Below are 144,179 nucleotides of genomic sequence, written 5' to 3'. Positions count from 1 at the left end.
GAAATTATTACAATAATTTAAGAGGGAAGATTCGAACTGTCACATATATGTAGAAATGTTAGACAAATAAGGAATATGGTTGGAATCCTTGTGTAATTGTATATAATATTAGTATTGGAAGAATAAGCCGTCCTACAGCCGTCAAGCCGTTCTAGCTTGTCTCCTAGCCGTCCTAGCTTGTCACTAGCCGTCCTAGCTTGTCTACTAGCCGTCCTAGCTTGTCTACTAGCCGTCCTACCTTGTCCTACCTACACATTTATATCATGTATATATATCCTTGTAATCTTGTAGAGAAAGATAATGAAAAATTAAGCATTTTATTCCATTTGCATTCTCTTCCATAAGCATTCTCTTCCATTTGCATTCTCTTCCATTTTTCCACATTCATGTATCAATAACAAATATAATTTTTAGCCTACATACCTTTTTCTACATGGTATACAGAGCAGGTTTATAACCCTAGCCCTAATTTTTTTTTTTTTTTCGGCAGCTTTCTCTGTCGTTCCCATGGCTGTTCGTGGCCCGTCCCGTCCCTCCTCTGCTCGTCCTCCCCTCCACTGCACCTACTGCAATTTTGATTATCATACCCGAGACACCTGCCATAAACTTCATGGCTATCCCGTTGGCCATCCCCTCCATGGCCAATCGTGGCGACCACCGCGCCGTGCCACTGCTTCCAGTTCTTCCCGCAGCCATGCACCTTCCAGTCCTCCCCAGCAGCCACGGTTTTCTGCTTCCCGGCCCCATAATTTCACCCAGGCCCATCACGTGCAAGGCACCCAGGCCCCCGCCTCCTCTTCTACTCCAACGACCCACCAAGTGCACGGGACCCAGCCCACTTTGCATGACTTGCAGCTTACCATGCCTGACCTCTCTGCCGAGCAGCACTCCCGTGTTCTAGCTGCTCTACGTGACACCACCACCCCTCCTCAGGCCAATGTCGTGCTCACTACTGATTTTGCCCAAGGTTTGTTACCTGTCACCTCTCGTCATGGTCAATGGATTCTTGACAGTGGTGCTACAGATCATATTACTTCTTCCGCTTCATGTTTGGTTAATCGTTCTCCTTCACATTTGCCGCCTGTTTCTTTGCCTAGTGGTGCTTCCGCTCCCATTACTTTTACCGGCACTCTTCCTTTAAATTCCTCAGTTACTTTGAAGGATGTTTTATGTGTCCCTAATTTCCGAGTGGACCTTTTATCGGTTGGTAAACTTACAGATGGATTATCCTGTTCCATAACCTTCTTTCCTTCTTGGTGTGTTTTGCAGGACTTGGTTTCGAAGGCGATGATTGGTGTGGGTAAGCGACGTGGCGATCTGTATTACCTTGTGGCCCTTACCTCTTCTCTCCCCACCCATCAACCTCTCTGCAACATCATTACCATCCCCTCCTCCCTCTGGCATAGGCGTCTTGGTCACCCCTCCTCCACTCGTTTGCAAGCTTTAGCATCTAGCTCTCTTAATTGCACTTTTGATTCTAGTCATATTTGTGATGTTTGTCCGTTGGCAAAACAAACTCGTCAACCTTTTCCTTTGAGTTCAATTTCATCAACTTTCCCTTTTGCTTTAATTCATTGTGATATTTGGGGCCCGAATCGTCAATCTTCTCTTTCTGGTGCTAATTATTTCTTATCCATTGTGGATGATTTTTCTCGCTTTACGTGGGTCTTCCTCATGAAACATAAATCTGACACTCAACAATTAATTAAGGATTTTTTTGCTTATGTCACTACCCAATTCCGCACTACCATCCAATGCATTCGTACTGACAATGGTGGTGAATTTTTATCTCTTCGTAGTTTTTTCTCTGATCATGGGGTGCTTTTACAAACTTCTTGTGTTTATACCCCTCAACAAAATGGCGTTGTTGAAAGAAAACATCGTCATCTTCTTGAAACCGCTCGCGCCCTTCGTTTTCAATCCCATCTTCCTATCAAGTTTTGGGGGGAATGTGTTCTTACCGCTACTTATCTCATCAATCGTCTCCCTACCCGTCTTCTCCATCATAAATCCCCATTTGAGGTTCTCTTTTCGAAAACCCCATCTTATGACCACTTCCGCGTCTTTGGTTGTCTGGCATATGCCACCTCTGTCACTCCCACCACCAAATTTTCCCCTCGGGCTCATCGTTGCATTTTTCTTGGTTATCCTCATGGACAAAAGGCCTATACCCTTTACGATCTCGACAATCACCGCATTTTCACTAGTTGAGACGTCATCTTTCACGAAAGTACTTTCCCTTATGCCGTTTCTCACCCTCTTATCCCATCCTCTTCGCCTACCCTACCCATCCCACCCCCTCTGGACTTTACATATAACCCACCCCTTCCTGCCCCGACGCCTCACCCTCCTCCACCTTCCTCCCCTTCCACGCCTCCCACAGATTCCCTTGCTGCCCCATTACCCGTTCCTTCCCATGCCCCTGCCCTCTCGGCATCCCCTCCTTCCCCCCCGCTACTTCCTTACCTTTCACCCTTTTACCCACGGACATCCCTACCCCCCCACTACCTACCAATCCTCCCCTTCCTCGCACCTCTTCCCGTGCCCATAAACCTCCATCCTATTTAAAAGACTACGTTTGCTCGCAGGTGATTCTGCCATCCCACCCATCTTCGACTTCGCAACCCGGTTCTACACAAGGTACGCGATATCCACTTTGTAATTTTCTCTCTTATCACCGTTACTCTCCCCGACATTTTTCTTACATTAACTCTGTCAGTCGGACTGTGGAGCTTTCCTCCTTTGCCGAGGCTGCCACTGACCCCAATTGGCAATGTGCTATGACTGAGGAGCTTCAAGCTTTACATGCTAATGGTACTTGGACTTTAACTTCCTTGCCCCCTGGCAAAATTCCCATTGGTTGTAAGTGGGTGTACAAACTCAAGCACAATTCCGACGACTCTATTGACCGCTACAAAGCTCGTTTGGTTGCTAAAGGCTTCACTCAGGCTGAAGGTATTGATTATCATGACACTTTTTCTCCTACTGCTAAGATGATTACGGTGCGTTGTCTTCTTGCTCTTGCTGCTAGTCAGTCTTGGTCTCTTCATCAACTTGATGTTAATAATGCTTTCTTACATGGTGACTTACATGAAGAAATCTATATGTCTCCTCCTCCTGGTCTTCGGCGACAGGGGGAGAATCTTGTGTGTCGCCTTCACAAGTCACTTTATGGTCTTAAGCAGGCTTCTCGCCAATGGTTTGCCAAATTCACTAGTGCCATCATTTCTGCCGGTTTTCAACAATCCAAAGCTGACTATTCATTGTTCACTAAAAAGTCTGGTATTTCTTTCACAGCTTTGCTCATTTATGTAGATGATATTGTGATTACAGGCAATGATGGTAGTGCCATTAATTCTCTGAAGTCTTTTCTCCGTGATCATTTTCGGATAAAAGACCTTGGTGATTTAAAATATTTTTTGGGTATTGAGGTTTCTCGTTCCAAACAAGGGATCTATATTTCTCAACGCAAGTATGCATTAGAGATTCTCAAGGACTATGGTTTTTTGGGAGCACGACCCATTGCTTTTCCTATGGATGACACAAAATTATCTGATAAAGGAGAACTTCTCAAGGATCCTGAAAAGTATCGACGATTAGTAGGTCGGTTAATATATCTCACTATCACTCGGCCGGATATCACCTATTCTGTGCATGTTCTAAGCCGTTTTATGCACGAGCCAAAGATATCTCATATGGATGCTGCGCTTCGTATTGTTCGTTATTTGAAGGCTACTCCAGGTCAAGGTTTATTATTTCGTTCTGACAACCAGACCAAGTTAACTGCGTTTTGTGATTCTGATTGGGCAGGTTGCCCTATCACTCGCCGTTCGACTACTGGGTATTGTGTATTCTTGGGCGGTTCTTTGATTTCTTGGCGGACAAAACGACAGAAAACCGTTTCGCTCTCTTCAGCAGAGGCGGAATATAGGGCCATGGTAGGTGCTTGTTGCGAGATAGTTTGGCTTCGTTTTTTGTTGAAGGATTTGAACATTCCTTTGGATGGTCCTTCCATTTTATTTTGTGATAATCAAGCAGCGTTACATATAGCTGCCAATCCTGTTTTTCATGAACGAACTCGTCACATTGAGATGGATTGTCACTTTATACGAGATAAGATTGTAGATGGCACAATAGAGACCAAGCATGTGGGTACGGCACAACAGTTGGCAGACTTGTTTACCAAACCTCTTGGGAAAGAAAAGTTTTCGGGTATGTTACGCAAGTTGGGAGTTCTTGACATCCACTCTCCAACTTGAGGGGGAGTGTTAGACAAATAAGGAATATGGTTGGAATCCTTGTGTAATTGTATATAATATTAGTATTGGAAGAATAAGCCGTCCTACAGCCGTCAAGCCGTTCTAGCTTGTCTCCTAGCCGTCCTAGCTTGTCACTAGCCGTCCTAGCTTGTCTACTAGCCGTCCTAGCTTGTCTACTAGCCGTCCTACCTTGTCCTACCTACACATTTATATCATGTATATATATCCTTGTAATCTTGTAGAGAAAGATAATGAAAAATTAAGCATTCTCTTCCATTTGCATTCTCTTCCATAAGCATTCTCTTCCATTTGCATTCTCTTCCATTTTTCCACATTCATGTATCAATAACAAATATAATTTTTAGCCTACATACATTTTTCTACAAGAAATGTAACGAACAAAGATTGTCTGCCCTTCCACTTTCGGTGTCCTCCCGTGCCGTCCTATTTATGTGGTCACGGTTAAGCTATATCAACATTTTATATTACTATTCATTTTTGTCTTATTATCTCTATAAAAAAACAATATAAAATGTTGACGTGGCTTAACCTTGATTACACAAAACAAAAGGGCACGAGAGGGCACCGAAAGTAGGAGGGCAGACAATCCTTGTCCAAATTCAACACCCTGTCTATATAGCTGGTTGCACCTGCATGTTTCTATTGCTTGCGTGGTCTGCACTAGCTACAATTGGAAATCTGTAGGGGATATGTATTAATTGGCATGTTTCCCCCGAGCCAATAGTTGATACGTTTGGTTTCTAAACCTAAGCTATTCTTATCCATCATTCAACTCACCTTCATCATTGGATTAACCCAAGTGGTTGGCACTGCGTATATGTATTAATTTATAAAGAGGTATTTGCCGATTTCCTCCCAAACTTGTAAGGAGTTGCAAATTTTCCCCATGAATTTTAATTTTAGCCAATTATCCTTCAACTTTTATTATTAGCCAATTTCTCCTGGTGTTAAATTTTGGAATTTTCTATTCAATTAATTTTTTATCCATTTGGGTCACATGTTAGATCTTTGAGGGCAATAAAATAGTTTTATCCCCAGTGGATAGCATATTGCTTTTTCCTTCTTCTTTTGCTAGTTGGCTCCAACATAGTTTTATCTTTCGCTAGTTGGCTTCGACTTTCTGTTTGAATTAGTCGTGAGAGTCCAATTAGTAGCTACAAAGTATTGGCTAAGTGCCCAATTTTCTAAAACACAATTACCTTTTTTACCTCGTACAATTGCCATGTGTTGTCCGGGTGACCAAAATGGATGGAAATTAAATTGGATGAAAATTTTCAAAATAACGCCAGAGGGAAAAATGGTAGCTCTATACAACGTTGAGGGGAGGAAGTCGACAAATAGGTCATTTATTAAAGGTTACTATATTCCTAGGTATAATATATTACTTTATGCTTAGGAGAGTTTCTACCAATTCACTGTTTAACGTCGATTCATGTATTAACATTATAAAATATTGTGCCGAAAATATGAGTAGCAGAGAGTCCATAGAAATTTCTACCAAAATATTTTTTATATAAGATACTTAGCATAAATTGGTGATGCAAAACGTTAAAAAAAATAAGAGCTAATTCATTGGAATTCAAAAGAGTACTAAATTTACAATATTTTCATAAAATTTAGTTCATGGAAAGTTTAAAATTATTCCAAAAAAAAAAAAACAAGACATTGAATGCATGCGCTGACATTAAATAGAGTCTAGGGACTAAAATTAATTTTTAATCTTGTGTAAGACAAGATTAAAAATTGATTTTAGTCCAAGCTCATTGTAAGGTTTAGCCAACTCTCTCACCCTCTTAGTGTAGATACTGTCGTTTGTTAAAAAAAAAAAAATCATATATAAGACATTTTTCTAAATTTTATCTTATTTAAAGATTAAAATCTAGTTTTCTCTATTTATCTTATCTTGTTAGTTAGTTTCCAAATCAATGACCTTTTGTTAGTAAAAACATCTCACCCTTGTCTTTGCGAGTTCTAGCTAGCATCCTTGTCCCACGTACATGCTAGGGTCCACCTCTGTTAAAGAACATATGAGCGAGTGTGCTTAAATAGAATTATTGATATGTAAAAAGTGCCGACAAGCAAGTATATCATATGCATACATACATTGTTGATGAAGTTGTGTGTACTATCCTCCTTTTATATAGAGATTAATTGGGAAATGTTGTGACTAATTGGGTAATGTATGAAAATAATTAACGATTTATATCTAAGTGGATTTTGCATGACTGGAACAAAGAAAAAAAATGTAAAGATATTGAAGAAGTGTAGAGAAGTAATATTTTAAGCAAAAACGAGGGAGGGAATAAGAAGATTATCATCATAGACATAGTTGTGGGGTATGTCTATTAACAAGAAGATGGTGGATGAGAAATCAGTTGACAACTAGCTCAGGTTTGATATGCTGATGATGTCTACCATCACTGGCAAAGAGTGTAGCGAATCAGAATGGAAAAAGATCTTTTTGACTGTTGGGTTCGCTCACTATAACATCACTTATACGCTTGGTTTGAGATTACTTATTGAAGTTTACCATTGAAATAAATCTTCCTACTATTATTGTATCAATAAAATTACGTGGACACAAACTCTAGCTAAGATTGGTGGCCCTACTATTATATTCCATATGTACTAGATTAAAGAGTGTGTTAGCGAGTGTCAATTTTATGTGACAAGTAAATAAGATGTGAAGTGTGTTTGTATAAATGCATTAATTTTGTGTGTTCAAATAATATCACTTAATTAATAATGATACTGTATGCGTTATTTCCATGTAATATGCAAAGAACAAAACTTCGCTGCCGAAATTTCAGCAGGAGGTTCTGTTTACACCCAATTCTGAGTGTACACGTGTACAAATTTCGATTAAAAAAATAAAAACTTGGACACGTGTCTACCCGCGATTGGGTGTAAGCAGAAATTCCTGCTGAAATGTTAAGCAGAAATTCCTGCTGAAAGTTAATTCCATATGCAAAATATACAACCAACGAGATGAATTGTCTTTTTTATCCATTTCTTTAGGCGACGATGACTGTGATGGCTTTGGAGAGGGGAATTCTGGGCCCAAAATTGACATGGTTGAGGAGCAGATGAGGGATTGCTTCATCAAGAACAAGCGGCCCAAAAGGCGGCTTTCTCCTTCTGCGGCCGCCCTGGCGGAGGAGAGGCGGCTTAACGGTGATGGGTTTTTAGGGAGTGTGAAGGGTTTTGACCCTCAGGGCTCAAAGGAGAGGGCTTTGGAGTTTGTGTACCAGTTTCATGGGTGAGCTGGGTGGAAACAGAGCAAAACAGAGGAGTTGTGTTGCATTTTGCACTGCGATGAATGCGATGAAACCGACAATTCGCAAGGACATGAATACAGAGAGTCTTTTGTTGTATTGTTTTTTCTAATTTGTGGTTTTGTTTGTGTCATGGAATGGAAATGTATGACATTTTGGGTTTGATGATTAAGGGTTTTGTTTGTGTTGAAAGAGAAAATTGGTCTTCTTGTTCATATCTGTGCAAAAAAATTAATTGGGGGTAACCTTCTTGCGGGTCTTATAACAAACACGAGTGATAATATTTTTTTGTCAACTTCGTAATATTACAGCATTATGCGTTGCAAACCATAATCATCAGTCAAATAAACTGCTAGAAACAAGTTCGCGAAGGATTTCTTCTTTTTCTAGAAACAGTATTTGGAAATTTTCCAGCTTGTTGTATATATTGTTGTGTTCACGATTGAGTGAAATATGGTGCAAGCCTGCAGCTCATGTGCTAGAGATTGCTTACGGTTTTTTTCTGTTTGGCAAGTTGCTCGAGTTTGTGCTCAACCACCGTTAAGGAGGTGCGCGAATTTGGTTTCAACAAAACTTATTCATATAGACTGAAACATCAGTAACACAAAGGTTGTCAATGGACATGGTCCCCTACCACTACCTATACCAACTACTAATCCAGAGAATAAGCGACAAGCCTTGGAGAGAGAGGAAAGTGTAGGAGACTCATGGGGCTTCCAACAGGCACTTCCCGGTAGCCAGTACTATGAATCCAAGGAAATACCACATGTCTTTTACCAAACTTAATTTTCTACTTCTAAAAGATGATGGAAGATTGCGAAAAAGGGTTCCAATAGTGCTTGATTCCAATAAGGGTTCCTATTTGTACCATAAAGCACTTGAAACTATTTTCTAATCTGATGCTGCAGTATCAAGTAAGATTCAGGTAGGGAAGTAGTTGTCCAGTAATAAGGTCATTGTAAAGTTTTCGTATGCTAAGCCAGGTTACCTTTTATAAACTTGTGTCTTTTAGTTTTGTATTTTGCACTGAAGAAAGAAAGTTTAGTGCCCAGAGCATATGTAGCCAGACCGGACGTAAAGGATCAGGTCTCTCGGTACCAGGCACCATGTAGTTATTTGCTAACTTCAACTATAACGGATTTTTGTATGCTTTGGCCTTGCAAAAAATTTCATCATGTAGAACAAGTGTTTGGTTGAAAGACAAATTATATTTCTCATTTTTCATATAGTTTCACCTTGCAGTCAAGGTGTGCAATTCAAGCCTTTCGAATTAGAAATTAACACGTGGAATAGCTGTGCCCCAGTTGATGAACTACAGGCTCAAGGGTTTTCTACCCCTACTGATTGAGGAAGGTGAGTAAAAACTTTGTTTCTCTGTGTTATATTGTTCTTGTTGTTTGCATCGGCAAAACTAATCAGATTCTTTCTGACTATAAATTTTTATGGGTTACTGTTGTTTAGTTTTGCACCATCAATAAAGTATGTTTTCTTATTAAATTATGAATTGGGTGTTTGTTATAGTAATTTTTCATCATAACAGAAACTTCAAAAACACAAAAACATAATCTTGAATTCTGTGTATGAACTTCAATTGGAACGATCCTTTTACTCGTCAAATGAGTCTTACAACAAAACATAAAACATAAACATTTTAGAGCACGTTTGCTAAGTATTTTGTTTTTTAGTTGAAATAGAGAAGATATTGGAGAAATGACAGGGAGAACAACATGTGATCCCCCTTGGCCATCCAAGCATTTCCAAATGTTCCCTTCTCTGAAAAGATACAATTAGGTCATCTCCAACCGAAGGGTCTAGAGGGCCAAAGGGTTGAAAATAGCCCGAAAACCGTCTCCAACCGAGAGCTATGTCAGAGGGCTGTGGAATCTGAGAGGACCCCACGGAATGGGAGAGGGCTGGCCAGAATAATCAGTTTTCCTGTCGATTATTGATAGGAGCATATTTAGGCGACTTACTTAACTTGTTTTCGTGCATTTATGTTGTTAATTCATAGTTGTTTTAGTAGTTTAAGCTATTTTCGTTTGTTTTTAGGTCCTAATGGCAAAGGAAGTAAGAAAGTACATTTTGAGGCTATTTGGAGCATTTTTGGGCATGGATTGGATAGCTTAACCATGGAGCCAAGAGGATGGACGAAATTGAAGCCTTGTGTGCACTTTACGACATAAAACAAGGGGCCTAGCCCAATCAAACAAAGCCTTAGAACCAGAAATTCCCATACACACACCAACACACCCCAGTTGTCATTCCACATGCACTCCCCTTGCATTTTCAGCCATTCCATTTCATTATTGCAGCCACCATTCACTCTTTATTCCACATGCATTCATCATCACACACCCTAGCTGCCATTCACATGCATTCACATGCATCACAACCCCAAAACCATCAAGAAATCAACCTTGCCGTGGCTCCTCTCCCATTTTCAGCTTTTCCCTTTGCATTTCCCTTTCATTTCAGCCACATGTATCCTTCAATTCAGCCACACTTCCACATGCATTCATCATCATTCACCATAATCATTCCCTCACATGCTTTCCCAACAAACAAATCAGCCAACACATGCATTTCCAGCACCAAAACAAGCATTGCCGTGGGTTCCCTTGCCTTTCCAGCATTCCCCTTGTGCAATTCCAGCTTTCCACCCACTTTCCTAGCTGTTTTTCACATGCATTGCAGCCACATTCTCACCCATTCTCTCCCTATAAAACCATGCAATCCCATCACACAATTCATTCATTCCCACACCTCCATTCACAACACAAACACACACCATCTTCCACACAACACATCCTGAAACACAAGCTTTGCCGTGCATTCCTTCCAATTCCAGCAATCTTCCCTTTCATTTCCACCACTCCCCAACCCTCCAAAACACTATCCAACCATTCCTCCATACAAACACCAACCCAAAACCTATCCATAGATCTTGTGCGACAACAAAGAGGAGAAGAAGAGTGCCTAAACGTTCATACAATTCAAGTTTGAGTTGTTGGAATTTTTAGGTGTTGCTTTTCCTCGATTTCAATGTTTAATTTCAATTCTCTTTGTCTTGTACGTATGAGGAACTAAACCCCCCCCCCCTTGGCTAGGGGGGGATTCAAAATACATGTTTATGCTTGCGATATGATTTGATTACTTCTAATTACGTTTCACAAGTTGTGGATTCAATTTGTTTAACTATTTGATTGATAACCTATTTATGTATGTTTATTGAGAGTGCACGCTTAATTTTCATGCATGAATACGACGCTAGAATATAAGTGAGTTTCACCTAATAGTTATGAACTTATATTCACAAGTAGTGGAGGTTGCTTATAAACAATCGCGTTAAGTAAATTCTTGGCATAAGTTTCATGCAATCATAGTAACGAATGCCTCGTCAACACTTATGGTTTTCAAAGAACTTAATGATTCTTGCTTGTATCTCTATTATGCAATTTATGTAGGGAACTTGTGGGGAATGCTTTGGGTGTTGGAAATATGCCCTGAAAGTCAATTTTTGGAAGAAACCTTTCAGGACAATGAATTGATGTATATATGACTCTTATACATCGGAAGGCAAAGATACTAATTAGGACTATCTCAATGAACGAAATATGTCCTAAATAGTGAATCCATGGACAATGGATCGATGGAAGAAGTAACCTAATGATGTTAGATTACAGAGACCTTCTTCTCATAACCATCATGTCCAAAAAGGTTCCTGGTCATAAGGATTGTCGGAGGGATACTGACAATCCACAGACTGGTACATACTATGTCCACTTCAATTGGAAGGTTGGAAAGTCTCATCCCATTCGTGTAGCGACACTAAGACAAGCATGTAGGTGCTCATTAAGGGAATGAGTTCACTGAACACAATCGAACGAGAGTACTTGCATGGAGGTCTACCCACATGTCAAGCAAGTAACTCTAATGGTTGGAATAATGTAAGTAATCCTTTGACCTGAGGCATCGTCGTTGTCTTGTGGTTAAGTACTTAATCTTTGATTATGTTAAAGTCATTCCATTCGCGAGTGTCCAAGGCATCGTTGGGGTTAAGCCACTTAGCCATGAAGGCAAGTGAATGCGCAACAAGGAATCTCTAATCCTCGATAAGAGAGGATGAATACTCTAAGATATGATTCGGGAATCTTCGGCCGAAGTATCGAGCGTAATAAAGGAAAGCGTTCCTATACGTCTCAAATGAATCGTATAAGAAGGAATAATCACATTAGGGGTTTGACATTATAAATCCATACCCTAGTAATGTGATTGAGAGTATTGTTTTAGAGAAGGATCGAATTACATTGTAATTCCAACTGAATAGGTTCTTCGAATAACTTCTACATTAGCTTGGGTAGCCATGATATATGGTTAGATGTCACTCATGGCTTGTGAGTTCTTCTAGATGATTAAATGTAGTCATTAAAAGGAAGGTGAATTAAAAGTAAGTTTTAATTCACTAAGTGATTGGATAATCAATTGGATTGGTGCCAATCACCTCACTGCCTTGCTAATTAGAACCTAAAAGATTGTTCACCAATACACTCTTGTAGTGAGTAACTAATGGATGAAGGAAATAATTAATTGGATTAATTAAGTGTTTTGATTAATTTAGAAAGTCTAAAGAAATCATAAAAGCGATAAAGATTGTTTTGGGCTTAAAGAAACGTTCGGGTTTAATTGGGCCCATTGGGCCAAAACCCATTGGGCTTTTATTCAAGCATTGGATGACTTGAAATAATTAAAAGCCCAAAGCCCAAACCAAACACAAAGGGCCGGCCAAAGAGAGGGAGAGAGTAGGTCAATTGTTGACTTGTTTCTTTATGTAATAAAAGGAACATTATAATGAAAGATGAGTTAGTGTGTTAGGTGGTTCATAAAACACAAAAGAAAAAAGAAAATCACTCTCTCTCTAACTTCAAAGGCCGGCCACCATGGGGATGAATTAGCTAATCATCTTATCACCCTTTTGGTTATTCCTTCATCTTTCTCATTACAAAGTGGGTGAGGATCTTTAGAGGTTTTCATATCTTTGGAAACTTGAAGAGAACCTAGGAGCACTCATTCTCAACAAAGTGGAGGAGGCAAGGAGGGAGGCTAGGCTCAAGGAGTTCAAGGAGCAAAGAGCTTGGAGGTGGTCAATCCTTGGTCTAAGATCTAGATCAAAAGGTATAAAACTACTCCTAAACTTTGTTCTTCAATAAATTGTTTTTGATGCATCATATATAAACCTATGCATCTTGAAGGGGATTTGCATGACTATAGCTTTGATAAAATGTATGACATGCTTCCGTTGCTTTCATATCTAAATTTTGAATTGTATATGCATGCTAGTCACTAGAAATCCCACATAAATCTCATATTTTCCCTTCATTGGGTTGTCGTATGCAATCATCCAATTCATTAACTTAAGGAAAACTTGACGGTTAATTTAAACGGACCTAATTAACCCGGGGTGTTGAGAATCCATGGTTTATTGAAAAGCAATTAGAAATCATTTTGTATGCAAGTATAACATGTGTGCAGATGAACCCCTTAGCTAGCTTCCCATCCATTCATTTCCATCAAATTCGTATTTACAATTCGTTTTCTTTACAATTTGTGCATTTTAGTCTAATTTCGTCAAAACCTCAATTCCCCCCCCCCCCATACTTTGTTTAGTCTTAGTCTTAGTCTATCTTATTTTGAGTTTTGCATTCTTTGAGTCTAGTATAGTGTTTTAAACTTTATTTTACGTTTTTGAGTCAAATCCAGGTGATTAACAATCCCTCTTAATCCCCGGTCCAGAATGATCCCTACTTACATACTTACTACAATTGACAAAAAGAGGGTTTAATTTGTGTGCGTATAATTCTCGCATCAAATTTTGGCGCCGTTGCCGGGGATTAGCAACTTTGCTAATCTCTTGGATTGTTTTATTTTCTTTTGTTTTTATTTTATTCCATATTCTTATAATATTGATTTGTTTCTTGTTTTAGGTACTAGTTTATGACTCGGAGTTCTCATCCGATTTGTGAACATATCTCGGGCTTTGACGCCGATTTCGAGCGAGAATTGAGACGAAAGAGAGAGAACCCAGAACTTAGCGAATCAAGTGAAAGCTCCGAGTCCGTTTCTGAATCTGAAGAAGAGAAACCCAAGACAACAGTGGGTGAAGAAGACATGGCAGCGGACAACCGAACAATCAAGGAGCTTTCCGCTTCAGGATTGGACAATGCCACACCCCTATGTATTCAATATCCTAGGGCGGCTCTAGGCAAGACCGATGAGTTCGAATTGAAGTCTAGCTTGCTGCATCATATTCCTAAGTACCATGGGCTGTCCATGGAAGATCCAAACAAGCATTTGAAGGAGTATGAAGTTGTATGCTCAAGCATGACACCCATTAATGTTGATGGGAATATTTTGAAGATGAAAGCTTTTCCATTCTCTCTTGTGGAAAAGGCTAAGGATTGGCTTTATGAATTGGCACCCGGGACAGTGACTTCTTGGGAAAGCATGAAGAGAGCGTTCTTGGAGAAGTTCCTCCCTACTTCAAGAGTCATTCTCTTGAGGAAGAAAATTAGCGGAATCCAACAAAGTCAAGGAGAATCTTTTCAAGCCTCAATGCAATCACCAAGGAGAAGATGGAATTTACACTCCATAATCAGATTTGCATCCCTAAACTCTTCTCTTTGTTAGATATATTCTGCCATGTTTAGTATGTTTAGTTGCTGTTTATGTGTTTACTTTTGTTTGGTGTGAATTTAGGCTTAAAACATTGAGGACAATGTTTGATTGAAGTGTGGGGGGGGGGGGTAACTAAGTATGTTGATGCAAATTCGTTGATTTTTATCACCTATCACTTCACATGTTGTTTCTCACTGTTTTAAAGTGTTTTAGTGTGTTTTGTTTTATAACTCCGAAAATCACATAAAATTTTGAAAAACATGTTTTGAAAAGCCTAAAAAGAGTGTTTTGAGTCGTTTTTGTGTGTTTATGTCGTAGGTCACCTTCCAACACAATGATGAGGATTTGGTTTTTAATTGCATGACTGTTAAAAAGAGTTATAAACATGGAGAAAAGTTTGATTTACTCTTGGTATATGCTTGGTTATGGTTATAATGTATGACTTCACATGCAATCATAAAAGAAAAATTGGTTTTTGTAACATGCTTGAAGGAAGGAACTCAAACAAACGCTACAACCTTGTGAGACTTGAGCCTAAACGTTCTTTGGAGAGTATAAATCTGTGATTTCTTGTTTTCTAAAGTCGTTGCATGATCTCATCATTCTTTGCTTGGTTGCTACTTGGAATGCATTTCATTATAGTTCCAAATACTAGAACTCATGCCCAATTCATTCAAAGCATGATATTGATTGCATAACATACAATAATATGAAGTTGTTAGTCAAGCCAAAGCCAAAAAGCCTATCCCTTTTCACATGTATTGTAGGATTACCCCTTTTGAGCCTTTTCAAGCTTATTTTCTTTGTTAACCACATTATCCTCACCTAGCCTAGATTAGGACTTTCCATACCCTTGTTCTTAAAGGATAGTGAAGCATGACTTAGAATGAACTCCTTTTGATCAATATATTGCAGAAAATAAGTGTGGGGGGAAGATAATAGGGCACGGCCAAAGAATGAAATAAAGAAAAAAAAATTCGTGGAAAAATAAAAAGAAAATAGAAAAGTGTTGAAAAGAAAGAAAAAGAGTTGAAAAATAAGTGAGAATGATCTCACAAGTATTGGTTATTGAAGGAAGGGTCCAAAAGAGTGAATTTGACCCTAGTTGTTGCATGAATCTTCCCTTGTGTTTAAAAGTTGATTTCTGCCATTAAAAGTGAGTTTAAGTGTCAATTTCATTACTTCGCTTCCTATTACTTTAAGAACCTTTGTTTTACTTTACCTTTCTTTGTTAAACCATTACCCTTAGCCCCGTTACAACCCTCAACTTCTATCTTGATATTATGTGTTCAATTTGTGGAGTTTGAATTTGGTATGAGCATATGGAATCACTGGTTCTCATTCTAAGTAGTAGCATTCCATTCATGAGATCATATTCATGTCATTGTCATAAATCCAGAAAATGCTTTCTTTGATATAACATATGTGAGTGTTAGAATTCATATTTACATCAATCTCCTCACATATACCTAGTGTAGGGTGTGTAGTTAGAAAATCTGAGTGAAAATTGAGTGCATATCTTGTAAGGAATTGAGCAAATTCTCTAAAAGCATGTTACTACATTCAAAACATGGTTTTAAATGCCTAATTGTGAACTAGTATGTGGTGACTATGAGTAAGAATGTACTTAAGTGTGAAGATGACTAAAATCTGTGGAGATAACGAATTTTAACATGTCATGTGCATTGGAAATCCCGGAGGCAACGTTGGAAGGTTTAGATTGTCTTTTGTTTGTTTTGTTTCGTTTTGTTATGTTTTGTTTGTTTTGTTTTGCTCGAGGACTAGCAAAAGCTAAGTGTGGGGGAAATTGATAGGAGCGTTTTAAAGCCCTTGTTGCATCATGTCCTCAACATCAAATGAAGGAGGAGCTGCTCATTCAATACTTCTACGAATGACTCTTTCCCATTGATAGGAGCATATTTATACGACTTAGTTAGCTTGTTTTCTTGCATTTAATTAGCTAAACTATGTTAATTATAGTGTTTAAAGTTATTTTCGTGCAATTTCAGGTTTTAGTGTCAAAGTATGCAAAAAGAAGCAATTTGGAGCATTCTAGAGCATTTTTGGGCCAAGATTGGATAGTGCAAGCATGGAGGCATGAGGATGGACGAATTTGAAAGGCTTGAATTCAGTTAGGGAGTTGCAAGGGGGCCTAAAAACCTGATTTCTAGAAGGCTACATTAGAGCCACATGCACTTCCATCATTTAATCCATTGCAGCCACATGCACTTCCATCCTTTAATCCATTGCAGCCACATGCACTCCCATCCTTTAATCCATTGCAGCCACATGCACTCCCATCATTGCACCACAAATCAGCCATATGCACTTTGCCTTTCATCATTGCACCACAAATCAGCCACATGCACTTTGCCTTTAATCATTCACCCTAGCTGTCACTCCCATGCTCTCCCATTAATTAATTCAAGTCCATATCTGATTACCCTAGGGGTCTAAGTGCCTATATATACTCATATTAACCCCTAGATCAGATCACCACCTCTCATACACATTCATTCACGCCAGAAATTCATTCCCTCTCTCTAACACAGCCATACTTCACCATTCTTCATATTTTCTGCCCAAAAACATTCCTTGCCTTCCTCTACATCCATCGCTACCCTAAACACATCATTCTACATCATCCATAACCCCCAAAACTCACCAAAACCCCTTGTGCCGCAGCAACTAGAGGAGAAGAGGCTTAAACGTTCATACAATTCAAGATTGAGTTGTTCGAATTTTTAAGTGTACTTCGATTCTTGTTTTCAATGTTTACTTTGTTATTACTCTCTAAGTTTGTTGTAATCATGAGTGGCTAAACCCCTAATTAGTTAGGGGAAAGTTTGAAGCCATGAACATGTTTGAAATATGAATTGATTTCTTCCAATTGTGATTTGTTAGGTTGTGATTGCAATTCAATTATCTGTTTATTAAAAACTTGTTTTTGTATGTTGATTAGGGATGCATACTTAGTCTTCATGCATAAACTCGATGCTAGTTTATAAACGAGTTTCACCTAATCGTCACAAGTTTATAAACATGAGTAGTGAAGGTTGCTAGTCACAACCGCGTTAATTGAATTCTTGGCAAGAGTATCATGCATTCATAGTTACAATTGCCTCGTCAACACTTATAATTTTCATAGAGCATAATGATCTCTCATTGTATCTCTTCTATACATTCATGTTGAGAACCATTGGAGAATGATTTGAATTGTCGCATGCATCATCCAATTCAATAACATAAGGAAAATTTGAGAGTTAATTAGTGCATCGCGGTTAACTTGGGGTGTTGAGCATCATAGTTAATGAAAAGCAATTGGAGAATCGATTCATATACAAATGTGTCTTGTGTGGAGAATGGACCTCTAACTAATCCATCCATTATCTTGTTTTCAAGGAATTTGTTTTACAATTCTGCCTAGTTTATTAACTTGTTTTGTTATTTCAATTTTCGTCAAATCAAAACCCCCCTTTACTTTCTTGTTCTTTAGTGCTTAGAATCTGTTTAGTTTATGTTTTAAAATGTTTTGAATCAAGCCATAATCTTAAATTCGTCCAAAATTGGGTTTAAGGTCAGAAACTGCCTAGGTAGTGTTTTTAGGCAGTTTTGAGTCTTTTGAACTTGTTTTGAGTCCTTTGAGTCTTTGTGAACGTTTTTAACCTTGTTTTTATGTTTTTGAGTCAGTTTAGAGGTTTTAGCAAGCCCTCCTAATCCCCGGTCTAGAACGATCCCTACTTGCATCCTTACTACAATTTGACAACAAGAGGGTTAATTTGTGTGCTTAACTATTTTTGCATCACCCATGGAACGCCAAATGCTCGATGCTTCGGCGGGAGGTGCATTGGTGGACAAAACTCCTATGGCAGCCAAGACCCTAATTGCAAACCGTGCTCTAAATGCACAACAATATGAAGGACTTGGACAAAGAGACCTCCCACGGCCACAAGTGAATGAGGTAAGTTCTATGCCCGAAATTCAATCCCAATTAGCTAACCTTACTTCTATTGTTTCTCAGTTGGCCGAGGGAATGAAGATTCATGGACCAAGTATGTGTGGCGTGTGCTCTATGCAAGGACATGCCAACGATCAGTGCCCTAAATTAATTGAGAATGGGGGTTGGGAATCTGCCAATTCCGTGGGTTTTGGGAACCAAAATCAACCACGCCATGATCCATACTCGAATACCTACAATCCGGGGTGGAGGGACCATCTAAATTTCAAATGGCGGGATCCTCAACAACCCCAAGGAGGATTTAGGCAGCAACCACCGGGCTTTTATACAAAGCCATTCATCCCCAATCAAAACCAAGTGCAATCCGCCCCAACAACCTCAGGTATGTCTTTGGATACTGATCAAGTTGTTAAGTTACTTACTACTTTGACGCAGGAAGTACAAACTCAAAATAAGGAGAGACAAATCCAAGACAAACGGGTGGACAATTTGGAGAAGCAAATAGGTCAAATTGCCGAATTTATGGGGCAAATTAGAGAACAAGGCAAATTGCCTAGTTCAACCGTTATGAACCCAAAGGGAGGATTTGAAACCGCTAAAGCCATCATGTTGAGAAGTGGTACACAGGTTGGAACGAACTCAAATACATCCAAATCAAGTCAAGACGAGGAGGACAAGTTGCTGCAAGAAGAAGCACAGGGAGCAAAGCCCACGACCAAGGATGACCAAACCTTGCCGAATTCATCTAGTCCTCCTAAACCATCCCAAACCACCAAGGTAAGTCCCAATTCGACTTTTTCTAGTTCTATTCCACTATACGTGCCCTTTCCTGGCAGGTTTAGGCAATCAAAGAAGGAAGAAGCCGAGAAGGACATTTTAGAGACCTTTCGGAAAGTTCAAGTCAATATCCCGCTCCTTGATTCGATTAAGCAAGTCCCGAGGTATGCTAAGTTTTTAAAAGAACTTTGTACAACAAGGAGAAGGATTTCGAACAAAGAGGTGGTTCAAGTAAGTGAAAATGTCTCTGCTATGTTACAAAGGAAATTACCCCCTAAATGCAAAGATCCGGGTAGTTTTACAATTCCGTGCGTTATTGGTAATACTAAGTTTGAACAATGCATGTTAGATCTAGGAGCTTCTATTAATGTCATGCCATATTCCATTTATGCATCTATGAATCTTGGTGAGTTAAAACAAGATGGTGTAATTATTCAGTTGGCCGATAGATCTAATGCCTATCCAAATGGCGTATTGGAAGATGTCTTGGTGCAGGTAAATAATTTGATATTTCCGGCGGATTTCTACGTTCTTGAAATGGAAGAAACTAGCCATGCTCCATCTTTGCCGATTCTTCTTGGGAGGCCCTTCATGAAGACAGCCCGAACAAAGATAGATGTGTTTAAAGGCACTTTAACGATGGAATTCGATGGGGAAGTGATTGATTTCAATATTTCTGAAACTATGAAATTTCCTAATGATAATCACTCATGTTTCTCTATTGATATTCTTGATTCTTTGGTGCAGGTACCCAATCAATTTCAAGGTGGTGGGAACTTTTACAGGGACTTTAGGAATCCAAGCGCCAGAATCAAGGAGGATCACTATCCCCTCCCATTCATTGAGCCGTACTACGAGAACTTAATTGAGCATGTTGTGGAGGAGATCCCATTGCATGCTGTGGATCCTAAGTGAGAAAAGAAGGTCTCGTCCGGCTGCAAGACGTAAAAGAAAGCGCTACTTGGGAGGCAACCCAATACAGTGAATAAAACAAAGCTTGTTCATTGATTTCCGAGAGATTACAAGTGTGAAAAAAAAAAAAATTTGTATCTAACAAAGAAAGAGAAAGATGGAGCCTTCACAAAGGTTGTGTACGTGAAGCCCCACTACGTGGCAACACTTTAGGAGCAGGAGGCATCGGAGCAGGAGGCATCGGAACCAGAGGCATAGGAGCGGGAGGCACCGAAGATAGATCATTTAAGGCCCCAATCCTTGGTGGAACGCTAGATGACGCAGGAAAAAGGTGCCTCTGGAAGAAAGACGCAAGCCTTTGATGGTCATTTTGAATTCGACCTTGAGATTCTTGCATCTCATCAAGCTTCCTCTTCATGCCTGTCGAATAATTATTTGCAAGCACGTGCAAACTTCTATTCTCGTGCTTAAATTGTTTGATCTCCTGCTTGAGATTTTCCACCTCTGCCATCAATGATTCAACCTGACGGAAGTGAGCAAGTAGGCATTGGCCCATGTTGGACACAGAGCCCGCACACTGAACACTGAGAGCTAGGGACTCTTGAACGGCCAACTCATCGGACCGTCCTGAAAGCAGCTGACTATCTTTAGGAGTGAGGAGGTTTCGAGCTACTATCGTAGCTGTTGTTGCATCCGTCATCACAGAGTCTTCACCTGTAAGAGGGCCATTAGAAGATAAGAAAGACGGGCACCATACCTTACCCTGACGCGGCGCGATCGGATCACTGCTGAGACTCAAATCTAAGCAAATGTTCGATGGGTTAGATGAGTTAGCCATTTTTTCAAGAAGTTAAAAGAGAGGGGTTGGATGGAGTAAAATCTCAATGGCCGGAGACGATTTTCACGGATGAGCAATATTCAAAGTGTGCATGTTAGAGGTGATCGATCACCTCTATAAAAGGAGAGGCGACACAATCACCGATTCAGAATTGAAGAGACACCACTCTTCAAAGCTGGATTTTCCTGCGTAAAGTTCGCCAGCTCTTCAGACGCAATCCCGACTTTTCAGATAAAGTGTGTAACTTTGTCAAAAGCTCTGACAAAGTTGAAGACGCGTGGAGGCCGAGAAAGCAGCTGCACACTTTTGCCGACAAGCGTGGGTGACAAAGCTGAAATCCTGACTTTTTCAGAAAACACGTGCCACTTTGTCAAAAGATCTCTGACAAAGCTGAAGACGCGTGGAGGTCATTTCCGCATCTGCCACTTGCCATTACAATTCCTATATACATCAACATTCATGGCAAGGCATACACCCAAAAACGCATAACTCTTCTTCTCGGCCGAAAATGTAGCTGCAACCAAACCTCTCAAACATGCTCAGTTTTCTTCTTCTCTTGAGAACACATATTCAACCATTGATGTATCCCCCAAAGAAGATACCAGATGCCTGGAGTACAGATGAGGCAAGAGGAAACGGTGGATCGAAGCATGTAGAGACAAGCGCAACAAATATATGTGCTGATTCATTAGCTGCTTCTGCAAAAGCAAAAGTATCTCATATCATCAAGGGCGAAAGCAAAGGTATCTCATATCATGATCTTTCCCTGTCCTTTCCTTTGTCCTTGTTATTACTCGCATGGCAAAGTAAAGTGAGCAATCAGCCGGCACTTGGAGTCAGTCTTCCGATCTGGAACCGACTACCTAGAATCTATTCCCTGGTTGCTTACCTAGTGTTGCTCTCGAGTAGTCATCTTCAAAGGTTGATACACTTCCAGAGAAGGGACCACATCGGCTTGGAGAACAGCTAAGACGAGTGACGAGGAAACATCAATCTTGTGGATAGTCAGCAAACGCAACAATTGCATATGCTGAGTTATCCTCTAACCCTCTTCAATACGAATTGGAAAGATTGAACAAAGAAACAGGTCATCACCTCCACCTTGTGCTTGCATGCCATGTGTCAGAATCCTCCAGCTCAGTTCAAGATTAGCCTGTGGAAAAACTCAAGATCAAGCCTCACTACAATCACCAAGGAGAAGATGGAATTTACACTCCATAACCAGATTTGCGTCCCTAAACTCTTCTCTTTGTTAGATACATTTTGCCATGTTTAATGAGTTTAGTTGCTGTTTATGTGTTTGCTTGTGTTTAGTGTGGTTTTAAGCTTAAAACATTGAGGACAATGTTTGATTGAAGTGTGGGGGGGGGGGGGGGTAACTAAGTATGTTGATGCAAATTCGTTGGATTTTATCACCCATAACTTCAAGTGTTGTTCCTTGCTGTTTTAAAATGTTTTTGAGCTGATTTGGAGTGTTTTAGTGTGTTTTGTTTTATAACTCCGAAAATCACAGAAAAATTTGAAAAACATGTTTTGAAAAGCCTAAAAAGAGTGTTTTGAGTCGTTTTTGTGTGTTTGTGTCGTAGGTCACATTCCAACACAATGATGAGGATTTGGTTTTTAATTGCATGACTGTTAAAAAGAGTTATAAACATGGAGAAAAGTTTGATATACTCTTGGTATATGCTTGGTTATGGTTATAATGTATGACTTCACATGCAATCAAATATGAAAAAATTTGTTCTTGTAACATGCTTGAAGGAAGGAACTCAAACAAACGCTACAACCTTGTGAGACTTGAGCCTAAACGTTATTTGGAGAGTTAAAATCTGTGCATTATTGTTTCTAAAGTCGTTGCATGATCTCATTATTCTTTGCTTGGTTACTACTTAGAAGGCGTTTCATCATATAGTTCCAAATGCTAGAACTCATGCCCATTTCATTCAAATCATGTTATTGATTTGCATAACACATATTCAAGATGAAGTTGTGTAGTGACCACCATCAAAGCCAAATAGCCATGTGCCCTTCATTCATTATTTGTTTAAGTTAACCCCGTTGAGCCTTGTTAAGCCTTTATTCCTTGTTAACCCACATTATCCTCACCTAGCCTAGTTTAGGACAGTCCACACCCTTGTTCTTAAAAGATAGTGAGCATGACTTAAATGAATTCCTTTTGAGTTACATTATGCAAGAAAATGAGTGTGGGGGAAGGAATGCTTGTTCTTAAGTTTATATGTATGTTTTGAGAGTCAAAAGAAAAGAAAAGAAAGAAAGAAAAAAAAAAAAAAAGGCTTGAAAAGATGTAAGAATGAGTGATTAAGTGTTGAATGTTGAAGAAGGGGTCCAAAACACCAAATCTGGCCCTAAATTGTCTAAATTCTCCCTTTTTGTTCAAAAGTTGAGTTTTCATTCAAAAGTGAATTCTAAGTTGATTCAAGTGCTTTGCTCACTATTTCTTTAAGAACCTTTTCTATATCCCTTCTTTGTTATCCACACGCCCCAAGCCCCATTACAACCCGTGACTTCAATCTTGAGTGTTATGTGTTTCAATTTGTGGAGTTTGAATTTGGTATGAGCATATGGTGTCACTGGTTCTCGCATCTAAGTAGTAGCATTCCATTCGTGAGATCATATCTAAACATGCTTATTAACTCCAGAAATTGCTTTCTTTGTGATACATATATGTGAGTGTTCGTTTTCATGTTTACATCAATCTTCTCACATATGACTAGATTAGGGTGTGTAGTTAGAAAATCTGAGTGAAAACTGAGTGCATATCTTGTAAGGAATTGAGCAAATTCTCTAAGGCATGTTACTACATTCAAAACATCATTTTAAGTGGTTATTTGTGAACAAGTAAGTAGTGACTATGATTAAGCATGTACTCGAGTGTAAAGATGGCTAAAATCTGTGGGAATAATGATTTTTAACATGTCATGTGCATTGGAAATCCCTAAGACGATTGTTGGAAGGTTTAGGTTGTGTTTTACTTGTTTAGTGACGTTTTGTTTGTTTGCTATCGTTTTGTTTTGCTCGAGGACTAGCAAAAGCTAAGTGTGGGGGAATTTGATAGGAGCATATTTAGGCGACTTACTTAGCTTGTTTTCGTGCATTTATGTTGTTAATTCGTAGTTGTTTTAGTAGTTTAAGCTATTTTCGTTTGTTTTTAGGTCCTAATGGCAAAGGGAGCAAGAAAGTGCATTTTGAGGCTATTTGGAGCATTTTTGGGCATGGATTGGATAGCTTAACCATGGAGCCAAGAGGATGGACGAAATTGAAGCCTTGTGTGCACTTTAGGACATAAAACAAAGGGCCTAGCCCAATCAAACAAAGCCTTAGAACCAGAAATTCCCATACACACACCAACACACCCTAGTTGTCATTCCACATGCACTCCCCTTGCATTTTCAGCCATTCCATTTCATTATTGCAGCCACCATTCACTCTTTATTCCACATGCATTCATCATCACACACCCTAGCTGCCATTCACATGCATTCACATGCATCACAACCCCAAAACCATCAAGAAATCAACCTTGTCGTGGCTCCTCTCCCATTTTCAGCTTTTCCCTTTGCATTTCCCTTTCATTTCAGCCACATGTATCCTTCAATTCAGCCACACTTCCACATGCATTTATCATCATTCACCATAATCCTTCCCTCACATGCTTTCCCAACAAACAAATCAGCCAACACATGCATTTCCAGCACCAAAACAAGCATTGCCATATGTTCCCTTGCCTTTCCAGCATTCCCCTTGTGCAATTCCAGCTTTCCACCCACTTTCCTAGCTGTTTTTCACATGCATTGCAGCCACATTCTCACCCATTCTCTCCCTATAAAACCATGCAATCCCATCACACAATTCATTCATTCCCACACCTCCATTCACAACACAAACACACACCATCTTCCACAGAACACATCCTGAAACACAAGCTTTGCCGTGCATTCCTTCCAATTCCAGCAATCTTCCCTTTCATTTCCACCACTCCCCAACCCTCCAAAACACTATCCAACCATTCCTCCATACAAACACCAACCCAAAACCTATCCATAGATCTTGTGCGACAACAAAGAGGAAGAGAAGAGTGCCTAAACGTTCATACAATTCAAGTTTGAGTTGTTGGAATTTTTAGGTGTTGCTTTTCCTCAATTTCAATGTTTAATTTCAATTCTCTTTGTCTTGTACGTATGAGGAACTAAACCCCCCCTTGGCTAGGGGGGGATTCAAAATACATGTTTATGCTTGCGATATGATTTGATTACTTCTAATTACGTTTCACAAGTTGTGGATTCAATTTGTTTAACTATTTGATTGATAACCTATTTATGCATGTTTATTGAGAGTGCACGCTTAATTTTCATGCATGAATACGACGCTAGAATATAAGTGAGTTTCACCTAATAGTTATGAACTTATATTCACAAGTAGTGGAGGTTGCTTATAAACAATCGCGTTAAGTAAATTCTTGGCATAAGTTTCATGCAATCATAGTAACGAATGCCTCGTCAACACTTATGGTTTTCAAAGAACTTAATGATTCTTGCTTGTATCTCTATTATGCAATTCATGTAGGGAACTTGTGGGGAATGCTTTGGGTTGTCGTATGCATCATCCAATTCATTAACTTAAGGAAAACTTGACGGTTAATTTAAACGGACCTAATTAAACCGGGGTGTTGAGAATCCATGGTTTATTGAAAAGCAATTAGAAATCATTTTGTATGCAAGTATAACATGTGTGGAGATGAACCCCTTAGCTAGCTTCCCATCCATTCATTTCCATCAAATTCGTATTTACAATTTGTTTTCTTTACAATTTGTGCATTTTAGTCTAATTTCGTCAAAACCTCAATTCCCCCCCCTCCCATACTTTGTTTAGTCTTAGTCTTAATCTATCTTATTTTGAGTTTTGCATTCTTTGAGTCTAGTATAGTGTTTTAAACTTTATTTTACGTTTTTGAGTCAAATCCAAGTGATTAACAATCCCTCCTAATCCCCGGTCCAGAACGATCCCTACTTACATACTTAGTACAATTGACAAAAAGAGGGTTTAATTTGTGTGCGTATAATTCTCGCATCAGTTATAACCGACAGGAATTCTTAAAAAGAATTTTGAATCCAACGGCTAGTTGGCGCCAGTTACCGTTGGATTCAATTTTTTTTTTTTTGGGGTTTTTGGGCATTTTCTTAAAAAAAAAAAAATTTCTACTTTTTTCCTATAAATACCTAAACCATTCCTCACAAAATTTTCACAATTCCTACCATTTCAATTCTCATATTTTTCCTTCCTCTTTCAAAAATCTATCCTTGAATTTTTTTTAATAATTTTGAAATGGCCTCTTCTGCAATGAAAGGTAAGGCTTGGACCCGAAAAGAAGATAAAACTCTTTGCAAGACTTATAGATGGGTGTCAGAAGATAGTGTGAGGGGGAATTGTCAAACAAATGACGATGTTTGGACTCGTGTGTCCAAAAAATATTTAAAGTTCTATGAAGGCACCACTCCAATGAATATTCGAAACCATGAGAGTTGTTCTTCAAGATGGAAGAAACATCTTCAGCCAAGTTTGAACAAATGGCATCAAGCATTGTTAACAGCCGCAAGTAGACATGAAAGCGGCGCTAATTACTACAACGAAGTAATTGTTTTCACAATTTATTTTAAATATTTAATTATATTACATTTAATTTCATAAATTAATTTCGTTTAATTTTTTTCTAGGTATGCCAAGCAGAGGAATTGTATATAGAGAGCAGCTCGAAACCCTTTCTGACACACCCCAACCTAGAAAGTTCAATTGGACCCTGAATCGAGCTGTGCTGACCGACACCTGGATGGTGACGAAGCCATAAAATGTGATAGAGTGTAGAAAAATGTGAATAATTTGAACCTAAAAATTTTAAATACCAGAGGGCGTTGTGAGTGGGAGCGAACCCATTTCACACACGATGTCAGAGCATAAGTAAGGTACATGAGTGTGGGTATGAATCATACCCTCAGAAGTATCCATCAATACTAAGATTCGCCACAGATCCTTGTTACATACAAACTCAACAGCTAAAACCTGGAGGGCACCAAACAGAGAGTGTGAGTGAGCAATAAAACCAAGCTTCCCAAAATTATTACCTCTCTAAAAGTAATGCCCCTCAATGTAAAACCCGTATCATTTTCCATAAGACAATACAACATATATACAAATATCCAAACCATACTCAGAAATGACCAAAACCATGGTTTGCCATCAACTCCACCAAGCATTAATAAGTAGGCCAAATGAACTTAATCAATACAAAATGATATATCAGTCAGAGTCATCTAATATGACATGTACAACTTATCCATATCTCATCAATCATAGCTAGCATATAAGTCGGAGTCACCTATAGCGACCTGTACGACCTATCCATATCTCATCAATCATGGCTAACATATAAGTCGGAGTCACCTCTTGTGACCTGTACGACTTATCCATCTCTCATCAATCATGGCTAGCATATAAGTCGGAGTCACCTATAATGACCTGTACGACTTATCCATATCTCATCAATCATGCTAGCCAATAGCTCAATAAGTATACCTGCACACGAGTCGGAACCACCTAAAGTGGTCTGTACAACAGGACTGTGCACCTACCTTGGATCCAAGGTGAGCGTAAGGTGCGGGAGGTGAACATCACGTGAAGGACTGTGCCCTGGCCACGGGCGGGAGCACTAACACCGGGGTGTAGTTTTATAAGCTATAATATATCTCAACACAATCATACTCACTACCATCACTAACATCAACATGTACTCACCTGAAGCTGAAGCTTACCTGGGCATCCGCGACATCATATAGCACTTCAAGGCATTCACAATAGTTAGGTTCAGGTAATATCCATATGAATATGCCATGATGCAATCTAAACCCAAACATTTCATGATATTCCCAAAATATATAATACGGCGTAACATGTACAATCAATAACACCCTACTCCCAAACTATTTACTTTTGAGAGTAATCATCAGTGATAAGCCCAATTAGACCCTAGTTACATTAACTATCATTACTTACCTTTCCTTACTTCATTTTCTTGATTCTTCACGCATTGATTTATGATCAACATTTAATCACCAAATCATAAAGCTAAATCTCACACTTCCCACCAGTGTCCCTCACATTGCTCAATTCACTAAACAAGGCTATTGTCTCAATTATTTAATCTCATTTATTATATGGCTGCATTTAACGTCATGTTAAACTGCCTACGTACCCTAAATAGGGATCAAGCCATTCGTAGTTCGCAATGATTAATTGTAGGTAACAAGCATAGATAACTATAGAAGTGCTTGTGGAACTATCAATTATATGCCTATTTAAGAAAAAGGCTCACTCATCTGGAGTCCACGCTATGATTATCTTGCACGCACATCGAGACATCACGATCTATCGTCACCTGTGACCAATAATCAAATCACGTCTCAAAGTTTTTACCGATAGAATACATAATTTACATAAAACATATCCTCAAGGACCTTCAAGAATAATTTGAGACCCATTGACCAACAGTCAACTGTCGATTAAAGATCGACGGTAGGGTCTACAACCCTGTATAACTCGATTCGGAAGATCCGCATATCAGATTTTCAATCCGTAACTTCCAAAGATCCACATTATGCTTCTAGAATAACATAACGGTTAGATCCTCGCCAATTCCCAAAACTGATTAGCGATTAACGTTTTATTTTATGAATTTACAAATCCAATTCGGAAAGATCTATACGTCGGATTCCCAATCTGTAAGTTCCTACATTCTTCAAATATTATGTACTACAATGTAACAAAGTTTGGTGACGATCCAAAGGTTGGATCGTCAATTCACATAAATACCTATTAACATATCGTAGAGAATTTAGGTTTCAACGATCAACCTACATCATTCAAATATCAAGACTAAATTCAAGACATTCGACATAGCCTAAAAATAGCATTGGCGGCACACTGGCCACGCGCCACCACACGGGCCGCCGTGGGTGGCGGTCGGCCGGCCGGACTCGTCGGAAAATCCAACTATTTCCAAAAATTCTCAAACTTCACAGAAATGAATATCTCAGTGAGTGGAGCAACTTTCATATTTGCCACGAAGTCCAAAAGTAGACGGAAAATGGTCAATTTTGTCCACAAAGCCGGCGGGTGCCTAAAACTTCCCAACGTCGATTCGTCGTCTACAGTGGTCCAACGGGGTCAAAGTTGGTTGGGTTTTTCTCCTGGGATGATAGGCTACAAAGCCCAAGTAGTGGCATTGGCCATCGCTTTGCCGATTTGCCGGAAAATCGAAAAGAGTAGCTGGAGCACTATTGATTTTCGTCAACTTTCGTGGCCTCCAACTGCCACATTCCATGGTTAATCAAGGTGGTTCTTGGGTGAGTTTTTTAGAGGGGAGTGAGAGCTTCAAGATGGTGGTGGTGGCGTCGAAAAACTTTATCGGAGTTGGCCGGAATCGGCCTTGGAAGATAGGTGGTCGTGGAGGTGTACGAACGGAAACCCACGTGAAAAGCTCCCAGCTTTTTTTCCCTTTTTTTTTTTTTTTTTTTTCTTTTCTTCCTTTTTTCTAATTTCTCACTGGTCTTCCATTCCTTTTAATTTGATTGGTCATTTTCCTCTTTACTTAAGGCTGATTAGTTAGTCTTCCTACAAGGTGGGAGTTCAAATAATTTAACTACCTTTAAATAACCAACTTCAAACGTCCGTAATTATACCGTTATAATTCGGACTTACAAACAGCTTTCACCTATGCGTTCGTAGTGACAAGTACTACGAGGATATGCTAAAAGAATAAGTCATATGTCACTCTAACCGATGATCAATAGAAGTCAAAGTCTTTGCCTCTAGGGCATTTTCATAAATTCACTCTTCTAAAATTAATAAAAATGTAAAATTTGGGACGGGTTGTCACACTTTCAGTTTCACAGTTGTTGGAAAATTTGTAAAGGGTGGGTGTTATTTGAAGATCCACCACAGAGAGTTCCTACACCAGTATTCAAAACTGCATCCTCAGCTGCAGATATGGATGAAGATGGATCTCCAACCATTCAACAAAAAAGGGTAGAAAATCCGTCTTCAGGTCAAGGTTCCATACCTAGGGCTATAGGATGAAACAAGGCGTGAAGGTTGAAGGAAAAGGGCAAGGCAAATGATAATTACGCCGCTCAGCATGAAGTGGCGGCCTCGTTGTGATTATTGGCGGAGCAAAATGCCCTTGAGGCCGAAGAAATTGAAGCGTAGGCATGAAGAACGGGCAAAACAAATACAAGAAAAGATGAATGATAAGAATATGGAAATGAACACTTCGAATTACATTCTAATGAGTAAAGCCTATTTTGATAGAAGAAAAAAAAAAGAAATTATGAGCGACGGCAGTTGTTTACCTCTGACTATACTCTTACGATGGCGGATGATGAAGATGATGTTGATTATGGATATTAAATTTAAGTTGTTTTAGTTTTTAAATTGAAGTTAATGTTGTTTTCGAATTTAATTTGTAGTTTTTAAATTTAATTTGTCGTTTTTAAATTTTAGTTGTAATTTTTAAATATAAGTTGTAGTTTTTAAATTTAAGTTGTTGTAGTTTTTAAATTTAAATAATAAATTATGTTTGCCCCTATGACCCTTGGTTGGAGGTGGTTTTTTGTGACACAGCGAAAATGAGCCATTTGGCCCTCTGGCCCTCGGTTGGAGACGGAGGCAAATATGGCCCCCTGGCCCTCGGTTGGAGATGGCCTTACTAAAATCAAAATGAAATGTCTTCTTCAAAAAAAATAAATAAATAAAAATGAAAATTCATTCATTTTGAAATTTTTTTTAACTTGTAAAAAATGATTTTTAATATATTACCATGCTATCACCATTCAAAATAGCTTTTCGTACACAAGAACACATGCATATACTATGAATAACGGTTAGTATCGAAAACTTCTTTCAGACTTTAAAATTACTTCGAAAGGCAAATAAAGCGGGTTTTTCTTTCTCAAATTTCCATATAAATAGCGTTTTTTAATTTACTTGAAGAGATAAATTAAGCCATGGAAACGGTTTTTAGTGGGAGACTTGTGGGGCTAATGTTACTTACTATGGCTGTGCATGTTCTATTCTATCAATACTAATGATTGTGGAAGTTGATGATCTTCTCTTCATTTCTCTTCACATCATTCCCCAATTCTCTTTTCACTTGCTTCTAATTCTAGTGAAGACTTTAAAGTTGCAAGTATTGTCCCAACATCGTTCATGATATTTAGTCAAATTCCCGACAACACGAAAGAAAATTTTGGGTTAGGCAGAATTACGATACTCCTGTCCGAGAATTGGTTCATTTTCATGAATAGATTTTCTTGTTTCTGGGAGAGGAAGCGAGATTTCAAATGCCTCACAGAATGTAAATGCCACATATGTCTTCCATGTGGTAAATGATGCATACAATAACCTTATACAGAGTTATGATTTTAGGCAGCCTGGTAACCTTCTCGGTGATCATGACATAGGGCTATTTAGCATTATTTATGGCTTATTGGGTCATGATGTTCCTGCATACTTGCAATCTAATCTTTTTGAAAATACCATAGCAGATCCTGAGTTCTGGACCTGGTTAGCCATGGCGCATGCACTCGGGACAGCATATCTTGGAACTGAGAAAAGAATTATGGAGAAATCAAACAAGTAGGTTTTGGGGTGTTAGTAGTTTCAAGTGATACAGCAATATTTAATGTACTTTTAGGGCAAGTAGATGTTGGTGGTGGCCAATGTTGGGAGTTCTAGGGCCGTTATCTGTTGTAAAAATGTATTGCTTAAGAAAGTGTCAGTTGTTTATGACAAGAGAGGTGGTTCTTTCGGGGCATCATGGTTAACAAGGGTGTTCCGTGTTACACACATGAAGATATATATCAGTTGCGATTCTCACGGGGTTGTGGAGACGATAGATGATTAAATAGAGTTCCTTGTGTTGGCATACGGAAGTGATGTCAAACCAAAAAGTTGAGGATTCCGTCATACAAATAAAGATTGTGCATAAAGCAGCACAGTACCTTGCATACGAGGCACAGAATATGAAGAGCTATGATCGCCATGCTGGTATGTCTAATATAATTGTAAGATTTTGGTGATTATTGAGTGTAAAATTTAGGTAATGGATGATATTATATTTATTTTAAGGATTTATAAGTACTTGAACTCAATAACCTCTTTTACATTACTAAGCCAATCCAAAAATTCCTCCAGTTGGAGGCTCCCTTACCTAGCTACGATTGAGATCGCAAATTTTATCCTTCTAAGTTTTGGGTTTGCTAGGAATGCTTTTGCAGGAAACACTTTTGCTAATAAGTACTTTTGTTTCCATGTTTGTTTGTATGTATGTTTGTTTATTTAATACAAAGATATATTTATACTGATGGGTAGAGGATTTGAGTTAAGCCACACATTGGGCAATGTCATCATAATTTGTTATTGAAACTCGCCGCTCATGAATTAATTGCTCACAATTATTGACGGAGCCACTGAAGGCCAAGAGGGTTGCATGACCCTTCTACCAAGTTTTTGTTATATGATTGTATATTTTTACATGAAAATCCTTAAGGTTTTGACCCTGCTTAATAGTTTCTTAACATTGAACATACGCGGTACCAAACGAGCTCCTTAATTTCCCTTCATGTCATCAATTAAGCTCAAGGAGCTTCACGAACTGGAAACTGGCCTAGAAGAATAACAAACTTTCAATCTGAGCACATCAGCTGATCGGTTGTGAGTAGAAATAAAATATATCACAATGACAGATCATGATACGACAATACGTGACCACATTATTATTTAATAAAAAAAGTAAGAATCGATTTCAACATGTTTAGTGTTAAGCATGATGATTGTTTAGAGGCTAATCGAACTAATATTGTTTTACAGGTGGAAAAATTGCGTGTTAAAGTAGCAAACCCATCACTCATGTTTATAGCATGCTAATTTTTGAAAGTTGTTTATTTCTTTTATGAAAAGGGGACCAGTATGACAATCCACTCTTTCAATAGCTGGGAAGAAAGCAATTTAATTAGCCTGTTTATATCGAGTTGATACCTTATCTGCATGAGGAGAAATTATGTGGTCCGGAAACCAGACCACATGGTTCCTATAGCTAGGGTTGGTTCGGTTCAAGATACCAAACCGATACTTGAATACCGAAAATCAAACTGAAAACTTCCGAGACGGAATTTTGAAAACTGAAACCGAATCGAAATTTTAGTTTCCTGAAATTCGGTAATACAAAAATTATTTCGATTTTTTGGTTTGAGATTGGAAATGGGCCTTTAGTCCAATTTTTGGGCTTTCTAATTTGATCTAGATTTTGGGCTGAATTTTGGTTAGCCCAACTTTGGAGCCTTTTGAATGTGTAACTTATCTTAGTTTGGTCGGCCAAATTTTATTCATACCAATTTGGTTAGCCCGATTCATACCTATTCATACCATTTTTATCAATCCAATTCATACCAATTCTATTTATCACCACAATTCTTTGCACAATTTATAATTTTATAATAACAAACTACAGGCAAATCATGTTCATTAGTATCAATGTATCATTTGTAATTACCATCTCTATAGTAACAAACTACTTAAATTAAAAATACATACAACCGAAATGAAATAAGTTAAGTTACAAATGCAAAAGATTCTAAATGCATTTAAAATTGTTTCAAACTTGACAGTTCAAGTTCATGAAGATTGAGAGGAGTTTCGAGAGAGAGAGTGAATTAGAGACAGGTGTAGATGTGGTGTGGGTGGAGTGCGAATTGGGTGATGAAGTTAGGGGAGGAGGAGAGCTCGAGTCTTTTGGGTTTGGGCAGAGGAGTAAAAAGAGACAGAGTCACAGAGTGATGTGAGGTTAAGAGAGAGAAGGGTTTATTTTGAATGAAAGGTTGATTAAATCTCAACCAAGTCTAGTGGCTTATAATAATTAAAATTATATATATATATATATATATGTCGATTCTGTTCGGTCTTACCAAACTAATGCAAGTGGCATATCGTATTTCGTACTGAAATTTTTGGTATTGGTTTGGTTTCGGATACAAAGTTTTGGTATTGTCGATTCGGGATTTGTTTGGTTTCGGTATGGGTTCGGTCGGTTTCAAAATCTCTCCTGCACCAGTCAAGAAGCTATCTGTGGACTACCCATGGCCTTCTCCCCGAGAAATTTTTCGTTGTACCTGGAATATAGAATGTTTTAGTTTTTAAGTTATTAATTTTTTAACACAAGTATCTTATTACTTGTATAATGACATATGGTATACCACCCGTATTTCAGGCACATTGAAAAATATCTCCTACGCCGGGGGCATTTTGAGCAAAAGCATGAATTGCTTTTGAGATCTACGAATGAGATACAATATTTTAATTTAATTCTAAAATTGAGTAAAAAATAACTATCTAAACTATATATATTTATAGAACTCTGGTTATCAACCAAATCTCTATAAAATTATCACGATAACTCTCTAATTAAAACTGAACAAAAATAAAAATATGAGCAATTTAGTAGTGTTACATAGGATCACAAATTTTATTATTTTTTATGTTAACCTCACAACCAGGTAATAATAACAAACATTTAAAAATCCAAAATTAAATTGAAAAATTGGCACACAACCTTCTCTCTCATCAACTCTCTTCGTCTTCTCTCTGCATCTTTCTTGCCAAAACCTCGTCAACCGCTCTAATCCTACCCTGAACGTCTCTAACCCACCTGCAAATTATGTAGGCTCTTCTTTTCCTCCAAAACCCTAATCACCCTCCGCCAGACCCACCACCCAACAACTTCTTCCCACATTCTCTGCATGTTCCCCCATGCAAAGTATTACTTAACTCATGAATTTGGTTTTATTTCACTAATGTTAGTAATTTGTTTTCCATAAGTTATGTAACTCTACCACAACGAAAAGAATTTTCTTTTCAAAACAACGTTTACATTGCACATTAATTATAACTCATATCACAATGAGAAGAAAGTTGAGTTGCACATGTATAACGTGTGCACCAATTGCTAGTATAAATATAGGATGATATTTATCACAATTTAATAAAAAGATAATAAAAAATAATCTGATGTGAATGATGAATAATCAATGAATAGACATAACTCAAGAAAGTGGATTAAACCTAATAATGACTTACAAATTGAACTTATAACAAGTTTAGTTTAAATTAATAACTTAGGTTTTCTAGTTGAAATGGTGACATTCTTTAACCTATATATATGACCCCCAAAAATCACCAAGAAGGACTGCATGCAGCCGCACAGAAAATCAAGTTAAATTCCATGGCCATTTTATTTATTTAGCTAAAATAGTTACTAAGATTGTTATAATTTCACATTTTGGCCCATAAAATTTAAAATCAATAGAAGTTATTTCTGAAATTGTTTATCCTCAATCATTTTAATTATTATGTTAAAAACTCTTCATCATCATTTTGACATTCTATCAAATGTCAAAAGTCAATCGTAAATGACTTTCTGACATTTGAAAGAATGATGAGTGTCCATTAGGGATTTGGATCTTAGATATAATTGTCACATCCTGGCCCGGGACGGATCACTTCCTGGACTCGCTACACCACCGTAGCACGATATTGTCTGCTTTGGGCTTACCATTCCCGCACAGTTTTGTTTCTGGGAACTCACACGAGAACTTCCCGATAGGTCACCCATCCTGGGAATGCTCTCGTGTGCTACTCGCTTAACTTCAGAGTTCCCATGGAACCCGAAACCAGTGAGCTCCCAAAAGGTCTCGTGCTAGGTAGGGATGGGAATATACATTTAAGGATCACTGCCCTGTGCGATGTGGGATGTCACAATCCACCCCCCTTAGGGGCCCGACGTCCTCGTCGGCACACCACGACCAGGGTTAGGCTCTGATACCAATTTGTCAGATCCCGGCCCGGGGCGGATCACTTCCCAGACCCGCTCCACCACCGTAACACGATATTGTTCGCTTTGGGCTTACCATTCCCTCACGGTTTTGTTTCTGGGAACTCACACGAGAACTTCCCAATGGGTCACTCATCCTGGGAATGCTCTCGTGTGCTACTCGCTTAACTTCAGAGTTCTCATGGAACTCGCAGTCAGTGAGCTCCCAAAAGGCCTCGTGCTAGGTAGGGATGAGAATATACATTTAAGGATCACTCCCCTGGACGATGTGGGATGTCACAATAATTGTGGAGATCTTAGAGATCTTCACATTTTAACTGTTTATTGTAAATCATACAGTTAGAAATTATTTTGAAATTTTTATTTAAAATTAAACATAAATAGTATCTAATGAAAATTGACAACACGATATATGATGAATAATTAAAATGTGAAGATTCTTAAGATCCTCACAAAGATGATCCAAGAGGATCCTCATCCGTCCTTTAGATACACGATTGAGTAAACAATTGTTTTGTGTCTTGTATTTTTCTAAACGTTGTCAAATTTGAAAGATTTGATTATTTTCTTATATTTACTTTTGTATCATATGGCCTGTCAATGGCCCCCATCGCACATAAAATTCCTACTCTGCACTATCTACAATTGCATTCTATTTAGAGGATATATTTTTTATTTTGCACGAAGCATTCTATTTTTTATTACCAAAGAAAGATGGATGATCTGATTCTACATGATTCATGTTGCCCCTACAATAATTGAAATGTTTTCCCCAAGCCAATAATTGATATGTTTGGTTACATTAGAGAGGGTTTTGAATTCTAAATCTAATTTTTTTTAAGAGAAATTGAGTTTTCATTCTTCATTTTTCTATTTCATTAATTGAAATATTATTCCTTTTCAGTTATTGATCAAGGTTTTTTTATTTTTATTTACGTTATTATTTTAATAATAATATATTTACATGTTAGCCTATTTAAACTTTATTTTCTAAATATATCTACGTATTGTTAAAAGCGTTACATTTGATATATTTATATATTTTTTTTAACAAACGATATTATCTACACTAAGGGGATGGTGAGTGGGCTAAGCCTCAAAATGGGCTAGTACTAATGTGGTTCAAATTTGCCTTTGGCCAGAATCGAGGCTAAGATCTCTCACTTATAAGTAAGGAGGAATACTACTTATGGCTAAAATTTGTGTCATATATTTCTAATTTTAGGTCTGATTCTCATCAAACGCAAATTTGAACCATATTATTTCTAACCCATTGTGAGGCTGATCACACTCCCCCACCCCCTTAAGGTAGATAACATTGTTTGTACACAAAAAGAAAAGAAAAAAAAAACAAAAAAGTTTAGAAGTCGCAAATTATTCATGAATACTAATTTTGGGTTTTTATTTTCTAAAGGCTTAAATATTAAAATGATCTGTGTGTTTTAGTCATTGGGTTAATAAAGTCCGTGTGTTTTCAATTTGGCCAATTTGATCATTGTGTTTATCTCCATTAGCCAATTAAGAACATTTTCATCTAATTTTTGTAAAAAAATTATAAATTATATTAAACTTATTTGTTTGGTTATTTAAAAATTAAATTAAATTAAAAATCAAAAGAAAAATTATTCTTCTCTCAACTCTTCAACTTTCTCCCTAACCTTACTCCCTCTCTTTTCTCTGTCACAACCTTAATCTTTTTTCAGATTGGAAGTTTTATATCTTCTATGTGTTATTTCTCATTTATTTTCATTTTTATGTAAAAAGAAAGGGTAATTACATAAGAACCCGTTTTTTTTTTTTTTCAAATAATGAAAGCTGGATCCATTTCAACTTTAAGAACCGGTGCCAACCTCACTAAACAAATCAATCATTTCGTTACATTATTTTATTACCGATCATCATCACACCTCTATCTCACACACTACCTCCCATCCCTTTCCTCATTTTCAGCCGAACCACACACACACTCTCCACCTATCCACTCAACCAATATAATATTCTTCTTTACTCTCCCTTCCCACTAACTTCCACTCAACTCTCCCCTTTCTTTTTATATTTTCTACCATCCTACTTCGCCTCTCTCTACTTTACGTATATCTTTCCCTCAAACTCTCTCCTTTCCTCTGCACGCACAGAGAACTCCGAGAGCCCCAAAAACAAGGAGCTGCTGCTTCATTTGGTTAGCAAGCATCCAGGAACATCCGATAAAATTAGGGGTTTGGTGTGTGGAGATTGTTAGATGGGTTAGTCAAAGCTAGGAATATCAAGGTGATTGGTTTATGTAATGTGTTGCAAATTATACTTTCAAATATCTCTATTTCAAGTCAAGCATGTTGGATTTGCGAAAATGCTTTCGGAATTATTAATATAGTGATATGTGGATATCTAGAATTGTTCATAGAGCATGAGAACTTTAGTGTTGCATTAATCCGAGGAATAAATGTAAACTGCACATAAAGACATTAGGACAGAATGGCCAGTAAGAGTCACGTGGTGAGTTACTATTTATGAAGGATATAATGAACAAGTAAAGGGATGATGTGATATGACATTACATGCATGATGATTTGATATTATTATTGTATTTTCTATAGTGACTAAAATGACCATCGCTTAACTGGCATATTATATATTTTACTCACTGAGCGACGAGGGTTGTTGCTCACCCTTCACCCTTTTATTTTACAGATAAGTTATTTGACAAGACAAGTGCTAGACGAGCTGAGATTGGGTTAGACAAGGGATTTAACAGTTTTCCTTATTTTTGTATACTCTGTAAGGATTTTGTAATATTTACTTGTGTAAGAGAACCTTTGTTTTACATTTTTAGTTTTACTTTCACTTTTATTCGCGCACCGGACATGGGGTCCCACCAACCTTGGGTTCAAGGCGTGACAAATTGGTATTAGATCCAGACTCACTGTTTGTTCGGATGTGCTGACGAGGATGTCGGTCTCCTTAAGGGGGGTGGATTGTAGTATCCCACATTAGCGGGGTGAGGGTTGGTCCTTGGCCTTATATGTACTTGCCCCTCTCTTCCTAGCATGATGCATTTTGGGTAGTGATGTTTTCTTGCCCAAGAACAAATTCGTGAGGGTGTGGCCTAATGCGGACAATATCATCCTACAACGAAGTTGGGATGTGACAATTTATTGTAGTATCCCACATCAGCAGGGTGAGAGTTGGTCCCTGGCCTTATATGTACTTACCCGTCCCTTCCTAGCATGATGCGTTTTGGGTAGTGAGGTTCTCTTGCCCAGGAACAAATTCGTGATGGCATGGCCCAAAGCAGACAATATCATGCTACGGGGGAGTTGAGATGTGACAAAATGGTATTAGAGCGGGGATTAGATACCCTTGGGAATTGCTATGGAGCTAGTTAGATAGGTTAAATTGTTTTGAGCTGGTGCATTTTATGTGTAGACTTTTGGAGTAAGGTTTAGTAAATTTTAAGGACGAAATTTTTTTTGAGGATGATAGATTGTGTGAACCCTTTTTTTTTTATTTTTTTTCAAATTATGAAAGCTGGATCCATTTCAACTTTAAGAACCAGTGCCTACCACTCTAAACAAATCAATCATTCCATTACAATATTTTATTACCTATCATCATCACACCTCTCTCTCACACGCTACCTCCCCTCCCTTTTTCCCATTTTCATCTGAACCACACACACACTCTCTACCCATCCACTTAACCAATATAATATTCTTCCTTACTCTCCCTTCCCACTGACTTCCACTCAACTATCCCCTTTCTTTTTATATTTTCTACCATCCCACTTCGCCTCTCTCTATTTTACATATATATTTCCCTCAAACTCTTTCCTTTCCTCTGCACGCATAGAGAACTCTGAGAGCCCCAAAAACAAGGAGCTGCTGCTTCATTTGGTTAGCAAGCATCCAGGAACATCCAATAAAATTAGGGGTTTGGTGTGTGGAGATTGTTAGATAGGTTATCTTGTCAAAGCTAGGAATGTGAGTGTTTTATGTAATGTGTTGCAAATTATACTTATTTTCAAATTTCTCTATTTCAAGTCAAGCATGTTGGATTTGTTAAAATGCTTTCGGAATTATTAATATAGTGATATGTGGATATCTGGAATTGTTCATAGAGCAGGAGAACTTTCGTGTTGCATTAATTCGAGGAAGGGACATTATGGTAGAATGGCCAATAAGAGTCATGTAGTGAGTTACTATTTATGAAGGATATAATGAACACGTAAAGGAATGATGTGATATGGCATTATGTGCATGATGATTTGATACTATTATTGTATTTTCTATAGTGAATAAAATGACATCGCTTGATTGGCATATTATATATTCTACTTACTGAGCGACGATGATTGTTGCTCACCCCTCACCCTTTTATTTTACAAATAAGTTATTTGACAAGACAAGTGCTAGATGAGCTGAGATTGGGTTAGACAAGGGATTTAAGAGTTTTCCTTATTTTTGTACACTCTGTAAGGATTTTGTAATATTTACTTGTGTAAGAGAACCTTTGTTTTACGTTTTTAGTTTTAGTTTTACTTTTACTCGTGCGCCAGACATGGGGTCCCACCAACCCATGGTTCGGGACGTGACATATTGGTATCAGAGCCAGACTCACCATCCGTTCAGATGTGCCGACGAGGACGTCGGTCTTCCTAAATGGGGTGGATTATAGTATCCTACAACGACAGGGTAAGGGTTGGTCTTTGGCCTTATATGTACTTGCCCCTCTCTTCCTAGCATGGCACTTTTTGGGTAATGAGGTTCTCTTGCCCAGGATCAAATCCGTGAAGGCGTAGCCCAAAGCAGACAATATCGTGCTACGGCGGAGTCGCAATGTGACAAAATGGTATTAGAATGGAGATTAGATACCCTTGGGAATTGTTGTGGAGCTAGTTAGGTAGGTTGAAATGTTTTGAGCTGGTGACGTAGAATTTTTAAGTGTAGACTTTCAAAGTAAGGTTTAGTAAATTTCGACGATGAATTTTTTTCTTAAGGAGGATAGATTGACACACCCTGACCGAAATCAGGGCGTGCTGGCCATCACGCGGAGGTGACGTAATCATGTGCATAGTGCGGAAGTTAATAAAACAATAATAGAAGAAGTACGAATAAATAAAAACTAGCATACATAAGGTAATAGAATTAAGTGCTAGTGTAAGTGAGACACAAGTTCAGAGCATAGAGCCTAAAGCAGTCCAAAATAAAATGACGCTTCAACAGTACACCCGAAGGTGACCCTACGCTGGTGATCGTCTGTTAGAACTGTCGGGAAAGCCCTCTGGGAAACCACCAAACCTGCTAGATCGCTAGAACCTGGAGGGGCGCAAAACAAAAGCGTGAGTGGGCAAAAACAAAGCTTTTCGAAAACCATTTAACAAATAAGTTCTAACCCCTCGCCTTAAAACTGGTATACTTCCCAGAAATAAACATACGTACATATATATATATATATATATAAATATATCAATCATGCTTCAGGATATGCCATGCCAAATCTCACAATGAAATGCAAGTGCTCAGGTAAAAAAATCATATCAAACACATATAGTCTGGCAGCCGGAGTCACCTAATGTGACCTGTACGGTTGCATCTAGAGCTCAAATTTCAATCTCAATAACTAAACCTGCTCACAAGTCGGAACCACCTAAAGTGGTCTGTACGACAGGCCTAGGTGTAATACATATAAACGCTCTAGTGCTACGATCACGTGAAGGCTGTGCGAATAATCGCGGGTCACCTACGAGTCGGAACCACCTAAAGTGGTCTGTACGACACGACTGTGCACCTAACTTGGATCCAAGCTAAGTGTGTGGTGCGGGAGGTGAACAACATGTGAAGGACTGTGCCCTACTCTAGGTGGGAGCACTAACACCGGGGGTGCAGGTTATGAGCTCTCTAAGCATCTCGAATCGCTACTAAATGTAAACATGAACAACACTTACCTGGCACTTACCTATGCGTCCGTAGCACCCAACATGCATATGTATATATATACAACTAATAATGCAACTAACAATGCATAAATAACGATAATCTAATGCATGGCATATGGCAAATGACAATTTAAATCAATTTCTGGGAAAATATAAGTATATAGGTATATACGGAAAACCAAAAGCCCACTCACTGGTAAGTGAAAGGGACGTAACCCCCCTGCCTCGAGTGACCACGCTCGTCCTCGGGATACGTCTCACCTATATGCGAAATAACTATAAAAACGTTAATTTTTAAAGCACATAACCGAACTTTAGAAGTAACTTCTCATACATTGCTCAAATGGGGTGTATGAATACACCAACGTGATCTACTCAACCTCAGGAACATCCCCATATTTTTAAAATAATTTTTCACCGCCGCACGCGCCCCCATGCGCCGGCCAAGGCACGACCACACGCGCCGGCCACGCGCAGGCACGTGCTTGGCACGCTGATGGCGTCAACTGACGCCGTAGGGAATATTCCGTCAGATTTAACAGATTATGCCGTCTTTTCCGGCGAGCCTCCGACGCCGGAAAATCGGGATTTTTCAAACGTTGATATCTTCTTCATTTTTCAACCAAATTTCACAAAATTGGTACCAAAATGAAGCTTAGAACTAGAGGAACACAATCATACCACTTTCAAGGGCTAAAATTCACAAAATCTCACCTGAAAAATCAACCCAACTCTGGCCAACTTCGAAAACTAGTGATCCCGACGTCCAAAACCATCAAACGAACCACCCCGAGCCTCCTAGGGACCTCACCAAGCTACCTACAAGCTTGAAATTCCCTAAAACGTGAGAAATCACGTGCGCATGAACAGTACCTCAAATCGGACATCGTGTAATCGACGTGAAAACGAAGGTGTTCTTACCTGAAATGGGCATGGTTGGACTCCTACAAGCCTCACGAGTCAGAATATGTGCTTGGTTTCTTCGATTTGTGGAGGTTTGATAGGTTTATGGGTGTGTCCGTACGTTTCAATGGAAATGGGAAAGGAATGGGGCTCAGGACAGGTGCAGGGAAAGGGAGAGAATAGTGAGGGTGAGTGTGTGGTGCCAAACCAGCCACACCAAGCCAAAAGAACAACTACACAACGACAATTCACGCTAGGGCAAAATCGTCATTTCACGTTACGTTTTAAAATTTCCTGGACGGGCTGTCACATTCTACCCACCTTATTAGAATTTCGTCCTGAAATTCAAAACAACTAAACAACAACCCCTAGTGATCAAAGAACAAGCGAGGATACAAATCTCTCATCCGATCTTCTGTTTCCCACGTAGCTTCCTCCACGGAATGATTCCTCCACAACACTTTCACTAAGTTCACCGTCTTGTTCCTCAGAACTTTTTCCTTCCAATCTAGTATCGTCACTGGTTCCTCATCATAAGTCAAATCTGGATTAATTTCCAAGGGTTGAGGAGGTATCACGTGAGACGGATCAGCAACATAATGTCGAAGCATGGACACGTGAAAAACGTTATGTACTCTAGCCAACTCCGGAGGCAACTCCAACCTGTAAGCTACCTCACCAACTCGCTCTATGACTATGTAGGGTCCGATGTACCTGGGACTCAACTTGCCTTTCTTTCCAAACTACACAACACTTCTCCATGGTGAAAGTTTCAGAAATACCCAATCGCCAACCTCATACGCTCTGTCCGTAGCATGCCGATCTGCTAAACTCTTCTGCCTGTCCTGGGCTGCTTTCAGGTTAGACTTAATTACCTGAACATTTTGAGTAGCCTCCTCAACAATCTCCGGACCCACTAGGACTCTTTCTCCAACCTCTGACCAACACAACGGTGTGCGACAAGCTCTACCATACAATGCCTCAAAATGCGCCATGCCAATACTCGAATGAAAGCTGTTATTGTAGGCAAATTCCATAAAATCCAACTGCTGGTGCCAAGCATCACCAAACTGTAACACCGAAGCTCGCAACATATCCTCCAAAGTCTGAATAGTTCTTTCTGACTGTCCGTCTGTCTGAGGATGATACGCCGTACTATAAAGTAGCCTCGTACCCAAAGCTTCCTAAAATGCTACCCAAAACTTAGATGTAAATCGTGGATCACGATCCGAGACAATACTCACAGGGACACCATGGTACTTCACAATCTTCAAGATGAACAACTCCGCTAATCGGCCCAAAGAATACTTCTCCCTCACTGGAATGAAATGTGCTGACTTGGTAAGCCGATCAACGATCACCCAAATGCCGTCAAAACCATTACGTGTACACGGAAGCTTGTACACAAAATCCATGGTAATATTTTCCCATTTCCACTCCGGAACGGGAAGCGGCTGCAACAATCCAAACAGCTTCTTCCTTTCCGCTTTAACCTGCTGACAAACAGCACACCTACTAACATACTCAGCTATCTTCCTCTTCATACCCGGCCAATAATAAAATGGTCGAATGGTATGATACATTTTAGTAGCTCCTGGATGCATGGCGTAAGCCGAGATATGTGCTTCATTGAGAATTTCTTTCTTTAAATCCAAATTATTAAGCACGAACATCCTACCCTCTTGCATCAGCATGCCATCCGAATCACGAACTCTGAGGTCTCTCCTCCTCCCTCGATCTCGAGCTTGAACTAATTCCTGAGTTTCACTATCAGCCACCTGAGCTTCACGTACCCGATCAACTAAAATTGGCCTGACTTGAAAATTAGCAAATAAAGCTACATCTCTATCTTCTGCTTCTAACCTCACTCCTGTAGAACGCAAGTCCACCAAAAGAGGAATACGACTCGCATACAACGCATTAATGCGACCCTGAGACTTCCTGCTGAGTGCATCAGCAACTACATTTGCACGACCAGGATGATAATCAATCGTACAGTCATAATCGCTGAGCAACTCCATCCACCTCCGTTGACGAAGATTAAGTTCCTTCTGAGTAAAAAGATATTGAAGACTCTTGAGATCTGTAAAGATCCTACATTTCTCTCCATAAAGGTAGTGTCTCCACAACTTCATCGCAAAGATAATAGCGGCCAACTCCAAATCATGTGTAGGGTAATTCAACTCATGAGGTTTCAACTGTCGTGAAGCATACGCAATCACCCTACCATGCTGCATTAACACACATCCCAGACCATTCAAGGAAGCATCACTATAAACCTCGAAATCACCACTATCGTCCGGGAGTGCCGAAACAGGTGCATGAGTGAGACAATACTTCAACTGCTGGAAACTCTGCTCACACCGGGGGTGCAGGTTATGAGCTCTCTAAGCATCTCAAATCGCTACTGAATGTAAACATGAACAACACTTACTTGGCACTTACCTGTGCGTCCGCAACACCCAACATGCATATGTATATATATATACAACTAATAATGCAACTAACGATGCATAAATAACGATAATTTAATGCAAGGCATATGGCAAATGACAATTTAAATCAATTTCTGGGAAAATATAAGTATGTAGGTATATACGGAAAACCAAAAGCCCACTCACTGGTAAGTGGAAGGGTCGTAACCCCCTACCTCGAGTGACCACGCTCGTCCTCGGGATACATCTCACCTATATGCGAAATAACTATAAAAATGTTAATTTTTAAAGCACATAACCAAACTTTAGAAATAACTTCTCATACATTGCTCAAATGGGGTGTATGAATACACCAACGTGATCTACTCAACCTCACGAACATCCCCATATTTTTAAAATAATTTTTCACCGCCGCACGCGCCCCCACGCACCGGCGCACGGCCACACACGCCAGCCAAGCGCAGGCACGTGCCTGGCACGCTGACGGCGTCAACTGACGCCGTAGGGAATATTCCGTCAGATTTAACAGATTCTGTCAACGGTGTCAGGAATATTCCGTCAGACTTGACGGAATATTCTGTCGTCTTCTCCGGCGAGCCTCCGGCGCAGTAGCTGGCGCCGGAAAATCGGGAATTTTTCAAACGTTGATATCTTCTTCGTTTTTCAACCAAATTTCACAAAATTGGTACCAAAATGAAGCTTAGAACTAGAGGAACACAATCATACCACTTTCAAGGGCTAAAATTCACAAAATCTCACCTGAAAAATCAACCCAACTCCGGCCAACTTCGAAACTAGTGATCCCGACGTCCAAAACCATCAAACGAACCACCCCGAGCCTCCTAGGGACCTCACCAAGCTACCTACAAGCTTGAAATTCCCTAAAACGTGAGAAATCACGTGCGCATGAACAGTACCTCAAATCGGACATCGTGTAATCGACGTGAAAACGAAGGTGTTCTTACCTGAAATGGGCATGGTTGGACTCCTACAAGCCTCACGAGTCAGAATATGTGCTTGGTTTCTTCGATCTGTGGAGGTTTGATAGGTTTATGGGTGTGTTTGTACGTTTTAATGGAAATGGGAAAGGAATGGGGCTCGGGACAGGTGCAGGGAAAGGGAGAGAATAGTGAGGGTGAGTGCGTGGTGCCAAACCAGCCACACCAAGCCAAAAGAACAACTACGCAGCGACAATTCACGTTAAGGCAAAATCGTCATTTCACGTTACGTTTTAAAATTTCCGGGACGGGCTGTCACATAGATTGTGAGAACACGTTTTTTTTTTTTTTTTTTTTTCAAATTATGAAAGCTAGATCCATTTCAACTTTAAGAACCGGTGCATACCATACTAAACAAATCAATCATTCCATTACATTATTTTATTACCTATCATCATTACATCTCTCTCTCACATGCTACCTCCCGTCCCTTATCCCTATTTTTAGCCGAACCACACACACACTCTCTACCTATCCGCTCAACCAATATAATATTCTTCCTCACTCTCCCTTCCCATTGACTTCCACTTAACTCTCCCCTTTCTTTTTATATTTTCTACCATCCCACTTCGTACTGGTTTAGTACTGAGGTGATTTTAAAAAAGTGGCTATCAAAAAAAGCTGGGAGCTTTTTTGTGTTAAGTAAACATTCAACTTCAGTTTTTTTTTTTTCATAGTTTAGGGTGAAAAAAAGCTAAAAGTTTCAAGCAGCAAAAGCTAGCTTTGAAAAACTGGCTTTTGTTGCTTCCACAACTTCTGCACAAACCTAATTTGCAAGAGGCGTTGAGCCTTTTAATGAAACTTTCAAACACCCAAAATGACCTTAAACAATTAAATAATTACACATAATACGAACCGGAACACGTCACCGACTTCAATTGGGAGGTCGTCCTCGTCAATCCTGCCACAACGCCGTTCACTTTAGCTTCAACAATCACTGTTATTGACCTTGAATTCCATACCTTAGGACGTTGTTTCTACCTCTGTCATTCCTCCCATCTCTTGTCCATCATCTCTCACTCCCATGCCGACAAAATCGCGCCGAGAAATACCACCATCTTTTCCAACGAGAACCATATTCGGTTTTGGCATCGCAAATTTGGCCAGATTTCCTAGATAGCACAACTTACAGACAACTAATCTTCATATTTTTGCAAATTAAGAGAGCCTAGATTGCCCAGACGGACACCAAAACTCAATTATTCCAAATACCCAAAATTAAATACAGGAAACTGCTATGTATGATCAAATTCACAGTACACAGTTTCAAAAAGAAAAAATGATTAGTCCAAGAAGAAGAAAGAAACCAGCATCCTAGAGTGTTGGCCTTGCCCTATGTATATAATGAACTCCTCGAGCAGCTAGACCATGTATGTACTGCAAATCAGATGACAGGTGAGAGAAATTAAGGAACGGAGCATAAAATAAAAAAGAAGAAGTTGAAGCAAAAAAAATAAAACTGAGAAAATTGGTGTTGTGGAGGAGACTTCTAGAGAGATGTTTTTGGTTTTTGGAAAGTCTGGTTCAGTAGTAGGGTAGTGGGAGAGACTACTCAATGTGGACGGAGAAAATTAAATTAATGGCACATCTAGTATTATATATTTTTTGGTCATTTCATAGTTACAGCTGTTTTACATAAAAGTTTACCAAAAACTATAATAGTGCTTTTTTTTTCCATAAACACTTTTACAAAAAAATTTACCAAACACTTTGTTGCCTTATTTCATAGCTGTTTACTCTCATAGCACAACAGAAGCAGTTTTTTTTTTTTCAAAGCACAACAATATCAAACTAGCCATTCATCTCTCTCGATTTTACATATCTCTTTCCCTCAAACTCTCTCCTGTCCTCTGCACGCATAGAGAGCTCGGAGAGCCCCAAAAACAAGGAGTTGCTGCTCCATTTGGTTAGCAAGCATCCAGGAACATTCGATAAAATTAGGGGTTTGGTGTGTGGAGATTGTTAGATGGGTTATCTTGTCAAAGCTAGGAATATCATGGTGAGTGGTTTATGTAATGTGTTGCAAATTATACTTATTTTCAAATATCTCTATTGCAAGTTAAGCATGTTGGATTTGTGAAAATGCTTTCGGAATTATTAATATAGTAATATGTGGATATCTAGAATTGTTCATAGAGCATGAGAACTTTAGTGTTGCATTAATTCGAGGGATAAATGTAAATTGCACACGGGGACATTAGGGTAGAATGGCCAATAGGAGTCACGTGGTGAGTTAATATTTATGAAGGATACAATGAACACGTAAATGGATGATGTGATATGGCATTACGTGCATGATGGTTTGATACTATTATTGTATTTTCTATAGTGACTAAAATGACATCGCTTGATTGGCATATTATATATTCTACTCATTGAGCCACGATGGTTGTTGCTCACCCCTCACCCTTTTATTTTACACATAAGTTATTTGACAAGACAAGTGCTAGACGAGCTGAGATTGAGTTAAACAAGGGATTTAAGGCCCTGTTTGGCAGATCGGATAAAGAATCAGATAGGATTAATTATACGGACCCGGGTGTTTGGCGTTCACTCGTACTAAATAAGCACCGGATTAATTTAACCGGTCGGACAGGATAATACGCTATACACCCGCTTAATAAAACCAACCAAAACGTCCGGATTATTTAGTCGGGGAAGAAGAATATGGGAGAGAAAGGGAGGGAGTTTGGGGGGTGTGGCGGAGAGAGCTGGGGAACAATTATTTGGGATTCTTCTATCATCGGGGAAGAAGAAGGGAGAGAGAGGGAGGGTGTTTGGGGGGTGCGGAGAGACCTAGGAACAAAAAAATGATTTCATTTTTTTAAATTTTTTTTTTTTTTAAGTTTGATGCCTCCTATCTAGTATAATATCAAACACAGTATAAATAATACGGTCACTAGTCCGATACTGCACCAAACACCCGACTAATTTAGTCAGTACTATCCGGTGACTATTTATCCTATCCGACATAAATAGTCAGTATAGTCCGAGCTGCCAAACGAGGCCTTGTACACTCTATATGGATTTTGTAATATTTACTTGTGTAAGAGAACCTTTGTTTTATGTTTTTAGTTTTAGTTTTACTTTTACTCGCGCACCGGGTGTGGGGTCCCACCAACCTCGGGTTCGAGGCCTGACAAATTATATCTCATATAATGTTTCTTATGAATTTTTTAAAAAAGATTGAATGAAATGTTCTTAATTGGCTAACCTAGACAAACATGACAACTAAATTAGTTAAATCGAAAACACGAGGACTAAATTGGCCATATGACTATAACACATGGACCAATTTGACATTTAAGCCTTTTCTAAATGAGTGTGAAGATAAATTTACATAATGAATGGAGATTGTGAGGGTAGTTTAGGTAATAAATTTGAATTTAAAGACATATTGATAGTTCAATTTAAAATAATATGGTTTAGAGAGTAAGTTGCGTAGAAAGAAGTTATACGGATTCACATAAAATTTCCCTATAATAAATTACTTGAATCATAGTGATGTATGCAATCATTACAATTTAGATTGATAAAATCTTAGATAGCTTATGTTTGGCACGCTCAAAGTGTGAATAATTGGAAACTGACATGCTTAAAGTGTGCGTGAAAGAGTGTTGAGTAATATGATTTTTCACTTCAATATTTGCATGTGGGCACTGGGCAATGCTATATATATATCCCGATCCACATACCCATGTATTCAAAACTAATATAGCAAGAGAATAATCAATCAAAATATATAATCTGGAAGCCACAGACTTACTACATAGAAATACACACACACGCACACATGGGTTTGAGTAATGGTGAAGTGGGTGCCACTAGCCATGAGCTTCTTGGAGCTCAAGCTCAGATTTGGAACCACATGTTCCAGTTCATAAACTCCATGGCACTCAAATGTGCAGCTCAACTAGGCATCCCAGACGTGATTCACAACCACGGCCAACCCATCTCTCTTTCCGATCTCATCACTGCGCTGAATGTCCACCCTTCGAGAGCTCATTTCGTCTCACGCCTGATGCGCATCCTCGTCCACTCCGATTTCTTTGCACAACATCATCATGTTCATCATAATTGTGACGATGTGGAGGAAGAAGAAGCTGTTATATTGTATAGCCTTACTCCAACTTCTAGGCTTCTTCTCAAAGATGGGCCATCAAGCACCACACCACTTATACTCATGATACTCGATGCGGTAGTGTATATTGAATTTGATATATATTATTTATAGGACAAATTAGTAGCTGGTCCTTATGGACGAATGTTCATTGACCGGAACCTTATTAGTTTTTAGATTCTGATTGAAGTTCCTAGCATTAATGAATTTACATGTCAGGTATATAAATTTTAAAATAAAAATTAGTAGTTGATTAGGGTTTAATACTCACGCCCTTATTACCTAATTAATTTTCAATTCAAACATTTCCAAAATAAAAAAAAAAATTAGAATAAGTTTATACCCATTTAATTTTTTTTTATATAAAAAATGATTTTTTTTTTTCAAAATTTTAATCTTAAATGTACCCATTCATAAATTTTTTTTCAATTTTTCTCTAATTTTAAATGTACCAATTCTTAAATATACAATTTGCTATATGTAAAATGTATTTTCTAATAAAAAATGTACCCTTATATATATATATATAATTCATTCTTTCTTTTTTTTAATCCATTTTTAAACTTATATGGGTACATTCTATTTCATTGATTTGAGAATGTACCATGTCAAGTAAGAAATTTAATAATGTTACTAAGCCTCATATCTTCTTTTTTTTTTTTTTTTTTTTGCGTAATTTTTAAAAATGTATTCATGTTTTGGTCCAAAAAAATTTTGGTATTTTTAATGAATCTACCCATGTCTATATGTATACAATTTATTGGAGAGTATAATTTATTCTTTTGATCTTTTTAATCCCACAAATTATGGTTTATTTAAAATCTCACTAATATAACCAACTACAAATTTCAATTTTTAATTTAAAAATGTAATAGCCTACATAGAACCACACCATTACATTAATGTCAGTAACTTCGATAAAAAACCGAAAACCTACAAGGTTTCAGTCAAAAAATATTGATAGCTAGAGACCGCATCTTTATATATACATCATAAGTCTTGAGATTTAATGACAATGAATATTTATATTTAGTTACAATACGTGTGGAACAAGGAATTCTAACTAGGTTTTACTCTATCAGGTATTGACAACCCCATTTCACTTGATGGGAGCTTGGTTGCAGATGAACGGTGGTGATGATCCAGCTACTATATGTACACCATTTGAAATGGAAAATGGAATGCCCTTTTGGGATCTGGCAGCTCAGGAACCAAGGTTCGGTAACTTGTTTGATGAAGCAATGGAGGCTGACTCCAAGCTTCTCGGAAGGGAGGTGGTGGAAGAGTGTGGAGGAGTTTTTGAGGGCTTGAAATCCCTGGTGGATGTTGGAGGAGGAACAGGAGCCATGGCCAAGGCCATTGCCAATGCATTCCCCAGCATCAACTGCATTGTGTTTGACCAACCACATGTGGTGGCTGACTTGCAAGGAACCACCCATAATTTGGGTTTTGTCGGGGGAGACATGTTTGTGGAAATACCCCCAGCAAATGCAATTTTGCTCAAGGTACGTAATATATAACACTCAATTATTTGTTGTTTCTTAGTTAATTTCGTAATTAATAACCTTTTTGTTAGTAAAAACATCTCCCACCTCTATTAAACAAATTATGAACAAGTGTATTTAAATAGGATTATTGATACGTAAAAGGTGCAGACAAGCAAGTGTATACATTGTTGATGTAGTTGTGTGCACATATCCTCATTTTATTTATAGATTAATTGTGGAAATATTGTGACTAATTGGGTAACGTATGAAATTAATTAATAATCTATATCTCAGTGGATTCTGCATGATTGGAGCGATGAAGAAAGCGTGAAGATATTGAAGAAGTGTAGAGAAGCAATACTTCTGAGCAAAAACGATGAAGGGAATAAGAAGATTATCATCATAGACATAGTTGTGGGACATGTCGATAACAAGGAGAAGATGGTGGATAAGAAATCAATTGAAACCCAACTAATGTTTGATATGTTGATGATGTCTGCCTTCACTGGCAAAGAGCGTAGCGAATCAGAATGGAAAAAGATCTTTTTGGCTGCTAGTTTCACTCATTATAACATCACTCATACATTTGGTTTCAGGTCTCTTATTGAACTTTACCCTTGAAAGTAAATCTTCCTACTAGTATTGTATCAATAAAATTATGTGGACACGCTCTAGCGAATATAGGTGGCCCTACTATTATATCCCATATGTACTAGAATAAAGAGCGAGCCAGCGAGTGTCAGTTTATGTGACAAATAGTGAAGTGTGTTTGTATAAATGCATTACTTTTGAATTCTCCATTTCCTTCTTCCTTATGCTCTCGGCTTCTCTCCCTGTCTGTGTGTGTGTGTGTGTTGTGCAGGGAGGTTCTCCTTAACTGGTGCCACATATCCTTTTTATATTTTATCTTCTTTTCTTCCTTTTGTCTCTCGCAACAAGGAGACAATTCCCAATCGTTGATAGAAACAAAAGAGCAGCACTGCTCCTAAAAATATGGGCCAACTAATCGACACCAATTAAACCAATTCGCACCACTTGACTGGGAATTGGTTTTGTAATTACGATCGAAGAAGTTAATTGCTTTTTCCTTTTAATGGCTCTATTATTTTTCCAGCAAGGCACTATGTTTAATCATATATTCTGATTATGAAGAACACAATTCATGAGTCCACTGATCTTGATGCAACAAAATTCTGTTCCATTTTACTTTTGTGTTCCGCACGATTTATCAAGTTTCACTTGAATATGTGGAGCTAAACATTTGGTCTTTTTGTTTTATGGAAGTTTGTACGACATCTTTTAAGCTTGCACATGAATCACATGTATATAAATAGTATTGTAAATCATATATTTTTAGAACTTTCTACATGTTTTATAATGTTTTAAACCTCACTTCATCACGCGCCCTCGTTAGTAAAACATGTATCAGATTGACAGATCATGACAAGTCACCACATTAAACTTTAATAATAAAGTAATAATCGATTTTAACATGTTTACTGTTAAGTATGACCACTGTTTAGAGACTAATCGAACCAATATTGTCTTTACATCAAAGATAAGTGTGTGGCGTAAGTTTCCAATATTTTACATGTGGCATGTTTTTCAAGTAGCAAACCCATCCCTTATTTTTTTTAAATTTATTATTGTTAAGGGGAGGGGGATAATTTTCTTGTTTGCATGTCCTACAAGTAGCAAACCCATCATAGATTTGTTTTTTTTAAAGAAGGAGAGAGTTTGAAATTATTATAATAATTTAAAAGGAAGATTTCGAACTATCACGTATGTGTAGAAACGCAACACCCTGCGCCGGTTGCAACTGCATGTTTCTATTGCTTGCGTGGTCTGCACTACCTACAATTGGAAATCTTTAGGGGATATGATAACTTATTCAAATCTGACTTAGCCACCTTATTACCAAATAAAGATGGATGAAAGATTCATGTAACCCATGCAATAATTGACATGTTTCCCCCCAGCCAAGCACTAGACACAATTGGAAATCTTTAGGGGATATGATAACATTATTCAAATCTGACTTATTAGCTACTTTATTACCAAATAAAGATGGATGACAGATTCATGTAACCCATGCAATAATTGACATGTTTCCCCCGAGCCAATAGTTGATACGTTTGGTTAATTCTAAACCTAACCTATTCTTATCCATCCTTCAACTCACCTTCATCACTGGATTAACCCGAGTGGTTGGCACTACGTAAATGTATTAATTTATAAGGAGGTATTTTCCAATTTCCTCCCAAACTTGTAAGGAGCTGCTAATTTTTTCCATGAATTTTAATTTTAACCGATTATCCCCTCAACTTTTTTATTAGCCAATTTTTTCTGGTGTTAAATTTTGGAATTCTCTGAATTTTCTATCCATTTTGGTCACATGGTAGACCTTTGAGGGCAATAAAGTAGTTCTATCCCTATATGGACAACAAACTGATGTTTTATTCTTTTTTTTTTTCTTCTTCTTTCACTAGTTGGCTCCAACATAGTTTTATCTTTCACTAGTTAGCTTCGACACTTTCTGTTTGAATTAGTCATGGGAGTCCAATGTAGCTACAAAGTATTGGCTAAGTGCCCAATTTTCTAAAACAAAATTATCTTTTTTACTTCATACAATTGTCATGTGTTGTCCGGATGACCAAAATGGAAGAAAATTAAATTGGACAAAAATTTTCAAAACAGCGCCAAAGGGGGAAATGGCAACTCTATACAATGTTGAGAGGAGGAAATCAACAAATGGGTTATTTATAAAAGGTTACTATATTCCTAGGTATAATATATTACCTGAAGAGATATGCTTAGGAGACTTTCTGCTATTTTACAGTTTAACGTCGATTCCTATATTAATATTATAAAATATTGTACCCAAAATATGAGTAGTAGAGATTCATGAAGATTTCTACTTTGAGAGTCTCCTTAACATTTTTTATTACTTGAATCATCGTAATGCATGCAATCATTACAATAGATTGATAAAATCTTAGATATAATAGCTTATATTTGGCATGCTCAACGTGCATGTGTACTGAAAAGTCTCTATGAAAATATTTTTTTATATAAGATACTTGGCATGAAATGGTGATGCAAAATCTTAAAAAATAAGAGCTAATTCATTGGAATTCAAAAGAGTAGTAAATTTACAATATTTTTATAAAATTTAATTCATGAAAAGTTTAAAATTATTAAAAAAAGAGACATTGAATGCATGCGTTGATATTAAATAGAGTCTAGGAACTAAAATCAATTTTTAATCTTAAGTAAGACAAGACAATATTAAAAATTAATTTTAATCAAAGCTCACTCTCTCACTCTTAGTGTAGAGATACTATTGTTTGTTTAAAAATAAAAAATAAAAAATCTTGTATGAGACATTTTTTGTCACACCGCAATCCCGACATACGTCTAGGATCGACACGTGACGTCACCAATTACATGTAGATCTAACATACCACACCTTCAGGATATGTGCAAAGCACAACTTACAATCCAACTGCATAGAAATTTTTTGTTCACTTTATGGATGCATCTAATGTCATTGTTAGACTGCTTACGTACCTTAAATAGGGATCAAGCCATTCGTGGTTCATCATTCATCAAACTCTAACCTTTTCGTAAAATACTTTTAATAGAAAACATAAAGTACCACACTACACATCAACCATAAGCCAAACAACAATTATCATCTTGCCATGCACCTAGGTATACCATTCACAGATATATGTTTTCCAACATCATTCCACAATCACATCAATCAATAACACATACCATACACCGAAATGCAGGGCTAAAGCGACACAGTTCGGTTGAATCCTACATTTAGGAAGCTGAAATCAAATCCAAGGAACCAACAAGTCAAATGATGCGATTTTAGACCACTCAACGAAATCCATCAACATCGGGTTTTGGACCAGTCAACGGAACCAAGACATCAAAGGGGATTCCAGACCACTCAACGGGATCTAAACCAGGATACGATTTCGAACCACTCAACAAAATCACGGAGTGGAAGGGATTCCGGACCTCTTAACGGAATCCGAGCAGATATGATTTCGGGCCACTCAATGGAATCGCAGAGTACAATGTATATCGAATCACTCAATGAAATCCAAATTGGATACGATTTTGGACCACTCAAAGGAATCCAGACGGAGTAGGGAACTGGACCACTAAAAGGGGCCCAGTGAAAACCCAGTTCTGGATCACTCAACGGAACTGAGCAGAAGTTCAAGGAATATAGCAACGGCTCAAAGAAACAATACAAGAACCAAGTACTCAGTTTAGAAGGCTAAATGAAATGAAACAAAGCACAAGTACTAAGTTTAGAACGGATCAATGAGGCAAGATATGAAACGATATCGAAGCAACAAATCCCCATGACAGTGGGTTGACAGTCCACTACTAGCCCTCACATTTCATCACATCATACCAATCATACAAATCAAATCACATTCCACAAACATTTTCAATGCACAAATCAAAACATACTTAATAAACAGGTATAATATAATATGATGCCACTAGTATTGAATCGAGTCACACGTTAACCGAGGAGACATGTCATCACGATGAGCCCATCAAACTCCATGAAATCTCAACTGAACTCTAAGATAACCGACACACTAGAAGAACTCAGGCTAGTTAACTAAAAAGGCAACCGTTGATCAAGGTCGAGAGTATGGTCCACAACCCTAGAAATCTAAATCAGAAGATCCGCCTATTAGATTTCTGATTCGTAGCTTTCCAAAGTCCACAATATGCTTCTAGAACAACATACTAAAATTTCATTACGATCCAATGGTTGGATCTCCGCCAATAGCAAATTCAAGTGGCGGTCAAAGTTTGATTTTACAAACATAGAAGTCCACTTCGGGAAGATCTGAACATCGGATTCCCAATTCGTCAGTTCCTAATGTTCTGAAATATTTCATACTATTACGTATTAAAGTTTGGTATCGATCCAATGGTTGGATCGTCAATTCATATGATAATCAAGTGACGGCCAACTAGGCAATCAAAACATCAGAATTTCACTAAAAAAAATGTCAAATAGGGAATTGGGGCATCAAAATTATCCTAGGATGGTCCAGTGGGTTCTCGGCCCACACGTCACCGCACATGGAGGCTAACCGCCCCGACTCGCTAGAAAATTCAACTAATTCCAAAATTTACCAAATTTTACCAGATTGAAGATCTCGATGAGTGGAGCAAGTTTCATATTGTGACTAAAGCCAATTTGGCCGGGAAAAGCCTTAAATAGCCACGAACCCATCGAAAACCCTAGAAATAGGTGGCTTCGATTTGACTTCTTCGGTGCTCCGCCGCCTCCAAGGTTGTTTGGGATTTGTTCCTAACCTTAAGGAGAGTCTAATGATGGTAAAGATCGATGTCATTGCATTCGGAAATGGCCGATCGCCAGCATGGTCCGTTGCACCCATTGATGAGATTCTTCGTGATTTCGAGCCCAATTTCTTCGGATTTAGGGTGGAAATGGTAAACAGAAGGTCATGGAGTACTTCCTAGGTGGTGGCTCAACTTAAATCGCCAAAATTTGGCCAAAGGAACCAACGGGTTCCATTGTTTCCGACCTGGTCGGGTCACAAAGGGAAATGGGCGAAATTATCCAGTGTCTTCCCCCTCTTTCCTTCCCGTCCTTTCTCCCCCTTTCCCTTCTTCTCTTCCGTCCATCTCTCTTTTTTCTCTACTCCACTCTTCATCATAACCATCCACGTGGCTCAATCAGATTGCTTTAGAAAAATTTGGAGTCTTCTAGAGGGAAGGTTAAGTTTACTAAAATGCCCCCGACTTTAAACATTAATAACTCTTCATTATAGCTCCAAATTATGTGCCGTTTATGTTCATGTGCTCGTATCGATGAGTAATATCCAAATACGTAAAGAAAAATGGAAAAATACATATGCATCAAATATGCCCTCAAAAATTCCGTTTAGTCTATTAAGGGCGTTTTCGTCCTTTTACTAAAAAAAATTTTGCAGCGCAAATAGAAACACGTTGAAATTAATAATACAAAAATACATAATTTTAAATAGTGAAATCTAGGGACAGGATTTCACATTTTTCTAAACTTCATCTTATTTAAGGATTAAAATTTAGTTTCTAACTATTTATCTTATCTTGTTAGTTAGTTTCCTAATCAATGACCTTTTGTTAGTAAAAAATCTCACCCGTCTTTGCGAAGTTCTAGCTAGCATCTTTGTCCCACGTACATGGGAGGTCCACCTCTACTGTAGAAAATATGAGCGATTGTGCTTAAATAGAATTATTGACATGCAAGAAGTACTGAAAATAAAGTATATCATATGCATACATACATTGTTAATGTAGTTGTGTGTAAATATCCTCCTTTTATATAGAGATTAATTGGGAAATGTTGTGACTAATTGTGTAATGTATGAAAATTTTTAACGATTTATATCTCAATAGATTTTGCATGATTGGAGCGAAGAAGAAAGTGTGATATTGAATAAGTGTATAGAAGTAATATTTTTAAGCAAAAACGAGGGAGGGAATAAGAAGATTATCATCATAGACATAGTTGTGGGGTATGTCGATAACAAGAAGAAGATGGTGGATGAGAAATTAGTTGATACCTAGCTCAGGTTCAATATGTTGATGATGTCTATCATCACTGGCAAAGAGTGTAGCAAATCAGAATAGGAAAAGATTTTTTTAGCTGCTGGATTCACTCTATATATAACATCACTCATACGCTCGGTTTCAGGTCTCTTATTAAAGTTTACCCTTGAAAATAAATCTTCCTACTATTATTGTATCAATAAAATTACGTAGACACATGCTCTAGTTAATATTGGTGGCCCTACTATTATATTCCATATGTACTAGATTAAAGAGTGTGTCATCGAGTGTCAGTTTTAATTGACAAATAAATAATAATTGAAGTGTATATAAATGCATTAATTTTGTGTGTTCAAATAATATCACTTAATTAATAATGACACTGTATGCGCCATTTGCATGTAATATACAATATGTACAACCAACGAGATGAATTGTCTTTTTATCTATTTCTTTGGGTGAGTATACATGTTAGTTTGGATGGAATTTTCTCGGGTTTTTCTTTTGTTTGTTCGTAACTTTTTAATTTATGCTTGATACCACCTCTTATGAAATAGAAAATTTAAACTGGCGGAGTGAGATTTGGATATTATAAATTTGAAAAAGTACTGTTAAACCCAAGAATTTGTCCCAGATCATCACACATAACCACCATAGTTTGTGATATTATATGACGCACATTGTGATCCAAACAGTCAGAAAAAGCCCCAGTGTCCGTTTGAGGTAAATTATTTGAACAATTTTTTACAAAGGTTTTGATTGGTAAAGCTGTGTTTGAGAAACCTATGGTGTGAATTTAAAGCGAAACTTAGCTTTCGTTTCAGATTTTGCGCGAACCAAATTGGCGTCGTTTGCAATTCCCTCTTCTTCAGAGCTGATTCATTCTTTCTTCATCTCTCACCCAGGTGAAAGGAGAAAAAAGACTTACTAAAACTTCACATAAATTGTAGACTGATTTAGTAATAGCTGAAAATAGATCACACAAATTCAGAATATCTTCAAGCTGAGAACGAAGGTCTCCAATATATCGTGGCACAATCTCTTAAAGGTCATTCCGGCCATTGATTGAAAAAATTCGATGGTGTACTCAGTCATCATGCACGGCCCTTGTCCCAAATTATACAATTGCTGATAAATTATTTTTGAGTGGTTAAGGTGGTACTAAATTTGATCGCATGTGATTCTTCATTCTTTTTCCCAAGTTTTAATTATTTTTTCTTTTCTTTTTCCCAGCCGCAAAAAGTATTCCACATCAAATTAGAACTCAAATAATGCACACTTCAGGGATATGACGTTTTCTCACCCTTGTGAATCATTCACATATCCACATTTTCTACTTACCATGTACTAATATGATTTACTATATATAATCCATTATTACAACTAATATTCTAGACTAATCTACACTATGAGACATTGATGAACTCCAGATGTAGTGAGTCAAAGAAAGACTCTAACCCTTAGATTTGTCCTTGATGCTATGAAGGGCATTGTTGATGGTAGTATTCAAGGCCGTGCACAGCTTCGTCTTAGGTGGAGCTTGCCAATCCTTGTGTCATCTCCTGTCATTCCGATGAGGAGATTAAGGCGGGGTGTCTCGGCCAGCTCTTCTTCGTTCATAATGATAGTAGGGTTGGGATATCCCTGCCCTCCGAACTAGACGTGAAGGTTTCCCTTCATCCTGTTATTCGTAGGAGAATCTCCACTCATACCTCTTCTTCCAAGTTTTACCATCCCAATCAGTGAGTGCATCAATGACATCCTAGAAGGGAGTATTTATACCAGTAGAGAGAGTCCTTTTAGGATATTGAATTCAAGAGGATATCTAGGAGTAGATATTATCCTCTTAGGAGTGTGATCATTTGCGGTGTACACCAATCCCTAAATAGTAGGAATCAGAATATAGGAAACGTATGTGCTTCCCAATCAGATCAAGTTTCCGTATGCTACGGAAAAAGAATGGTTATTGTCAATGAAGTCGACACACTTTGCCTACTGATCTGAAACACATTATGTGGTGGATCGCTGGTTCGTTTGTACGACTCTACGATAGAAGTTGTTAAGTCTATGACCAGACATTTGAGGTGTCCGTATTCCAAATTTGTCTCACTCCGGCCCTGAAAAATCATGGTCCCACAAACCTGAACAATGCCGTGAACACCCTCAAAGACAAATATGATGCCTCAGGTCCAAAAGACTACTTTACATTATCCGAATTACTGAGTTTTCATGTGACATGAGTATGAAAACTCCTAGTTAATCACGTTCAGTGCACTCACTCTCTATTGAGCACTCACATACTTATCAGGTGTCTTTCTGTTGGAAGTAGGCCCACAAAGCCACTCATTTGATGTCATAACTTTTGGAATACTTATTGTGTTAAACTATTATATGTTTAATGAAGGGCAAAGCTTATTGTTAATCACTATTTATTGTATTATGTGTTTAAGCAATAAGGGAATCCAATAAATGTATTTAATCTAAGAGAGAAGTGATCTAAGTAAGTTATATTAACGAGAACTTTCTCTTATGTTCATTTCTAAAATGTTCCTAGCCATAGGATTGCCAATTGGGCATAGACAATCCGTTAAGGTTAGTATGTGTTATGTTAACTCAAGTGTGAGCATGACTAGTCTCAAGTCATTTAGTGTTGGACACTGAGACAAACACATAGGTGCTCAAAAGGTAATCAAGTACACTGAACTACGATCAAAAGAGAGTTCGAACATACATGTCATGTAAGAACTCATAAGTTGCAATATGCAAAGTAGTCCTTTGACCTAAGGCATCATAGATGTCTAATGGTTAGGTCCTTGATCTTTGATCATGTCAAAGGCATTCCATCGAGAGTGTCCACGACATAGATGACAGTGGGGTTGACAGAGGCATAAGAGAGGGAGGTCTATGTGGATTTATTCTTGCCATCACCATCTTAGACAACCGAGTATTCATGGGAGTTCTCAAGATCCGTAGAAAACAACGCGATTTGGGTTTCCAAGTTTGATGAGATTCTTCTGGATCTTTGGAAACCAGTTGTTAGGTACGAGTTTTCTTATCTCGTGACGACTACAAGTCGTTGTAAATTTCAATTATCACCGGAATTCGGTAGGGCGCTTCTGGCATGGTGGGAGAAACGAAAAATGGACATACCTTTGCTTGTTTTGCTGTACCTTTGTTTGTCTGTAAGATCTCTCTATCTCTCTTGTCCACGAGAGAAAGACGAGATTGCAGGTCTAGTAGGGATAAGGATCAAGACATCAACAGTTAGAGTGATAAAAGAAAAAGTGATAAAAGAAAGGTTAATGGATTTTTGGGACAATATGATCTTCCCTGTTTGTTGTGTCTAGCTTGCCGTCTCTACTATGTGATTTTTCTGGTGCTCCTTCTCAAAGCTAAACTGCTCCTAGTACCGCAAGTTCAACTCGTGTTTATCCGAATTTATGGCGTTATGCTTTCCAGTGACATAAGAGCATCACACACTGATAACTTGTTGTAAAATCGATGGTGTGTGCAGTGGAATAAATAAAACAAGACACAAAATTTACAAGGTTCCTCTACAGTCAGTGTGACTGGAGTACGTCCTCAAAGCAGCAGTGGTGCTTCCATTATAATTTAAAATAATAAGAGTACAAAATAACTCTCTCTATTATCCCCTCTACTCTTCCTCTCTTTTTTCTCTTCTTGTTCCATGAACTTCTTACTTTCATCCTTAGGTGTGTTGTGTTCCATAAGACTTGCTTTTATAGAAGCAAATCACGAGCAACATAGTGGAAGGCATATTAGTGGAGTCACCTAACATTCTATCCAATAAAGATAGATTGAAGTGGATTAGTGACCAGCCATCCAGTCACCTTTACAACATCAATGACCTAGCTTATAGAAACTTCGATTTTTGCCTTTTTGTGTTAAAATAGCCAGAAATCCTCATTTAGCTAATTTACTAAAAATGCTCTAATAAGCTATTGTATCACCAATGAACTAATTAGACCAAGTCAATATAAGCTAATGTCTCAAAAATATTTTTTGAACAAATAATATTATCCATATTAAGGAAGTGAGAGAGTGGATTAAGCCTCACACTATGCTAACCATAATTATATGGTTCAAATTTTCCTTTAACGACAATCGAATCTAAAACTTCTCGTTTATAAGTGAAGAAGAATATCACTAGATCGTAATACTAAATGACATAAGTTTAACTAACTAATTAGACGTGCATATGGACCCACCTCTATGTAGCTAGCTGACGAGACAATAACTTGTCAAAACAAAGATCATTAGCTGGTGTGAGAGGGCTATCAGCTACCCTTTGAGGAGTTCAGATCTGCTATTCTCAAACTCCCACTGTGCACCCTTTGCCTAATTTTTGCTATTGACAAGTGTCATTACTTTAGACCAAGTTAACAACGTTAACATCTTAAAATGAAATTGTTATTAGTACTCACAAAATTTCAAACGTTAACATCTTAAAATGAAATTGTTATTAGTACTTACAAAATTTCATTCTACATACCTTATAAGTATATAGATTTTTTTCTAATTATAAAAAAAATAACGAATGCAAAATGAGATTTTTAAAGTTTCAATAACAATTTTCTCTTAAAATATGGAAAATAAAAATATTACTAAAAACCAACCCCATCTCACCAGACAAAGCTCCCCCACCGATATTCCGTCGGCCAACCCATCTGCGCCTCACTGCTGGCCAGTGGCCACCAACTTCTCCCGTCGCTCCCCACCCAATTGCACTTCACCCAGCCACCCACCTCGACTTGATACAAAAGTCAAATGGTTCTCACTTCCTCACCGAATCCCGAACCCGTTTCGCTTCGATTCGATCTCTCCGCTGTGGGTATATCGGTATTTCTCTCGAAACCCCGTACATCCGCTCCCGTAGAAGAAGCCGCCGCCGCCACCATTGGGATTAGAAGAAGATCAAAGCCTGAAGGGATACTTGAAGTCAAACATTGGGTTTGTCTGTAAATAAAATCCATTGCTGCTAATCATGGGAGTCGGAAGGAGATGGAGAAGATGAGACGCGGGTTATAAAAAACTAGAAGACTTGTTAACTCAGAAGACAGACGTCACAAGAAGAATGCAGGCAGAGATGATGATTAGTTTTCAATGTCATTTGCTAATGATTAGTTATTTTTCATTGATTGAAGCATATAAGGATGACTGAAAGTACATATATACTGCATATACACATTACAAAAATATCTATTGCTCGCTCTAGCCTCGAAGGAGTCTTAATTAAAAGTCTATTGGTCTCTCTCTTCACAACTCGGTTTGGGGCTACTATTCCCATCATTTTCAGGAGTGCAGCTCCCACTGCTGCTGCCATCAATTGTTTTTTGTCCTTCATCACACTCATTACTGCTCATACTACTACTTACTCCACCAGTACTAGTACCACCTTCTTTGCTACTGCCTTCCTTGAGAAGACGATTGCCTCTCTCAACCAAGACAAGAGCCAAGTGAAGCTGATCATCGTTGCGAGTCAAGTGATCGTGATCACCATGATCAACATCCTTGATTTTGTACTTAGGGTGTGTAGCGCGAAATGACCAAACTTGGACCACATCACCTACACCTAGACTATGTTTTTCAACAATGCCAAACCATGTAGATTTCAGCACATAGGTTTTTTGAGATTTGCTTGACATTGTCCACAATCCTAGGGATATCTTGTCGGGTTCAAGCTTTGGGCCAATCAAAGGAACCGTCAGGAGGCTAGTTTTATCTAGTTCCTCCTTCTCATTAGGTTTGAGAAAATTCTTGGATTCGGTTTGCATTCGAGGCAGTGACAACCTGCCTTGGTCTTTGTTTATGTCAGTGTTGTACAAACTCTTTTGTGCCAACATTTGCAGCTTTGTCCCTTTCATTTCTCCTAAGATCAAGCTCTTGAATTCTTCAGGCAAGTCAGGGGCTGGTGCCTTATTTTTACCCTTGTTCACCACCTTATTTGTTGCGTTCAAGTTGTTGTTGAAGATAAACTTGGCCTTCTTCTTCTTCTCATTCGGAGGTGCAGCCCTATCTTCACCATCATCAACGTCGATGTATTTTCTTTTCAAATTATCTTTATCATCAATCACTGTTTGTGCTTCATGAACATAATCAAGTTCAGTACCACTAGCTCTAGTACTGGCAGGGATGTCGGTCGCTATGGTTAACTCTTTTCCGAACAAGATGATACTTTTAGCTTTAGTGGGCGACCTTATTTTCTTAGGGAGTGGACAACATTCTTCAAGTAAACTACTACACAAAATTAAACACGTAATTAATTAGTACGCGGCAAGGTTATATATGTAACAAATTAGTTAATCAATTTGGTGGCAGCAGTTGTTAATACTTTAGAAAACTGATTTCCCATACCCTTTTATCCTTTTGTCCATTTATCCTCTTTTGATATAAACATGAGTTTACAAAGAGAGTTAAGAAGTGTGTAATTATCTCTTCCCTAATATACTTACTGATTACATAATTAAATTAGCTAGCTACGGTTTGAGAGAGAGAGAGAGAGATAATACGTACTCTGGGATTTCTTGGATGTTCGAATGGGAGCGTTTCTTATTGGGAAGTAGAGGTTGATGTTCTTCTTCTTGTTGGTTCCCTGACTTTTCTTCTTCCTCATGACTTCCAGACTCAACCTGACCACTAGAACTCTCCAATATATGGCCTTTCTCTCTCACGATCAGCAGTCCGTTTCCTTCTTTCTGCAACGTATTAGTTAATTAAGTAACATTATTAACGTTAAAGAATAATAAACAAATAAATAAACACAGTAGAAAGATTAAAGAAGATATGAAAGCTTTTACTTACAGGAGAATTAGGGTTCGTGTTGGTATTGCTAGGGGTAGGGCTAGGGCTAGGCATAGTGTTTAAGAAATCAAAGTAGCTTCGCCTCTTCGTCAAAGGCAAGTCCGAATTCTCTTGTGTCTCTTGCAGCAGCTTGATTTTTCTGGAAGCGATGGTGCAAATTGCCTTCGCCAACATATCGAAAGGGGACAAGCCATCATTGTCGTCCAAATCTTCCTTACGCCACAAACTCTGCGAACTCATCAATATGATCTTCTTGTTCTTCTGTTTCTTCTTCTCCTTTTTCTCCAAGTTCTTTTTCAGTGAATAAAGCGAAAGAACAGACACAGAAGTGCGTTAATGTTCTTATATAGATAGTCTCTTATGGGGTAGAAATCCTTAATCTGACCGGATATAGAAAAGTTTGCGCTTCAAGGAAATAGTAATCCCTAGCTAATTGGCTAAGCTAAGTTTTAATTTCAATCCAACGGTTCAGGACCAAAGTCAACAAAATATGACTGTATCCAAGGAGGAATCGGATGCGCAGAAGATTTAGGAAAGTATATACGAGTAGATAGTATTTGTCAGGGAGAAGGGGAGCTTTAATTGGTCTCCAAGTAATCTTTCCTCAATAAAAATTGATGCCCTAAGTCCCAAAGATTTTGGGTTTCTTTTTAAAAAATTGTATTTTCGGTTGCCCCATTTTAGAAGATTTTGTCATTGGCATGGTTTGATTCCAATTTCACGTGGGTTTTAATATATTTTTAATTTGGCGTGATAAATTGTAAGATAGTTTTTTTTTTTTCCTTTTAATTTATCAATAATTAATTAATTGATACACAAATACAAAAATGTGATCCGAATGTTCTATTTTTGGGTGCCCTCGTTGAAAATCATGCATATAAAATATCAAAGCTAGTCACTTATCGCCTTAGGCATCTAGGCGATCTAGACGTTTGAATTTAATAAACAAGAAAGAAACAGCATAAATTCAAAACGAAATCGTTTTGGACATGATTTTTATCAAATTTTGCTAATTTTATGTCTCTAACTTAGTTTCTATAAGTTTATTATGACCTTATCACGTGAATTAGAGAAATAATAATAATAGTCAAATATTTAATTGTTTGATGTGCTTGCTTAATTGCTTGTTTAAAATATCATGTTATGTATATTAAGTATTAAAAATTTTAGTTTAGGCAATCGCTTCGTGCTTATTATAAAACGCTTTGGCTTCATTTCTCCCTTTTAAAACATTGGTCTTAAATTCGAATCGCTAGTTCGATACTCTTCAACTTCATTTTATTTGGCTTTAAATCAGAACAGACAAAAAAAAAGGGGTAAAATAAACCGTACAAATACTACTTACCTTCCAACTGCCAAGAACGCCCACCCGCCACCACCCCCTACAAAACCCAAATCGCCAAAATTTCCAATTTCCACACCAAGAGAGAATCTGTGATTTCATGACGAGTAAGAAGAGAGTGCTGGTAGTTGGAGGCACAGGTTACTTGGGCCAGCATGTACTGCATGGGTTCTCAGAGATTGAAGGGATCACAGCAACCACCCCCTTCGGTCTGGCGTTTACCCACCACCCCAGTCCTCCTCCCCAAGCATTGCTCGACGCATTTCCCCAGTTGCTGCATTTCCATGTGACCGGCCATGGATTTCAAGCCATTTCTCGGACGTTGGCCGGGTCAGGTTTCATCCCAATACTCCACTTGTGTAAAATACTATATATTTTCTTTTTTAATTGATTTAATTATGCTGATTTTGATTGGTGGTGTTCAAGTTATAGTCTGTGGATCTGCAATTTGGAGTAGTGGGTTTTCTGGAACATGCATTCTGAAATTTTTTTTTTTTTTTTTTCAAGCTGAAAGGTAATGTGGTTTACTTAATGGGTTTTTCCTGTTGTGGTTTCATATGTTTTTTCATTTTTTCTGTTAAATTTATTTGAAAATCGTATGGGGTCTTTGGTTCTTTGAGATTGCTTAGGACTCTTGCTTAGCCATATGCAAGCCATTAGTTCTTTAGGGGAATTACGTTGTGTAAAAGCTCGAACAGTTGTCTTTGCGTATACACTTTTATATAGTTGAATGAATTTGGGGGGGTGGGGGTTAGGATTTCAAGTACTTAACTTAAATAGTGAAGAACCGTTAAGTGCTGAGAAGTGTATTGGTTGAATTTGTAGCCTGATGTGGTTGTAAACTGCGCTGCACTCTCCATTCCTCGTGCCTGTGAAATGGATCCTGCTGCTGCTATGTCTGTGAATGTTCCATCTTCTCTTGTGAATTGGCTATCAAGCTTTGAAGAGAGTAGTTCTCTTCTGATACATTTGTCAACTGATCAAGGTTAAGTCCCTCTTAGCCACTATGGTAGTAGATTTTTTTATCCGTTTACATATCTATTAAGCTCTTCCGAGTACAAATGGCTCAACAAAACTAGACAAGAGAAAACTAAGAAAAGAAAATGGCAATGGACGAACAATAATAGCAGATACTACCAACGTAACAACTTTCTTAAAAGCATTCTGAAAACTCTAGACGACACTTTGATTGTCCCCAGTGGTAAAAATGTTGTATTCTGAGACTGTTGTGGTTTGTCGGTTGAGGCAGACAATGTCTAGAAAATTAGGATAGATATTGTTGGCCTAAAGCATAGAGTATTATGTAATCTTAGGACTTCTATCAAGTATGAACTTCATCCTGCACTAGATAAAGAATAAGAAAGGGGAGGGGTTACTTTTGATGAATTTGATAAAATTTTATAAAAGCTTCATTGTTTAAAATCAATGCTCAAATGTCCTCAAGTAAAGAAATGGATCCTGCGTATTGAAGATCATAAATATCCATGTCTGATGAGTATGACTTTCCAATGATTGACTTTCCCAGCCTCCGTAAGCAATACAAAAGGACTCTTTGGTATCTGAAATTGTTCATTTCGTGAATTAATCAATTACTGGAATGGAAGAACCTTTTAATTATGGAAGATTTCATCCACTTTCTATTCTATTAGTTAGGCTCAATGACCTCGGTGACTTATTTCAGTATTTCAGTACGAGAACATTTAAAATGCAGGAGCTTTTCAAGCATTCTACTCACGGTCTGGGATATCTCTTTGTTATTTCAGCATGAATGCATCCACATTTAAGATATCGGTTTTTCTATTTGAACCACTTATCTTTGTATTATACCTTTATGCTTATGTGAGTCATTTCTATTCCTAGATCGTGATTCATGACTGATGTAATTTTCCATCAGTCTATGAAGGGGTGAAATCCTTTTACAAGGAAGATGATGAAACCGCTCCTGTAAATGTATATGGGAAATCGAAAGTGGCAGCAGAGCAGTTCATAACTGAAAATTTCTCCAACCTTGCAATTTTGAGCAGCAGTATCATCTTTGGGCCACTGACAATCTCACCGGTTCCAAAAGACAGTCCTTCGGTTGAATTTTTGCTAATTTGTTGGTGAAGTTTACGAGCCCACCTAATAAATTCCAATCAGAGAATCAAATTAATATAAAGATGATAAAGACAACTTAATAAGTATGATCATAGGTTATGTGTGAGTCTAATCAATGATTTTTCATGTGAATGTAGCGGATAGATGGTGTCCCCTCCAAAGGAAATACAAGCGAGTTTTTTCATGACGAGTTCCGGTGTCCTATATATGTAAAAGACGTTGTAGCTGTCATATTAGCTCTGTCCAAGAGATGGATATCTGGTATGAAGTTCCCAACTCTCTTGCTTTTGTACTTGTTGAATCACCAAAAGTTGTGGACCTATAAAATGTTTCTCTGTTGTTTTTACTTTCTATTATCTCTGGAGCTTTTACTTTTGTCTTCATGGTTGTGGTATTTGTCGTAAATCTGCAGATAGTAAGCAAACAAAGGTTCTACTAAATGTCGGTGGACCAGATAGGGTATCCCGCCTTCAAATGGCTGAGATTGTTGCCGATGTTAGAGGATACAGCCCCACATTGATCAAATCAGTGTCTGCATCATCAGTACGTGGACCTTATACCATTTGTTTTTGCTATGTGTGAGTTACGTAGTGATCAGCACGTTCATTAGATCACTTTCTGAATAACAAATATATGGCCAACCAGTTTCAAGTTGCATTCTTACGACGAGATTTCCACTTTGCCTTGTGTTGACAACTCCGATAACATTAGAACACACACTTATACTGTCCAGCCATTTGCTTTCTCCTCTTTCTGCAAATTTACAGGATAGCGGTATATTGCATTTGTAATTTCAGGTTGATCGTGGAGTAATGTCCCCTGCCTGACACATCCATGGATATCACTAAGTTGGTTCGGACACTTGGTACTGCTCCAACTTCATTTAGAGGCGGTGTGAGATTGACGCTTGAAACTGAAGCAAAGCCGTCCTGATGGCCTGAAGATAATGTAAATTGCTTACTACTTGTAACACTAAGGAATAATCGTACCTTTCCGTCATACATGATTGGAAAAGAAATGTTGAAATTGTTCAAAGAGCAACTACTATTGAACCCAACAAGCTTCAAATGTCCTACTACCAATTTATTAGTACTGAAATTTCTACTTCACAAGATACATGGATCGATCAAACAACAAAACATAATGAAGTTGAGTTGTAATCAAGTTGTTTGACACGTTAATCGAATATATTAAGTTAGACGTGATTAGTTTTAATTTAATGTTACTTTTCTTTCCAATAAAAGTCGCTTCAATTTAATACATGTTTAGGTCTGTCACAAATTTTTTGGGTCACTAAAGACAATATATGCTTAGTTGAAGAGGTCTCAAGTTGGGGAAATCATTTCTACATGCTAATCTTCTTTCACATCCTGTTTATTTTTTAGCTTTGGATCAAATAAAGCAAATGTGAATCAAGGTACAATTGTAGGGATCGTTTAGAATTACTTTTAAAATGACTAAAAGTGTTTTTGATGAAATTGATTTTGAGTTTCAAAAGTATTTTAAAAACACTTTCATTTATTTTAAAAATACTTCTAAACGAGCTTTTAAACAGGGGTTTGCACAAGAGAGAAAAAGAATGTTAAGAAATTACTTTCTTACTAGTTCTGAACGAGAATAAACACGACATGACACAACTCGATCGCAACCCTACCCATTTGGGCCTGAAAGTACCAAACACGTGGGCCTTGAAAGCCTCAAAGAAATTTGGACATTTGGGCCTTAAAAGCCCTTAACGCTGAGACTGAGCAGGCAAACGCAGCTCTTTGTCATCTTCTTCTTCTTCTTCCCCTGAATCGAACTCCACAACCCTTTCACTCAGGTTCGTTTACTTTCAACCAAAACCCCCAATCCTTCAATTCGCACACAGAATCTATACATACATTTATATATATATATATATATATATATATATTTGAGCTGATTAGAGTTTCAAGTGTTTGCGGCAACAGATAGAGAGAGAGAGAGGAGAGTATCTGTGATCGAGCATGGGAGGAGGTGAGCACGCACACGGAGATGGAGCGCACGGCGGCGATTTCAGGGCCAAGGTGTGGAGTATGAGTGGTGGACCGTACTGTAGGCCCAAGCACTGGAAGCGCAACACCGCCATCGCCATGGCCGGCATCTTCCTTGTCTGTATTCCTATCGCCATGAAATCTGCCGAGCTCGAGGTCTTTCTCAATCACCTCAACTCATCGCTATCTGTTTCTGTTTTTCATTTTTCCGTCAAAATTTTAGATTTCTGTTTAGTTCCTGAGAAAATGTAGGAAACCTAAGGAAGGTGAAGTTTTGGATCTTGGATTGTCAAATTGTTAGGACCCGAATGCACTCTTTACTTGACTGAACTGAGGCTCTTATGAATTGTTTGGATTTAGTAGAGGTTTAGATTTTCACTTTGTGAAATTAAGCACACCTTCAGGTAGATTTTGAGAAATTGTCAGCTGATTTTTTTTTCCCATGGTTGTAGTGGATTGTATACAACATGTATCGGATTGTGAGCATTGCTGATTCAAATCAGGGTCGAAAATCGCCATTGTGATTTAGACTTGGGAACATTGAGAAAACAGTAAACTTAGGTTAATATAAGGGGTAGTAGATACAGATTGTTACAAGAAGAGAGTTTTGAATGATTTAGAAGATGCTGGCACAGGTTGTGATGAAGGATTCAGAAATTGACGATGCTCGAACATGAAGGAAAACCATGAAACCCAGGGTTTAATATAATTTAGAGAATTCGATTAAGATCTTCTTGATAGGATTACCTAGTTTTGTCTAGACTTGAGCAGGCTTTGCAGTGAAATGTTTTTTTGAACAGTTTGGTTTGAAGATATGAGGTTTTGTAACTTGAATGCTGTCCTGTCTATTGTTCTCGGGTTTCCCTTAATGATTTTCTACATAAGTATACTCTATTAACAAGCCTAGTGTGAGAGACCTTTATACTAGAAATGATTTTCCTTTTTAACGAACCGTAAGATGTTTAAGCCCTTTGTACCCAAAAAAAAAGATGTTTAAGCCCAAAGTTTATCTTATTTTATTTTTTTCCAGACAATTGACCAAAAGAAATAGTTTTCCTTTCTATTTGACATAAGAAACCTTGAGTTTCCATTAATTACCTACTCTCAGGAACAAAAAAAATTTCTGTCACTAACTGTTTTTAAGTGTAAAAAACATTGCGCCTAACTGTTTTAAGTATAAAAAACATTGCGCACAAAGATGTTGTAACTTTTTAGTTGTGACTTAGATCATTTATCTTGCTTATGTTCATAACTATGTGCGTGGTTAAAGTTTTTGGCTATTAAATGCCTTTCATTGATGCACTGGTGTAGCTTCGCTATCCTCCTTTCATTTTTGTTTCTGAAAAAAACTCTGAGCATATTTGGAAGTTTAAATGTGACAAATTTGGGGTCTTTATGCTTGGTTAGTATGCTAAACTGTTGAAAACTCAAATACAAAACCTTGCTAATACTAATTATGAGGCTTGTTTTATACTCTAAGTTATTGAAAATTAGGGCTAAAGTGCAAGTTTCGTTGTCATGGGAGTAAAGCTTATGTGGTGCTCTAGACTGCCAGTCAGTAATAAATAGGGCATTCAAGCTGAAGCCCGTAAGCTAAGGATGCAAACTGATACATGGCCTTTTTGAAGTGTGACAGGATGTATCCATGTTTGCATACAGATTTTTAGTGCCTCAGATATAGCGGGATGGATGGAATTGTTACTTAGTTAGCTATGTCATACTTTTTATATGTCATGAAACTTTATGCAACTAACGGAGATCACGTGTATTCATTTTGACATTTTATTTCCTTGAGATATTGGTAAAAGGATATGTTATTTACTTGTCTGTTAGCTTTTTTAGTTCCTTTGTATCATGAAAAAGTTGTCTTTGTTTTATAATTTCTTTCAGATGCTTCTTATGCTTAATTAATATTCATTAATATTGCTACTATTCTAAAAGATATTCCTTGACAATGCATGAATGTGGGCTGAAATTTTTTAATTACTTGTTCAAAAAGGCAAAGCGTTCTGGTGGGGATTAGATGCTGTTCTTCTTGAATTGATTTGTGCCACTGCCTTTGTATGGCTGATTACTAAAATTTGCATAAACCGGTCATGATTAGTTCTAAGAGGACTTATATTTTTATTGCAGCAACGGCCACATAATCCTGTTCGCCCGATTCCTTCACAACTCTGGTGCAAGAACTTTGGAAAGAAAGATTACTGAGTTTATTTAGGACCATCCGGTGAAAGAAGTACCTGTGGAGGTTAGGTATCTAATTCTTCCGGAATGCGAATTATTCCTTGTAGATGTTTGTGGAGAATATGAGCTGCCTTTTAAGACATTTGTGCTCATGTTTCCATAGCATTGAGTCCATGACTCATTGTTTGTGAGGAATTTGCTTGCTAAACTATCAATCACCATAATAAATTGTCGACTCCTTTTGTGGCGATTCATTGAATATTTGATTTCGGTCATGCTTGTTTTGCTGATATTGTTCCATCCTTGTGTCCCTCTAATTGATGTATGGCTTAGCATCATCATTGCATTATATAATTGAAGAATTTTAGAATGTGCCTCTGTCGGCCTCCTACATGCCAATCCAACGGCGCGGGATAATTCAAAAAAGGAGAAGATCGGACAAGTTATGCAAAAGCCAAACCACGTGTTTGAGGAAAAAAATGGAAAAATAAAAAATAAAAAAAAAATAAAAGAAAGGTGAGGAGAAGATTACACATTTCTGGTTGCCACAGCGGTCGAATTATGATGAAAGATTTTGTTCCAGGTAAGAGAGTAGAAGTCCTTTCTTCTGCTTGAAGCAGACAAATGGAATCAAATTCCAATTTTCTTGACTCTGTTCATTGGCATTGCTCATGCAAATGTGCTTTCTATAAAAGTGCTTTCTAGAAAAGCATTTGTAACTTGTAAGGTACTTCCACAAAAGCCTTAGCACCTAAAGGTAAAAGTATTTTTTTAGAGAAGCATTTTCAAACGACTCTAAATAATGGATGGCGAAAAGAATAATTAACTTGATTTAGTAAATTATTGTCTGGATTGCGTTCAAACCATATGGGGAATAATTTTATTTAAATGCTCTAAAAACGACCACCGTTAGTTTGGTCTTTTGACAATTCGATCCGATCACTGTCCTAGGCTCCCATTATTGACTCGTGACTTATGAAGTTTGACTTGACATTTCTCCCTTGTCTTCAATCAACTCTTGTTAATTCTTTTTGCCAACAACACAAACATTTGTTACAACTTGCTTCTAGTAATTTTACATTACAGTCTAGAAGTATATATTTTTATTTGTAAGTGAGAGATTTTAGATTCGATTCTCGCTTAAGACCAATTTGAACCATATTATTACTAACCTATTATGAGGCTAAAACCTCTTCCTCCCCTTAGTGTAGATAATATCGTTTGTTCAAAACAAAACAAAAAAACATTAGCATTTTATACCTTTTAACTAGCATCAATGCCATATGAAAACTTCCAAAAGTTGTTCAAAATGCTCCTCAATTGAGGAAAAAGTAAATAAGAGCAATGGTTCATGAATTAGGATTAAACTCGAGTTTTGGTTCTAGTCATTGTTATTAGTTTTTCGTCTAAACTATGCACGTGAGAAGTGTGTGGTCATTTCTATGTTGCTTGATAATCGTATTTGTTGAGTTATCTGAGTATCTGAAAATGTTTTGTCACTTAATGCTACGCTCTAATGATATTCTTCTTTATTTGTAAGTGAGAGGTTTTAAGTTTGGTTTTCGCCAAAGGCGAATTTGAACCGCATTATTGCAAACCCATTGTGAGGCTTAGCCACTCCCCCATCCCTTAATATAGATAATATTGTTTGTTAAAAAAAATAAAAAAGTATTCGAGAATGTTTTGATAATTTTACACATAAATTTTTAAATTCTTCTTTCTAAGGACATAAAATACAACACTATATTCTTATTTTTTTTATCCTCCAACACTTTGATACAAATTAAGCTACCAATTGCGCAACACCATCTCATGACTATTAAAATTAATTGTGAAACTCATATCAATCAACATGCGTGGAAATATTACACCGAGTAGATGCTATCCTACTGTCACAAATACACAATAGTAAGGTACCATATGATACGTGGGATGAGACAAACGCAATGGAACGAAATGCACTCGTCCCACGTTTGGTGCACCAATTTGATTGGGACGCGCTATCCTGTAGAATAGATTTTAGTCAATTTTTTGTGCCACCCTCCTCCTTTGGAACAACTTGTTCCAACCCATGGAACACAAAATTATAACTTTTTGGACAACAATACCCTTCTTATTTTTCATTAATTTCACTTCGAATATTAAACAAAATTCTAGAGATATCTCCATTTCTGCACAATTAGCATAAAATATTCATTAAAAATTGAAATTTACCTCAATAGATCAACTCAAAAACTGAGTTCTCTTGTTTTTCTGGGAAATCAAGCTTCTTTAATCACACTTCAAATTTTCCGGGAAATGAGTGACAAGAACCCAACAAAAAGCAATTTTCTTTGCGTTTGATTTCCATATTCAAAGAAGAAAAATAGCAAAACGAAGAAAACTCAAATCGGATAAAGGGTTCCTGAGAAAGCCAAAGAGAGGAAATTTTATGGGGAAACAAATAGGAAGAACAGAAGGGTATTGGGGAAAGTTGGTGAAAGGACATGGCCGACGTCGTTGCTTGATGGATGGGACATCAAGGATTAGGCAGAAGATGTGAGGGAAGACGTTGAACTCGTCGGAGTGGGCAGGTACGATTGTCATTTAATTTTTCATTCCCTTTCGGCCTGAGTGTACACCAAACGCAGCATGGAGCCTCCGTTCTGTCCCTTTTTGTCCCATTCCGTCCCGTCTGTGTACCAAACAATACCTAAATTAAATAACCATGTGGCAAAATCCGAACAAGGAGATCACCAATGATCAGTGGTCCAAACGCACCGGAACCTTAACCTGCGGCCCCTTTCCCACTAGTAAAAAACGTCCACGTGCCTGCCTACCACACATTCGCGTATATATATCCCTCGCTGCCCGCTGTCCACCTGGGCAGCTTTCCCTCCTCTTCCGCGGCCACTCACAGTCGTGCTTCCGCGTATCCTCCCCGCTGCCCGAAAATCCCGGTCAGCCACGGTCCAGCGCTCACATTCTCCTCTTTCAACAGCTTCGACTGCTTCTTTTTTAACAGACAAAAAAGGAAAGAAAAAAACAATTAAATCGAAAAAAAATTACAAAAAGTAAATTAAAATTTGCGATCCTATAAATTGATCCGAAGTTGCAGTCAGTAGAAAGAAAGCGTCGGTTTTGGTCGTTTCGCGGAATGTGGAGGGCAGCGCGATTTGCCGCGTCGCGGCTGAGCAACCGGTCGATGAGGCCGTTCTCGACGGCGATTCCCGGCCCCTGTATGGTTCACAAGCGCGGCGCCGATATTCTCCACGATCCATGGTTCAACAAGGTTGGTCCGATTCACCCTTTTTTATTTTTTTGTTTTCTGCAGTGTGATTTGAGCTGAACTTTTTTTTTTTTTTTTAAAAGAAATAACTTTGGTTGATGTAAACGATAGAACCGTACAAGGAGTGAATTTGTACTGCTCGTCTTGATTCTTTAAGCATACATTGTGATGATTTTATAAAGTGAAGGTGAAATTTTTCGTCGCGGTTCGAAGAAATTTTAGTTCTGGAAAGTGATGTAGAAGTTAAATGGATCGAAGGGATACTTTTTTCTTTTCAATTTTTGAAGTGGATGGTGCTTGAAATTTGCTGAATTTGTTTGAACTGTAAAATTTGATGATTTTTTTGTTTTTGTTTTTGTTTTTTACTTTGTTTAATTCTCTTTTCTGAATGTTTGTTTTCATCAAGAGCAGGACACTGGATTTCCGTTGACTGAAAGAGATCGACTAGGACTTCGCGGTCTCCTTCCCCCTCGTGTCATATCGTTCGAGCAGCAGTATGCTCGTTTCAGTGAGTTTCTTACATAATTTCCCCAAGTAGAACATATTTGTACATTGTTTGACTATGAAACTTATGTCCTAGCAAGGAGATGTTTTGTGATTTCTTTTTAGCATTGGCATTGAGGGTTTATGCAATGACATTTTCGTGTGGTTTAACTTTTTAGTGGAGTCTTATCGGTCGCTAGAGAAAAATACTAAGGGCCAGCCAGAAGGTGTTGTGGCCTTGGCTAAATGGAGGATTTTAAATAGACTGCATGACAGGAACGAGACCTTATACTACCGAGTAAGTTTGGTTTCGAATTTGTCGATATCAACAACTTTATGTAATCCATCGTCTTCTGATGTGGTTTTGGATGACGCTCATTTCCAGGCCCTTATTGACAACATCCAAGATTTTGCTCCCATAATCTACACTCCTACAGTAGGATTAGTATGTCAAAATTATTCTGGGTTATTTAGGCGCCCTCGTGGAATGTACTTCAGTGCAAAGGATAAAGGGGAGATGATGTCCATGATCTACAACTGGCCAGCTCATCAGGTAAATGCTACCAGCTTTTATTTTTCTCCAGGTTTTGAGCCCCATTCTGATAACCTCCATTTATCTATATTTTTAACTCCTTAATCCTTAATCTTCTTGTTCTTATAGAGGACTTAAAACACCCTCACATAAAATCTGTCTCTCGTTTTGTCAAAATACAGCATATCTTGATGCTTCTCTGTTGGGATTATTTTTTATTTTGTAGACTCCAAAATAATAACTTTCTGTTCTACTCCCTATGTTTCTAGTCCTTTCGGTTTGTAGTTGGTATTCATTTTCACTCTATATTGCAGGTAGACATGATTGTCCTCACAGATGGCAGTCGTATTCTTGGCCTAGGTGACCTTGGAGTTCAGGGAATTGGAATTCCAATAGGAAAACTTGATATGTATGTTGCTGCAGCTGGTATTAATCCACAAAGAGTATGTTCTCTCTCTTGGAGTTCACATCTTATGTTTCTACTAGTATTCATGTTACACTTGTCTTGGTAAATAAATTATTCCGGTAGATCTTATGTCGCTTAACCTATGTACCTCTATGACAGATACTACCGGTTATGCTAGATGTTGGTACTAACAATCAAAAGCTACTTGAAGACCGTCTTTGTAAGTAATATATGAATTCAAAATTTTCTGTTAATTATACTCAACCAAACATAACAGTGCCACAGTGTTTACAAAGCATTTAAGTTGTTGTAAGGAAAAGTTGTAATGACAGCGACTGTTTACTGTCTTTTTCTTGAGCATGACTTTACCCTATTAAAAGTTATACGACCAAAATATGAATCATAATAAATATGCAGTTTGACTACATATTAGAGTTTAATAATTTTTTTTTCAATTTTAATAAATTTCTGTTAATTATATTATGTTATACAACTTTTCGAATTTATTCTTGGCTTCTTTTCTATCTTTACATTGAATGACTGGACTTAATGCTTCAAAACTTTCCAATTTACATCATGAGGATACCTTTTCTCATGATTTTAATTTGACAGATTTAGGACTTCGACAACCTAGGTTGGAAGGAGAAGAGTACATATCAATTGTTGATGAATTCATGGAAGCTGTTCATACACGTTGGCCCAAGGCCATTGTGCAGGTCTATTTTTGAGATGCATTAACCTTTTATATCAGTTTGGTTTCTCCTTCCATAATAACTTGATTGTTTTCACTTTCATCAGTTCGAGGATTTTCAAATGAAGTGGGCTTTTGAAACACTGCAACGCTATCGTAGAAGGTTTTGCACGTTCAATGATGATATACAGGTGATAGTGTGGCTTTCTGTCTTTTATGGATTTGAAAGGTATATGCAGTGGAATACAGATTTCTGCTCAACTGAAATAAGTACCTCTGATAGTTGTGCTTCCATGTATTTTAGGGAACTGCCGGTGTTGCACTTGCGGGACTACTAGGAGCTGTAAGAGCGCAAGGTCGACCATTGAGTGACTTTGCTAAACAAAAGATAGTTGTTGTGGGAGCCGGCAGGTACTTTACATGCTCGTTCACTCTGAATGATTCATATATAGGCTATTCACTGGTTGCCTTGTGCATGTTATTGGCACTTTGTTCATCCTTTTATTCACTCTTTTTTGCCTTTCAGTGCGGGACTTGGTGTTCTTAACATGGCTGTACAGGCTGTTGCAAGAATGTCAGGGAACGGTGAAGCTGCTGCAAAAAATAACTTTTTCCTGATTGATAAAGATGTATGGCTTTATGTTTTTTCTTTAAGATTCACCACCATTATGTTAAACGGATTACATACATGTGCAGCAAATTTATTCTATAACGACCTTATGGTTTTGTCAACTATTCACTGTAGTTACACTCACATCTTTATTGATATTGCTACCCTCTTGGTGTAAAGAAGAGAGACATAGAATCAGCTGTGTTCTCAAAACTATTTTGGCCTTTGAATGTATGTATCTAGGTTTATCTGAAGAATCACTAAGAAAGTTGTTTGGGTGCAGGGTCTAGTTACAAAAGAGAGGAATAAGATTGACCCCATGGCTGCACCTTTTGCTAAAGATCCAGGAGCAATTGATGGGCTTAGGGAGGGAGCTAGTCTACTTGAAGTGGTAAATCTCAAAGGACTTCACTGTACCCTCTATCACAGAAAGTGGAATGATGTTGATACAAGAGAATCGAATCACCTTGCTTAGTACTAGTTATCCTCTCGATTTATATATCATAATATAAATATCAAATGTTTCGCACACAATTTCGTGCAGGTTAAGAAGGTCAAGCCTCATGTACTTCTTGGTTTGTCTGGTGTTGGCGGTGTTTTCAATCATGAGGTGGATACTTTCTCAATAACATTTGGTTATATTTATAAACGTCTCTTAAATTGGATCACTTTACTGAAGATGATTTGATTCTGTTAATGTTTGTTTGTCTGGTGTGGCCTTTTGCTAATTGGTACGTTGTTAGTAAACTATATGGGTTTTTGTGTCAGCAACTAGCATTCACGCATAATGTTTAAACAATTCTTTTGGAATGAATATAAGATTTGCCAAGAGAGATAAGCCTGTATATGTACATGCCATAGATTTATAAGAATATCCATGAGAGAGAAACCAAATAAGACTTTGATTTCAGTGTTACTGATTCAGATTACATGATTTATGATTCGATAGCTCAGTTTTTATTCTGATCATGATTCAGATACATTGATAATTTAGGTTCATATTATATAGCATTTGAAAAATTCATTGCTCTTCCCTATTTGTTTACAGAAAATATTGTACTTCCTTTTCTTTTAAGATGGTTTCTTATAGTTATTGGTTGGTATTCATTTAGGTACTTAAAGCAATGCGAGAATCTGATTCAGCTAAACCTGCGATTTTGGCTATGTCAAATCCAACCATGAACGGTTTGTTCCTCTGCGCCTCATCAAACCTCACAATTACCTTATGGCACCTAAATTCGTGGCTGACTCTGTTTTCCCTTTAAAATTGGAACAGCTGAATGCACTGCTGAAGACGCTTTTAAGCATGCTGGTGAAAACATAGTCTTTGGAAGTGGAAGCCCTTTTGATAATGTTGATCTTGGTAATTTCCTTGTTAGCAATGTCTTTATTGTACCGCAACTTCTAAAGTTTTTTTTCTACCCGAGTAGTTTGACCTTTAAGTGTTCTAAATATGTTGGCAGGCAACGGAAAAGTAGGCCATGTAAATCAAGCAAATAACATGTACCTGTTTCCGGGGTTAGTTTCCTATATCTTAAGCTTTGAACTAACTGTGCTTATACTTCAAAATACTAATATGGTTTTTTGGCTGCCTTTAATCCAGGATTGGTTTAGGAGCACTTCTCTCAGGAGCTCGTATTATATCAGATGGCATGTTACAAGCAGCTTCTGAATGGTAATCACATAAAACTTGGGTATTTCCTTGCTCGAACCTACAGTTGGCATGTTACAAGCAGCTTCTGCACTCTCTTTTCTTCCATGTTTACAATGTCCTATCTGACTGAGTCCAAGATCACATAAAACAGTGGTTTTGAAGATTTGTTTATGTGCTTTTGTTACATACAGAGTAATTATTTACTGGTTAAAGCAATTAAAATGCCTTTAGTTCTCTACACCCTAATAGCTGGGATTAGTGTTCTACTAGCCAAGCGATATGGAACTTTCACAGGTAGTATAAATCGTATACATACGATTTTGGTTATATGACTTCTGCCATCTCATTACATGTTGCACCTAATTAATTCCCATAGGCTGTAACGTGGGAAGGTATGTCAATTTGGGGGTGGCTTGTAATGTTTTATTCCTTATCTTGTTAGTTTGCATGCATTGAGGAAACTCATTTTTACCGCGTCATGAAATAATAGTAATATGATACCTCACATTACAAATTTATTGTCACTGCAATAAGAAATGTTAAATGAGAACATCATTTGAGCTCAATTTTGCAATGAACATCATTCGAGCTGAATTTTCCAATTAGTTTCTGACACAATGATTCTGTCCAGCCTCGCTTCATACATAACAGATGAAGATATCCAGAAGGGCATCTTGTACCCATCTATTGATTGGTAATATTTCTCACCTTCGTTGCGCATTTCATTTTATTAGTCTAGCATGCCAAACAGGATTAGAAATTTGTCTGACTATTCCTGTATATGGTGCAGTATCCGGAGTATAACTGCGGAAGTTGGAGCTGCTGTCCTCCAGGCAGCTGTTGCAGAGGAACTTGCAGAGGGACACTGTGAAGTCGGGCCCAAAGAGCTCATGAACATGAGCAAAGTAAGAACTTATCTACTATCTTTTACAAATTCAAAAGACCTTATACAAAAAGTTGCACAATGGAAAGTCAGTTTAGATTTGGAAAGCAAACTCGAAAATGTTACACTACTATAGCATAGAGAAAAAAGACACCGTTCTAGGGGGAAACACACACATTCGGATAATGCTACTCTAATGAGCATCTAATAGAACAACCATAACCGAGTACCTAAGCATGTAGGGTCCTAAACCCTCATTGCCTTCAGTATATCTTGATTTGAACCATCTCCGTCAAGCCACTGCTCACAACCTTAAAAAAAAATTAAAATTTCTCTGTTGAAGTCAAATTATCGGAATCATAGAACTCGGGAGCTGTCAATCTAGATAGATAATTGAATAGCTAGTACATATTCATACAAGCTTTTGTTAGTATCGATGCTGATTTCGAATTCAAGTTCTGAAGTCTCTTGAATCTTTTGTTTTTATCTATTCGGTGTAGGAGGAGATTGTGGAGTATGTGACTCGCAGTATGTGGTTCCCGGTTTACAGCCCTCTAGTTCATGAAAAATGAGGCTTTGGTGCTGTACTGCGCGCGATACGGTGCGGTCAGATGCTATATTTTTTGCAGCTCAGGCATCAATAGTTCTGCAGTCAAGCAACTTCTTTCTTGGCCTGTCTTTATAAATTCATAATTTACATGCTCGGAGAATTAGAAGACATTGAAGGGAACAGAAATAAGGCCCTCCCTTTACTAAATTGATAAGAAAGTAGCAATTAGAAACCCATTTGTTTGAACAACGCATTGATTTATGTGATCAAAATTATTAGTGGTGTCTTTGTTTCCAAATATCTTTCGACATGTTACGTCAATTTGATGTTAAAACATCTTTTATTTTCTGAACTAAAATTCTTTTCCCTCCTCTTTTTATCTCCTTTCTTCTCCTCTCACATACTTTATTTTGTCTTTCTCTTTTTATATAAAATTAATATAATATATTAACGTGGTTTAACCGTAATCATTCAAAGAGAATAGAAGGGAAGGGGAGGAAGAAAAAAATGGAAGGGAATCATCTTCATTTTCTCGAGTGGTTGAATATTCTATGAAAGATCTTTTGACATGTTACGTCAATTTAACGTTCAAACATCTTTTTTCTGTCGATTCTCATAGTAGTAGCTGATCGGAATTTTATTCTGGTCCTTTAAATTTCATTAAACTTAAATGGAACGGACTATAATGGTACGTTCCACGCAATAATACATGTTTAAAAATAAAAAATAAAAAAAATCTAATCGTTGATTTTTAATCACATTCAATGGTAAGAAAAATGGTAAAGTTTTATAAAAATTTCATGGTTCATTTTCATGTGGAAGATTTTCGGATGAAGGTCCATTTTCCACCCACCACCAAAGCGACTAACTTGCAACTTTATCTTTATGCAAAATTACAACAAAAATGTTATTATTATAATTTATTTGTACTATTATTTGTACCATCTCACTAATATAAATGGAACTCACATGTGTTAGTGAGTTATATATATATATATATATATATATATATATATATATATCTATTTGAGAGATGATACAAATTGATGATAAGCTAGGCGGCTAGTTATCATTCCCATTAATCTTTAGGCGTCTAAAAATTTAAAAATGGCATCTAGACCTTCTTAAGTATCCGCCTAACCAGCCCAGTTGTCCACTTAGCCCCCTAGACTAGCCTAGGTGCTTGTTTAGGTTGCGACTCTCACTTAAAAAGAAAATTGATAACTTTTATTTTAGATTTTAATTTTGCTCAATAAATTGAGAGACTTATTGAATACTTGGATGAACTTTCATTACATACTTGTTCCCCATATTTTCAATATGTTATAATACTTTAATCTATGTAACATTTTATTTTGCAATTTATATATACCAATACAACTAAGTATTCTTGTAAGTATAAGTAGGCACATATTTCTACGATGTATAATAAAATTACTAAATCTTTCTAGTCTGCCTAGGCCTAGGCGCTAGACCCCAACTCACCACTCGACTAGCTTCTAGTATCTTTTAGTAGGCACATATTTCTACGGTGTATAATAAAATTACTAAATCTTCCTAGTCTGCTTAGGTCCCACATAGCCGTCAAGGCGTTAGACCCTAACTTACCACTCGACTAACTTCTAGTATCTTTTAGAACCTTGCTCAAATTACAACTACCGTTTGAGGGTACTTAAGTGCCAAAGAATTTTAAACTCATTTGTTAAAATTACTTTGTAAGAATACTACTAACCAATGAATTACTGAAGTTCTAAAAAAACTACGACGTAAACACTGAAAATGATCTACAAATACACCAAACAAAAGGAATGTGACATTCAAGACCCTCAATGTGATTTTTTATCATTTTTGCAATACATTGCCATCAAGTTTAGCCTCATTTGTATGAAACTTTTATCCAAACATAGGGTAGCGTTTGAGTTGAACCACCTAGATGATGAAAGAGGGTACGACAATGAATTAGAATTATAATAGGTCCATAATTTCCTTCAATATAATAAAAATTATAATAAACGATAATATATAAATAGTGTTATTATTCTCCTTGGTACACAATTTTTTTGTTAAATTTTTAAATTTAAAGTGCATGATTGTTTTTATTTTTTTTATTTTATTTTTATGCCAATAACAGCTGATTGAAAAAATAGCAGAGGAGACATTGTTACTGTACATATTATGTGGCCACCTTTTTGTTGCTTCTGCCATTTGATGATAAGTCGATGAGGGATGATGTCTTGGAGACTGAGGTAACAGTTTGAGGCTTCATTTATACTGTGTGAGTTTTGACTTGTATTTTTAGATAAAATTAGAAGAAAATTGTTGATTGCTTTCTTCTATTCTAACCATTTTTGGAGGGCCGCCGACTACAGCTGGCCTCGCACACCTCCCGATATTTTTGCACGTGCCTCTGCCTATGCTACCCACGCCTACTGCCAACTTGCAGCTGAATCTTCATTGTGGACACGTCACCTCGTTCTTTTGCTTGTTATTCTAAATTTTTATGACTTGTCCATGTTGCTTCGGCAATTGATTTGCGTCGCTTTTGCGATTTTGTAACCTCTGTCTCGCGATGGTTTTGGTGAAGGTCTCGGTACTTGTTATGTCACGCCTTGTTTATAAGACATATCAATCTCGAGATTCTTGATTGTAACATTGTAATCGTACGATATACGATGAATAATTACGATTACAGAATTTGTAAGATTCTTATGAAAAGAATCCGGCAAAGATACTTAGGAAAAGAATCCGACTAGGATCCTTAGAAAAAGAATCCGACTAGGATCCTTTTCCATGTACTACCTAGGCCTTAAATTGAACACCTCCATATTCAAAAATTTCTTTTTATTCAAATTTTCTGTTCTAGATTGACTTGAGTTCTGCCACCACAAAATTATAAAGATAACGTGGGTATTTGCGTCACCTCGAATTATTTCCTTTCTACTAGCCTTCATGCACGGGCGTGAGCATGTGCAGAAGGAATTTTTTGAATCATGGTATGTTATGCATGATTTACACGTGTTAAATGTATTTATATACGTAAATTGACAAAAGAAAAACCAAATATTTGAAGTAAATGAATAATCTTAGATCAAATATTGTTTGTTAAAAAATAAAAAAAAACAATCATTTGACAACTAATTTAAGCACATCATTATCCACATGGGAAATATCTTTTTTATCACGAATGAATCACATTATTATCCACATGGGAAAATACTTTTTTTATAACTGGCATTACACGTATTTTAAGATGGGTTTGAACGTATTTAAAATTAGAGAAAATAATATTTAATGAACATCTGATTGAATCATATTATTACTAACCTATCGTAAGGTACTAATTAAAAAAAAAAAAAACTAGACTAATTTATCATTGGCACTATCTCTTAAAATGTTTTGAACACAACATTTATGATTTTCCTTTTTTTTTTTCCCCTTCATGTGGGTACCATCAACTTTCACTTATTTTTCTATTTTTTTTATTCTTTTCTCTCCCCACTTATTATTTATATTATAATATTATATTTTATGATAACCAAATTACCCTTGCATTATTGATACATTGTATTGGGCTGCTTTTGAATTTTTTTGGTTGAGGGGTAATTTGGTCCAATTAATTTTGTTAAAGCCGGTGACACCAAAACAGTCTTTCGGCTTTATATATCTCTACTAATTAATAAAACACTTATTGTCAACCAAAATCCTATGAAATTACTAGTTTAACCCTCTAATTAAAACAGAACATGAATAAGAAATATAGAACAGAAATGTAATTTCACACAACCAAATTTTGCTTTTTTTTTTTTTTTTTTTTCAAAGCTTCAAATACATAAATTCCTAACATATCTCTAATTTAAAAATAAAAAATAAAAAATAAATTTCTCACTCCCACGTTCCCTATTACTCTATCCCTTTCTTTTCTATTTCAAAAACAAAAATAAAAAATTGTCTTGCACACAAAGTCCATATGCCAATAGAAGATTAAGAAAATTCCAAAGAGAACAAGTTGACTCCTCAACCTCAGTGCAATTCCCACCATTAGAATTTAGGATTATTCGAAGCAACTTTTCCTCCAAAAGTAGTTAGAATAGAAGAAAGCAATCAACAATTTTCTTCTAATTTTATCTAAAGATACAAGTCTAAACTCACACATTATAAATGAAGCCTCAAACTGTTACCTCAGTCTCACAGACATCATCCCTCATCGATTTATCATCAAATGGCAGAAGCAACAAAAAGGTGGCCACTTAATTCCACAACAGTTTTTCACTGTTGTGTTTTGGTGTTTAATTTGTTTCTGAATTTGTAGATTCCGTGAATTTTTTCAGGTATGCAGTTGTAACAGGGGCAAACAAAGGATTAGGATTAGCAGTTGTCAAGCGGTTGGCATCAGATGGACTTACTGTGGTCTTAACTGCCAGAGATGAGAAAAGGGGTCTTGAAGCCGTTGACAAACTCAGGCAGTCTGGCTTGGCAGGTTCAGTGGTTTTTCATCAACTTGATGTGGCTAACCCTGCAAACATTGACTCTTTGGCGGGGTTCATCAAAACCCAGTTTGGGAAACTCGATATCTTGGTATGATCATACCTCATTGCTTAAAATGTTTTTGTCATTGCATACTTGTACCGAAGTTGGCCAGAGCAGTTTGATCCCCTCTCAACACATCTATTTTATTTTTATATTTTGTCAATCTGCACCTCTAAGTTAGAATATTGTTCAAATAAAATTTATGTAAATCATTGAATTGAAATTGGTTTCGTTAGAGGAGAGAAACTGTGAACCACAGAAAAATGGCTTTTGAGAGTGAAAATATAAAAACCCGAATTAAAAAGTAGATTCATTTTGCTTTTTGACTAACCAGTTTCACACATAAATGAAGACGACAGAAATCCTTAGGTTTTATTTTATTTTTTAGAACATAAGGTCATCTCCAATCAAACGAGGGCCAAATGACTCATTTTAACTCTCTAGTCCTTTAAAATATTAATATTTTAATAAATAGTACAGGGTTATATTTGTCTCCATCTCCAACCGAGGGCCTACGAGCCATAGGGCTCGTTTTAGTCCTGTCATAAAAAATCGTCTCCAACCGAGGGTCAAAAGGCTATAAGGTCAAACATAATTTATTATTTAAATTTAATGTTATTTAATGTTGTTTCATATTGTTTAATTTTGTTTCATGTTACTTAATTTAATTTAATGTTGTATAATGGCTTAGGAAGTTATAGGGAAAAAATAGAATTTAAAAAAAAATGGTTATAAAATAAAATAAAATAAAATAAAAGGGCCTACCATATAGCCGACAGGAATAAGTACAATGGTATCAGATATAACTGACCAGAATAATGAAAATTCTGGCCAACTCGGGGCTAGCTAAGTTGGGCCAGCCGATTGGCCCCTTTTTGTTCAGTGAGGCCCACAAACCCTTTGGCCTAGCCCTCAATTGGGGATAGTTTTTGAACTATTTTCGACCCTCTGGACCTTTCGGTTGGAGATGATCTAAAACTCTTTCTATAACTATCATAGACAATATATGACACGATCCTCAGTGCAATTTACAAGATTTTCCGTCTACTCAGTCTATCATCATACCTGGAGAAGTCGAAAGAAGTCAAACCTATCTAGGAATTCGTTCATAGAATATATTTGTCATACCCGAGAAAGATAAATCAAACCCCACCCTGGGCTAAATGCTATTTTTTAGGTTTTGTTCTCCTCCTAAACCCAATCCAACTATGCTAAATGTGTGGATTAAAAGCTAAAAGTCAAATAAAATCCAAATTCCCCCATAATGGTGTGGGCACCACCAGTGGGATCCCACACACATGGGCAGGTTTCCTAAGATTTATTGAATCTAACGACTAAGATTGAATCTAACGACTAAGATAGAATATAATCAAATCTAAGATTTAAATTCAACGGTTCAAATAATTAAAAATTTTATTTAACTCAAAATTCACCCAAATTTAGTGATTTTTCAATATTTATCGGAATTTAAATATTTTTAGATTAAAATGTTCATAAAATTAAATTATGATAGTGTACATAATTTTTTTTAAATTACTTTAAAAGAAAAAATTAGCCTAAATTTAATTTTTAATAATCTCAGGTTAAAAAATTTAGACCAGAAGAAGGGTTGGAGCAAAAAAACTGTTTCTGGGCTAAAAATTTTAGGTTTTAGTCCAAGGGTTGGAGATGGTATAAGTGGCTGGACTTTAGGGTTTGACAAAGTAGCACACCTTTGGGCGCTTTGAAGGGCATTTGGTTTTGTGGTTAGTTCTAAGAACACAAAAGGATCTACCAAACTTACCTTTTTATTTGCATTTTCTATAATTTCTTACTTTTTAATTGCTTGTGTGACTGGAAAAGCAATATTGAAAGAGTTGGGCTCTGCACAGGTGAACAATGCAGGGATTATGGGAGCCACCATAGTAGATACCGATGCTTATAAAGCTGCAACAGCTTCTGTTGTTCCGGTAAGTCTTTGACATAATTTTTCTCACAAGGCCACTTTCGGTGCCTACCATTGATTTAAATTGGTTAATTTACTAGACTTGTAAAGGAAAATGATCTGTGTAATGTCATTTGGAACGATATTTTCACTGTGATAGTTTGATGACTCATGACTGATGTGCATGTGAACCTGTAATTAACAAATTTTTTGTTTGGGGTGGGTGTCTGATGCAGGAAGGAACTGATTGGAAGAAAATTATGACTCAAAATTATGAGTTAGCAGAAGAATGTGTGCACACAAACTATTATGGTGCTAAACGAACAACTGAAGCGCTTATTCCACTCCTCCAATTATCTGATTCACCGAGAATAGTTAACGTTTCATCTTCCTGGGGCAAGTTAAACTATATACCTAGTGACTGGGCTAAAGGAGTTTTTAGTGATGCTGAGAACCTAACAGAAGAGCGAATAAACGAGGTGTTGACTCAGTTTCTAAAAGACTTGAAGGAGGGCTCAATTGAAAGCAAAGGCTGGCCAGCTTTTACGCCCGGCTATATACTCTCAAAGGCAGCAGTGAACGCATATACGCGGGTTCTAGCGAAGAAGTACCCTGATTTCCGCATCAATTGTCTCTGCCCCGGATTTATCAAAACAGATCTGAACTTCAATGCTGGTAACGTGCCTGTCGAAGAAGGTGCTGCAAAGGTTCTGAAGTTAGCATTTCTGCCCAATGATGGTCCTTCTGGCTTCTTCTTTGTTGAGTCTGAAGTAACAGGTTTTTGATTGAAGATGATCTGTATTATATATGCAAATGTTGCCTTTGTATGTGCTTTATTTGGGTAGTAGCTTGAATGTATTCGGAACATTCTTTCTGTAACTAAGTACTTTATAACGCACCAAAATACTAGTACGTTTTCCAGTGAGCATTTCACCTTGTTGGTCGGTATGTATATAACCGATTATGGTATTTTAATTTGATTTCTTTGACATGGTTTATCGGTACTTTTATACTGTTGTCAATCCTATTTACTTATAATATACTAATTGCTGCGGCCTATTTTGGTGAGGGAAGAAAGAGAAGGTGCAGCACATAGAGAGAGAGAGAGAGAGAGAGAGAGAGAGAGGTTTGAGAATTTCTGTGATGATTTTTATCATGCTTTGTGGATTAATTTATAGTAAAATAACGCGTTTTACTTGCCCAAATAATACAAAGTTGGATAAATTACACAAAATTACATTAACTATAGGTCGAACCATAATCTTATACCTTATGTTTTAAAAATTATAATATCATACCTTATCTTACGAATTTGTTACAATGTCAAACCTTCATCAGTTTGTCAATTTCTTTGTTAAATGCTAACGTGACTTGAGGCAAGGTCTACTCCCTTGTCAAAGTGGAAAAAATATTAATTAAATATTAATAATTTAAAGATAAAATTATTGAAATATTTTTGTAAAAACATGTGGGACCCATCCTTTCTCTCTTCCCCTCTTTCACATCTGATATGTTTCTCTCACATTCTCTCTCTCCTTTATCTCTCTCACATCCAATTTCCTAAAATTCTTTCTTCCTCCATTCTTTCATCTTCATCCTCCCAATTTCACTAATCCATTTCATCTTTCCCAGAAATTTAAATCGGATGAGAGAAAAAAATAATAATAATTATCGGATGAGAGAAAAAAAATAATAATAATTCACCACTCTCCTCCTCTTTCTCTAGAAAAATTTCACCTTCATCCTCCAAATTTCACCATTCTCCTTCTCTCTCCCCAGAAAAGAAAAAAACAAAAAAGAAGAAGAATAAATTCTAGACAAAAAAATAACTTTTTTTTTTTTTGCAAGCGGCTCCATTAGGCCTGGGTGACACACCCCGACCGAGATCAGGGCATGCTGGCCGTCACGTGGAAGTGACGTAGCCAAGTGCACAGTGCAGAAGCTAAAACAGTAATGTGAAAGTATGAATAAATTTAAAAACTAGCATACAATAAGTGGCAATATGAGTGCTAGCGTAAGTGAGACGCTGAATTCAGAGCCTAAAGACTACAGCAGTCCAAAGAAAATGATACAGCAATAGTACACCCGAAGGTGACCCTACACTGGTGAGTGTCTGTCAGAAATGCCGAGACGCCCTCTGGGAAAACCACCGAACCTGCCAAGCTACTAGAACCTGGAGGGGCGCAAAACAAAAGTGTGAGTGGGCAAAAACAAAGCTTTTCGAAAATCATTTCAAAAACAATATTCTAACCCCTCGCCGTAAAACCTGTATACTTCCCAGAAAATAAACATATGCACGTAGGTATAAATATGCCAATCATGTTCAATATATGCCATATCGGAACCTCAGCCTGAAATGCAAGTGCTCAAATATAAATCACATCAATAACATATAATCTGGCAGCCGGAGTCACCCTACGTGACCTGTACGGCTGCGTCTAGAGCTCAAATCTCAATCTCAATAACTAAACCTGCCCACGAGTCGGAACCACCTAAAGTGGTCTGTACGACAGGCCTGGGTGTAATACGTATAACGATGTAATGCTACGATCACGTGAAGGCTGTGCGAGTAATCGCGGGTCACCTACGAGTCGGAACCACCTATAATGGTCTGTACGACAAGACTGTGCACCTAACTTGGATCCAAGTTGAGTGTGTGGTGCGGGAGGTGAACGACACGTGAAGGACTGTACCCTACTCTGGGCGGGAGCACTAACACCGGGGGTGCAGGTTATGAGCTCTCTAAGTATCTCGAGTCACCATTTAACAATAAACATGAAATACACTTACCTGGCACTTACCTATGCCTCCACAGCACGAACACACATATATATATATATATATATATATGACATATGCATAATTGAATATATAAATAACGTATGTGCCACTAATCATGCATGACCACCAATTATATAAAAGGAATGGCATATAACGAATAAGCATTTATACTAATTTCTGGGAATTAATATGTATATAGGTATATACGGAAAACCAAAAGCCCACTCACTGGTACGTGGAAGGGTCGTAGCCCCCCTGCCTCGCGTGAGCACGCTCGTCCTCGGGATACGTGTCACCTATATGCGAAAACACTATAAAAACGTAAATTTTAAAGCACATAACCATCCGTTCAAAATAACTTCTCATACATTGCTCAAAATGGACAAATGAATATACCAACGTGCTCTACACAACCTTAGGAACACACCAAAATTTTTAGAAAAATTTTTCACCGCCGCACGCGCCCCCACGCGCCGGCCACGCGCAGGCACGTGCCTGGCACACTGACGGCGTCAATTGACGCCGTTAGGAATATTCCGTCAAAGTTGACAGATTCCATTAACGGCGTCAGGAATATTCCGTCTCCTTCTCCGATCAGTCTCCGTCGCCGGCGCCGTCGCCGGAAAACCTGCAAATCGTGATTTCTCGCTCGTTTTTCAACCGTTTTTCATGATTTTTTCACCATTTTAACCCTTAGAACTAGTAGAACACGTCTAACTAAGTTTTAAAGGCTAAAATCTACGAGAATTCACCTGTCCAAAAAATCCATGATCGGCCAACTCGAACCAGGCTAACCCTACGTCCAAACTCGTCCAACGATGTACTCTCAAGCTCCTGGGAACCTCACAAGGACATCTACAAGCTCAAAAATTACAAAAACATGCGAGAATGAGTTTGCATGAATAGTGCTCAAATCAGAAAACCTCGAATCGACGTGAAAATGGTGGTTTCCCTACCTGAAAATAGTACGTCTGTGTTCCTCACAGCCTCACGAGCATGATGGTGTACCTGGCTCCCTCGATCTGCAAAGGTTTGAGGGGTTTCGAGTGTGGTCCGTACATATGGTGAAAAGGAAAGGGAAAGAGAGCACGAGAGAGAGAGAGAGAGAGAGAGACAAGGGAAGAGACTGAGAGAGACAGTGAAGGTGAGAGTGTGTGGGTGGCTCCCAACATGCCAACAAGGCACACAACCCACCAATAACACAAACAAACTAACTAGGGGCAAAATGGTCATTTCACATGTACGTTTCAATATTTTCAGGACGGGATATCACACTGGGGACAAGGTTGAATTTGGGGATCTGGAAGAGAGGAGGAAGAAGGCCGAGATGCGGCGGTCAAAGTGGGTGGCTCAATGACGATGAGGGGATAAAAATTGAGGTTGTTCTCAATTCCGAAGATGATGAGGAAGTCGTCTTCCGAAATGGGCGACCCGAAAGTTATCTTGCCATTGTTGAGCGAAATTGGGACACCAGAGGGTGGCGTGATGACAGAGAGGGAGTGTCCAGAGAGTAAAGTTGGGATCTTGGTGCCAACGAGGAGGGATTTGAGGTTTTGGATTGGGGAAGATGGATGAGGGTGATGGGTTTATAAGGCGTGGGTTCAGCGGTAGGAATTTGTTGAAGGAGGTTGAGGAGGGGGAGGAGCTCCATGGGAGGGAGGCGTAGATGGACAAGGACATTGGAACATATCAGAAAAAAGGGGGAGAAGAGAAAGAATTATAGGGGTGGGTCCCACATTTTTTATAAAAATATTTAAATAATATATATTTAATTTATTAATATTTAATTAATATTTTTATCCAATTGGTCAAGAGAATGGGTTCCACTCCAAGCCACGTCAGCATATAATAGAAAAATTAATAGACAAACTGACGGATGTCTGACATTGCAACAAATTCGTAAGATGAGGTATGACATTGTAATTTTTAAAACATGAGATATGACATTGTGATTCAATAGGAAAAGATACAATATCTCATAGGATTCCTAATCATAATCTACATAAGATTACACAATCACACACTTGCCAGTATTCTTTCTACAACACTTTCCCTTACGTGTGTAAAATACTCAAGTAGCAAACATGAGACAGTTAATGAAGTCGTCTCATCTAAGTTGATACAAGTAGCAAACATGAGGCTGGCCAACTCTGTATTGAAGCAAGCTCATTTTATACAGTGATTTGTGTTTCTACATTTTTCCCGGTTCCAAATGGACCTTTCATTAAAGATCACTCCCTAAAATCACAATTTCTTTTGTTTTCAAGTTATGGCCCCTGTAGTCTTTTTCACAGCTACCATAAAACAAAAATGCATTTGTTAGCAACTTCATCTAGCTTTTGTCTGAGGTGTGTGAAACATGTGATTAACAAATCGATCCAAATATTCTCAGGTGTTTCACACCTAGTTTCCTCCCACCGTGAGCTTCAAAAGTGGTCTTGTTTGGCATTGCTTTGGTAGGACATCAATTTAGCAAGTAAACAGTTGTATTCACAGCTTCACCCTGAAAATAATAAGGCATTTTCTTCTCATGGATCATTGCCTTAGCCATTTCCTTTAAGCAATTCTATTCTATTGATGTGAATAGGCCACTGTAAGTTGCCTTTCTAGATCCTCAAAGAAATTTAGGAACTCATAAAATGTGTACTCTCCTTTTCTATCACTTTCCTCAGTTTGTTAATTATGTCTTGAATTTTCATTTCCAACATGGCTTTACACTTTTTGAATAGTACAAATATTTCTGACGTCATCTTTATGAAATAAACCCAACACATCTTAGTACAATCACCTATAAAGGTCAAAACTACCTATTTTCTCCCATGGTTGCAGTTGCATCGGATCACATACAACTGAGTGCATGAGTTCTGGTGGAATTTTTACCACCAGCACGCTAGTTACCCGCCTGTCACGTAGGTGACCTAGGTTTGATCCCATGTAGAGACGCCAATTTCTTGATAGGATTTTTACCACCTGTAAAAGTAGAGATAAAAAAATTAAAATATTTGCAAGAAAATAAGGTAATCGTAGTATAAATGACTAAAGTAAGGTCGTTCTCCATAAGGATTGATATGAATAAATTGTATTTTTTAGCTAACTATTTAGGACAAGATTTGGAAAAAATTTGAAATTGTGAATTTAATTAAAGAAAAAAAATTGAATTAACTTTTAATTGAAATGCAGCAAGAGAAAAAAAAATCTTTTTAGGAAGAAAAATCAAATGTAAAAGTTACTAGGATTTAGCTGTCATCATTAATAATCCTATGTAGTTTTACCAATTATTTATGAGTTAACACATTCAACTTTGAAGGTTAAGTTTTCCTAATGCATATTCTACTTGTGGCATTCAAGTTAAAACATATATCTATCATGCAATCCATTTGTGGTATTCAAATCAAATCTAAACATGCAACCTTTAAGATATGACATTCTCCTTAAGTGAAATTACAATTATTAATGACAAGAAGCTTTACTCAATTCCAAGGTGGCAATCAAACATAAATTGCATCAACTTACTTGTCTAGATATCCTAATTGTGGCCAATTATCAAGACATATAGATAGTCTAAACGCAGTGATTAATAATTTAAAGTATACATGCATAACATATTAAGTGAGTTTAAAAGAAACTACACATTCATACTAAGGCTCATGACCTCACTCTAACAAAAGAAATTTAGTTACTCATATTCATAATTAAAAAGCAAAATATAATTAGAATAGGGGATAGAGAACACCTTGTATCGAAGTACAAAATCCAAAAGTTATGCCGAGTTCTCTAAAGTAGTGTGTAGAGAATCCTAATGCACGGGTATGCTCTATTTATAATACTACAATCAAACTCCTTCCTAAAAAAAGGTCTTTAAATTAAACTAGAAGACTAAATAAATTAATATATTAACATAACTTGGGAAACACATTCCTAATCAACTATGGTGAATCTGCCCGTTCAAAGATTCATCACGTTTCTAGACCAAAACAGCTCCAAATCAGGCTTAGAAGATTTTATTTTAGAGACCATGTCGTCCACTACAACTTTGTAGAAGGGCCAAACTTCAGAAAACGCCATCTTCATGCCCAAAGCTCATAACTAAGCCTAAAACGTCAATCTACGAGCACTGCACGTTGGTCCTTTATTAATTTATCATAATTCAATGGCTCAACATAAATATATGGAAATTTGACATGAACAACTTGAAGGACTCGCGAACCTGCTTCAATTGAAATTACTTCAAAATTCGTTCTTTTGATCACTTTTTGCTCATATAGATTCGTATGTCCTTCAATAGAAATGTAACCCAAAGTATCAAAGTTCTCACATAATAACTCACAAATTAATACTAAGAATAAGGTAAATATAGAATAATATCGACTCATCAAGTCCTAATGGTGTAGATGCTTTCCATGCTATATCTCAATCAAATGCTTCTCTATGTTGCTTCCCTACAACATAACCTTCACATGCTTCATGTATCTCCTTGGTCTCAAGCAGTCCACATACCAAATCTTGCTGCTATAGTGCCTTAAAATCTTGAAATCTAAAGGACCAAACCTCTTGTACCATGTCCATGCATTTCCTTCCATTGTTGTCCTTCTTGCAATTGGATTCACATAGTCCAGTGATAAAAGAAAACATCTATTTTCTGTCAGTAATACTCTGACCACTAAATTCTCAATCTACAATCATCAAATATCTCCACAAAGCAGTTGCCAAACAATAAAAAATACATATTCAATCATCTATCCTAGACTGAGTAAATTTTCATCTAATCCAAGTATGAACATGACATCCTTTATGTATCTCATCCCTTGCTTGGTTTCAACTACAAGTGAACCCTTTCATTTGACTTTAACCAACTCTCTAGTACCCGTTCTTACTTTTGCAGTAATAGTTTTATCAACATTGATAGGACTCATGTGATGTCATGTGGTTGCTACAACCACTATCCACATACTGAACACTAGATACCTTGTTTACAAAAGCTACATGGCAGAAATAGAGTACCATCTTCTTATGGGCTAAACTGGAAGGGAAGCCGTACCTTTATCACTCTGGTTCTCGATACCCCACTTACATGGTCAAGGAATGACGTGCGAAGGGTTCACTTTTTTCGGAAGTCGAGGCTTGAAGGGATACGCATGCCAATTATCGCAACCAAGTGATTCACAAATGTCTAGGTTGCAGATGACTTTCCCATCACCATTTTCTTTTTGACAGAGTGACTTTCGATGGTCATGAACTTCGTATTATTTTAGCACTAGTCCCACCAAAATGTTGACCTTAAAAATTACAAAGGCTACATGACATGTAGGTCGAGTAACTATGAGCTAACTACGTCCTTGTGAATGCAGGCATGCCAACTTGCAACTGAGTTCGGTCGGGTAAGTAGAATGAAGATGGTGGTGGTGGTGTTGCTTACGTTGCTGACTTCTGCACTGAAATGAGTTTGGCCAATGAAGGAACATGTCTTGGCCTTGGGTTATAAAACCTGAAGACAAAAGTTACTAGATCACTATGAAGTTCAATAATTGGTTTGGCATTCGTTGTGCCAAACAGAGAGTGACTTAGGAACACTTGATTTTGCTGAAGCTGACAAGATGACCTCTTAAGACAAAAAAAATGAAGAATTCTTTGTTCACCCAGAGTTGGACATATAACCAACTAACTAGTTGCAGTTCCGTTCACTGATCTGAATTGAATGTGTTATTGAATCGCTTGGTTTTACAGACCCAGTACTATTACTCCAAACTGAAGAAGTCACCAGTTATCAACACGGTATTGTTCACTTGTCCGAACTAAGGATGTGTTGATGGGAAGGTTGAGATAGTGCTTTCCCAAGGGGTTAAGAAGAGGTTCGTGTAAAGCAAGGGTTTTCATAGAACGTTTGAGTTGTTTGTTAAGTTGAATGAGACTTCATCTATTGTAGAACTTTCTCTATATATGAATGAACAGATGAAGCGTTTGCGATAAATAAGCCTACTGAGGCAGAGCTTGATGGGACTATATCTGCTCTGCATCTCCTTGAATATTCCTGTTCTCCTTTAGTGGCTATTACTTTGTTTCCAACCAGCCTCGTCCTTTTTACTTCGACAAGGATTTTGAATTTGATCTTATTATGAGACTCATTCATCTTTATTCAATTACGTAGGCATTCCGATCCTAAGGATAATTCATATTTATTCAAGGTTTTATCTCCTGGCAATTTAACTTGTATATGACTTGACCGAGCCCTCTAACTAATCTTTTCAAAAGTCCTTTTTTCTTCACAAGGACTCGATCGCAACAACCCTAATTGTGGGCTAAAGTTGGCCTTAAGCATGTCCATTGGGCCGAGGTTCACAATTCTTGGATCGGTTCTCCTTGGCTTAAACTGTCATTTCAGGCCCAAACAATATCAAAATTAGGATAACACAACATACTAGTAGCTTGGTACGTACCAAAACAAGAATTACATAATGTACCAAAATACTAATACATACCTAAATTAAGATTACATAATGTACCGATATTGTACCAAATGATTGGTACGTATAGTTGATCTACATATATGAGAGTCACTCGATTTAGATGTCATAGGATTGGGAGAATTTGACACCATATAGATAATGGCCATGAATAATTGTAAAACTTTTGTTGTTAAAAAAAATGGTACATTATATTTTACCACCTCAACTTTGGGTTATATAATATAACAAACTCATGCCTCATTTTTGAACATTTAACTGTCATAATCAACTTACGAATTTGTTGCAATGTCAGACCTCCGTCTCCTTGTCCGTCAATTTGTCTATTAATTGTTGGCATGGTAGGCGTAGAGTCTACTTCCTTGCACAACTCGATTGAGAAATTAATTAAATATTAGTAAATTAAGGAACTATTTTTTTTGTCTGAACAAAATTAAATTAATGAAATAAATTCTCTCCCTTCACAGTGAGCTTTCGGGTCGACCTATCTTGAGAGCAGAGAGCATGTTGATGGTCTTTCTTTGTTGAAGGGAAACTTGCGATGCGATACCTTTGTCAAATTCAACGCAAAGTTGGCTTTCTTATGGCGGCTAACCTTGTGGTCACTGGCTATGTGTTTGTGTTCATGGCGGCAGCGAATTTCCACCTTGCAGGATAGGATTTATTGATTTTTTTTTTTTTTTTTTTTTTTTGTTACTGCTCTGCACTTTGGTGTTGTTTGGGCTTTGGCTATCCCCATTTTTATTGGGCTTATCTGTTGTAATTGGTATTGAGCCACTATCTTTCAAAGAATTCATTGCTTTTCGACCAAAAAGAACGAGCATAACCAAGTACCTTAGCATGTAGGGTCCTAAACCCTCATTGCGTTCAATCAATATATCTTGATTCGGACCATCGTTGTCCAGCCACTGCCCACGACCTTAAAAAAATTAAAATTTCTCTGTTGAAATCAAAGGAATTGTCGGAATCATAGAACTCGGGAGCTGGCAATCTAGATGGAAAATTTAATGCCTAGTACATATTCATACAAGCTTTTGTTAGTACCGATGCTGATTTCGGAGTTGAAGTTCTAAGGGCTGGTTTAGTATTGCTATGCTTTAAAAAAAAGCTGATTCTGCTGTGCTGTGAGAATAAGCAGCTGTGAAATAAAGCAGCAGAGTGTTTGGTAAATTTTTTTGTAAAAGTGCTTTTGTAAAAAAAAAGTAGTATTATAGTGTTTGGTAAACTTTTATGTAAAACAGATGTGAAAAAAAGCCGGTTTTTCAAAGCTGGGTTTTGCAGCTTCTTGTTTTTGGCTTTTTTTCACCTAAAACTGTGAAAAAAAGCTGAAGCTGAATGTTTACCAAACACAAAAACAGCTCCCAGCTTTTTTTGATACTAGCTTTTTTCAGAATCACCTCAATACCAAAACAGGTCTAAGGGCTGGTTTGGTATTGCTGTGCTTTGAAAAAAAGCTGCTTCTGCTGTGCTGTAAGAATAAGCAACTGTGAAATAAAGCAGCAGAGTGTTTGGTAAACTTTTTTGTAAAAGTGCTTTTGAAAAAAAAAAAAAAAAAAAAAAGCAGTATTAGAGTGTTTGGTAAACTTTATGTAAAACAGATGTGAAAAAAAACCAGTTTTTCAAAGCTGGGTTTTGCAGCTTCTTGTTTTTGGCTTTTTTTCATCCAAAACTGTGAAAAAAAGCTGAAGCTGAGTGTTTACCAAACACAAAAACAGCTCCCAACTTTTTTTTATAGCAGCTTTTTTCAGAATCACCTCAGTACCAAACCAGGTCTAAATTAAGTCCCGTGAATCTATTTGTTTATCTTTTCCGCGCAGGAGACTGTAAAGTATGCGACTCGCAGTATGTGGTTCCCGGTTTACAGCCCTCTAGTTCATGAAAAATGAGGCTTTGGTGCTGTACCACGCATGATAAGTTGCAGTCAGATGCTATATTTTTTGCAGCTCAGGCATCAATAGTTCTGCAGTAAAGCAACTTGTTCTTGGTCTGTCTTTGTAAATTCATAATTTACAAGCTCGGAGATATAGTAGACATTGAGGTAACAAAACTAAGGCCCTCCTTTTACTAAATTGATAAGAAAGTAGAAATTAGAAAGCCATTTGTTTGAACGACACATTCATTTATGTGATAAAAAAAAAAATATTAGTGCAGTGTCTTTGTTTCCAAACTACTTTCGACATGTTACGTCTAACTTAGAGTAATATTAGGAAGACTAAATTTATAGACAAAATTTACAAACTAATTGATGTGTCACAAATAGGAAATGAGCACGTTTTCAATGCTTAAGTAATAATCCAATTATCAACTTTCATGTCATAGAATAGTAACTGCTTGCAAATTTTATTCTGGATCCTTAAATTTCATTGGCCTTTGAATAAATAGGTCAGGCAACAATGGTATGTATGGCTCAGTCATATAGGTTTTAAGCAAGATTTAATTGTTGTAAAGATCTATTAGATCCTTATATGTAAGATTTAATTGTTAATTTTTGAATCACTAAGTGGTACGTAACAAATAAAAGAAAATTTGTACAGTTGATAGAATGCTTTAGGGTTCATTCTACAGCGGGGAGGATGTTCAGATGAAAGGTTTGAACGATGAATCTTGGACCAAGGTGTAAACAAAACCATTTGAATTTCCACTCACCACCAAAAGCGACTAACGTGCAACTTTATCTTTATGCAAAGTTACAATTACCTTTTGGACTACGACTAAGTGCCAAGAAATTTTAGACTCATTCGTCAAAAAATCTTTAAATATAAAGCCAAGGGTCTAATGAATAATGTTTTTTTGGTGTCACAAGCTTCATAAAAATAATTGGACAAAAATACTCTTTAAACAAAAAACTTCAAAAACAACTCAAAATAATGCATAAAATGTGACAAGATTATTTTTGTTATTTTAACAATATTTTTTTAATAATTATTTTTTTTTTGTACAAGTTTTTTTTTAATAATTAGTACCTCATAATAGGTTAGTAATAATATGATTCAATCAATTATTTATTAAATATTATTTTCTCTATTCTTAATATAAATTCAATAGAGACCAATTTTATTATGTGGATTCAGCTGCTTTAATTGGCTTATGAGGGATTTCTTCTAGCACGATCTAAGATTATTTATTTGCTTCAAATATTTGACTTTTCTTTTGTCAATTTACGCATATAAATACATTTAAAACGTGTAAGTCACGTGTAGCACGCTGTAATATATGCATTTTGCACGCACGTGAGCGTGTGCATGATGACTAATATGTAATAAGAATTTCACGCGCATGCATGAAGGCTAATATGTAATAAGAATTGGGTTATGACGGGTCCATAAAAAAAGTCTTCTATGCATCTTGTATGAGAGGATTATACAAATAATGAAAAATTGTTGTCTGGTACTCCAAAAAATGTCTTTATGCAGTCTTCACATATATACATTTTTTTGTGATATTTTTAGATTGAAGTGCAAAATTATTTTTTTGATGTATCAATAATTGCTTCGAAAAATAACAAAGAATACATCGAGAGACATATTGTGCATTAGGCCCTAAATTAAACACTTACATTCTGTTTAATCAAATTTAATGTTGTGATTGATCTGAGCTACCACAAATTTTTTTAGATAACGTTAGCAATTGCGTCACCCCGAGTTCCAAAGAGAAAATTCCAAAGAGAAAATGTAGACTCCTCAATTTTTTTTCTAATTTTTATCCAAAATAAAAGTCTTCCTCCGTAAAGTAGTTTAGAAGAAAACAATCCACAATTTTCTTATAATTTTTATCTAAACAGACAAGTCAAAACTCAAACGTTATAAATGAATCCTTAAACTGTTATCTCAGTTCTCAACATCATCCCACATTCATTTTCCACCAAATGGCAGAAGCAACAAAGAGGTGGCCACTTAATTCCATAACAATTTCTCACTTTTGTATTTTGTTTCTTACTTTTGTTTTGTTTCTGATTTGTAGTTTCTGTGAATATTTTTCAGGTATGCAGTTGTTACAGGCGCAAGCAAAGGATTAGGATTAGGGATTGTCAAGCAGTTGGCATCAGATGGAATCACTGTGGTCTTAACTGCCAGAGATGAGAAGAGGGGTCTTGAAGCTGTTGAGAAACTCAAACAGTCTGGCTTGGCAGGTCAAGTGGTATTTCATCAACTTGATGTGGCTAACCCCGCTACCATTCTTCCTTTGGCAGAATACATCAAAACCCAGTTCGGGAAACTCGATATCTTGGTATGATAAAAACTGGTTTCTTAAAAAGTTTACGTCTTTGCAGACTTGGGCGTACCGAGTTGGGTAGCGCTGCCTGCTCCCCTGTGTGCACCTCTAAGTTAGAATACTCCTCTTCTACTCAAGGGGTGGGAGGCTGGATTAAGCCTTACACTGGGTTAACTATAATAATTTGATTCGAATTCATTTTTAATGAGAATCGGACCTAAGACCTAAAGTAGTTGGAACCATTTCATTTTGCTTTTTGACTAACCAATTTCAACATGGATGAATACAAAAGAAATCTGTTTTTTTTTTTTTTTTTTTAAACAAACGATATTAGTTACATTAAAGAGGAGGGGGTGGGCTTAGCTTTACAATGAGCTAGCAATAATATGGTTCAAATTCATCTATAGCAAGAATCGAATCTAAGACCTCTCACTTATAAAAGAATCTTCATATAACTATCACGACCTTACCATACATGAAGTTTTTTGAATAAAAGTAATTTGCATTAGACTGTAAATTTGTCATTGTCTGTTGTGTATCCCATATATGAAACGACCCTCTGTACAATTTGCAAGATTTTCCCTATACTCGAGCCTTTCAGTCTGTCATTATACCTGGGAAGTCAATAGAATATATTCGTCATACCCGAAAAAGATTAGTTGTTGGACTTTAGGGTTGGACAAAGTAGCACACCCTTGGGCGCTTGGAAGGGCATTGGCTTTTGTTGCAAGAACACCAAAGGATCTATCAAACCTTTTCATTTTCATTCTCTATAATTTCTTACCTTTAATTGCTCGTGTGACTGAAATAAGCAATATTGAAAGAGTTGGGCTCTGCACAGGTGAACAATGCAGGGATTATGGGAGCCGCCATTGTAGATACCGATGCTTTTAAAGCTGCAACAGCTTCTGGTATTCCGGTAAGTCTTTGACATAATTTTTTTCAAAAGGCCACCTTCGGTGCCTGCTATTGGATTGAGTTGGATAACTTACTAGCCTTTTAAAGGAAAATGATCTGTGTAATGTTCCCAACAATATTTTCACTGTGATAGTTTTGATGACTGGAGTGCATGTGAACCTGTAATTAACAAATTTTTTTGTTTGGGGTGGGTGTCTGATGCAGGAAGGAACTGATTGGAAGAAAATGATGACTCAAAATTATGAGTTAGCAGAAGAATGCGTGCAAACAAACTATTATGGTGCTAAACGAACAACTGAAGCGCTTATTCCACTCCTCCAATTATCTGATTCACCGAGAATAGTTAACGTTTCATCTTCCTGGGGCAAGTTAAATAATATACCTAGTGACTGGGCTAAAGGAGTTTTCAGTCATGCTGAAAATCGAACAGAAGAGCGAATAGATGAGGTGTTGACTCAGTTTCTAAAAGACTTCAAGGAGGGTTCAATTGAAAGCAAAGGCTGGCCTTCTTTTATGGCTGGCTATATACTCTCAAAGGCAGCAATGAATGCACATACACGTGTCCTAGCCAAGAAGTACGCGGGTTTTCGCATCAATTGTCTCTGCCCCGGATTTGTCAAAACTGATATAAACTTCAATGCTGGTAACGTGCCTGTCGAAGAAAGTGCTGCAAGGGTTCTGAAGTTAGCATTTCTTCCCAATGATGGCCCTTCTGGCTTCTTCTTTGTTGAGTCTGAAGTAACAGGTTTTTGATTGAAAATGATTTATATTACATGCAAATGTTGCCAATGCATGCAATAAAAGTCACTCAGTGTCATACAACATGCTCTATCTCACATTCCAGTATGATGGAAGCTTAAAATTTTCATTGAAAGTCTAGATTTTGTCCTTTGTACCACATATTCTATCAGTCCATTGCTACGTTTTAATAATCTAATTTTCTTACATGACAATCAATATGTATCATTTGTATTTAGTAGACTTTTGTTGACTTTTTAAAGTGATAGACTTTTGTAGATATAGTAGACTTTTACTGACTATTATAAACTCCTTAAAATTGCGTATAGACTTTTGATGATATACTTTAGTGGAAAATAAAGGAGTTAAATGATAGACTTTTGTAGACCTCTAGAGACTTCAATGCTAGAATTTTATAGAATTATGTGACTTGTCATGAAATTTTTAATGACCTATTTATTAATAAGAATTACTTTAAGTTTTCATTCTTGAATTGGTGATTATGATCATGACAAAGTGGTCTTATGAGGTGGTGGTGGCAACAACGGTGATGAAAGTGTCACATGGTGATTGTTGGCAAGATGATGATAGAAAAATTAGTGCCTTTGGTGATTATGGTGGCGGGATGTTGTTGATGTAATGGAGTAGGGATGGGGGCACTGGTGACGAGGTAATGATGATGGTGGTAGAGGTGGTGTTGGTGTCGGTGGTGGTCATAATAGGAGTGATGATTGTGGGACCATACAATCAACTTTTCATGCAACTCGGTAAGAATCCATCAACACTTCGATTGGGGCAACTGCTCGCAAAGCTCTGGGGTAAGGCGGTCATGCCTTATAAACCCATTTTGCACACTTTAATGATCTTTTACAAAAACTGATGTTCTAGATGAATTACAATGCACGCCCATTTGGAAAATAAGGCTAAGGTACTGAAAATCATCGTGTCAAGTTTCTAGACCATAAGGTGATAATCTTGAAAATAAAACAAAATTCCTATAATTCAATCAAGTGGAAATTAGGATCCTGGCCTTGGCCATTCAATGTCATTGACTGAAATCTTGTGTCATTGACTGAAATCATCGTGTCAAGTTTTTCTGATATTCAAGTTGTTTTTGGATTGCCTTTGCCTTTCTTTGACCATCACTTGTATCATCATATGATGTTTTTAATAAATTTATCTAGTATTACCAAAAAATATATAATGGCAGAAAGAAACATTACACTCTCTCTATAAAGTCATCGTCAATAGCAGAAGCAACAAAGAGGCGGCCACTTCTTTTCCCAACAATTCGCCAGTTTTGCTTCTGTTTCTTATTTTTGTAGTTTGTTCTGAATTTGGTTTTTGTATTAAAAGGCAGTGAAAAGGCTCAAGGAAAAGGACATTGAACTCAACACGCAAAAAGACTTTTAAAAGTTCTCCAACTTAATTTCAGACATCCCTTTTTGTAGTTCAAATTAACACTTTGTATTTATTGCTCTGCAACTTCCTTTGTAGCATCTATTTCTTATGTTAAATTTTCCTTCCCAGAACATGTTGTGTACTCACAAGAACTTGCCCAACTAGTAGCTGAACTTGCCTGAATAGGTTTAAACTTTGCCCTGTTACTTGTTGTTTGAACCCAATTTTACACTATCGGCCTGAGCAATCGAGACCGTAGAATGAGTAAAATTCTGAGCCATTGGATTGGAAGAAGGTTGAGATAATTGATTAATAATTTATTTAGATAATATTATGATTTTAATAATCACGATGTTATCTGGGGAATTATTAAGAAAGTTATTTCTAAAAACGTGGAGATAATTAAGGAGTTCAAAAGATTGAATGCTATCGGATTAGAAGATCGAAGATAAGTTTTTGATATCAAATTGCGTGCACTTGGTCTGGATAATTTTTCAAGTTCTTCAATCACATTAGGAAACCCAAATCATGCCGTTATTTTGCAATATTGGGATTCTATTCTAATGCATGTTTTTTGGGTTGGTTCTATGCACGTGGCTTAAGTGTCGTGCGGCTATGCATTTTTAGAGAAGGTGTTTTGCATGTGTGCGTGTGGTTGGAAGAAAAGCACGTGGCATGCATGGTTGCACACGGGCAAATAGGTGGTGATAGGCTTTGGCCTATCATGAGATAAGGAAATGGCCACGTGGAATACATCCAGAAGATAAGAAGGGAAAAACATGGGCTTTTTTTAATAACGGTGATAATACCAAAGCAAGGTCAAGTGATGATGGCTTTCTGTCATTTGCTAAGGGATAGGCTCTCGCTTATCTAGTTTGAATTGAAATCAAATTCTACTAGCGAAGCCGCACCACACATCTCCTTCTATATATACAAGGCTGCGAACACCATTCAAGGGACCTCCAATTCAACACACAATTGCCATGCGCAAAACCTCTCAAACATCTTGATATTTTTTATTTTCTTTTTCTCGCCAACACATCTTCAATTTGGATAAACAGCACTGTGAAGGCAGCCAGTGAGCATCTTCAGTTTGTATAAACAGCACTGTTTCCGTAGACTCAACCGATCGAGGAGCACCTTCAGTTTGGATAAACAGCACTGCGTCGAGGTCTACTGGTTACCTATCCAAGTCTTGGTCGAGAAGGGTTTCCAAATCCTTATTGGCAGAGGTCATCTTATTAGCCTTTTTGGCGAAGTAAGGTGTTACGAGTTACGATATTCAGCGCATTAAACGCCGAGTGGTTTTATGATTGGATACTCCTAAGTGAGTTTCAGAGTTCGGCATTCTGAGGGTCGAACCACATTTACCATCAAGACACACATTACCTTTGAATACTTGTGTTCGTACAGTTTGGTGTCGATTTGACGTGCTTATACTCTCACGAATATAATCACTGTGACCGAATCCAGCGCTGACGATTTGTGAACTTCGCAGAACTAGCAGCCTTGTCTTCAGGCTCGAGAATCCAAATGCCGAGATTTGTTCATTCCTCGGCCGCAGTCACAAGATAAAGAAGTCAGCAATGCGCTCAACGCAACATCAACAAATTTTACTCCTCGGCCGAGCTCAGCCGACGAGTTGGCACGCCCCGCATTCAACCGAAGGACGTAGTTAGCTTATTAGTTACTCGGCCTGCGTGCCACGTAAGCTTTGTAATTTTTAGAGGTCAACACTTGTATTTGTCATTGATTTTCAAGTTATTATCCTTTAATGAAATTTATTGTCATTTTAGTTAACATTTTACAAATACTTACCAACGCTTTACATTTAGTTTTTTACTTACTCTTTGTTTGGCTTTACTTTTCATCTTTACTCTTTTCACAAAGATTGCAAACTGACTTGGATGAGTTCTGATCAGATTGTGGTTGTATCTTGGCATTTAAGATAAGAAAAATATAAAGTTCTTGTCTTCAAGGCGAAGAAAAGAATCTCATATGGATTTAACACCTCCATGGAACAGTCTTTTGATAAAGAGGCTCAGTTTACTTGTGGTACAAGCAAATGACCTAAAAACATCCAAATATTAAACAATTTGTTGGTCTTGGCCAGCAATGGCACGCTTGAAAACAATGAACTTTGTAAGAGTCTAAGAACCTACTCAAAGCTTCACCAAGGCACCTTCAACTAACATAGGATTCTAACCACGAAGTACCAAATTTTAGCATAAATTGGCTTTGCCCTGCATCAGTTAAAACAGATCTAACCAACACCACCGGCGTCTTGATTGTTGAAGAAGGTGCTGCAAGGGTTGTGAAGTTAGCGTTGCTGACCAATTATGGTCCTTCTGGCTTCTTCTTTTCTCAGTATTAAGTGGCAGAGTTTTGATTGAAGATGATATATATATATATATATATATGGTTAAAATACTCATGTTATTTGTTTTTCAATAAAGGTGCATTCCTATAGTTTAGGTGGTCTGTTGTGGATTTACTTATTCTTTAGGCATATCTCAGATATTGTGGAGTCTATCAAGTAGTGGATGGTGTTGTGTTCCAAGTAATGGTTTAGTCGTGCCTTTTAATTTGCTAAGTCGGTTATTGTCTTTTTTTCTATTTAAGTTGTAATCTCTATGTTGAACACACATTTGACACGCATTTTTATGGTGAAGAGAGTGCTAAGGCGGGTTACCATTTTCAACTTGTTAAGAAAAATGTTAGTTTGGTAATTGTTATGTTTAGTTTATGTGAAAGAGAGTGCTAATGTGGAAAGTTTTACGAAAAACATCGCCAACTTAACTGTTGAAGACAATAGATGAAGCCAAAGTTCCAATACAATTTCTTAGTGTGATAAAAATTGAAGGATTTTGCTGTAAAAAACAACGTTCATGCTTTGAGTCTCATTCAACTCATTGGCAAGGTTCTGACTTATGAGAAAGGATCTACAATGTTGGAAAAAAAAAAAAAAAAAAAAAAAAAAAAAACTCCCTTCATTTTGCAATTTGCATGTCCTTGTACATTTTGATATTTTGTAGCAATGTATAATGTTTTTTCATTAGGCTCTCAGTTTGGGGTTTATAATATCTGAAAGATAAATATTTTTTTATTGTTTTAAAGTAATATTTATATGACAAAGTGGTATGTAGATACTAATTTAGGATGATTTTTTTATTTGCTAATTTATTGAAGTAAAATAAATTATTACCCGTTAAAATACGGGTTGGGTTAAAGTATCAGTTAAGATTAATGGCATTGACAAGACATGATCCGTTAAGATATCGAGTATGTCATGAAAATGAAACGAACACAACAAACACGACGTGATCTTCAAGTCTATTACTTCCCTCTCCGCATACCAAGCGGGCCTATAATAGCTTAATGGATCCACTAGAATTGTATTTGACATGGCCCAAAAAGTCGTCTTTTTTTGTGGGTTTTATATGAAGCCCAGAAACCCCAAGGGGGGTGGTGGCTCAAATTTCAAACCCCAAAGGGGCAAAAAAAAAAAGGTCAAAATAATACAACTTGGTTCTTGCACAATACGCAAAAATCTGAGGAATTGTAAGAAGTGAGTCTGAAAACTAGTCAAATATCTATAAATATGGTCTGAGAACTAGAAAGAAAGAAAAAGCTGAAACCCAACCAATTTAACGATGGCAGAAGCAGTAAAGAGGTAAGTGTATAAATAAAAAGCCCATATCTTATGAATTATCTTCTTTTCTTCTTCCAGAATTTCCCAATATATTTTCATTGGCGTTTTTTGTTTATTTCTGTCAGGTATGCAGTTGTGACAGGAGCTAACAAAGGGATTGGATTTGGCACAGTTAAGCAGTTGGCTTCCAACGGCATCGTAGTTGTGTTAACTGCTAGAGATGAGAAGAGGGGTCTTGAAGCTCTTGAAAAACTGAAAGATTTTGGCATTTCTGATGTCGTTGTTTTTCATCAGCTTGATGTAACAGATTCTGTTAGTGCTGCTAGATTGGCGGATTTTGTCAAAACCCAATTCGGAAAACTCGATATCTTGGTAAGTAAATATTGAAATTTTGAGCTTATTTTTACCGTTTAAGTTGAGCAATATAGAGCAAAGATGATTAATCTCTGGTTAATTACTTACTGATGAAGGCAGAGATGACAGGGATGAAATTTTTGGCAATTTTGTACTGTGTAGGTAAACAATGCAGCAGTTGTTGGAAGCATAGTAACCCCTGAAGATTTCAAATCAGCTTCAAGTGGTAAGGTGAGGTTCTCTGTGTGTGTGTATATATATATATGTGTAGATATATATACATATCATAACCTTCATCACAATGGTAAGATGTTTTGCCTTTTGGAATTGGAAGCAAGATTAATGGACAAGAGCAACCTTGTGAATCAGTAAAAGTTACATCCAGGCGAAAAGTTTAACAGATGCAAAACAATTTCCTTGTGCATAGCGATTTTCATGCTCTCTTTTTCTACTGTATTACTCTCTTGTCTTTGTTGCTTGACTCTCCTTACATGTATTCAATCCAAATGCTAGGAAGAAAAAAGAAATGAGTAGCGGGGGAGAAAAGGAAGTGCGAAAATCGCTTCCCTTTCCCCATTTGAGATGAAGTTAGGGCCTTATGCAATACAATTTTCTGGGAACACAATCCTTGTACAATTTCATTTCCGTATAACTTTATAAATTAATTAGGGAAATTGATGATGGAAAACTTCCAAGAGGGTTAACTTTTTTTCTGGGATGCAGAGGCCTGAAGAAATCAATTGGAGTGAAATACCGACCATACCAAACGACGAGGTAGCGGAACAATGCCTGAAGACAAACTACTATGGTACCAAGAGTGTGACTGAAGCGCTTTTGCCCCTCCTCCAGCTGTCTGATTCTCCAAGAATCGTTAATGTTTCTTCCGGTGTTGGTAAACTAATGGTATGATCAACATAAAAATCTGTTTCTTTTTCTGGCATGCCCTTGACAAGATCAAATTTCCACTTGGTTGTTCAAATAGTTGATGAAATTGAACCAAATTAATATTTCAGTCAAGTTGTTTTCCTTTTATGAAAAGTATTAGAGAACTCTGTCCTTCATCTGTTTTACAAAAAGGAATCCTTCTGTTTTTTTATACGTAAGATGCAATTTTTTGTGTTTCAAAATCAAACCAAAACTCTCCTGTCTTTCATGCTGCTTCAGAATTTTCCAAATGGATGGGCGAAAGAGGTACTAAGTGATGCCGAGAGACTTACAGAAGAGAAGATAGATTCTGTGTTGATTATATTTTTGGAAGACTTCAAAAAAGGAGACACCAAAATCTGGTCTCCTATTTTTCCACCCTATACAGTCTCAAAAGCAGCCTTGAACGCATACACTAGGATTCTGGCCAAGAAGTATCCGAATTTCTGCATCAATTGTGTGAGCCCTGGATTTGTCAAAACAGATATAACCTTCAATGTTGGCAACTTAACCATCGACGAAGGTGCTGAAAGCCCCGTCAGGTTGGCGCTACTTCCCAACGGTGGTCCTACTGGTCTCTACTTTGGTCAGAAAGAAGTCGCTTCGTTCTGAGTACTTAATAGTTTTTACACAATGTAACAGATGAAGGGACTTTCGTAATAGGGGTGTGTGTGATCACTTTCTCTAGAAATTTTTATGATGATTGTTAAAGAAATTTTTCTTAGACATTTATAATAAATAAGTGTCAATGCTGCAATTTGAGTATTCGGCAATGAACACTATTGCAGTTTTCTGTAAACACAATCCTTCTACTGTTTTATTCCGCCTATAAGTTAATGCATCGTCTCCTGGATGTAAAAGAACATGAAGTGTAGAAAAAGATATGTAGGCTAAAAATATATTTGTTATTGATACGTGAATGTGGAAAAATGGAAGAGAATGCTAAAATGGAAGAGAATGCTTTTTTTTCTCATTATCTTTCTCTACAAGATTACAAGGATATATATACATGATACAAGTGTGTAGGTAGGACAAGGTAGCCGTCCTAGTGTGTAGGTAGGACAAGGTAGGACGGCTGTAGGACAACTTGACGGCTGTAGGACGGCTATTGTGTAGGTAGGACAAGGTAGGACGGCTGTAGGACGGCTAGTGTGTAGGTAGGACAAGGTAGGACGGCTGTAAGACGGCTTGACGGCTGTAGGACGGCTAGTGAATAATATTATATACAATTACACAAGGACTCCAACCACATTCCTTATTTGTCTAACACTCCCCCTCAAGTTGGAGAGTGGATGTCAAGAACTCCCAACTTGCGTAACATACCCGAAAACTTTTCTTTCCCAAGAGGTTTGGTAAACAAGTCTGCCAACTGTTGTGCCGTACCCACATGCTTGGTCTCTATTGTGCCATCTACAATCTTATCTCGTATAAAGTGACAATCCATCTCAATGTGACGAGTTCGTTCATGAAAAACAGGATTGGCAGCTATATGTAACGCTGCTTGATTATCACAAAATAAAATGGAAGGACCATCCAAAGGAATGTTCAAATCCTTCAACAAAAAACGAAGCCAAACTATCTCGCAACAAGCACCTGCCATGGCCCTATATTCCGCCTCTGCTGAAGAGAGCGAAACGGTTTTCTGTCGTTTCGTCCGCCAAGAAATCAAAGAACCGCCCAAGAATACACAATACCCAGTAGTCGAACGGCGAGTGATAGGGCAACCTGCCCAATCAGAATCACAAAACGCAGTTAACTTGGTCTGGTTGTCAGAACGAAATAATAAACCTTGACCTGGAGTAGCCTTCAAATAACGAACAATACGAAGCGCAGCATCCGTATAGATATCCTTGGCTCGTGCATAAAACGGCTTAGAACATGCACAGAATAGGTGATATCCGGCCGAGTGATAGTGAGATATATTAACCGACCTACTAATCGTCGATACTTTTCAGGATCCTTGAGAAGTTCTCCTTTATCAGATAATTTTGTGTCATCCATAGGAAAAGCAATGGGTCATGCTCCCAAAAAACCATAGTCCTTGAGAATCTCTAATGCATACTTGCGTTGAGAAATATAAATCCCTTGTTTGGAATGAGAAACCTCAATGCCCAAAAAATATTTTAAATCACCAAGGTCTTTTATCCGAAAATGATCACGGAGAAAAGACTTCAGAGAATTAATGGCACTAGCATCATTGCCTGTAATCACAATATCATCCACATAAATGAGCAAAGCTGTGAAAGAAATACCAGACTTTTTAGTGAACAATGAATAGTCAGCTTTGGATTGTTGAAAACCGGCAGAAATGATGGCACTAGTGAATTTGGCAAACCATTGGCGAGAAGCCTGCTTAAGACCATAAAGTGACTTGTGAAGGCGACACACAAGATTCTCCCCCTGTCGCCGAAGACCAGGAGGAAGAGACATATAGATTTCTTCATGTAAGTCACCATGTAAGAAAGCATTATTAACATCAAGCTGATGAAGAGACCAAGACTGACTAGCAGCAAGAGCAAGAAGACAACGCACCGTAATCATCTTAGCAGTAGGAGAAAAAGTGTCATGATAATCAATACCTTCAGCCTGAGTGAAGCCTTTAGCAACCAAACGAGCTTTGTAGCGGTCAATAGAGCCGTCGGAATTGTGCTTGAGTTTGTACACCCACTTACAACCAATGGGAATTTTGCCAGGGGGCAAGGAAGTTAAAGTCCAAGTACCATTAGCATGTAAAGCTTGAAGCTCCTCAGTCATAGCACGTTGCCAATTGGGGTCAGTGGCAGCCTCGGCAAAGGAGGAAGGCTCCACAGTCCGACTGACAGAGTTAATGTAAGAAAAATGCATGGGAGAGTAACGGTGATAAGAGAGAAAATTACAAAGTGGATATCGCGTACCTTGTGTAGAACCGGGTTGCGAAGTCAAAGATGGGTGGGATGGCAGAATCACCTGCGAGCAAACGTAGCCTTTTAAATAGGATAGAGGTTTATGGGCACGGGAAGAGGTGCGGGGAAGGGGAGGATTGGTAGGTAGTGGGGGGGTAGGGATGTCCGTGGGTAAAGGGGCATGGGGAGGAACGGGTAATGGGGCAGCAAGGGAATTTGTGGGAGGCGTGGTAGGGGAGGAAGGTGGAGGAGGGTGAGGCGTCGGGGCAGGAAAGGGTGGGTTATATGTAAAGTCCAGAGGGGGTGGGATGGGTAGGGTAGGCGAAGAGGATGGGATAAGAGGGTGAGAAACGGCATAAGGGAAAGTAGTTTCGTGAAAGATGACGTCTCGACTAGTGAAAATGCGGTGATTATCGAGATCGTAAAGGGTATAGGCCTTTTGTCCATGAGGATAACCGAGAAAAATGCAACGATGAGCCCGAGGGGAAAATTTGGTGGTGGGAGTGACAGAGGTGGCATATGCCAGACAACCAAAGACGCGGAAGTGGTCATAAGATGGGGTTTTCGAAAAGAGAACCTCAAATGGGGATTTATGATGGAGAAGACGGGTAGGGAGACGATTGATGAGATAAGTAGCGGTAAGAACACATTCCCCCCAAAACTTGATAGGAAGATGGGATTGAAAACGAATGGCGCGAGCGGTTTCAAGAAGATGACGATGTTTTCTTTCAACAACGCCATTTTGTTGGGGGCTATAAACACAAGAGGTTTGTAGAAGCACCCCATGATCAGAGAAAAAACTACGAAGAGATAAAAATTCACCACCATTGTCAGTACGAATGCATTGGATGGTAGTGCGGAATTGGGTAGTGACATAAGCAAAAAAATCCTTAATTAATTGTTGAGTGTCGGATTTATGTTTCATGAGGAAGACCCACGTAAAGCGAGAAAAATCATCCACAATGGTTAAGAAATAATGAGCACCAGAAAGAGAAGATTGACGATTCGGGCCCCAAATATCACAATGAATTAAAGCAAAAGGGAAAGTTGATGAAATTGAACTCAAAAGAAAAGGTTGACGAGTTTGTTTTGCCAACGGACAAACATCACAAATATGACTAGAATCAAAAGTACAATTAAGAGAGCTAGATGCTAAAGCTTGCAAACGAGTGGAGGAGGGGTGACCAAGACGCCTATGCCAGAGGGAGGAGGGGATGGTAATGATGTTGCAGAGAGGTTGACGGGTGGGGAGAGAAGAGGTAAGGGCCACAAGGTAATACAGATCGCCACGTCGCTTACCCACACCAATCATCGCCTTCGAAACCAAGTCCTGCAAAACACACCAAGAAGGAAAGAAGGTTATGGAACACGATAATCCATCTGTAAGTTTACCAACCGATAAAAGGTCCACTCGGAAATTAGGGACACATAAAACATCCTTCAAAGTAACTGATGAATTTAAAGGAAGAGTGCCGGTAACAGTAATAGGAGCGGAAGCACCACTAGGCAAAGAAACAGGCGGCAAATGTGAAGGAGAACGATTAACCAAACATGAGGCGGAAGAAGTAATATGATCCGTAGCACCACTGTCAAGAATCCATTGACCATGACGAGAGGTGACAGGTAACAAACCTTGGGCAAAATCAGTAGTGAGCACGGCATTGGCCTGAGGAGGGGTGGTGGTGTCACGTAGAGCAGCTAGAACACGGGAGTGCTGCTCGGCAGAGAGGTCAGGCATGGCAAGCTGCAAGTCATGCAAAGTGGGCTGGGCCCCGTGCACTTGGTGGGTCGTTGGAGTAGAAGAGGAGGTGGGGGCCTGGGTGCCTTGCACGTGATGGGCCTGGGTGAAATTATGGGGCCGGGAAGCAGAAAACCGTGGCTGCCGGGAAGGACTGGAAGGTGCATGGCTGCGGGAAGAACTGGAAGCAGTGGCACGGCGCTAGGCCTGGCAATTTCTGACACGACCCGATAACCCGACACGACACGACACGAAATTAACAGGTGTTTGGGTCGACACGATAACGAATCGGGTCTTATCGGGTAACCCGATAAGCACCTGTTAAGATAACGGGTCGGGTCGGGTATACACGTGGGTAAACACGATACACGATAAGCAGAATATTATTTTTATAATTTTATAACCCCTAAAAAAATATTGTAATAATTATATACATTAATTTTACAATTTTATACCCCTAAAAATTATAATAAATATATATATATATATATTAAATTAACTATAAAATTTATAATAATTATAATAATTATATATACTATAATAATTATACCCCCAAAATATTAAGTCTATCTATACTAATTATATTATATATATATATATATTAAATTTTATAAAAATTATAATGCATATTAATTAATAATTTAATATGCATGATCATGCCAACTTGCCGTCCTTTTTGGAAAAAAAAATGGAGGGAAAATGAAAATGTTAAGAAAAGTTGAAAATAAAACAAAAAAGTGAGGGAATTAGGGAAAGATGTTGGAGGGAAAAGTGAAAATGATAAGAAAAAGTTGAAAAGGAAACAAAAAAGAGAGGGAAAAATGAAAATTAATAGAAGTGGTGAGAAATTTTTTTTTTTTTTTAAGTTATTAACTTTTTATCACACACATGACTGTCATGACATATCTCACTATTTTTATAATGAACACGTGACACGTGATGTATGTATTATTCCGTGTACCAGTCAATTATAATTTATACGTACAAAATAAATAGATTTAAATCTACTTAATAAATATATATATACACACACACACACACACGGAACTTGATTGATGGCATACGAATTCTCCAAAACTAATTTCAACGATCCAAACCGTCAAAATTGTTTGTATATGCTTGGAGATCATATCAGCAAAAAATCACAAAAAAAAAACATTCAGAGATCAAGTAACGGGACAAAGCTTTTCAACGGTTATAAACGAAAAATCACGATTTAACGGTTATTTTAACTCCGATTTTGATGATTTTTTATAACTACACTTCTTGACCCTATATGAATACAATGAATGAATTCGATCTTCAATTTAAAATATTTACACAAGTGGATACCACAAAATCTTATGTTATACTTAATAAAAGTATAAATAAACTCTAAGTGTTAGTCAATCTATCGTTTTACAAATTCTCCAAAACTAATTTCAACGATCCAAACCATCAAAATTGTTTGTATATGCTTGGAGATCACATCAGCAAAAAATCACAAAAAAAAAACATTCAAAGATCAAGTAACGGGACAAAGCTTTTCAACGGTTATAAACGAAAAATCAAGATTTAACGGTTATTTTAACTCCGATTTTGATGATTTTTTATAACTACACTCCTTGACCCTATATGAATACAATGAATGAATTCGATCTTCAATTTAAAATATTTACACAAGTGGATACCACAAAATCTTATGTTATACTTAATAAAAGTATAAATAAACTCTAAGTGTTAGTCAATCTATCATTTTACGAATTCTCCAAAACTAATTTCAACGATCAAAACCGTCAAAATTGTTTGTATATGCTTTGAGATCACATCAGCAAAAACTCACAAAAAAAAAACATTTAAAGATCAAGTAACGGGACAAAGCTTTTCAACGGTTATAAACGAAAAATCAAGATTTAACGGTTATTTTAACTCCGATTTTGATGATTTTTTATAACTACACTCCTTGACCCTATATGAATACAATGAATGAATTCGATCTTCAATTTAAAATATTTACACAAGTGGATACCACAAAATCTTATGTTATACTTAATAAAAGTATAAATAAACTCTAAGTGTTAGTCAATCTATCGTTTTACGAATTCTCCAAAACTAATTTCAATGATCAAAACCGTCAAAATTGTTTGTATATGCTTGGAGATCACATCAGCAAAAAATCACAAAAAAAAAACATTCAGAGATCAAGTAACGGGACAAAGCTTTTCGACGGTTATAAACGAAAAATCAAGATTTAACGGTTATTTTAACTCCGATTTTGATGATTTTTTATAACTACACTCCTTGACCCTATATGAATACAATGAATGAATTCGATCTTCAATTTAAAATATTTACACAAGTGGATACCACAAATCTTATGTTATACTTAATAAAAGTATAAATAAACTCTAAGTGTTAGTCAATCTATCGTTTTACGAATTCTCCAAAACTAATTTCAACGATCCAAACCGTCAAAATTGTTTGTATATGCTTGGAGATCACATCAGCAAAAAATCACAAAAAAAAAACATTCAAAGATCAAGTAACGGGACAAAGCTTTTCAACGGTTATAAACGAAAAATCACGATTTAACGGTTATTTTAACTCCGATTTTGATGATTTTTTATAACTACACTCCTTGACCCTATATGAATATAATGAATGAATTCGATCTTCAATTTAAAATATTTACACAAGTGGATACCACAAAATCTTATGTTATACTTAATAAAAGTATAAATAAACTCTAAGTGTTAGTCAATCTATCCTTTTACGAATTCTCCAAAACTAATTTCAACGATCAAAACCGTCAAAATTGTTTGTATATGCTTGGAGATCACATCAGCAAAAAATCACAAAAAAAAAATATTCAGAGATCAAGTAATGGGACAAAGCTTTTCGACGGTTATAAACGAAAAATCAAGATTTAACGGTTATTTTAACTCCGATTTTGATGATTTTTTATAACTACACTCCTTGACCCTATATGAATACAATTAATGAATTCGATCTTCAATTTAAAATATTTACACAAGTGGATACCACAAATCTTATGTTATACTTAATAAAAGTATAAATAAACTCTAAGTGTTAGTCAATCTATCGTTTTACAAATTCTCCAAAACTAATTTCAACGATCCAAACTGTCAAAATTGTTTGTATATGCTTGGAGATCACATCAGCAAAAAATCACAAAAAAAAAACATTCAAAGATCAAGTAACGGGACAAAGCTTTTCAACGGTTATAAACGAAAAATCACGATTTAACGGTTATTTTAACTCCGATTTTGATGATTTTTTATAACTACACTCCTTGACCCTATATGAATATAATGAATGAATTCGATCTTCAATTTAAAATATTTACACAAGTGGATACCACAAAATCTTATGTTATACTTAATAAAAGTATAAATAAACTCTAAGTGTTAGTCAATCTATCATTTTACGAATTCTCCAAAACTAATTTCAACAATCAAAACCGTCAAAATTGTTTGTATGTGCTTGGAGATCACATCAGCAAAAAATCACAAAAAAAATATATTCAGAGATCAAGTAGCGGGACAAAGCTTTTCGACGGTTATAAACGAAAAATCAAGATTTAACGGTTATTTTAACTCCGATTTTGATGATTTTTTATAACTACACTCCTTGAAGGCAATAGATCAAGCCAAAGTTCCAATATAATTTCATGATGTTCGATGTAAATTGAAGATTTTGTAAATGGAGGTGTAAACTTTTAAGAAAGACTTACAATCTTAAAAACAAAAACTCTTTATCCTTGCACATTTAATATTTGTAATAAATTAGTAGTGTATGTATTATTTTTTTTTATTAGGCTTTCATTTTCGAGTGTAGATATAGTACTTGAACGAGAAATGTTTTAATGTTTTCAAGTAATATTTATGTCGCAATGTGTGGTATGTGCAAATTGTAAAAAAATATATTTTTTTCTTAACGGGTCATAACGGGTCATAACGGGTCGGGTCACTTTACCCGTTGGGTAAAGTGACACGACCTGTTAAGGACCCGTTAAGATAACGGGTGTGACACGACACGACCCGTTAAGATAACAGGTGTTACACGAAAACGACACGAACACGACAGACACGACCCGTTTGCCAGGCCTACACGGCGCGGTGGTCGCCACGGTTGGCCATGGAGGGGATGGCCAACGGGATAGCCATGAAGTTTATGGCAGGTGTCTCGGGTATGATAATCAAAATTGCAGTAGGTGCAGTGGAGGGGAGGACGAGCAGAGGAGGGACGGGACGGGCCACGAATAGCCATGGCAGCAGGTTGATCGACAGAGTGGAGGACGCCCAGGGAGCGTTGTTTTTCAGCTTGAGACATCGAGGAACAGGCCTGACGAACAGTGGGAAGGGGATTCATTAAAAGAATCTGGTCATGAACAGCAGCAAAGGATTCGTTGAGGCCCATTAAAAATTGCATGAGTTGTTGACGGTCATGCTTGGCATTGCAAGAGCACGTGCAGCCATCATTGTAAGAAGCAAGCTCATCCCAGAGAGCTTTCAGGCGAGTAAAATAGGCGGAGATAGAAGAAGAACCTTGAGAAATTGTAGCAAGTTCCCGGTTGAGTTGGAAGATGCGTGGAGCATTACTCTGAGAGAAGCGTTCGCGAAGATCATCCCATACAGCTTGGACAGAGGTGGAAAAAAGCACAGATTCTTGAAGGTCAGGTTCCAAGGAATGCAGAAGCCAAGAGAGAATCATGTCATTGCAACGACGCCAAGCCGCGTGAGCATCAGGGTCGTCGGAGGAAGAAGGTTCTTGGATATCGCCAGTGATGAAACCAAGTTTATTCTTGGCACTCAAGGAAAGCTGCATGCCACGGGCCCAGGATGTGTAGTTATCACCATTCAACTTCTTGGATACAAGGACAAGATTCGGGTGGTCGGAATGATGAAGGGAAAAAACACCATCGGAAGAAGAAGAGTCAGCCATGGGAACGGCAGAGAAAGCTGCCGAAAAAAAAATTAGGGCTAGGGTTATAAACCTGCTCTGTATACCATGTAGAAAAAGATATGTAGGCTAAAAATATATTTGTTATTGATACGTGAATGTGGAAAAATGGAAGAGAATGCTAAAATGGAAGAGAATGCTTTTTTTTTTTCTCATTATCTTTCTCTACAAGATTACAAGGATATATATACATGATACAAGTGTGTAGGTAGGACAAGGTAGCCGTCCTAGTGTGTAGGTAGGACAAGGTAGGACGGCTGTAGGACGACTTGACGGCTGTAGGACGGCTATTGTGTAGGTAGGACAAGGTAGGACGGCTATTGTGTAGGTAGGACAAGGTAGGACGGCTGTAGGACGGCTAGTGTGTAGGTAGGACAAGGTAGGACGGTTGTAGGACGGCTATAGGACGGCTAGTGAATAATATTATATACAATTACACAAGGACTCCAACCATATTCCTTATTTGTCTAACATGACAAGTCAAGTAGAGTGAAAAATCGAGCCACAAACTGCGAGTTTCAGAACGAATGTGTTACTCTTCTAGCTATCTGATTTACCAAGAATTGGCAATATTTTTCCGGTGTTGCTGAGCTAACGGTGAGCAACTTTGAAAAATATATTTCCTAGGCATGCTCGTAACAAATCAAAGTTTATAGGGGTTGTTAATATGGTTGATAAAGTTTTTGAACAAAAACATTTCAGTCAATTTGCTTGCCTTCAATAAGACGTTGGAGAATATTTTGTTCTCAATCTATTATATCTTTGGTACCTTCATTCAGGAGCCTGGCTGAAAATTCATTTTTCAACATAGTTATTCAAAAATCGTAAATTTAATCAAGAAAAATATATTCCATAAGTTTCTACAGATCTTGAAAAAGAGTAGTAGAAGTTGATTACAAAGAGTAAGAAAACAAAAATAGAGAATGTCGTTGAACCATATGCCACCGAACGAGCCTTGGATCACTGAATGAATTGATTAGAATTGCGTTTAACATGGCCCGTAACTTTATTTTTTGTGGATCTTAAATGAGGCCCAGAAGGAAGAAAAAAAATAGCCAACGTCATATGACCTCAATCCATGCACAATCTGCAAATATTTCATATGACCTCATTGTATACGCATCTGCAAAAAAACTGACGAATTGTAAGATGTGAGTATGAAAAACCGGCCAAATGTCCATAAATATTGGTCTGAGAACTAGAAAGAAAGAAAAAGCTGAAAGCAAATCAATTTAACAATGGCAGAAGCAGTAAAGAGGTAGTTTTATTTATAACACCCATTTTTTCTTACATATTATCTTTCTTTTTCTTTTCTTTTTTTTCCAGAATTTCTTAATTTTGTTTTTCTGTCAGGTATGCAGTTGTGACAGGAGCTAACAAAGGGGTTGGATTTGGCACAGTTAAGCAGTTGGCTTCAAAAGGAGTCGTAGTTGTGTTGACTGCTAGAGATGAGAAGAGGGGTCTTGAAGCTCTTGAAAAACTGAAAGATTTTGGCATTTCTGATCTCGTTGTCTTTCATCAGCTTGATGTAACAGATTCTGCTAGCGCTGCTGTATTGGCGGATTTTGTGAAAACCCAATTCGGAAAACTCGATATCTTGGTATGTAAATTTCAAAACTGAGCTGATTTTTACTGGTTAGGTTAAGCAATACAGTTTATTATTAATTTCGGATTACCTGCTGATGAATGATGATATTTGCTTTAATTTCTGTTTTAAGTTGAAGTAAACATAACAAAGATGGAACTTTTGTGCTGTGTAGGTAAATAACGCAGCAATTAATGGAAGCATAGTAAACCCTGAAGCTTTTATGTCAGCTGCTACTGGTAAGGTGAGGTTCTGTATACATACATATATATTATTTATATGGATCAGTAAAAGTTATTTATTAGACGCAAAGCATTTTCTTGTGTAGTGGGTAGCGGTTTTCAGACCCTCGTTTTCTCCTTTTGCATCACTCTCCTTTTTTTTTTCCCTTGATTTTTCTTTAATATATTCAATCCAAAGGCTGGGAACAAAAAAGGAGTGAAAGGGTGAAGAGGGAGTGCGAAATTCGCTTCCCAGTTGTATTTTAAGATGAGGTTAGGAATTATTCAATACTTCTGGGACACAATCATTGTACAAATTACGTTCTCTTACAACTTCAATTGGGAAAGTAATGATGGAAAACTTCCAAGGGGTTAATTAACGTTTTTCTCCCGGATGTAGAAGCTTGAAGAAATAAATTGGAATGAAATACCGATCATACCAAACTACGAGTTAGCAGAAGAATGCCTGAAAACAAACTACTATGGTACAAAAAGAGTGACTGAAGCTCTTTTGCCCCTCCTTCAGCTATCAGATTCCCCCAGAATCGTCAATGTTTCTACCGGTGCTGCTAACCTAGTGGTATGGTTTTCTCCTAACAGGATCAAGTTCCACTTAGTTGTTGATATGGTTGATCAAATTGAACCAAAGATTTTCAACCGATTTATTTGCCTAACAAAAAATACTGGAGAACTCTTTGTCCTTCATCTGTTTTTTATTTTTAAGTGTGCTTGGTTGGAACTTACTAAACCTTTCTATACACAGATGACATATTTTCTGTTTCAAAATCAAACTAAAACTCTGTTGTCTTGCACGACGCTTCAGAATTTTCCAAATGGATGGCCTAAAGAGGTACTGAGTGATGCAGAGACACTTACAGAAGAGAGAATAGATTCTGTGTTGAGTGGATTTTTGGAAGACTCTAAACAAGGTTTGCAAGACACCAAAATCTGGCCTCCTTTTTTTCCACCCTATAGTGTCTCGAAAGCAGCCTTGAACGCGTACACTAGGATTTTGGCCAAAAAGTATCCAAATTTCTGCATCAACTGTGGCAGCCCTGGATTTGTCAAAACTGACATGAGCTTCAATGCTGGCATCTTAACCATCGACGAAGGTGCTGAAAGCATTGTCAGGTTGGCGTTACTCCCCAACGGCAGTTCTACTGGCCTCTACTTTTCTCGGAAAGAAGTGGCACCTTTTTGAAGGTTCTTTTATGTTTCATCAATAATGATCATCATTGGTGTGTTTACAATGTAACAAATGAAGTTTATGAGCTTATGTTATATGTTCGTGAAAATTCACTTGCCTATTGTAATACAGAGTGTCGTTCTCTTGGTCACCCATTCACTCTTGCTCCCGTTCTCTTCGCCCTAGGTATCAATTCTGTCAAAATAAAATGTAAAATGCTAGAAGATGAAGATATGGTGATTGGCTTGGCGACTTTAGTAGATTTGATTGAGATGGTCGATTTTTAGCTTGGTAAGGACGAGGGCTTAAAGCTCAAACAGACGGAAAAGAAGCAATACAGCCAACTCAGCCAAAGGCCCAAAACTTGTCTTTTCTTAGGGTGTAAAAGGAAGTCCAAAGGCCTATAAACTAAACCAAAACTTCAAACTTTTTTGTTTTTTGATGAATGTGATTCTAAATTACTCTAATTTACAAGCACATTATAGTACTATCGTAGACTAGCAAACTAATGATTCCAAATTGCACCAAAACTTCATACTTTAAAACTAAAAACAAAAGATGTTAAAGTTATATTCTAAAGTCTCGTTTTTTTGTCACATGGTGACTAAGAACTCATGATCACTGGGATTAAAATCTTGAAAGCACATCCGTTTATTTCTTTAATTCCTGATATCAAATCCAAAAATAAGTGATCATGTGATCTTTGACTACCTTATGGCGAAGATAACAAGTTTGGAGTTTTATACGATCTCATTGTATACACTATGTTCTTTAAAGTATATGACCTCACTGCATAAACAATATGAATATTTAAAAAAAATAAAAAAATAAAAAAATATGAGATTAAACAAGTGAGTCTACTAAAGACTACAAAAAATATTAATATAATCATGGCATCTGATCCTAACTTTCTTTAAAAAAAATGATGGCATGAAACTTTGACAACCAGGAAAGAGCCAAGCGAAGGAACAAGCTCAAAGACAATCAACAATGGCAGAAGCAAGTAAAAGGTAAGTGTCTAGTTTTCTTCATCCTTTAACCACATAAATAAAATCCCATTTTTTCTTATTTATCTGAAATCTGTTTTTCATATTTTGGTCAGGTATGCAGTTGTGACAGGGGCAAACAAAGGGGTTGGATTTGGAATTGTTAAGCAATTGGTTTCAAAGGGGGTCATAGTAGTGTTAACTGCAAGAGATGAGAAGAGGGGTCTTAAAGCTGTTGAGAAATTGAAAGATTTTGGGCTCTCTGAGCTTGTGGTTTTTCATTAGCTTGATGTTACAGATTCTGCTAGCATTGCTTCCCTTGCAGATTTTGTCAAAACCCAATTCGTGAAACTCGATATCTTGGTATGTAAATCTTGAAAATTAAGTTGGGTTTTCTTGCTTAGATCAGTAGAGATAATATTGCAATTCAGCTTCTTGTTTTAATTTAAGTTTGAAGTTGAAATGTTGGAACTTTTTGTACTGTCTAGGTAAACAATGCTGGAATCAATGGAAGCATAGTAGACCCTGAAAGTTTCAGGTCAGCTGTAAGTGGTAAGGTGAGATTCTATATATAAATCAATCATATATATATGATTGATAAGAGTAATAGGTTTTTGGAACAGAATCCTTCTAAGAAATTCTCTCTTGTAACTTAGGAAAATAATGATGCAAACTTCCCGAGAGTGTTAATTAACGTTCTTTTCCTGTATGCAATTATGCAGAAGCCTGAAGAAATTGATTTTAGTGAAATATCGACGATACCAAACTACGAGTTAGCAGAAGAATGCCTTAAAACAAACTACTATGATGCCAAAAGTGTGACTGAAGCGCTTTTGCCCCTCGTCCAGCTATCGGATTCACCAAGAATCGTTAATGTTTCTTCCCTTCTTGCTAAGCTGACGGTATAAACAACTAATAAAATGTGGTTTTACCGTTTTAGAAGTTGAACTAAATGGTTTAGTCAATTTATCTGCGGAGAATTACACACTTTATAAGTCTTTTCCGTGCTTAATGTGGTTAATGTGGTTAAGGGAGTTTTAGTCAATTTATCTGTGGAGAATTACACACTTTATAAGTCAAGTTTCGACTAGTAGTTAATGTGGTTTTACCGTTTTAGAAGTTGAACTAAATGGTTTAGTCAATTTATCTGCGGAGAATTACACACTTTATAAGTCTTTTCTGTGCTTAATCAAGTATATTGGAGCTCTGGAATTACATTAGAACATTAGTTGAATGCTAGAGTAAACCAATTTTCCGGAAATGGCTCTGAACTGTGTTGATGAAATGTTTAATTATGAGCAATCCATGTATTTAGTTCTACACAGATGGCAAGATGGAATTTTTCTGTTTTTCGAATCAAATTAAAACTCTCCCGTCTTTCGTGTTGCTTCAGAGTTTTCCAAATGGAAGGGCCAAAGAGGTACTTAGTGATGCTGAGAGCATTACAGAAGAGAGAATAGAAGCTGTTTTGAGTGAGTTTTTGGAAGACTATAAACATGATTTGCTAGAAACCAAAGGCTGGTCTCACATCTTTCCAGCCTACAAAGTCTCAAAGGTAGCCTTGAATGCGTACACTAGGATTCTGGCCAAGAAGTATCCGAATTTCTGCATCAACTGTGGGAGCCCTGGGTTAGTAAAAACAGATATGAGCTTCAATCTTGGTGTCTTAACCATCAATGAAGGTGCTGAAAGCATCGTCAGGTTGGCGCTACTCCCCAATGGTGGTCCTACTGGCCTATACTTTGTCCGCAAAGAAAAGACACCATTTTGAATACTTCTGTTTGTACGACCGTACTCATTTCTTGCAGTACAAGTCAATGTGATTGCTGCAATTTGACGTTTCAGCAATGAACACTTTCTTCTCCGGGATGCTGAAGGGCATGAAGAAATCGATTAGAGTTGTTTCGATACAATGATAAATCTTGATTGGAGTTAAAATATAAGTTTGAGTCGTTTTTAGTTTCCAGGTTTCAGAATAGTTTGGGTACCCTAAACTATGAGTTTGCGGAAGAATACATACAAATAGTATGGTACCAATAAAGGGAATGAAGCACTTTTGCCACTCTTCCGGATAATTCTGTCAATACAAATAATGTTTTACTATAAATTCATCTAAATACATAAAAGTGAATTCGATCTTGATGAGTGCAAACGGAGGAGAAGCTGACTAAACCTGGGTCTTCTATATATTACATTAACATATAGTTACCAATTATAAACGTCTTTATGTCAATATTATATTTCATATACTGACGTCATATTGACAAAGGTCTATGATATCCACACACCTATTTTTACTTTCTACACATGACTCAATTTTGGCTGTAAATTAAAGATGAAAGAACAAAAATTAATAAAAATGGTGTGCGGGAAATAGAAGAGAAAATTAGAGCAATGGTCTCTCAATTTTAATCCAAATTGGAGTAATGGCCCCCTCAACTCAAAATTTATGATCATTGGTCCATTAACTCATCAAAATATGCAGTTATGGTCCTTTTCATTCACTCCGTCAAAATTCCGTTAAAATGAGTTATGTTGGAAGAACCATTGCTACAAGTGGGTTAAAGTTAAGGGACCATTGCTCTAATTGAGTTAAAATTGAGGGACCATTTGTCTAGTTGGGTTAAAAGTGAGAGACCGTTGCGACAATTTTTCTCATTTGGTTTTCTATATTTGCACTTCGATTCAGCCTGATGTGTATGGCATGTGACTTATTTTGACGGAAGTTCTAACAGGGATTGAAGAAAGTGACCATAGTTGCACGTTTTAAGGAGTTAAAGGACTAATAGTTATAGATTTTTAGTTGAGAGACCATGACTCCAATTAGGTTAAAATTGAGGGACCATTGATACAACTCTTTCAAGCTTGAAAATCAATCCTTGTGAGTAGTCATATGATGAGTACAACTCGTATCCAACACCTACTTAGTAGCACAATCAAATGATGAGGAAGTGGTTAAAGCAAAATCCGAAAAATCAGTTTCAAGCTCAGCAACATTAACTTCCAAACTTTGTCTTTGGTCTTCAACTTAGGACAATCTTTCTTCCAATGGCCTTTATTATGACACAAAGCACATTCATCCATTTCCAAGCTTTTTCTACCTTTAGAATTTCCTCTAGGTCAAGAGTGTGATTTTTTTTTTCTAATAGAGGAGGATCTCCTCTCCGATGATTCACCTCTAACAAATAAAGTTTCAAAGGTACTATCATGATTCTTATCTCTATGCCACATTTCATAGTTCATCAAGGCATTTGATACATCATCAAATTTCTCAATTTCTTTACCATGCATAATAGCGGTAACAAAATGCTCATAAGAGTCCAGCAAGGAATTCAACAATATTAAGGCCTTATCTTCATCCTTAATATCCTCATCTAAATTCATCAAATTGGCAATGAACTTATTAAAAGCATCAAGGTGTCTAATTAATCATTTTTGTACCTTCTTTGTATTGGAAGCGGTAAATCTTTTTCTTCAAGTGTAGCTGGTTTTCCACACTCTTCGTCATGTACTTGCCTTCTAATTTTTGCCCCAACACATTTGCCAATGTTTCCCGCATCACAAAATACTTCTGAGTTTTTGGAAGGCTTAACTGAATTGTAGGGCAAGTTTACAAGTTTAATTTCTCTCATTCCAGCTTCGACATAACTTCCAGTTTATCTCCCAAAACAACAAGTAGATCTTGTTGAGCCAACGCATCCTTGACTTCACATTACCACATCTCAAAGTTATTTGTGCCATCAAACTTTTCCACTTCGAACATTGCATTTTGCACTGTAGTTCTTGCAACCCTAGAGTTGCTTCCAAAAGGATTCTCATCTTGCCCGTCTGATATATTTAGCAACGGTACCCAAGATTTTAATGAAGTTCCTCAACAGTTAGTGTCCTTGGACCTGAACCACTTACTCCAAAACAACTCCATTTCAATTCCTTACAAGCCAACTGATAAGCACTCCTTACAGAGAACTATCCATTCTTTTCATAATGCCAAATTAAACGATCTACTAAGGATCGTGAACTAAGTGGAATTCATTGTATAAAATCCACCTCCTCCTCAGAAAATAACTGTCTAAGAAGCGACATATTCCATACACCTACACCATTCAAAATCAACCTATCCACTGTTGTCTCTCTAGTCCATGGCAAAGAAGGCGGAGTAACCACCTCGAAAAAAGATTCACTAGGGATCCAATCATCCTTCCAAATTCTAACAGTAGACCCCGAACCCACTTGTTACCTCAAGCCTTTCGTTAAAGCATTCCTTGCAGCCAAAATGCTTCGCCAACAATAGGAGGAATTTTTGTTACACGTCGCTTTCAAAAACTTGCATTTCAAGAAATAACGAGCCTTAAGTAATTGGCAAGCCAATGAATCGGGGCTTCTCACAAGCCTCTGTTGGAAATGTGCCCTAAAACCAATCATATGATGATACTTTACGGACATTTCAAACTAATGTAGTTTAAATGTAAAGGGCAAAGATTATTGTTTGAGCCGTCTCATATAAATGTTATATGCTTAAACGATAAGTTCAAGGAATATGTGATTGGAAGAATGCAATCTAAAGAAGTTAGATTCATGAGACCATTCTTTCGTTGACACATCCTAAACGTTCCTGATCATAGGATTGTCAATTGGGCATTGACAGTCCGTTAAGATCAGTACGTGCTATGTCTTCTCTCAGGGAGAGTGACTAGTCTCGAGTCATTGGTGTGTGTGACATCAAGACAAGTACGTAGGTGCTCAATAGAGAATGAGTTCACTGAACACGATCAACGAAGAGTTCTCATATTCATGTCACATGAGAACTCATGGTTGGGATAATGCAAATTAGTCTTTTGACCTGAGGCATCACAGTTGTCTTGTGGTTAGGTCCTTAATCTTTGATTATGTCAAAGTCACTCCATCAGGAGGGTGTCCATGGCATCGTTGGGGTTAAGCCACTTAGCCATGGAGGCAAGTGAATGCGCAACAAGGGATCTCTAACCTTCAAACTGTTTGAGGGAGAATACTCTATGATATGATTAAGAATCTTTGGCCAAAGTATGAATGAGATTTAGGAATGTGTTCCAAATCACATTCAAGGTAATCATATAAGCACAAGACTCACATTGGATAGTAGACATGAATAAACTATCAAACCAAACAATGTGGTCAAGAGTATTGTATTAGAGAAATACCGTATTGCATTTGTAATCCTAAAACTGAATAGGTTCTCCACCTCTTCTGATTAGCTTGGGTAACCATGACATGCTGCTAGGCGTCAACCATGGTTTGTGGAAGCCCTAAAAGTGTATTATCACTAACGGGAGAATTGAAAGTAAGTTTCAATTCACAATCGATTAGAAAGAGTTTTAATCGCCCACTGCCTCGCTAAAAGGAACCTAATGGATCGTTCACCGAGTAAGGTAGAGTTTGAAGAAACAACGGAGATGAGTAAGAATAATTAAATGGTTTAATTATTTATCTAAGGCTAGGATTAATTAATATGTTAATTAATCAAACGAATAAGTTCGTTAAAGACCTCGGGTTAGTTTTGGGCCGCAAGGCCCAATGGGATTTGAATGTCAAGCCCATTAACTCAAGTTGTATGACAACTTGAATAAACAAAGGGCTTGAAAGCCCAATAAACCCTATAGGCTTGCCATGTTAGAAGAATAGGGCTTTTGGTCCATTAGGTCACTTATTTGAAGGGACTATATAAAGGACTTTATAGCCTAAAATTTACATATGGTAATTTTTGGAGAAATGATGAGAACACAAGCTCTCCTTTCTCTCTAAAATTTAGGCCACCTTGGAGGGATCATCTAGCAATCAAACTCCTCCAAGGTCACTCATTTCTTCTTCATTATGCCTTGGTGATGAATCATTAGAGGTTCTCAATTTTGGGAACTTGGAGAAACCTTTTCATCCATCCAAATCCATGGATCTAAGATGCAAGGAATGAAGGCCCTCTCTTTGGGTGATTAGCCTTTGCTTATGCAAAGAGGAATCTACAAAGGTATTGATTTCTCAACTCACTTTGTTTTGAGTTGAGTCTTGGTTCACCTATCTACTAGGCTTTGAATTTCATGGGTAAATGTTTTGTTTTAAGTGCATACAAGCATGATTCCGCCTTTAATTGTTAATTGCATGCTATTGATGTTGTTTAAATGAACATGTTTTTCACAAATCTTCCTTCAGCCTCCACGCCTCCTTACCTAACAAAGCTAGATTAAAAATATAGAGGTCCCTAAACCCCAGCCCACCATCCCACTTTGGTTTACACAACGTTGGCTAATCAATCCAATGTATCTTTTTCTTGCCAGGTTCCCCATTCCACCAAAACTTAGCAAGCAACATATTCAGATCGGCACAAAATGTTTTGGGTAATAGGAAGCATTGAATCGAATACATTGGTAAGGATTGAGCCACAGTCTTAATTCATAGTTCTCTCCTAGTAGTGCTTAATAAATCCCCCCGTCACCCATGGAGCTTTTTCCAAATTCTATCCTTGACATATGCAAATGTTTGTATTTTCGATTTCCTGACGAAAACTGGAAGTCCCAGGTACTTATCATGATGAGACACACGTTGTACACCCAAACAATCCGCCAACACTTGTTGATTGACCTCCGTAAGATTAGTGCTGAAAGCTACACAACTTTTTTCGAAGTTCACCGCTTGACCCGACGCCACTTCGTATGCTCATAGCAATTACCTAATCTGCACACACTCCTCCAAACTTCCCCGAGCAAACAAAAAACTATCGTCAGCAAACAAAAGATGATGGATACTTGGAGCCTCCTTGCAAATTTTGATCCCATGCAATTGGTCCAGAGCTTCACTTCTACGTAATAAACTAGACAAACCCTCAGCACAAATAACAAATAAGTATGGGGACAATGGATCTCCTTGTCGAATACCCCGCTTTGGACGTACAAAACCCACTGGATCACCATTGACTTTGAACAAATATGTAACCGTACTAATACAAACCACTATCAAACCAATCCAAACCTCAGAGAACCCCATCCTCCGCATAATAGCTTCCAAATAATTCCACTCCAAACGATCATAAGCCTTACTAATATCCAACTTTAATGTCATAACACCATTCCACCCAGATGTTTTCTTATGCATTTAATGGGCAATTTCTGCAGCCACAAGGCTATTATCCGAGATAAGTCTTCCAGGAATGAAAGCACTTTGATTCGGGGATATTATGCGCGGAAGAATACTCTTCAAACGATTTGTAAGAACCTTGGCGATGATCCCGTACAGGACGTTGCAAAGGCTAATGGGACGAAGATGTTTTATCTCAGTTGGGTCTTTTACTTTGGGAATTAACGTTACATGGGTATAGTTAATCTTACAAAGCATGCGTCCTGACTGAATCATAGATCGAATTCCATCGCACACATCCGTTCCAACTATCTCCCAATGCTTTTGGTAAAACCCCGGAGACATGCTGTCAGGCCCAGGTGCCTTCGTAGGATGCATTTGGAAGACTGCATCTTTTATTTCCTCATCATCAACACTCCTTGTCAACTCAGCATTCATTTCTTCAGTTACTACTGGGGCAACATCTGCTAGAATCTCCCCAAAATTCTCTCCACCATTCGAATCAAAAAGCTTCGAGAAGTAATCAACCACTACCTTTTCCATTCCCGGTTTATTATCATGCCAATCCCCATTCTCATCCATTAGGCCTAGTATCCAATTTTTCCTTTGACGGCGAGAAGCCTTTTGATGAAAATACCGCGTTTGGCGATCTTCGAGCTTTAACTAGTTTTCTTTAGACCTCTGTCGCCAGAAACACTCTTCTTGTTCTAACAACCCATTCAACTTAGATAGAAGCACCTTCTTCTCATTAATAGAAGTGTCGGTGAAAGGCTGACCAAGAATGCTAGTTAATTTATTTTCAATCTCTCCTATCTCTTTCGGACCGTGACGTGAATTTTGTCTTGCCCACTGCGACAACTTCCTTCTAGTTGATTTGATCTTATCCGTTACTTGGAATAAAGGGACCCCATCAGCCTCATGAGCCCACCCCTCCTCCACCACTGGTTTGCAACCATCCAAATTATTCCATGCTTCTTCGTATCTAAAGGTTCTCTTTCGTTTGGATGCCACTCGGCCCTCCCAATAGATAAAAATGAGGATATGATCAGAAGTTGTTTTCTTCAAATGATGAACTTTGAATCTAGGGAATTGATCCATCCAAGCTTGCGAAGCCACCGCACGGTCCAACCGAACTTTGATGCCACCATCACGCATCGTTGACCATGTGTACTTGCATCCCTGATAGCCAAGATCATGGAGACGCCAACGGTCTAACACACTCCTGAAGCCTTCCATTTGAACTCTCGCCTCATATTGCCTCCTTCCTGTTCATTTGATTGTAGAATCTCGTTGAAATCTCCAATACACAACCAAGGTCCTGTAACAGTCCCTCCAATCGTATCTAGTAATTGCCATGACTTATGACGATCCCTGACCGCAGGAAATCCGTAGAAAAAAGTAAAACGCCACTGAACTGCCTCACCAACAACCCTCACCTCCATGTCTATGTGATTTTGTGAGTAGGACCTCAATTGCAAGTTAGCCTCATCCTTCCAAAACACACAAAGACCTCCTCCCCTGCCATGACTCGGAACTACAAACAACCTATCATAATTCAACTTTCGTTTCAGTCCTTCCATGTGAGCTAAATTGCTTTTAAAGATCCCACAGTAGTCTTTTGTACGTTTTTAAATAAAATGGAAATCAAACTTTTATGGGTAGGTAAATAAAAACAAAAAGTTTGATTATTTTAACTCTTTAAATGTTTAATTAAATTCCAATTGAGGAAAGTAGTTTAATTTTTTCAAAATTCAGATTGAAAATCTGAAGGTTGTTTGTAATCTTTGAATTCTGCAGGACTCCGTTTGAAGCATCACCAGGAACTAGAAAAATTAACACAGCCGTTAAAGACATTAAAGTATTTGAATTTGGCTATTGGCCAATATGTTGGGTGTTTTATGGCGAGAGGTGGTTGCTTTCTGCTTCTAATTATGTTAGCAGGAGGTATAGGAGTGATAACTGCGACAGTTGGTGGACCTCAACAAGAGGTATTTACTCGCAGGGAGACATTTTTGTTCAGTTGCATTTAGAATTTTAGTTAGAGTAACCGTTATTTGATTAATATGGTTTGCTTAATATTCTTTGTATGAGTTGTTGGGATAAAGATTTCCCATGAATGTTGCATCATGTATGCATTATCGGGCATGTTTCTTGCATAATGTTGATGTACTTGTGGAGTTTTCTTTATTGATTTTATAATTAATCAAAATGCAGCATATACAGTAGCTTATTCGTTATCTGCAATTTGGACTCTGATGGCTGGCTGTCGGTGTAGCATGATCTATTGGTCTTGGTAAGTGCGAGTTATATTCAAAATAGCATGAAAACTCACAACTTGGATACTGGACATCAATATTGTTGGTATTCACAAGAGCTTGCTAACTCAATACCAAAATATGTGGGTGATAAGTTTACAAACTCTATCACACCTCTCACTTTCACTCTCAATAAAATTGGACAAAGAAAGAAATAGAGAAATAGAGAAATAGAGAAAGAAGGGAAGCAACAAGCTTTGGTAAAACACTTGCACTTAGATATATGAAAAGAGAGTTTACAAACTCAATAGCTTACAAGCTGAAATTAAATGAATGGGAAATGGGATTTGGATGGGATGCACTAAGGCTTAGCAAGATGGCCTATTTATACAAAACTGAAAAAATAAACAATCCAACAATACATATAATGAATGATGGTGTTCCACATCTTTACACCCTTTCAAACACATGCAACAACTTTGATAGTTGGCATACACATGCATTGCATCATGGCAGGTTGTAATAACCACCTTTCGGCTTGCACACAGCAGCTCACATCTCTGCTGTCTTTCAATCTCCTTTCGGCTAACACATGGAGGAAGCAATGATCTTTGTAGTTGCTGAAAAACACCCTAGAAAGAAACTGACAGCTTGTTTTAACCATTAACAACCTGTTTTTATTTGATTTTCCAACACACCTCCTCAAATTAAAACGCCTTTATCCCTAGCATTTCACGTAGCAACTTGAATGGCTCAACTGGCAGTGGCTTTGTGAAGATGTCTGCCACTTGTTCCTTCGTGTGACAATAGACAAGCTCAATTGTCTTTTGCTTCACATGATCCCTCAAAAAATGGAACCTGGTATCGATGTGCTTACTCCTTCCATGTTGGACTGGATTCCTAGCAGGCTTGATAGCTGAGATGTTATCCACATGAATCACAGTCGATTCCACTTGTGGATGACACACTGACTTCAACATATTTCTTAACCAAATTGCCTCACACACGGTTGAGGCTACAACAACATACTCGGCTTCACACAATGACAAAGCAACAATTGATTGCTTCTTTGAAGTCCATGAGAAAGCTGTTGATCCTAGAAAAAACACATAGCCAGTTGTGCTTTTGCTTTCATCTTGGTCACCTCCCCAATCACTATCTCAATAACCAAATAATTTTGCATCTTCACCAAAATTATAAAACAGACCATATTTTAGAGTACCTCTTATGTACCTCAAAATTCTCTTGGCGGCCAGCTAATGAGACTCCCTTGGTGTTTCCATGTATCGACTCACGAGTCCAACACCATAAACTATATCAAGTCTTGTGATTGTAAGGTACCTTAGGCTTCCAACCAAGCTTTTGTACACGGTTGAGTTTACAAACTCACCTTCTCCTTCCTTAGACAGCTTCAATCCAGTTGCAACTGGAGTGTTGACAATATGGCACTTGTCCATATTGAATTTCTCCAATATATCTCTCATGTACTTTTGTTGAGAAATGTAGATACCATCACTTCCTTGCTTCACTTCTATGCCAAGAAAGTATGACATTAATCCATTGTCAGTCATCTCGAATTCACTGAACATGGATTGCTTGAACTCACAGAACATTGCTTCATTGTTTCCTGTAAACAACAAGTCATCTACATAGAGACAAATAATTAAGAACTCCCATTTTGCACCATTCTTCATGTAAACTGAATGCTCGTATGGACATTTCTGAAATCCATTTGGATGAAGGTAGTTGTCAATCCTTGAGTTCCAAGCTCGTGGTGCTTGCTTGAGGCCATACAAAGCCTTCTTCAAACGATACACCTTATCTTCTTTTCCCTGTACTTGGAAGCCTTCTGGTTGTTCCACGTACACTTCTTCCTCAAGAACTCCATTAAGGAAGGCTGACTTGACATCTAATTGATAAATTTTCCATTTATGATGAGCGGCAAGAGAGATTAGCAATCTTACCGTGTCAAGTCTTGCAACTGGAGCATAGACTTCATCATAGTCCACTCCATACTTCTGTTTGTAGCCCTTTGCTACAAGCCTTGATTTGTATCGATCCACACTCCCATCTGCAGTGCGTTTGATCTTGTAAACCCACTTGACACCAATAGCTTTCTGATTTGGTGGGAGCTTTGTCAACTCCTAAGTGTCATTCTTCTCGATGGCATGGATCTCTTCTTCCATGACTTTTTTCCAACAATTTTCTTCCACAGCTTCATTGAATGAGAGAGGCTCATGGTCTGCATAGAAGCAGAAAAAATTGGTTTCTTCTTCTTCTTGTCCATAAATCTCTGTGAGACTTCTTAACCTCACTGGAGTTGAGGAGCTACTTTCCTCACTAGATGTAGGACCACTCCTTGCAATTTTGTGCACTGGAGTTGTTATGATTGTTTGAGCAGGTTGTTGCTCAACAGGTGGTACAACTTCTGGTTCTTCAAAATCAGTGGAGACGATCTTCTCTTTACTGACTTCTTTGTTGTTCCACATCTATGCCTCTTCCTCACTGAAGATGACATCTCTACTAACCACTAGTTTGCCAGTTAGTGGGTTGTAGAGCTTGTACGCCTTGGACTCTTCACTATAGCCCACAAACACACACTTCTCACCTCTATCATCAAGTTTCCTCCTCTTGGCTTCTGGAACTTGAGCATATGCAACACACCCAAAAATTCTTAGGTGTGTAACATTCGGCTTGTATCCACTCCAAGCCTCTGGTGGTGTCATCCTCTTGACACTCTTTGTTGGACATCGATTCAACAAATAAATCGAACAAGCTACAACTTCTGCCCATAACTCTTTTGGCAAATTCTTCTCCTTAAGCATGGACCTTGTCATGTCAAGGATGGTTCGATTCTTTCTTTCGGCTATCCCATTTTGCTGTGGGGTATAGGCAGTAGTAAGTTGATGCCTAATTCCTTGCTCCTTGCAGTATGCTTGGAAAGCATTGGAGGTGTACTCTCCACCTCTATCTGATCTCACAGCCACAAGCTTGTGGTTGCTTTCAGCCTCTGTGAGTGCCTTGAACTCCTTGAAGATTCTTAGGGCAGCCGACTTCTCCTTGAGAAAGTAAACCCAAGTCTTCCTACTAAAATCATCAATGAAAGTAATAAAATACCTATTACCTCCATAAGACATGGGATCCAATGGACCACATATATCTGTGTGCACCAACTGCAGTGGTGCCTTTGCTCTCTATGTATCACCAACAGGGAACGATAGTCGTGCTTGCTTGGCAAGCACACAACCTTCACATACTTGGCGTGTGGCTTCAATCTGGGGTAAACCACGAACCATTCCTCCACTTGACAACAACTTTAGGCCATTGAAATGAAGATGGCCAAATCGAATATGCCATTTCCATGACTTATCTTCCATCACACCGATGTTGCAACTCCCAATCTTTGTGTTCAAATTCAATGGGAACATTCGGTTCTTTGACATTTGACCACGTGCAATAAGTTTTCTCCTTGCATTCCTGAGAGTGAGAAACATATTCTCCATATGTATAATGTACCCTTTCTGGAGCAGTTGACCAATGCTTAGAATGTTGCTCTTCATACCTGGTATGTAGTAGGTATCGGAGATGTATTCTTCTTTACCATCCTTCTGGATGATCTTGATCTTCCCTTTGCCTTCAACTGGCAACTTTGAGGAGTCACCAAGACTTACAGATCCATAGGCCCCATCTTTTAGTTCGGCAAAAAACTCCTTCTTTCCACACATGTGATTGCTTGCACCAGAGTCCAAATACCAAACATCTTGTTGGTTACTGGAATCATGGTGTGCTAGCAAGACTGTAAGTTCTTCATCAGTATTTCCACTTGATTCTGCCATGTTGACATGCTCACCATTTTTATGTGAACATTCATTGGCATAATGTCCATATTGCTTGCAATTGTGACATTGGATATGCGTCTTTCCTCGAGTAGATCTCCACTCTTGAGACTGACCTCGATTTTGTGCATAGCCTCGACCTCTTCCTCGAGCTCGTCCTCGGCTACGGTTAGATTAACTCCCACGACGTGAGTTCCACTGCCCACGACCTTTATTTGGTTTGTCAATATTCAACTTTGACTCCAAAGCTTGCTCTAGCGTTGTGGGGCTTGCATTCTTCTGAATGCGTTGCTCGTGAACTAGGAGGGATCCTAGTAGCTCCTCTGCGCTCATCACCTCCAAATCCTTGGATTCCTCAATGGCAGTCACCACATGCTCAAACTTAGATGTGAGTGACCGGAGTATCTTCTCCACAACTCGTACTTCATCGAGTCTCTCGTCATTTCTCTTCATCTGATTTACTATCACAATGAGCCTTGAGTGATAATCGGAGATGCTCTCTCCTTCATTCATGTGAGCAGTTTCAAAATCTGCTCGAAGTGACTGTAATCTCACTTTCTTGACCCGATCTACTCCTTTGTAGATTGTACTGAGTGTGTCCCATACTTGCTTGCTCGTTGTTGCTTCTGCAACCTTCTCGAACGTTGAATCTTCTAGACCTTGGTATAGAAGATACAGTGCCTTCTGGTCCTTCTTTCGTAAGTCCTTGAGAGTGTTCCTTTGTTCTGCAGTATATGCAGCTTCTTGCTCGGCAGTGGGTACAACATACCCACTACTGACAACTTCCCATAGCTCCTGTGATCCAAACAATGCTTTGAATTGGATGCACCATCTTTCATAATTTTCTTTCTTCAATGTGGGAACCTGGAGTTGCACTAAATTGGACGCCATAGCTACTACACTTGCCAGAATGGTATTCTGGCTCTGATACCAATTGTTGGTATTCACAAGAGCTTGCTAACTCAATACCAAAATATGTGGGTGATAAGTTTACAAACTCTATCACACCTCTCACTTTCACTCTCAATAAAATTGGACAAAGAAAGAAATAGAGAAATAGAGAAATAGAGAAAGAAGGGAAGCAACAAGCTTTGGTAAAACACTTGCACTTAGATATATGAAAAGAGAGTTTACAAACTCAATAGCTTACAAGCTGAAATTAAATGAATGGGAAATGGGATTTGGATGGGATGCACTAAGGCTTAGCAAGATGGCCTATTTATACAAAACTGAAAAAATAAACAATCCAACAATACATATAATGAATGATGGTGTTCCACATCTTTACACCCTTTCAAACACATGCAGCAACTTTGATAGTTGGCATACACATGCATTGCATCATGGCAGGTTGTAGCAGCTCACATCTCTGCTGTCTTTCAATCTCCTTTCGGCTAACACATGGAGGAAGCAATGATCTTTGTAGTTGCTGAAAAACACCCTGGAAAGAAACTGACAGCTTGTTTTAAACATTAACAACCTGTTTTTATTTGATTTTCCAACAATTATACAGTCCATATTTGAGGGTAAGTTCTCCTTTCTTTTTTGTTTAGTGTGGATTCTCTCTTCTTTTTTTTTTCTTTTTTTGTAATTTCTGGTGCTTTCAGTAACTTCAATGCTAATTAGTTTTTTTTTTTCTTTTGAGGTTTTCTTTTTTTGTTTTAATTTACAAATTTACTGATTTTCACGTATTTTTTGAAAGTTGTGATACACTCATAAAAAGCATACGATTTCTTCAGAAAATTGGCAATTGACTCATCAGTAAGTCTCTATTTTTTGAATAGGAACTATTCAAAACGATGTATGATTTATTTTGTCATAAACTATTAAATCACATGCCTTTGTTATTTTATAAACCCTCTATAAATCCACTATGTGGCGCCATTTTTACGTTTTTTATTATAATTGACTAATTTGTGATTGTGTTTGGTTAGGGAAATGCAGACAGAAGACGTTCCCAGTAAGTTTAGCAGAAATACCAAGGGAAATGAGGCAATCCGAATCAATGGCACACAGAGTGTTCGGAACTCAACGAAAAATGAGAATGGAGCTGTAGTTGATTAGAAAGAGCAACAGGTTTGATGATGGTTGCACTGAATTCCCTTTGTGATGATTCAATTTCGGGTTTTAAATAATGCTCCTGTTTGAATTTGAAACTCTTGATTTTCCATTCAGTTTTTCAACAAAAATTCTCCCCAATGCAGATTTGCCTACGGCGGTGTTAAGGTAAATTTGCTCCCTTCCAGAACAATTTTCTATGAATTATGTCTTCTGAGTAGTATTGAAGCCGGACATTGTATCTTTGAGAAAGTTTATGTATAGTTTCCGCAAAAGTTTATTTTGGATGTAGTATTATCTGTATGTGGAGTTTCGTTTTTTTCCACTGTGAAATCAAACCCCTTTATCCAGTCTCTCACATTCTGATATGCTCATCCCCCGAAATCTTCCTTTCTCATCGAAAGGCAGATCAGAGAATTCAACATTCTCAGTGGTCAAAAATGTTACCCGAGGTGGTTCTCGAGTCAATCAGTGGTACGCCTTCAGCTTTGGATGAGAGGTTGGTTCAACCTCTCCCGTGGTAGGTAAACTTAATTTGGAAGGAAAGCAACTCAATGCTTTTCATTTTTTTTTTTTTTGGCAAGAATGCTACTACATGAATGGCAGGATTTATCATATGAGTGTCAATGAAGTTTTATCTTGAATCTAAACGGGTTTTTGTCAAGTGTTATTTTCCAAGGTTGTGACAGTTTGGGCTGGCCTTGCAGAAATTTTTGTGATCATAAAATTGTCATGTGATATTACTATTGTCAATGTTATGTAAGGAATAAAGTTTGTAGAAGGTTGTTGATCTACCTTTGCTGCCACCAAAATAATGTATGTAAAAAGTTGCTGATCAACGATAATAGGTAGCTAGCAAATTTTTTTTAATGTATCCTATTAAATGGATTTGAGAACTACGATAATACTTAATTATTTTAACAATTTACATTAGCAGCTTTTGTTTTTTCACATTGTAACCAAGAAGCATGTATATATTGTAAAATATAAAAGAAGTTCAAAAGTGATGATTGAAGAATTTAAAAGTGCTAATTAGTGTGTGTGCGCAAATATAACTGTAAACAGGAATACGAATCCATAATTGAATCCCTAATTTGGTTGTACGTGTGTATAGAACTTTTAACATATTTTGTACGCTTTACAAACCCACAGCAATGTGCAGGTACTTGTACTAATACATCCTAAATCCTTCTCTCCCAAAAGCCACAAAATATAGCACAATATCTTTGATTGAATGATTATACAAAATGAAGAGCTGAAAATTTTCCCTTTTCTTCGACTGCTCTCTACTCTCTGCTCTCTCTGCTCTCTCGGCACTCGGCTCTCTCTGCTCTATCTGCTCTCTGCTGCTACTCAACAACTATCAAAAGCTCCAAAGGCTAACAAGTGGAAGTGAAAAACAAAACTCTTCGGGTGTTAATGGCAAAGCAAAAAACCAAAAGCTCCAAAGACTAACAAGTGGAAGTGAAAATCAAAACTCTTCGGGTGTTTGGCAAAGCAAAAAACCTCTTGTTTATTTGTCTTTGACTTTTTTATCTTTGTTTTTCTTTGACTAGCCAAAATTGGTTTTTGGCCACTTGGCCACTAATCCAGCACATACTTCCTCACATTCTTCGCCACATAATCCCACATACAGCCGCCATTATGAAACCACGTATATTTGTCTTCATTTCGCACCCACGTGGGTCCCATGAGTTTAGCTTTTAGAAACGGATGATTTGAAACGGGAACCCCTGGCATTATAGTCCCCTCATTGTATCCACCCGGCAAAATAAGCTCAGAGCAACAATGGCAGAAGCAACAAAGAGGTAGTAGTGTTTTAGTTCTTATGCATCTTTTGATCACATAAAAGAAACCCATTTCTTATTTTCCCTTCTTTTTGTTGGCTTCTTTTGTATTTTGGTCAGGTATGCAATTGTGACAGGGGCAAACAAAGGGGTTGGATTTGGCACAGTTAAGCAGTTGGCTTCAAATGGGATCATGGTGGTGTTAACTGCTAGAGATGAAAAGAGGGGTCTTGAAGCTGTTGAAAAATTGAAAGAGCTTGGCGTCTCCGACCAGGTGGTTTTTCATCAGCTTGATGTAACAGATTCTGCTAGCATCGTTTCCCTTGCAGATTTTGTCAAAACCCAATTCGGGAAACTCGATATCTTGGTAAATCTTTTTGTTTTGAGTTGGGTTGTATTCCTCAGATCAGTAGAGATAATATTGCAATATGTCTGATTTGATACTGATGACACATGTTATAAACTTATAATCCTTTTTTATGTTAAAATACGCATAAAAAAGATGAAAATGTTGGAACTTTTCGACTGTGTAGGTAAACAATGCAGGAATGAATGGAAGCATAGTAAACCCTGAAAGCTTTAGATCAGCTGTAATTGGTAAGGTGAGGTTATATATATGTATATATATCACATCATAGAAAGGTGATTTTTGTTGAATTATAAGTCTCTAGCTGATTGAGTATTAGAAATAAGATGAGTTTAAATGTGAATTCACTTGTGCTAACAGATGTCAAGTGTGAAGTTCTTATGTGAAAAAGGCCATGAGTGCCATGTGTTGTTTGATCCATGTAATTAGGTAGATGAGTGACTAAGATGAAATGTTGTGTATGTGTGGTCCCAAGTTTAAGGCCATCAGTTATGTAAAAAGCATGTGCTTCGTGCTCTTTTATGATATACACAGAAAATATTCCTCTGAAATTTCCTGAGACAGAGAAAGAAAAAGAAACCATTCATCTTCCACTGTGTTCCTTTGTTTTTGCTCTTCGTCAAGCTCTTTTTTTCTCCAGAATCAAAACTCTTGAATTCATCTGCACTAACAATTTTAGACTTTTATGCCATTATAATTGACGAGAGCAATGATTTTGGATGCAGAAGCCTGATGAAATCAATTGGAGTGAAATATTGATAACACCAAGCTATGAGTTAGCAGAAGAATGCCTTAAAACAAACTATTATGGTCCCAAAAGCGTGACTGCGGCTCTTTTGCCCTTCCTCCAGCTATCTGATTCGCCTAGAATCGTTAATGTTTCTTCTGCTGCTGCTAATCTAATGGTATGAGCAACTTCAGAACTATGCTTCTGTTTTTGCATTCTCCTAACAGAATTAAATTTCCGCTTAGTTGTTAGTGTAATTTAAACAAAATAATTTAGTTAACTTATCTGCCTTACAATAGATACGAAGAATTCTTTATCCTTAATCTGTTTATCTCTAGTTATTTCATAAATGGGGCTTCTTGAAATGTGCAAACAATTAGTCGTCGTTTTCTTTGCTTAATTAAATATAATGGAGCTCTGGGATTGCATTAGAACATTAACTGAATCCCAGACTAAACGAGATCTCTGGAAATGTTTTAGTCGTAGAATTGTTTTCCAAAAAATGTTTGAAGTCGTGAGCAATCCATGTTTTTAGTCATATACTGATGCAATTTTTCTGTTTTTTTTAATCAAATTTAAACTCTGCCATCTTTCGTGTTGCTTCAGAATTTTCCAAATGGATGGGCTAAAGAGGTACTCAGTGATGCTAACAGCCTTACAGAAGAGAGAATAGATGCTGTTTTGAGCGAGTTTTTGGAAGACCATAAACAAGGTTTGCTAGGAACCAAAAGCTGGCCTCCTACCTCTCCAGCCTATGCAGTCTCGAAAGCAGCCTTGAACGCGTACACTAGAATTCTGGCCAACAAGTATCCAAACATCTACATCAACTGTGTCTCCCCCGGATTTGTCAAGACAGATATGACCTTCAATGCCGGCTTCTTAACCATTGACGAAGGTGCTGAAAACGTTGCCTGGTTGGCCCTACTCCCCAGCGGCGGTCCTACCGGCCTCTACTTCATCAAGAAAGAAATAACACCGTATTAAGATGTGGTGCTAAAAGAGGCCCTCTCTGTGTTTAATGAATAATAAGGCTTGATAGTTTATGTACAAGCTTTTGGATTCACAGTGTGGCAAGACTATTTGGATGATTGAAATATATGAGGGTAGTGTTAAATATGGTGGCCATATCCTGTTAGGAGTGATGCTATTTTTTTATGAAAATGGGCGCCGATCGAAGCAAGTCGTGACCGGCACCCTAAAACAAACAGCCGGCCGACGGGCCTATAGAGGTGAGGTATCAGAAAAGCGTCCAGAAAGATGTGAGGTGTGACATTTCATCTCTTATGCAACTCTTCCAGAGCTAGCATCCAGAAAGGTAAGCAAAATAACAAGAGGACAATGGATGCTCACCTTATTTTAGCTGACAGTATTACTAGCATATACAAAATATCTAACTCAAGAAAATAATACAACAACAACAAAGCGTTATTCCACTAAGTGGGGTCGGCTATATGAATCTTAGAACGCCATTGCGCTCGGTTCTGTGTCATGATTTCTGTTAGATCCAAGTAGTTCAAATCTTTTCTTGCAGTTTCTTTCCAAGTCTTCCTAGGTCTTCCTCTATCCCTTTGGCCCTAGGCCTTTGTCTCGTACTCGCATCTTCTAACCGGAGCGTTTGTAGTCTTCATTTCACATGTCCAAACCACCTTAACCGATTCTCTCTCATCTTATCTTCAATTTTGGCTACTCCTAATTTGCCTCGTGTATCCTCATTCCTAATCTTATCATTTCTCATGTGCCCACACATCCAACGAAGCATTCTCATCTCCGCTACACTCATTTTGTGTACATGTTGATGCTTCACTGCCCAACATTCTGTGTCATAAAGCATTGCCGGCCTTGTTGTCATCCTATAAAAATTTCCCTTGAGCTTTAGTGGCCTACGATAGTCGCACAACACACCCGATACACTCTTCTACTTCATTCATCCAGCTTGTATTCTATGATTGAGGTCGCATAACTCAAGAAAATAATCCCCGAAAATAATCCATATAATATATTAAATATGTTAGCGTTGCTCCGACTATATTTTAGTTTTAGGAGAGATTTTATCTGAATTAAATGTTTTATTTTTTACTTCTAAATTTCAAACTAATAATTGATCATATTTATATCTATTCGTAAGTATAAGAGCACTTTCACCGTGTGCTCCAGCCTGAGGGATAGGGGCAGGAATACGTCCAAAGAGCCCGAGTGATGAAGTCCAGCGTGTGCTAGCAAGCAAGCCCGAGGGAGAGGCCAGTGGAGAGTCGCCAGCCCGAGAGCGCAGATTCAGTTTTTCCAACAAAAATTCTCCCCAATGCAGATTTGCTTACGGCGGTGTTAAGGTAAATTTTGCTCCCTTCCAGAATAATTTTCAATGGATTATGTCTTCTGAGTAGTATTGCAGCCGGACACTGTATCTTTGAGAAAGTTTATGCATAGTTTCTGCAAAAGTTTATTTTGGATGTAGTATTATCTGTATGTGGAGTTTTGTTTTGTTCCACTGTGAATTCAAACCCCTTTATCCAGTCTCTCACATTCTTGATATGCTCGTCCCCCGAAATCTTCCTTTCTCATCTAAAGGCAGATCAGAGAATTCAACATTCTCAGTGGTCAAAAATGTTACCCCGAGGTGGGTCTCGAGTCAATCAGTGGTATGCCTTCAGCTTTGAATGAGAACTTTGGCATGTGCTCGGGATCTAGATGATAGTTGGTTCAACCTCTCCCGTGGTAGGTAAACTTAATTCGGAAGGAAAGCAACTCAATGCTTTTCATTTTATTTTTTTTGGCAAGAATGCACTAGATGAATGGCAGATTATCATACGAATGTCAATGAAGTTTTATCTCGAATCTAAACAGGTTTTTGTCAATTGTTCTTTTCAAAGGTTGTGACGGTTTGGGCAGGCCTAGCAGAAATTTTTGTGATCA

General features: G+C 37.6%; 10 protein-coding genes and 1 pseudogene across 13 annotated transcripts; 10 read left to right on the top strand and 1 right to left on the bottom strand.

Annotated features, from left to right (window-relative positions):
* Nucleotides 1-49,687: 49,687 nt before the first annotated feature.
* LOC125469174 (trans-resveratrol di-O-methyltransferase-like) lies at nt 49,688-52,176 on the top strand. The gene is made up of 3 exons (XM_048566240.1): nt 49,688-50,131; nt 51,136-51,558; nt 51,835-52,176. The coding sequence occupies exons 1-3, from the start codon at nt 49,727-49,729 to the stop codon at nt 52,159-52,161; spliced, it is 1,155 nt and encodes a 384-aa protein (XP_048422197.1). The 5' UTR covers nt 49,688-49,726; the 3' UTR covers nt 52,162-52,176.
* A 14,118-nt stretch (nt 52,177-66,294) lies between these two features.
* Nucleotides 66,295-69,668, top strand: LOC125469073 (dTDP-4-dehydrorhamnose reductase-like). Its single transcript, XM_048565969.1, has 6 exons — nt 66,295-66,698; nt 67,139-67,298; nt 68,208-68,392; nt 68,548-68,671; nt 68,823-68,953; nt 69,208-69,668. The coding sequence occupies exons 1-6, from the start codon at nt 66,414-66,416 to the stop codon at nt 69,235-69,237; spliced, it is 915 nt and encodes a 304-aa protein (XP_048421926.1). The 5' UTR covers nt 66,295-66,413; the 3' UTR covers nt 69,238-69,668.
* Nucleotides 69,669-70,078: 410 nt separating this feature from the next.
* LOC125469036 lies at nt 70,079-72,868 on the top strand. Its single transcript, XM_048565910.1, has 3 exons — nt 70,079-70,232; nt 70,363-70,581; nt 72,559-72,868. Exons 2-3 carry the CDS (start codon nt 70,399-70,401, stop codon nt 72,631-72,633), a joined length of 258 nt encoding a protein of 85 aa, XP_048421867.1. The 5' UTR covers nt 70,079-70,232; nt 70,363-70,398; the 3' UTR covers nt 72,634-72,868.
* A 2,727-nt stretch (nt 72,869-75,595) lies between these two features.
* On the top strand, nt 75,596-81,970 carry LOC103935555 (NAD-dependent malic enzyme 2, mitochondrial). 2 transcript variants are annotated; one of them, XM_048566200.1, is made up of 19 exons: nt 75,680-75,880; nt 76,289-76,385; nt 76,540-76,658; nt 76,746-76,913; nt 77,207-77,335; nt 77,458-77,518; nt 77,911-78,014; nt 78,097-78,180; nt 78,294-78,400; nt 78,516-78,618; nt 78,883-78,990; nt 79,144-79,209; nt 79,712-79,784; nt 79,876-79,962; nt 80,063-80,117; nt 80,203-80,274; nt 80,885-80,947; nt 81,044-81,158; nt 81,637-81,970. In XM_048566200.1, the coding sequence occupies exons 1-19, from the start codon at nt 75,746-75,748 to the stop codon at nt 81,706-81,708; spliced, it is 1,818 nt and encodes a 605-aa protein (XP_048422157.1). In that variant the 5' UTR covers nt 75,680-75,745; the 3' UTR covers nt 81,709-81,970. The 2 variants fall into 2 exon arrangements, with proteins under 2 accessions (XP_048422156.1, XP_048422157.1); XM_048566199.1 differs by lacking the exon at nt 81,637-81,970 and having other exon boundaries at nt 75,596-75,880; nt 81,044-81,488.
* Nucleotides 81,971-85,764: 3,794 nt separating this feature from the next.
* LOC125469147 ((+)-neomenthol dehydrogenase-like) lies at nt 85,765-89,126 on the top strand. The gene is made up of 4 exons (XM_048566192.1): nt 85,765-85,925; nt 86,015-86,261; nt 88,085-88,162; nt 88,374-89,126. Exons 1-4 carry the CDS (start codon nt 85,906-85,908, stop codon nt 88,920-88,922), a joined length of 894 nt encoding a protein of 297 aa, XP_048422149.1. The 5' UTR covers nt 85,765-85,905; the 3' UTR covers nt 88,923-89,126.
* An 11,986-nt stretch (nt 89,127-101,112) lies between these two features.
* LOC125469148 ((+)-neomenthol dehydrogenase-like) lies at nt 101,113-103,527 on the top strand. Its single transcript, XM_048566193.1, has 4 exons — nt 101,113-101,264; nt 101,360-101,606; nt 102,433-102,510; nt 102,714-103,527. The coding sequence occupies exons 1-4, from the start codon at nt 101,245-101,247 to the stop codon at nt 103,260-103,262; spliced, it is 894 nt and encodes a 297-aa protein (XP_048422150.1). The 5' UTR covers nt 101,113-101,244; the 3' UTR covers nt 103,263-103,527.
* Nucleotides 103,528-108,163: 4,636 nt separating this feature from the next.
* LOC103940616 ((+)-neomenthol dehydrogenase-like) lies at nt 108,164-110,335 on the top strand. Its single transcript, XM_048566044.1, has 5 exons — nt 108,164-108,321; nt 108,426-108,672; nt 108,817-108,885; nt 109,378-109,557; nt 109,819-110,335. The coding sequence occupies exons 1-5, from the start codon at nt 108,302-108,304 to the stop codon at nt 110,188-110,190; spliced, it is 888 nt and encodes a 295-aa protein (XP_048422001.1). The 5' UTR covers nt 108,164-108,301; the 3' UTR covers nt 110,191-110,335.
* Nucleotides 110,336-120,262: 9,927 nt separating this feature from the next.
* Nucleotides 120,263-122,307, top strand: LOC125469101 ((+)-neomenthol dehydrogenase-like). Its single transcript, XM_048566043.1, has 5 exons — nt 120,263-120,418; nt 120,514-120,760; nt 120,921-120,989; nt 121,367-121,546; nt 121,790-122,307. The coding sequence occupies exons 1-5, from the start codon at nt 120,399-120,401 to the stop codon at nt 122,165-122,167; spliced, it is 894 nt and encodes a 297-aa protein (XP_048422000.1). The 5' UTR covers nt 120,263-120,398; the 3' UTR covers nt 122,168-122,307.
* Nucleotides 122,308-122,624: 317 nt separating this feature from the next.
* On the top strand, nt 122,625-125,274 carry LOC125469102 (annotated as a pseudogene).
* Nucleotides 125,275-130,902: 5,628 nt separating this feature from the next.
* On the bottom strand, nt 130,903-131,394 carry LOC125469072. Its single transcript, XM_048565968.1, has one exon. The coding sequence runs from the start codon at nt 131,392-131,394 to the stop codon at nt 130,903-130,905; it is 492 nt and encodes a 163-aa protein (XP_048421925.1).
* An 8,644-nt stretch (nt 131,395-140,038) lies between these two features.
* Nucleotides 140,039-142,628, top strand: LOC125469100 ((+)-neomenthol dehydrogenase-like). Of its 3 annotated transcripts, none has more exons than XM_048566041.1 (5): nt 140,039-140,196; nt 140,296-140,542; nt 140,709-140,777; nt 141,271-141,447; nt 141,876-142,628. In XM_048566041.1, exons 1-5 carry the CDS (start codon nt 140,177-140,179, stop codon nt 142,251-142,253), a joined length of 891 nt encoding a protein of 296 aa, XP_048421998.1. In that variant the 5' UTR covers nt 140,039-140,176; the 3' UTR covers nt 142,254-142,628. The 3 variants fall into 3 exon arrangements, with proteins under 3 accessions (XP_048421998.1, XP_048421997.1, XP_048421999.1); XM_048566040.1 differs by having other exon boundaries at nt 141,268-141,447; XM_048566042.1 differs by lacking the exon at nt 141,271-141,447.
* Nucleotides 142,629-144,179: the final 1,551 nt, after the last annotated feature.

The sequence above is a fragment of a genome, unplaced genomic scaffold (assembly GCF_019419815.1).
Source record: "Pyrus x bretschneideri cultivar Hongxiangsu unplaced genomic scaffold, Pyrus_bretschneideri_v1 Contig40, whole genome shotgun sequence".
In the NCBI taxonomy this organism is placed as follows: Eukaryota; Viridiplantae; Streptophyta; class Magnoliopsida; order Rosales; family Rosaceae; genus Pyrus; species Pyrus x bretschneideri.
Note: the sequence above shows the minus strand (reverse complement) of the source record. Positions and strands in the feature narration are given on the sequence as shown.

What these genes read in the sequence shown, in the direction of transcription:
- LOC125469174 (XM_048566240.1), top strand. Translation starts at nt 49,727, where the DNA reads ATGGGTTTGAGTAATGGTGAAGTGGGTGCCACTAGCCATGAGCTTCTT. An exon ending in TACTCATGATACTCGATGCG is followed by an intron (nt 50,132 to 51,135) that starts GTAGTGTATATT and finishes TTACTCTATCAG; the next exon opens with GTATTGACAACCCCATTTCA. An exon ending in CAAATGCAATTTTGCTCAAG is followed by an intron (nt 51,559 to 51,834) that starts GTACGTAATATA and finishes TCTATATCTCAG; the next exon opens with TGGATTCTGCATGATTGGAG.
- LOC125469073 (XM_048565969.1), top strand. Translation starts at nt 66,414, where the DNA reads ATGACGAGTAAGAAGAGAGTGCTGGTAGTTGGAGGCACAGGTTACTTG. An exon ending in TACTATATATTTTCTTTTTT is followed by an intron (nt 66,699 to 67,138) that starts AATTGATTTAAT and finishes TTGAATTTGTAG; the next exon opens with CCTGATGTGGTTGTAAACTG. An exon ending in TTCCAAAAGACAGTCCTTCG is followed by an intron (nt 68,393 to 68,547) that starts GTTGAATTTTTG and finishes ATGTGAATGTAG; the next exon opens with CGGATAGATGGTGTCCCCTC.
- LOC125469036 (XM_048565910.1), top strand. Translation starts at nt 70,399, where the DNA reads ATGGGAGGAGGTGAGCACGCACACGGAGATGGAGCGCACGGCGGCGAT. An exon ending in TGAAATCTGCCGAGCTCGAG is followed by an intron (nt 70,582 to 72,558) that starts GTCTTTCTCAAT and finishes TTTTTATTGCAG; the next exon opens with CAACGGCCACATAATCCTGT.
- LOC103935555 (XM_048566199.1), top strand. Translation starts at nt 75,746, where the DNA reads ATGTGGAGGGCAGCGCGATTTGCCGCGTCGCGGCTGAGCAACCGGTCG. An exon ending in GCAGCAGTATGCTCGTTTCA is followed by an intron (nt 76,386 to 76,539) that starts GTGAGTTTCTTA and finishes TTAACTTTTTAG; the next exon opens with TGGAGTCTTATCGGTCGCTA. An exon ending in GCGGTGTTTTCAATCATGAG is followed by an intron (nt 79,210 to 79,711) that starts GTGGATACTTTC and finishes GTATTCATTTAG; the next exon opens with GTACTTAAAGCAATGCGAGA.
- LOC125469147 (XM_048566192.1), top strand. Translation starts at nt 85,906, where the DNA reads ATGGCAGAAGCAACAAAAAG. An exon ending in ATGGCAGAAGCAACAAAAAG is followed by an intron (nt 85,926 to 86,014) that starts GTGGCCACTTAA and finishes GAATTTTTTCAG; the next exon opens with GTATGCAGTTGTAACAGGGG. An exon ending in CAACAGCTTCTGTTGTTCCG is followed by an intron (nt 88,163 to 88,373) that starts GTAAGTCTTTGA and finishes TGTCTGATGCAG; the next exon opens with GAAGGAACTGATTGGAAGAA.
- LOC125469148 (XM_048566193.1), top strand. Translation starts at nt 101,245, where the DNA reads ATGGCAGAAGCAACAAAGAG. An exon ending in ATGGCAGAAGCAACAAAGAG is followed by an intron (nt 101,265 to 101,359) that starts GTGGCCACTTAA and finishes AATATTTTTCAG; the next exon opens with GTATGCAGTTGTTACAGGCG. An exon ending in TCGGGAAACTCGATATCTTG is followed by an intron (nt 101,607 to 102,432) that starts GTATGATAAAAA and finishes GGCTCTGCACAG; the next exon opens with GTGAACAATGCAGGGATTAT.
- LOC103940616 (XM_048566044.1), top strand. Translation starts at nt 108,302, where the DNA reads ATGGCAGAAGCAGTAAAGAG. An exon ending in AATCAGCTTCAAGTGGTAAG is followed by an intron (nt 108,886 to 109,377) that starts GTGAGGTTCTCT and finishes TCTGGGATGCAG; the next exon opens with AGGCCTGAAGAAATCAATTG. An exon ending in CCGGTGTTGGTAAACTAATG is followed by an intron (nt 109,558 to 109,818) that starts GTATGATCAACA and finishes ATGCTGCTTCAG; the next exon opens with AATTTTCCAAATGGATGGGC.
- LOC125469101 (XM_048566043.1), top strand. Translation starts at nt 120,399, where the DNA reads ATGGCAGAAGCAGTAAAGAG. An exon ending in ATGGCAGAAGCAGTAAAGAG is followed by an intron (nt 120,419 to 120,513) that starts GTAGTTTTATTT and finishes TTTTTCTGTCAG; the next exon opens with GTATGCAGTTGTGACAGGAG. An exon ending in TGTCAGCTGCTACTGGTAAG is followed by an intron (nt 120,990 to 121,366) that starts GTGAGGTTCTGT and finishes TCCCGGATGTAG; the next exon opens with AAGCTTGAAGAAATAAATTG.
- LOC125469072 (XM_048565968.1), bottom strand. Translation starts at nt 131,394, where the DNA reads ATGCGTGATGGTGGCATCAAAGTTCGGTTGGACCGTGCGGTGGCTTCG.
- LOC125469100 (XM_048566040.1), top strand. Translation starts at nt 140,177, where the DNA reads ATGGCAGAAGCAACAAAGAG. An exon ending in TCGGGAAACTCGATATCTTG is followed by an intron (nt 140,543 to 140,708) that starts GTAAATCTTTTT and finishes TCGACTGTGTAG; the next exon opens with GTAAACAATGCAGGAATGAA. An exon ending in CTGCTGCTGCTAATCTAATG is followed by an intron (nt 141,448 to 141,875) that starts GTATGAGCAACT and finishes GTGTTGCTTCAG; the next exon opens with AATTTTCCAAATGGATGGGC.